The 133549-nt window shown below is 51.0% G+C and overlaps 4 protein-coding genes across 5 annotated transcripts; 2 read left to right on the top strand and 2 right to left on the bottom strand.

The window, feature by feature from the left end:
• Positions 1-6005: 6005 nt before the first annotated feature.
• On the top strand, positions 6006-22159 carry NR5A1 (nuclear receptor subfamily 5 group A member 1). Its single transcript, XM_066562946.1, has 6 exons — positions 6006-6107; positions 6524-6665; positions 10166-10806; positions 18022-18141; positions 18655-18802; positions 21912-22159. The coding sequence occupies exons 1-6, from the start codon at positions 6006-6008 to the stop codon at positions 22157-22159; spliced, it is 1401 nt and encodes a 466-aa protein (XP_066419043.1).
• A 4923-nt stretch (positions 22160-27082) lies between these two features.
• Positions 27083-45516, bottom strand: ADGRD2 (adhesion G protein-coupled receptor D2). Its single transcript, XM_066563176.1, has 25 exons — positions 45469-45516; positions 45304-45364; positions 44468-44698; positions 43673-44326; positions 43428-43526; positions 42902-42987; positions 42256-42537; positions 41934-42045; positions 41407-41541; positions 41020-41131; positions 40377-40482; positions 39572-39627; positions 38586-38712; positions 38382-38485; positions 37642-37744; positions 37277-37430; positions 36370-36503; positions 35698-35813; positions 34663-34783; positions 31441-31482; positions 31198-31251; positions 30735-30876; positions 30358-30416; positions 28295-28325; positions 27083-27330 (listed from the first exon to the last, which is right to left on the bottom strand). Exons 1-25 carry the CDS (start codon positions 45514-45516, stop codon positions 27083-27085), a joined length of 3417 nt encoding a protein of 1138 aa, XP_066419273.1.
• A 9983-nt stretch (positions 45517-55499) lies between these two features.
• Positions 55500-74229, top strand: PSMB7 (proteasome 20S subunit beta 7). Its single transcript, XM_066563155.1, has 8 exons — positions 55500-55610; positions 55740-55833; positions 56004-56101; positions 56411-56551; positions 57095-57210; positions 62985-63043; positions 73435-73586; positions 74061-74229. The coding sequence occupies exons 1-8, from the start codon at positions 55549-55551 to the stop codon at positions 74170-74172; spliced, it is 834 nt and encodes a 277-aa protein (XP_066419252.1). The 5' UTR covers positions 55500-55548; the 3' UTR covers positions 74173-74229.
• A 492-nt stretch (positions 74230-74721) lies between these two features.
• NEK6 (NIMA related kinase 6) lies at positions 74722-119627 on the bottom strand. Of its 2 annotated transcripts, none has more exons than XM_066563153.1 (10): positions 119539-119627; positions 103712-103833; positions 96022-96162; positions 95068-95130; positions 93855-93965; positions 90574-90682; positions 89225-89332; positions 83099-83193; positions 79401-79514; positions 74722-76703 (listed from the first exon to the last, which is right to left on the bottom strand). In XM_066563153.1, the coding sequence occupies exons 2-10, from the start codon at positions 103802-103804 to the stop codon at positions 76593-76595; spliced, it is 945 nt and encodes a 314-aa protein (XP_066419250.1). In that variant the 5' UTR covers positions 103805-103833; positions 119539-119627; the 3' UTR covers positions 74722-76592. The 2 variants fall into 2 exon arrangements, with proteins under 2 accessions (XP_066419250.1, XP_066419251.1); XM_066563154.1 differs by having other exon boundaries at positions 103712-103836; positions 119539-119608.
• Positions 119628-133549: the final 13922 nt, after the last annotated feature.

Below are 133549 nucleotides of genomic sequence, written 5' to 3'. Positions count from 1 at the left end.
GTGACGAGGCAGCCTCTCCCCTCACCCGCGCTTGCACGAGGCACTGCCCTGAAAGCCAGGCTGGAGTGGGAAAAGTACCAGCACCTTTTAATTTTCAGCTCAACCCCTACTGACCACTGTATTTTGATTAGAGCTCTGCTTCCTTTTCATCTCGGTGCTCCGGCGGGTGACAACTGCGGCGGCCCCGCGTGCGCGGCGCAATAGTTTATCACCAAAGGCCGGCGGCTCTATGAATTCAGAGCCAGCGCGGAACAAATCACGCTGTCACTAACGTCAAACTTGTTAACCTGATCTTTGGTGGATCACTAGTGTCAACATTGCATGGGACATACATTATCGGGCCCAAGGACTTAGGGAGATGTGTTTGTCAGGCTGCTCTGTCACAGTCCCACTCTTGACCTTCGCTAAGTAACTTTCAAGGGTAAGCTGCTTTCCTCTTGACAGGAGTGGCTGTTCCCAGGAGTGTCACCCCATGGGCACTGGCTGGGACAGGGCTGTGGGGTCAGCTGGGTCACCTCCCTGCAGTGGCGCAGTCAGACCAGCAGTGGGTGAAAGATCTGCTGGGATGGTCCTGGGGGGCGCCTTCCAGAGCTGGGGAAGGTTCTCCAGTGATGTCCACCCTGCCCATGCCTATTATGAGCCCTCCCCATCTTGTCACCAACTGCTCCCACATCTCTCCTCCTCCCTTCCCCAGTCACAGTCTGTTTGGAATTCACACCTGAAAGCCAGAGTTCTGAGTGCAGCAGACTGGTGGGTCTCCATTGTCTGGTCCATCACAAGTCTCTCACATCTCAGGTTGCCAAGTGCGGACACTTCCAATGTGGTTGGTCACTACTGCAGAGGTCAGATGAAGGATATCCATCACCATGGATGGGCTGGTAAGACCATGGAGGGGACTTGTGTGCTCCGGGTAAGCTCCTGTCCAAGCTTCTGGGGTCAGTTGGGATTTTCAGTACCTTTATTGGGTGGTGGGTCCCCTCCCTGCAGTCTGCCGTGAGTAGGAGGGGAGCAGCTGGGTACTGGGGGGCCAGCAGGCTGGGGCTGTGCTGGAGAAGATGCCTCATGGCTGGAGGGACCCTGAGACAAATGCTGGGTCTGTGCTCCACATCACTGTCCTCATGGGCCGACCCTGCTAATCAGCTGTGAAAGAGAGAGAGAAAGCTGGAGAGAAATCCTTCTCTCTGCTAACCTCATCACAATAAAGATTCCTATAAAGAGCTCTTATCCTTGAAGAAAATGAGGCACATAAGCAGGAATAGTAAACAAAAGGCTGTCATTTTGACCCAGGAGTGCTTCATGTTGTTGGCAACTTCCAAGAGGAAACATAAAGAGAGGCTGCATCCAAGTCCCAATTATGCAGAACTATGTGACTGATATGTCAATGAGTCCCCCCGGGAGGAGACCACCAGCACTTCCCAGGGCTGCCTGCACAGCATCTGCACCCGCCGCCACGGCCGGGCCGCCCGCGCCCCGAGCACAGGCGTGTGTGGCATCGGAAGAATGCGGGGGACAAGGTAATGTCATGGGGAACGCTATCGCCAGAGTCCTCGCCGCACGCGCATTATCAGCGCGGGCCCCGGAGTCAGGGACTGCGGGCAGGCAGCGGTGCTTGGCAAACAGTAGTGCTGGCCCCACCTGCTGCAGGCACGCTCCGGGAACGTGGCGCAGGCAGGAGGGCTGCCCCGCGCCGATAAGCTGAGTGGATGGAGATAAAATCCGAGCAGGAGATATGCTTTGCTGAGCATCAAGGCTAAGCACCAGCAAGGAGCCAAAGCACGCTGCGGCCCGCCGCGGGTGGTGTGGGTCCGCGGGCTCTGGCTGCGCCGCGGCCGTCAGGGAAGGAGATGGGACCAGGAGACTCCAAACCAACAGTGGGAGCTCTGGTGACAGATGTGGCAGTGCTTGGGCCCATCGAGGGCACAGAGCTGTGCTGCTCCCGTGGCCAGGACAACACTGCTCAGGGCAGCAGCGTTGGGGCCTATCCCCAGCCCTGAACATCCCCTCCCCAGCACGTCCCGTGCTGCTGGAAGCCAGACCCACCTCATCCTTCCCTCCCTCCCATGTGCTGTGGCTTCCAAAATGTCGCCTGTCTGTGCCTCCTCACTGTCCTGAGGAACCCCTAAGGCTGCTGGGAGCCGGCTCTACCTGGTGTCTGTGCAGCCACTCCAGCACGGCCTTCCCAAATCCACCCTCAGAAATCCACCCTGACGCCACGGCCAGGCCGCGCCGGGCCCATGCGCTGGCCCTGACCATGGCCGCACGCCCACTGCAGGAGCCAGGCCACAGCCTTGGCCAGGGCCCGCGCAGAGGAAAGTGCCCAAGGCCAGCAGGGACGTATTTACCCCCGAAAGCACCTTGCTGCAAAAATAGCAAGTGGCCGGTGTGAGGCCGGGGCTTCCCAGGGGAACAATGCCTGGCAGGAGGAAGCGGCCGCGGCCGGCCCGCAGCCCCGTCCCGCCTCGCGCGGCGCTGAGCCGCGAGCGCTGTGTGCCGGCCCGGCAGGGACCTTGAACCTGACACAGATTTATTTTCTCTGACATTGGCATCGCATCGGAACATCTGGCATGAGGCTGATAATTGCTGGGGATCAGGGCGGAAGCCACTCCAGGCCTGGCGCTTCTTCCAGAGCTCTGTTTTCATTAGTTTTTCTCCTCTCTTCAGCTGCAAAGCAAGGAAAAAACAAGCAGGGCTGTGCAGCCCGCACTCCCACTCCTCTCCCCTCAGCACCCGGGGCTTGCTGCTTCCCTCACTCTGCATGGGAATACTGCAGGGCACCTCACTATCACACCATGTCGGGGCTGTGCTGATTCCCTGAGCCCAGAACTGTGGGTCCTGCTGCTCCACCCTGGTTACCAGCAGCTGCTTGGCCAGAGCAGAGCCGTGGCACATCCTCTGCTGGGCTGGTGTGGGGCTTGAGGCAGGCACCTCTTCTCAAGGCTGTTGTCACTGTGGGATGAAGCAGAGAGCAGGACACTGTGCAAACATGTGGGGAGACACCGTGGCGATGGATGGATGGAGCATGGGGCTGGCAGTGAGAGCAGATCCCTGCTCTAGCAGGATGGAAGGGTTTCTCACGCAGCCTCTTGCTGTGGCATTGCAGTTCCTGTGTTGCACAGGGCGATTGGAAGCTGAGATCTGCCAGCACAGCACCTGTGGGTAGGATGGAGCATGGCAGTGAAACGTGGGGAATCACACATGGCAAAAACACAGCCAAGGCGTGGCTGCCCAGGCCCAGGAGGAGCACTGGCTTTCTGTGAGTGCTGTTCTGGCAAATGAAGAGCTGCTGGCCATGGGCACAGTGAGCCCCAGGGACCTGTGAGTGGGGCTCTGAGTGTGGAGGAGCCTCCTCCCATCCTCCCCTGCAGAGAAGACTCTCAGGGCCGAGGAGGCCGTGGCTGCATCCCGATGCTGGGTGGGTGAGGTGAGCTCTCGTTCCTCCCAGAGGTGTCCTGCCCCGTGCCCTCGGCCGCCTCCCTCCTGCCCTGGGCCATAAATCAGGGTGGCCCTGGGTGCTGGGGCACTCTGGTGCCCCCCACCTCCCTGCGGGGTCTCCCTCCTGGGGCACCTTATCTGCTCCAGGGGTTCAACTTATCTTCGCTGTCACTTTCTAATGCTAGTTTATGGGCAGCGTTTTGTAGCTTAATTATGTTTTTCAGCATGGTCACGTGGCTCCAGAAGCCAATAAGGCACCGAAGTGGGTCCATCCTGGCTGAGCCTGGCCCCCATGGGGAGGAGATTGGCCGGTGTCCTGCCCAGGGCGGCGTGTGCGCAGCCAGAGCCCCAACACCTTCCCAAGAGACGCAGGTCCCCATAAATCCCCCAGCCTGCCGTGGACAGGGCACGGTACCCACGCCCCACGGAGGCTCCTCGGGTCGCAGCTCCTGGCCGGTGGCCGAGCGAGGCTCTCCCAGCCGCCGGCCCCACGCGCAGCAGCCGTGCAGCCGCCTCGCGGTGAGTACGTGTCCGTGGGGGGATCCGCTCCCCATCCCGGCCATCTCCCAGCCACGGCCGCCATTCCCCGCCATGGTGGCAGCCAAGGCCGGAGCTGGGGACGCGGCAGGGCTTGGTGAGGAAGCGGGAGTCGTGTGTGGGCCTCCGCTTCCCGTCCCGGCCCTCGGCGAGCGTGGGGATGGCGGCTCTGCAGATCACGGGCAGCAGAGCGAGGCCTCACCACAGCCTTGGCCCCGCGGCCGAGCTGCTGCTCAGAAGTGACAGATCAGGCTGCTGAGGGGCTCTGGGAGCCCAGCTGGCAGTACCTGGGGGTCCCCGGTCACCCAAGGGTTGAGAGTTGCCCATTGGAGCACAGGCAGCCTCCACACCCTGGAGCGGGCATGGGAGGCATCTGAGACCCCTTGACTTGTGGGGTTGGCTGAGCCTGTGTCCTGTCCCCACCCCACAATGGCAGGGATCACAGCCTTCAGCCCTGAGTTGCTTTTGTTCCTTGCAGTGTTTGCTCAGTTCTCCCAGCTCAGAGCCCCTCCCGGGCTCCTTTTCCAGGATGGCAGGTCCTGCTCCGTGGCTGCCTGGCAGCTCCCCCGGGAGCTGTGGTGACTGTGGGGGCCCTGGCTGAGGGCTGTGCCGGCGGTGGGAGCGCTCCTTCCCGGCCGAGCAGCGGCTGACCCGCGCTGCAGAGCGCTCTGCTGCTATTCTTAGCCCGGGCTCCATTGCTGGTGGCTCTGGAGTGATGCTCCACTGAGCCTGTTTCCTGCTTGCTGCTCTCCCTGCCAGCACTGCTTCCTACCCACTGCACCCGTGGGCAGCTGTGTGTGGGGTGAGCTGGGTGGCATGAGATCTGTGGGATGACGAGACAAACCATGCAGGGTCAGCCTGGCAGGATCAGCCGTGTGGGGCCATCAGCCATGCCCTTCCTTTGCAGGGCACTGCCAGCAGCTCAGTCCCCAGCTGTGTGGGGCTCCAGGCACCCAGAGCCTCGGGCCCCAGAGCTGCTGTGCTGGCAGCAGGCTCCCACCATGCTGGGACAGGCTCTGCACCAGCCACGAAGGGTCCCTGACTCGATGGGTCAGCCCTGCAGGATGGGCTCAGCTCCAGTGCCTGGCTCAGAGCTGGAGCCTCGAGCTCCCGGTAGCCAAGTCCCAGGCGAGGTGTGTGGCCCGGGGGCATCCTGATAAACAGGACATGCTGGGAGCCAGGGTGCTCCTGTGCTGGCCTGCTGCCGTCATTTCATTTCATCAAGAAACCCTAATTGTGAAGCAGGATTCAATACCTGCTGTCTGACAGGCAGACCAGGACACCATTGGGTGCTCCTGGTGGGGTGCCCAGGGCTAGGTCCAAACTCATCTCCTCAGTGGTGGCCCCAGGGGAGATTTCAGGAGCTGCTGCACACCCCAGTGTTCCCCACACAGCTCTCCTGGGGCTGGCAGGAGCAGCTGGTGGGGGTGATTTTTTTCTCACAAAGCTGGTGGTCCAGGGCTGTGCACCGAGCAGAGCAGGCTCTTGCCCAGGCATGGTGAATTTTGCTCCAGCCCTGAGACTCCTGGTTCTCAGCAGGTCCTGCCTCTCTCAGGCTGTGCCCTCCAGAGAGGTTGGGGGACTTGTTGTTCCCCATAGATGGTGTGAGGGAGCAAGGAGGGTCTCACGCCCCTTCCCGCAGAGCGGTGCCCCTTGCCTGTCCCTGGGGGAGTCCCCGGGGGGATCCCCGATGCTGCCGAGGCCTGGCCGAGCCGCTCCCCAGCCCGGCCGCGGTGTCCCCGCTCCCCGGGCCGGCGGGTCCCTCCGCCCCCGCCCCGTCCCTGCCGCCGCGAGCCGCCCGCTCTCCCAGAGGAGGTTCCCCAGCCCCGGGGGGCTGGCCGTGAGCCCGCACCAACATGGAGATGCTCTTCCAGGCGCTATAAAGAGCTCCGGCTCCCGCACCTGCCGCTCGGTCTCCACCGCGCCCACTCCCGGTCCGCACCCAGCGCCGGGGCTGGGGCCGCCGTCCGTCCCCTTCCCCGTCCCATCCCGTCCCGCTGACCACGGCTCGTCCCGCAGCAGGGCCGCTGGAGGGGATGGACTATTCCTATGATGAGGACCTGGACGAGCTGTGTCCGGTCTGCGGGGACAAGGTCTCCGGGTACCACTACGGGCTGCTCACCTGCGAGAGCTGCAAGGTAGGACCGGCCGGGGCCGTGCGGGGTCGGGGCTGCGGAGCCGGGGCCGTGCGGGGCCGGGGAAGCGCAGCTGGGGCCGTGCGGGGCCGGGAAGCGGGGCCGGGGCTCTGCGTGACCGGCGCCTTGTGGGGCCGGGGCTGTGGGGAGAGCGCTGCGCGGGGACGGGGGGTCCGGGGCTGTGCAGGGAGCGGGGACGGGGCTCTGCAGGGGCCGGGGCAGCGGGACCGGCCGCGGGGCTTCTCTCGCCCGTTTTCGTTAGCGGCGGATTCGCACCCGGTGGCGGGAGGGGAGCGCGGCCGCGACGGGAGCCCCGAGCGCGGCGGGAGCTTCTGCCGAAGGCGGGTGGCGGGGACGGGGTGTCGGTGCCGGGATGCCGGTGTCGGTGACCACCGCATCGCCGCCGCCCGCCGCCACAGGGCTTCTTCAAGCGCACGGTGCAGAACAACAAGCACTACACCTGCACCGAGAGCCAGAGCTGCAAGATCGACAAGACCCAGCGCAAGCGCTGCCCCTACTGCCGCTTCCAGAAGTGCCTGACCGTGGGGATGCGCCTGGAAGGTAGGCACGGCACGGCACGGCACGGCACGGCGGGGCGGGGGGCGGCGGGGCCGGGGACTGGGTCGGGACTGTGCGGTTGCCGGGACCGGTCGCGCTGTCCCCGCCGCCGCCACCTCCCCGGGCCGGTCAGTCCCGCCGCCGCTTCGATTCCGTTTTTCCCTCCCAAGTTAAGAAAAAAATCGTTTTTTCGCGTCGTGTCCTTCTTTTCCTTGTTTCATTTTGTTTGTTTCCCCGTGGTTCCCGCTGCTACGGCTTCAACTTTCCAGGATTTTTTTTTTACTGGCAGGAAGGTTGGGAAATAGCAAATAAATTACTGTTTTCCTTAAGCACATAATTCCAGAAGCCGAGACTTAAGGAAAAACGTTAAAAATTATGGGGATCGCAATAAAACTGCCACAGACCCACCACGAATTATATTTTTCCTCTCGGTGACATTTAATATAACGGATTTCTGACCCCCGGGGGGACGATTCCAGCCCCACAGCCTCCGCCTCTCTCTGATGTCGGCGCAGAGGATCCCGACATCAGAGTCGGGCCCCGACAGCCCGTGCCGCGGGTTCTGCAATGCTCAGCATCCAGGAACGAAATGTGTTTGAGGGGACAGGTCGCCGGCACGGGATGACAGAGCAAAGGCAGGGGCAGAGGAGCCCCCCACCCCCGAGCCGGCCGCCCCCTCCCCACACCTCCCCTGAAATCGTTTGCGTTTTGCAGCGGGTGGGAGTGGGCTGAGTCCTCCCGCCCGACCCCGGCGGGGCTGAGCCGGGCTCGCTGCTCGGGACGCAGCGCGGTTCATCGCAAAGTCCTTCGTGTTCTGGCAGGGCGGCCGCTCGCTCCGGGAGCGGGGTGGGAGCCTGCGCGCAGAAGCGCAGGAGTAAGACACAACATCGAGCTGCAGATTCAGCCCCTGCAAACTCCCGGCGTGGGCTGCCTTCCAAAACAGATCCCAGTTCCACTCTCCTCCCTGGGCTGGGGTTACTGGTGCCCTAAATCCCTCGGTGCATGCTCTGGCTGTTTTGATCGATGTCGCAAGGGGATTTGGGCGCTGGGCAGGAGCTGCAGACCCCACGGCAGACGGGCAGGGACAGTGCTTGGGGTGCCCGGGGAAAAAGGCATGGTCTCAATTTGTCCCTTTCCAGCAATTTCTTTCGTGTACGTGTGAAGGTGCGTTAATCCCAGAGCTGTCCCAACAGGCTTTTCGTGTGTGTTTTCTTGCTGCTGGCCCCTCAGCAGAGCTGGGCAGATGAGGCAATCACCCAGCAAAGGCGACATTCCATGGAACCGTCTCTTTTGTAGTAAAAAAGAGACCACCTTTTTCAGCTCCGAGTATTTTTGGGCAAGGCATCTGAGGTGATGCTTTGGAGGTGAGTCTACAGGTCCACACGACAAGAGCACCACCGAGGTGATTGATTTTGGGAACACAGTGTTGACACAGGCACCCCTCAGAGTGCCTGAAGGGAGGTGGCAGCGGGAGGAGAAGCACAGCCCTGGCCGAAGGCTGCCCACGGCCCTGGGGGCACTACCCATGGCACCTTCCACGTCCCTGCCCAGGCAAAGAAAGGTGGCCAAAGGGAGGCAGAGCCTGGCCAGCAGCCTGCCCCAGCCAGGGCTCTGCACTGCTATGAGAGCAGGCAAAGCAGTGCAGGTGGGAAGGGGGCTGAGGGTGCTGGAGACCCCTCCTGCCACCGTCTGGGTGTGTGCCTCGGGGGCCATCTGCAGATGGTTTTGGGGTTGTTGCTGGGGGTGCAAGCACTTCGTGGGTGGCTCCACTTGAGCCCCCTTGCCCTGGAGGTCAGGATGCATCATCTTCCTCTCGGCTGTCAGCCGGGACACAGCAAATGGCAAGTTGCTCCCAATCCCAAGTGTAGCACAAATGGCAGGAAAAGCAGAGCAGGAGGGAATTAGAAGGCCTTTTCTCCCTTTGTGTTCTTGCTGGGAGAGGGGAGGAGGTGTATGCAGTTGCCTCTGGAGGGCTTGTGAGACCAGGCTGTGAGCACGTCTCGCTGTGTGTGGGAGTGCAGGCAGCCCTAGGAGGGTCTCTGCCTGTGCACTTTTGCCAGGGTCACAGGGGTTTGCTTTGGGATGCCGTCCCTGGGTGTCACTGTGCCCGACCTCGGGCAGTGCTGGGATAACTTCGAGCGCTTGTGCGATTTGGGTTTTGGTGCGCTCTGAGGTTTTTGGCCAGGGCTACCAGACCTGCCTGTGCCAGCTTGGACTGCCATCCTCTCTGCCTGTGTGGGACCCCAGCCGGGGTGTGCACAGGTCTGAGTGTGGCCGCTCCCTGGGACCCGAGCCGGGAGCTGCCCCGGGACAGCTCCGTGCGGCCTAGAGGGGCATGGGCCGGCTCTGGGGAGCGGGGACACAGCACCCCTCTCTTCAGAGGCTGCCGCTGGCAGCCCGCTCCCAGCGAGATGCTGTTTTCATGAATAAAGAATGAGGGAGGAAGCCAGGGCGGCTCTCCTGGGAGCGCATTCCTGCTCGTCCTGGAAATGCTGCTGCTCCCGGCCACCCTCCGCCTTTCCAGCCTGCCTTGGGAGCGCTGGGGAGGTGCTCCAGCTCTCGGAGGGGGGGGCTGGCTGTGAGCCCCAGGATAAGTAGGCGAAAGAAAGGCAGAGGTAACAGCTGAGAGGCAAAGCAAGACCCGCTGGCTGTCAGCAGGAACACGAGATAGCGGAGGGGTTCTGCCTTTGATGCTCGCTGCGGGCTGCTCTCGCCGGCGCACTCCTCCGCTGCCGTCCAGCCCCCGCTCCTGCCTTCCAGCGATCTGGGGCTCTTCCGAGGGGGTGGCCGGGCAGAGCCCCCGGAGCACGGCAGGGCAGGCAGCGGGACAGGCTCCTTCTGCAGAGGAGCACCTGCTCCCTCGCACGTTGGCAGATCCTTGGGGTTTTTGGTTTGGTGGGAACATCTGCTTTGCTGCAGCGTCAGAGGGACTCTGCCAGCGGGATGCTCCAGCGGAGCCCTCGCCAGGGCTGGGATCCCCAGGGCCGGTGGGGTGAAGTGCATCCCAGCCGTGCTGCCCGAAAAAGGGGCAGAGATCTGATGAGAAGTAGCACGTGCAGTCTGGATGGAGGGAACCTGAGGGGTTCTGAGTCCTGAGGGGCCTGTGGGGCCTGTGGGGTCCCAGGCTCTGCAGGGACAAAGAAATCCCAGGGCTGGTCCAGTGACATGGGTTGTCAAAACTAAAGTGAGTGTCAAATCCCCTCCTCTGCTCAGGCTTTAAGGGCTGTCCCCTCAACCCACGGGGAATGAAAGCTGCTTTTTCCCCCAGCTCATTTTGAAGTGAAAGCCAAATGTCTCTTCCTTTTCTGCAATCCCCAGAGGCTCTGGGGGTGACATTGGCTGGGCTGGGAGTGACACAGTCTTTCTGGGAAGGTTTCCCCAGTGCTCCCCAAACCCTTTTTGCCATGAAGTCGTGTCCCCCAGCATTTTCTCTGTGCCCTGTGGAAGCCCTGGTCTCTCTCCATGTGGGTCCACTGCAGTGTCTGCCCTCTCTCTGTCTCCAGCTGTGCGTGCAGACCGGATGCGTGGAGGGAGGAACAAGTTTGGACCCATGTACAAGCGGGACCGTGCCTTAAAGCAGCAGAAGAAAGCTCTGATCCGAGCCAACGGCTTCAAGCTGGAGAGCGTGCCTCAGATCATGTCCCCGGTGCAGAGTGACTACAGCCTGTCCTCCACCATCCACAGCATCCACGCCATGTCCAAGCCCCTGCCGCCCAACCCGGCCGCCCTGACGCCCGTGGACTACGAGCGCAGCCCCTACGGGACCCCATCCCTGGGCATGGCCGTGCCCGGCCACGCGCCCCTGCCCGGCTACCACTACCCCTCCTTCCCCAACCGCACCATCAAGTCCGAGTACCCCGACCACTACACAGCCGCCCACGAGGCCGTGCCTGCCTACATGTACCCAGAGACCTACCCCAGCAGCTCCCCCCCCGACATCCCCGAGCTCATCCTGAAGCTGCTGCAGCTGGAGCCCGACGAGGCCCAGGTGAAGGCACGGATACTGTCCTGCCTGCAGCAGGAGCAGGGCAAAGGCCGGCACGAGAAGCTCAGCACCTTCGGCCTCATGTGCAAGATGGCCGACCAGACCCTCTTCTCCATCGTGGAGTGGGCACGGAGCTGCATCTTTTTCAAGGAGCTGGAGGTAGGAGCTGTCAGTGGGATGGGCGCTGCTCCGGGGGGACAATGGGACACGGGCAGGATTGAGGCTGCTGTGATGTGAGGATGGGATGTGGCTGTGGGCAGGATTGAGGTGAAATGTTGTGAGGATGGGGAAACACCCGTGGGCACAGGCCTGGGGCCATCACTGCGGATCTGCTGACACGTGCCAGTCCTGCTCCCAGCTCCTGCAGGGCTGGAGGTGCCAGGGCCTGGCTGTGGTGCTGGAGCGATTCCCACTCTGTGTGGGGCTAATGATTTCAGATTCATTACAGCAGGGGCAGCTGCTGAGGCAATTGCCGGCAGAGTGACTGTGGTGTCAAGCTCAAGACATAATTGAAAAATGTAACGTTGAGGAATTATAGTTGAGACAATTCTCTCCCCTGCCTTTAGGAGGAAAATCGATGTGGTCAGGTGGGTGCTATTAGCAGCAGGCAGCAGGGGCAGCCCGAGCCGGCTCCAGAGCCACGTCTGCTGCCAGCAGCCCACGAGCGTGCCTGGCTGGGGGACACGGAGCTGACCTCCATCCTGCCAAGACATCCCCTCTAGCAAATGTCCCTGAACATTTACTGTGGCCAAAGGGGGGTTAGCAGGGCTAGAGCAGCTTCTGCCATCCTGCATATCTTGCCAAGCTTTCGGAAATTTTCCATTCATGTTCTGGGCTGACCTGTGATCCCAAATAGGAGAGAAAATTTTGCAACATGGTCGAAACCCAGAGAGCAACATCCTGGGGCAGCTGTGATGAGACTCAGGTGCTTTCTTGTGTTTCCAGGATGAGACTGTGCTGCCTGGCTTTGGCCAAAATCACCTTCTTCCAGTGGGACTGTGCTGTAGGACAGGACCAGGCTCTTCCCTGTGCCATGGGCGCCATGGGGCTGAGTGTGGCCAAGCCTCATGGCTCAAAATAGCCCCCATCGTTCAGAACAGTGTCAGGAAATGGCATTGTGGGGGTGGGTTGGGCTTGTTTCAATCATATCAGTGTCCAGCCTGGATTTTGGGAACAGGGTGGTTGTTGTTTTGCAGGAGATATTGTAAACAGTGTAAATTCAGTTCCCAGCTGTATAGCTGTGTAGCCTTGTAACTCCATTGTCAGCGTGATTGTGCCACCAAAATAGGCTGTTCCTGTGTGAATCGGTGTTGGCGGGTGCTCCTCCCTCCGTGGGACTCTGAGGGGGATGGCAGTGCCACAGGCCTCACCTGGGCAGAGCTACCAGTGTCCTGCTGGCAGCAGAGCACGTGCCCTGCCATGCTCAGGACAGGAGGTTTGGTGCTCAGCGGGTGCCCACATCCATCACTGCCATCCTGGGGGCTCAAGTTTTTGCCTTATCCACATGGTGATTGTGGGGTGCATTCCCAGCATCTCCCAGGGCTGGGGACTGTAGGACCCAGAGCCCACCCTGGCTCCAGTGGGTGAGGGAGAATGAGGCTTGGCTGTCCTTGGCTCCCTCCTGCGCACAGAGCCCTGGGCAGCTCCGAGCCCAGCACAGAGCAGCGCTGGTATCCTCAGTGCCCCCACCTGGGGCTGCCCCTGCCCACCCCACACAGCTCATCCTCCCTGGCCAGGGCAGAGGTATTCCTCAGGCATGGGAGAGCAGCCAGTGGGAAGCAGGAGCAGCTCTGAGAACCTGAATCCCCATTCCTGCTCCTGCCTGGCACATAAAAGGCAGCGGCGCTGGGGCGGTAAATGAACTCCTGCTAGCGCAGGGTTTATGGCTCTGCCCTAAAGCCAGCACGGAGCAGCATCGCAATCTCCGGGATCGATGGCACTGGCAGTCCCTGCTGGGGGCTCGGGGCTCTCAGGCAGGGCTGCAGCAGCCCTCTCCATCCCCTGGAAAGGTCTCTGTGAAGGTGACGGTCCCCAGCCCCAGCAGGGAAGGGCGGTTGGCTGAGGCCAGAGCAGGGATCCAGGCTGGAAAGGCACCGTGCCAGGACACCTCTCCAGGGCATCGTGCCAGACTGGCACTACATGGGAGGAGGTGCAGGCAGGTGAGAAGGGAGGGGTGGGCAGATTGCCCCATCATGGATTGCCCTGCCTGAGCTTGCCCAGCACTGCCATGCTCCTTCCACGGGGCTGTTAGCAGAGACCTGGCTTCTCCCCAGGGCCTCACAGAGAGCCTGGAGAGGAAGGAGCAAATCTCCAGGGGCAACTGCTGGCACACGCCTGGTTAGGACGAGCCTTTGGTGCCTGCCCAGGGAGAGTGGGAGCAGTTTCCCCTGGAGCTGGCCAGTCTAGTTCCCATTCCCATTCCCATTCCCACCCTAGCAATCTGCCGAGGGCCGGAATGGGTGCTCTGCTGTCTCCACACTCCTGGCGTGGTGGCTGGGCTGGGAGACATCGGGGAGAGCCCCCCTGGCTCCAGCGCTGCGCCCGGGGAAGGAGGGGGGCCACGGGCTAATGGCCTCTTGACATCGGCTCGCACGCCACGTCCGCCCGCAGGCGCGGGGCAGTCAGATTGAAAACAGATTTAACTTCCCAGATATATCGTTTCATTTAAGGGCCAGTAATTCTGTCAGTCTGCCACTGACAAACGAGGGTCCCCATGCCAATCCGCCGGGAGACTGATGTCGCGGCGCTCATCCCGTGTCACCAGGAGGAGAATTACGGACTGCGCTGGCCTTCGGAGGCAAGACTAATAACGCTGCTGGGCAGAGGGGATTTGGGGGCCCGCCTGCTCATCGAGGGCCGGCCAGAGCCGCGGCGCGAGGCCGCGCGGGCGGAGGGGGAAGAGGTCAGCGCTGACGCCCATAAATACGAACTTTAACTGAGTCTAGATGAGATGTGTCAGGACTGAGGGAAGATTTGCAGCATCTTTTCAGGAAGAAAAATATAGGCCAGGGGTGAAATATATTTTGTTGGGTTGTGAGTCTCAGGCAACTTTGTCCTTTCAGATGTAATTTTTTTATATGCATATGGAGAGATAGACAGAGGGATGTGCACGCACGCAGGCGCTTTTGCACACTCACATTGTGTCTGGTTTTGGTGAGGTTTATACACACGAGTCTTGCACAGCCTGGCTTATATAGGTGTCACTGCCATACCTACATATCAATATCGTGAACACAGGGTTGCTGTGACCTTTAGATTGGGATGAGCAGCCAGGAATGTTAAACAAATTGCCACGGTTTCAGCCCGAAGGCCAGGCAGGGCTGGGTGTGCAGCGGGTCCCTGCAGCGCTGGAGGGGCACAGCACAGCCGTAGGGTGGTGGGATGGTGCCGACCCCTTCCTCAGCTCTTTTGTGCCAAGAGCCTGGGGCAAACCACCCTCCATCCACAGGCAAGCTCCAGGGATGGGGGCATGCTGAGGGCAGCACTGTTCCCACAGACCCAGGGGTCCCTGAGGTCACTGGGTCTGTTTGCCGGGCTGCCCTCCCTCAGCTGTGCTCAGAGATCCCAGAGCCACGACAAAGCCTATTTGCAGTCAATTGCTCCTCTGCCTTTAACATGTGGGTCATCTTGACCCCATCTCCTGGCCAATGGCCAGAGTGTTTTTGGCAGATTTAAAATCTCCTTCTGGTGGTGGATGCTGCAGCAATGTTTAGCATCCCGTGCACTGGCGGAAATGTGACTCTGCCCTGCATGCAGAGCCGTGGTGCCTGTGCAGCCAGGGCTGCAGCAGCCTGGGAGCCAGCAGGGAGATGGGATCCTGGCCTAGCCACACTGGTGTTGGTGGGTATTTGTTTTAAGATGCACATTGTGGTGGTATCTGGGCAGGATAATGTGGACCTGCACTGACCATTAACACCTTGGACGTGTGTGGGTTTGCCATTGCGGGGGGCTGGTGGACACCAATCCACTTTCACACTTCTCAGTAGCCAAGGTGATGGCTCCTGCTTGCACTCAGGAATTGCTGGGGCTGCTCAGGGCGCCGGCATGTGCCACACACCTGGCAGAGGGTGTGGGGCAAATCCTGCACCTGAGATCTGGGAGGAAGGCCAGAGGGCATCTGTGTGGTGGGGTCGGGTCGAGGGTATCCGAATGCTGCTGGGGCCCGTGGCTGGGGATGGATGTCCTGGCACCAGCTCAGGGCTTCCTGCCAAAGAAGGGCTGCTGGTGGGTCACTCTCCTTCCCAAAGCAGTGGCACCCAGGGTGAGGCTGCCCTGAACCAGCCATGCAGGGAGCAGTGAGCACTGAGGGGCTGCACCATCCCTGCATGGCCTGGGCACATTCTGGGAGCCCCAACACTCGCAGGGGCTCCCTCACCTTGTACCTATGAACCCACAGGGAAGGCTGCAGAAGATTTAAAACTACACCCACATGCAGGTCCTGCATTCCCATTCCTGGGCAACACCATCCCTGCCTCTGCATGCCCTGCCTCCCCTCCAGCACCTTTCCCACAGAGAACTGCATTTTCTGTGGGTTGCAGCCCATCAGGGATTGCTCTTCCAGAGTGGGGAGGGTTTCACCACGTGTTTTGTGAATGGGTTAAATGCTCGCTTCAAAAAAAGATAAGGATTGCCTCTCAAAGACAGCTAGCATCAGGCCTTTGATAAAGCACTCTGAGGAAAAGCCTTGACATTAAAAGAGGAAGATCCTTTGCTTAACTTTTAACGGGAGCGCGTGTGCTGCCGCCTCGCTGGGAGGATTGATTGCCTCTGAGTGCCCTCCATTAGCAGCCCCTGCTCCTTCAGGCCAGGCCAGGGCGGGGTGCACCGGAGACCCCCAGCCTGAGCCCCCTGCAGCAGAGCCTCAGTGCCAGAGCAGGGCCGTGGGGGCTGCCTGCTGCCACCCAGCCTGGGCATGGGCACAGCCTGCCTGGTGCTGGGCACAACCCCACAGACCCCAGCCAGCCCTGACTGGCCCACGGAGCCCCCAGCCCACCCCATCACGTCCGCAGGCACATTCCCCCGTGCCGTGGCCATGTGGCTCTGGTGCACTGCGACGTTCCCAGGAAACACCGCGGCACGTTGGAGCGTGCTGGAAAAGGAACAGCCCTGCAGCAGCCATGAAGGGTGAAATGTGCTGCTGAGGGGCTTCAGGCTTCAGCCAAACACCCCTCAGAGTTTGGGAGAAGCTGATTAGTAATTTTTAAGGGAAGAAAATAAGATTTCAGAATTATTGAAGTGCTTTCTTTGGAAAAGCTAACTTTTTAAAATGGTTTTCAAGGCAAAACCTTCTGTCTGCCTCTTCTGGAGCTCATCCCGCTCAGGAATGAGGCACAGGAAAGAACTTCCAAAACAACACCCTGACTGAGCCAGAGCGGAGGCACTGTCCGGGACTGTGCAGCTGGGCTGGCCCCAGCTCCCTGCTTGGGTTAGCCACAGCTCCCTGCTCGGGTTAGCCACAGCTCCCTGCTCGGGTTAGCCACAGCCCCTGCTCGGGCTAGACCCAGCTCCCTGCTCGGGTTAGCCACAGCTCCCTGCTCGGGTTAGCCACAGCTCCCTGCTCGGGTTAGCCACAGCTCCCTGCTCGGGTTAGCCACAGCTCCCTGCTCGGGTTAGCCACAGCCCCTGCTCGGGCTAGACCCAGCTCCCTGCTCGGGTTAGCCGCAGCTCCCTGCTCGGGCTGGCCACAGCTCCCTGCTCGGGTTAGCCACAGCTCCCTGCTCGGTTTAGCCACAGCTCCCTGCTCGGGTTAGCCACAGCTCCCTGCTGGGGTTAGCCACAGCTCCCTGCTCGGGTTAGCCACAGCTCCCTGCTCGGGTTAGCCACAGCTCCCTGCTCGGGTTAGCCACAGCTCCCTGCTCGGTTTAGCCACAGCTCCCTGCTCGGGTTAGCCACAGCTCCCTGCTCGGGCTGGCCACTGCCACAGCCGGCCACTCGCCTTCTGGCAGGGGGCACCAGGGGTGCAGAAAGTCTCTATTTTGGTTTAGTGCAGAATGAGATTTTCCCCAGGGTTTTGTCGAGCAGCTGACCAGGAGCCTCACGCTCTGAAGTGCTGGGCCACGAACAGCAGCTGCTGCACTGGCTGGGGGACGAGGGGCAGCCCCACAGGTGGGCAGGAGTGGTGCCACAGCCCGGTCACAGTGCCCACAGCCCCACAGGTGGGCAGGAGTGGTGCCACAGCCCAGTTACAGTGCCCATGGCCCAGCAGGTGGGCAGCAGTCACTGCCTTCCCACCCCACCTGGTTCCCTGCACTGCCACACTCCCAGCTCTGGCCACCCACCACCCTCGAGAGACAAATCCCGGCGGCTCGCGCCAGCTCTGAGACCATAAAGCTCTTTCTCATCTTGCTTCTATTCCTTTTGCAATCTCCCAGCGTGGGTTTATTGCAGCCTCTTCAGCAGAACGAGGGCATTATCCAGCCCTGTGATGCTGCATCTGTCTTCCCTCTATTAACGGGGGAGCACAATGGCCCTGCAGAGCTCAGCTGCTGGCACTGGATTTGCTCCTCAGGGTGGTGGTGGAGGCAGTTCCGTAACCCCAACCCTTTCCCTACACCGGCCCTGCAGCAGAGGGGAGTCCAGGCAGGGCAGGAGCTCAGTTCTTTGTGGGAAGGAGTTGGGGTTCAGCGGAGAGCAGTGCCGAGGGGATGAAGCTGGTGACCTGTGGTGTTTCTTGGCAGGACAGTGGGGAAGGCAGCGTGATGTCTCTGCAGCTGCTGGCTCTGGCAGCTCACCCCACCAGTCACTGCTGCCTGCAGTCCTAGTGCCCTGTGAGACCTTTGGGGACCCTTCCAGGCAGTGTCCTGGCTCAGCCCCTCTCAGGGACAGTCCCAGGTGTTTCTCTGGGCACACACACACAGTGGCACATGTGCACCAGGGCACGTGGTCACAAGTGTGTGTTGGTGCGTGGGCAGGGCCGGGCTGGCAGCTGCAGGGCACAGCGATGTCCCACGCCTGGCAGCTCCCCCACGGCCCTGCTGCCCCCCCAGCCTGCCATCCTGGCCAGGACTCAGGATGGGCACTGCCTTCTTTCATTTTAAAGTATCCAGAGGGGCTGTCTGGACACACAGGCTCTTTGTGCAGCCACCGCGTGCTCCTCCCGCAGTCATTTTGTTAAAATTTGTGTGCGATTTGAGGAGGTTGTGCCTGCTGGGGGAAGACCCGTGCTGATAAGAGCCAGCAAGTGCCACTGAAACATGTTGAGCTGCTTTGAAGCCAGCTCTGCAAAGCCACCTGCCCAGGGTCCCCCTTCCTGGGGTGCAGCTCCAGCTCCCCATGCTCACCCCAAGGGACTCCCCTCCCATGGGATGCCTGCTAGGCACAGGGTGGGTGCTGTGCACTGCAGCACGGTGGGTGTCAGCTCCTGCTCTCTTTCAGGTGGGTGACCAGATGAAGCTGCTGCAGAACTGCTGGAGTGAGCTGCTGGTGTTTGACCACATCTACCGGCAGCTGCAGCACGGCAAGGAGCACAGCGTGCTGCTGGTCACTGGCCAGGAGGTGAGGAATGGCCTCGGGACTGTGCCGGTGCTGTGGAGGGGCAGTGGGGATGGGCAGGGGCTGCATGGGGGAATGGAGTGATTTCTTTCTTTCTTTCGTCCCAGTGTGGCCAACTCGGCATAGGGCAGGCAGGGGGTGTTGTTACACTCTGGGTCTGCTTGTGCAGAAGGTCCCACCCTGTCCCATCCTGTCCCATCCTGCCGCACAGTTTCTGGCTCTGGAGAATAATGTTTCTTAAGGAAGACCAACAGTTCCCCCTGTACTGTCAGCAGTGGGATGGGAGCGGGGGCCCCTTCCCTCTCTGGAGGTGGCTTTTGGAGATGTGGTGCCTACAATTCCAGCACCCTGTTTAAAATGGTGTTCCCATTTCACCCATCAGTCTTTTTTTGACACCCCTGCTGCTCAGTCAGTGCTCAGGGCGGGACCCAGCTCCTGCCCCGTGTGAGGTGCCCTGCAGCAGGCTCTGGGGGAACTGGGGCTGCCAAGGCTGATGCCACCCTGTCCTCCTGGCAGGTGGACATGTCGGCCATCGCAGCCCAGGCCGGCTCCATCCTGAACACGCTGGTGCTGCGGGCACAGGAGCTCGTCCTGCACCTGCACTCGCTCCAGGTGGACCGGCACGAATTTGTCTGCCTCAAGTTCCTCATCCTCTTCAGCCTCGGTGAGTGCAGCTGGGGGGCACGGGGGCAGCGCTCCGGGGTCACGGCCGTGCTGCACACACGGCCCGGGGTCCGGCTGTGCCACAAAGGGGCTTTTAACGGGGAGCCGGGAGCGAGAGCTGGCTCCTGCCCGTCCCCCTCTCCTGGCCCGGGACACAAAACCTCTCCCTTTGCGGGGCCGGGCTCGGCTCCAGCTGCAGGGGACGTTGTCACCCTCCGGCCGAGGGGAGCCTGTTTTGGTGGCTCTCCCATCGCAGCGAGCAGGGAAACAAGCGCTGATACGGCCGCGGAAAACAGGCGTGTTGACAGAGGCGGCCGGGCCGGGCCGGCCCTATCAGCCGGGATTTGCGTCAGAGAGCCCGGGCAGAGCCGCTGGGCTCGGCTCCGCGCTCTGATTAGGCTCAGCCTGGAGCCTGCGGTCGGGCACAGCCGGCGCGTTCACACCTCCCACCTCAGGCAGACTAAATAACTCCGGGGCCGTGCGCGCTGCTGCCAGAGCCCGAAACGCGCCCGGGGTGGCAGAGCCCGCTCCTGCCCCTGGGGTCCATCCCGGTGTCAGCCGAGCGCTGGCGCTGGCACGGTGAGCTTGGTGAGCATAGTGAGCATGGTGAGCATGGTGAGCCCAGCGCCGTCCGTGGCAGACCTGTCCCCATCCCCACCCCTGTCCCCATCCCCACCCCTGTCCCCATCCCTGTCCCTGTGCCCGCCCTGTCCCCGTTCCAGTGCCTTGGCTCTGTGCTTGCGCTTCTGCACCCGCGGGGTCCCGCCCAGGGACCAGCGGTGGGAGCTGCGCTGCTGCCCCGTTCTGCACCTGCAGCATCTCCTCCCTCGGCTTTCCTTTCCTCTGGAGCTGTTTGGAAACCCAGAGAAGCGAGAGACGATAATTGGCTGCTCAAGCAGTGATAAGGTGTGGCACAAACAGTGCCCAGGCTGGGAAATGAACGAGCCGGGGGGGCTCGACCCCGAGCCAGGACCTGCCCCGGCTGCTGCCCCGCGGGCTCAGCACCAGCAGGGCCGGGTCCCCCCGTCTGCCCGGGTCCCCCTGTGCCCCCTGGCACGGCGCAGCACGGCACAGCACAGCACAGCACGGCACGGCACAGCACAGCACAGCAGAGCGAGTGTCCCCCCCCGATGGCTTCCCCAGAGCAGCGGCGTTCAGGGAGGGCGTGGAATCCAATAGCCGTGTTTTCCCTTACATCATTTTGCCCCAAATGCAACTTTTTCTCTCCATATTGCAGAGCTCACTTGGAGTAATTTGCCCTTCGTAGGCTCAGCTGTAGAGGACGGGATTGTGTATTATGTGCAGAGGATGTAATTGCCTTTAACAAGAGAATTTCCACATTTACCACTCTGCCACAGCACAGTCAAAGCCAAGCCCTGTTCACAAGAGCTGCCATTTGAGTTCTAAATAGATTTCTCTCCTGAGCAGGTAAAGAGATTTAATTAAAATTAGGGCTTCTCAAAATAGCAATATTTATGAGGACGGCACAGGTTAGCTTTGTTCTACAGAAGGGCTTAATAGAGCCTTAATGGATTGACCTATCATTCGATTTCATGACTTACATTCATGAAGCAGCTACTCTTGGGGAGGGGAGGAAGAGAGGCTTTTATAGCCCACATTCCCTTAAGCGTTTGCAATTTATCAGCAGCTTCTCCCAAACAAAAGGAGCTGTGAATAGGAAGAACACTTGAGGGCATAGAAATAATCCTAGGCATATCTGTATGTGTGATGGGAGGCTTTGTCACAGGACAGTCTTTGCAACTGCTGCAGTGTCTCTAAATGAAGTGAGTCAATGTTATTTGGACAACATTCTTTATTCCTTGCAGGAATGAAAAGATTATTCAAATATTCAATTAAACAGTGAATAGGGTCTTTCAGAGAACCAGGTGAGTTCATCGAGTAGAACTAGCTATTGTTGAGCCAACTCAGGGGATAGATTTGACATTTATCAATATAACTTCTTTTTTTTAATGACATGCACAATAACCTTATGCAGATAAAGAGATTTCATAACAACAACCCGGGTAGCAGGAGACAATAGGAGCAAATGTGCTGTCAGAGAGAAAAGGGAAGGGTGATCTGATCCTCTGCATCTTGGCACAACCTGTGCCCTTTGTGCCTGCCCCCGCAGTGCCCGTGGCCGTGGGCATGGCCCTGGCTGTGCTGTGCCTCCCCTCCCTGGGGCTCCTCAATCCCCTCGGCCACACCTCTGCTCCCGGCTGGGCTGCAGCAGCCTTGGGTGCCACAATCCCTTCAAGGGACCCCAAACTCCCAGCTGCTTGGCCAGACCCTGAGCAGATTTCTCCGTTTGCAGCCACTGAGTGGGGATTTGGCACATCAGGCTGTGTGCAGCACAGCCAGGGGGCTGTGAGTGAGGCAGTGCTCCCAAGTACCTCATCCTGCACAGTGAATCCACTGAATCCACTTGGCCTGGATGGACCGTGCCAGGGTTCCTGAGGACCCTGCTGGGTAGGTGTGTGGGACCATGGCTATGTGCAGGTGGCGATGGGGCAGTGCCCAGCACTGGTTCCTAAAGCCACTGAAATCTGTGTGCGGGGGCAATTGACCCTGCCTGCCCTGGTGCAGCTGCCTGCTGAGCTGTCACTGCCCTGCTGAGCTGTCACTGCCCTGCTGGCACCGGAGCTGGCAGCAGGATTATGGGAAGCTGCTGTGGCCCTGGCCAGGCGTGGAGGATTAGGGTTTCCAGGCTGGTGAGCCTGGTTGCCACATTGGAAAGACCAGGTTTATCAGGGAATTAATTCAGCCGCTTCCTCGACCTTCAGGAATTAAAGAGGGCTGACGGCAGCAGCTCCCAATGTGTCGGCACAGCTGGCAGCACCTTCTGGCTTTGCAGCTTCCTGGGCAGCGAGGGCAGGGAGACACCAGCCCTACTGCCAGGGGGTTTGGAATCTGTCTCCAGCATCAGGGAAGACCTGGGCAGTAGGGTAGGGATGGAGAGCCCGTGGCTGGGTAGGGATGGGGTGTGGGACCCTCCTGCATTGTTTTCATGCAGGAGCGTGGGTCCCTCCTGGCTCAGCCAGCACGGTGTGGCACAGAGGGGGCAGACCCGTGAGTTTGGCACCATTTCATGCCCATGCTCCCCCCTGCAGATGTGAAGTACCTGGAGAACCACACGCTGGCCAAGGATGCTCAGGAGAAGGCCAATGCGGCGCTGCTGGAGTACACGGTGTGCCACTACCCCCACTCCACGGACAAGTTCCGCCAGCTGCTGCTCTGGCTGGCCGAGGTGCGGGCGCTGAGCCTGCAGGCCGAGGAGTACCTGTACCACAAGCACCTCAGCGGGGAGGTGCCCTGCAACAACCTCCTCATCGAGATGCTGCACGCCAAGCGGACTTGAGCGGCCAGGGCAGGAGCCGGCAGCACCCCAGTGCCTCCAGCAGGGGCAGGGCCGGTGCTGGGGCGGGCAGGAGCCTCCCACCCTGCCTTCCTCAGCCATGCTATTTAACCTCTGCTATTGGAAACGCCCCAGCAGGTTTTGTACACAGCAAGGACAGTTGAGGCTGCAGGGCCGTGGCTTGGCACTGCCCCGTTGGCAGTGCTGACCTCCAGCTCCACCGCACACCCGGTGCCCAAACCTCTCACTTGCCAACCCGGCCCAGCAGCACCGAGGAAGGGGAAACCCTGTCCCGGTTCTTCTCCTATTTCTGTTCCTCCTGCTGCCCCCACCAGCTGTTTCTTGACTGCTGCCATCCCTCCCCGACCCTGCCCATGTCTCAGGGCCCCTCGTGCACAGGGCAGGAGAGAGGGGAGGTGAAACCCCTCCAGGCTGGGGTTTTATGATGGCTGAGGTGTCTCCAGACGCCAGGGAACACACAGAGGTGCTGGATTTCTGCAGGAATCCACACAGAATGTGGGGGCTGTGCTGGAGATGTCAGCCCCATGCAGCAGTGCCAGGACCCCAAGGTGCAGATGCCGGGTCCCAGTTGCTGCCAGCTCTGTCCTGAAGCTGCCCTGGCCAAGACAGGGCAGGCAGGGCTGGGCAGTGCTGAATCCTCAGCTGAGGAGCGTTTTCCTAGTGCCTGCTGGTGCTGGAGGCAGCAGCTCTGTGCCAGCCACAGTGCCCAGAGCCCAGAGCTGCCCACGGGCAGCACAGCTCAGTCCTGCCCACAGCTGTGGTGGCAGAGCAGCCAGGCAGGAGGGAGGGGCAAGCTCCAGCATGTGCTCAGGATCTTGGGGACACCTTGGGATCTTGGGAGCTCTGCAGTGCCTCCCTGCATTTATCTGCTGAGCGAGTGGGTAAGGAGGAATAAGGATTGACCTGCACTTCGTGCTGGGCCTCCTGGCCCCCTCCTTTGCTCTGCCATGTCCCCAGGGGACAGCAAATGCTGTCAGCCACAGGCAAAGAGCTCTCTGTTCCTCCCCCATCATGGGATTTGGGCTCACAGACAGGACTGGGAGCACTGGGGTCTCAACCCCCCCAAGCTGGGCCGTGCTGGACTCTCACTGTTGCTTTCTCTCGGTCTCAGCCCCACCACTGGGGCTGGCCCAGCCCCTGCCCCACAGACCCCCAGCCCTGGGGGTCCTGCAGCATGGCTGGGGCTGTCCAGGGCTGTTCCCAGGGCTGTCCTGGTGCCCAGGGGCCACTGCAGCTCTGCAGAGCCGGTGCCTTGAGGAGCCACAGGGGCTGCGCCCGGAGCCGTTTGTGAAGCTTGTTAGACACAGAAGAAAGAGCATGTTTGTCTCTGCTTTAACACATTTGTGCATTTTCCTCCTGAAGTCTGTGGTTTGGTTTCACCTTCTTCTTTTTGTGAACTTAACTGGAGAAAATGTTTTGGGAGGTAAAAGACGTTTTATTTTCAGAAAATGAGAAGTGTCCTTAAGTGTCTCTCTCTGTCTCTTACATCCTTTCCTCCCTCTCATCCCTGCCCTTCCCCACTCCTCCCCCTTCCTTCCCAGGCAGAAGGTTACCAACTTCCTTGTCAGGAGCAAACCACTGTAATAAATTTTGCAGTTCATTTAAAATGGCAAACTTTGTATTTTTTGGCTGTCTTTCTAACCCTGGTGGTTGGTGCTCGGCATGGGGAGGGCTGGGTGTTTGTGGGTGCACTCCTGGGGTGTCACCTGCCTTTGTGGGACTGGGACAGCATGGCTGTGGCAGGGGGCTGCTGCTGCCTTTGCTTCTGGGCACTGGGGACCCCAGATTGGTTCACAGTGCTCCTGGGAATTGCCACAGTGACTCTTAAAGTGTTTTGCAAGTGAGTGCAGGAACAGCAACATTTGTGGGCAATTAGTGGTCCTTGCACCATGGCCAAACCCCCATCTCTGGGCTCAGCCACACAGAGCTGGACATGAGCCCCTTCCCTTGGACACAGTGCAACAAGGAGAGGAGGTTGTCTTTAAAATCAGCATTTACTGTTGTCATAATCAGCAAAACCCACCACATTTTCTGTGTCCTAAACTCTACAGAGGTAATAGGAGGAGAGGGAAGGAAAGCAGCACCCAGCTGGAGACGGGCCAGGCCAGCCGGGCAGGAACCCAAGCAGGAGCAGGGAGAGGATTTTTGTCCTAAGCAGCAGAAGATGCTATTGATGTCAGCTGGTGCAGAAAAGGCTTGGGGCCAGCTGCTGGCTTCCCTAATGCATGTGCCTGTCCCAGCCCTGCCCCAGCTCAGGGTGCTCCCATCCCCACCACCGTGGGACCGTGGGCACTGCCTGGGCACGGCTGCCCTGGGCAAAGCTGGGCTTGTCCCCATCCCACTGCTCCAGCTCCCCCAACAGCAGCAACGAGAGCCATGCCCTGCAGTGCCAGTGCTGCCAGCAGGGACAGGGACAGCGGTGGCAGAGCCATGCCCTGCAGTGCCAGTGCTGCCAGCAGGGACAGGGACAGGGGTGGCAGAGCCACAGCCCTGCAGTGCCAGTGCTGCCAGCAGGGACAGGGACAGGGGTGGCAGAGCCATGCCCTGCAGTGCCAGTGCTGCCAGCAGGGACAGGGACAGGGGTGGCAGAGCCACAGCCCTGCAGTGCCAGTGCTGCCAGCAGGGACAGGGACAGGGGTGGCAGAGCCATGCCCTGCAGTGCCAGTGCTGCCAGCAGGGACAGGGACAGCGGTGGCAGCGCTGCCCAGGACAGCCCTGGCTGCCCTTCCAGGGGCTGCAGGAGCCGTGGGGAGCCCAGAACACAAGTACCCACCCGGGGGAGGAGCAGGGCAGTCATCAGCAGCAGACAAAGCCCCAAGAGACCCCACACTGGCCCTGCCTTGGTCTGGCCCGTGGGGCTGGGAAGGAGTGCAGGGTGACAGCTCTGCCCGGGCTGGAAGCTCTCCAAGGGAAGCCAGCTCCTCCAACCTGCCATCCTTCCTGCTGGAGGAGCCTCTACACTGCAGGCTCAGCACCCAGAAACTTCTCAGAAACCTAAAGCAAAAGAGAGAAGGTCTCAGCTCTGCTGGCAGCAGGGGAGGGCAGGGATCCCTCCCAGGCCTGGGGGAGAACTGGTGGGACCCCACAGCCCCAACCTGCCGCAGGGCAGAGCTGTGGGTGCAGCTGGCATGGGCTGGCACAGCCAGCCCTGCCTGCCAGTGGTACAGCTCTGCCACCCCAGAGACCCCCTGTCCCTTTGGGGGTCCTTGTGACAGGGACCCAAAGCAGTCTCCATGCACAGGGCCATGGCTGTAGGGAAACCTCCTCTCCCCTGTCAGCCTGAGCACAGGACCCAGTGCTGGGAGCATGGGACAATGAGCTTTAAATGGCATTTAGGGACAACAGCAGCTCTGCCGTGGCAGGAGTGCCAGTGCCCCGTGGGCTGCTGCTCCTCCCCAGGGTACACGAGGGACTGCCCAGGAAGGGCCTTGGCACCAGCGCTGATCCCACCACGGTCACCCAGCAGGGCTGGCATGGACGGGGTCCATTTCTCCCCGTGACACTCAGGTGCTTTTCTGGCTTTGAATCCCAAAGACTCACAGATTCCTTATTATTTCAGTCCAAGCTTATGGAACACAATATGGTGAGAGTTGCAGAATTACTCAGTATCGATCAGTGGAAGGCTGGGCTGCACAGACAAGATCCATGTTGCTATGTGTGGCTTAGCAACATATAAATGTATTCAAACAGAATAATGAAATTATCGTGGGGAAACAAAGCAGCCATCACTTGAGGAGATGGAGGATGTGGAGGCCTCTTGGAGCCCTTGTTTGTCAAGACAAGGAAGATGGGACTTATTGTTTGTGCAAATATGTGAACCGCCCCAGCCATGCCCTGCTCACAAAATGTGTGTAATGAAGGCAGGCAGGGCTGGCTGCACAGAGCAGCTCCCTACAGCTGCCTGGAGCTCATTACTGCAGAACTGCTCCATGGACTGAGCCCTTGTGGGGGGAGGCCCTCCTGGCTCTTGCCACAGCCACGCTGCAAAACTCCCCATTTCCCTGGCTCTGGCCTGGCACTCACCTGGATTTCATCCACCCTTATCCTCACCCATCCCACCTCCCACCTCCCCATGGACCCACTGTCTGTCCCTCCACTTGGAGCCACTGCAACACCCAGGGTTCTCACAGGAGTGTGGCTGAGGCCCTGGAGCAGAGAGGTGCTGGACCCCTCCCCAGACCCAGCACAGCTTTCCTGGGAGACACAGGTGGAACAGGGAACACCTTTCCTGTGTCTGCCACAGCTCCTGCTGGCAGCAGCACCATTTTCATCAGCTGGCTGGCAGCTTTCAAATAAAGATATCTGGGGCTAAACACATCTCTTTTCATTAAACTGTTTGGGAGAGAACAAACAGAAGTGGGACAGTGTCTGTGCTGGGATGGTCTGTCCCCATCCTGGCACCCGAGGGCTCTGCAGCGCTTTGCTGTGTGAGCAGAATGTGAAGGCACAGGCCTGGGTGAGGCTGAGCTGCCCTGGGCCCCCCAGCACCCCTCAGCTGGGCATTGCAGCCTTTTGTTATCTGCTCCCATGGCTGGAGGCTCTCTGGCAGAGCCTGGAGCAGCGGGGGCAGCACCACTGCACGAACACAAGAGTGAGAGGAGAGCTCTTCTGCATCGAGACCTTCTCCTTCACCCTGGGCTCAAGGATTGCCCAGCCCCGGGGGCAGCCTGGGGGCTCAGGGGGTGCACAGCACTCCTTCCACCCTGGGCACAGCCTGGGGGCTCAGGGGGTGCACTGCACTCCTTCCACCCCGGCACTCCCATGGCACTGAGCCCAGCCTGGTGTTCCATCACCCTCTGTGCAGACCTGGGCTTCCAAAAACACACTGAGGGCTCACCTGAGGAAACAAAACCAAACTAAACAACCCACATCTTTGCACAGCTGGAGTTTAATAACACACGTGGGCTATAAGATATGCAGCAGAAGGTGAGGGTGGGTGGACAGAGCACAAATGGCCGTGGTGGGTGCAGGTGTTGCTGCCTCTGAGACCCCACTCCTGCCCGAAATGCCGCTGCAGCATGGTAATATTCCAATAGCTGCACAGCTACTCTGGGTGTTTCTGCCTTTCCCATGTGTCCAGTGTGGGGAGGAAAGCTGCACTGCTGCTGGGTGGCACCGTCTCGAAAATAGCCTGAGGATGCCCTGCTTAGACACTTCATGTGGAACAAAATCAGAGACCTGCTACTGCACTGCTTGCCTTGACAAAAGAAAATGTCACCGTGCAGAAAAAATATGATCACTGCACCCCTGGTGTGTCCTCACTGCACTGTCCACCTGAGGGTCCCCACCCAGAAGCAGCACTGGGAGTACCCAGCAGTGGTTCTTAGAGAAAATAAAGTGAGATATGCTGCACTTATATTCTGAGGAGCTGGGGACTTGCCCAAAGCCAGGCTGGGAAGCTGAGGAGGTGGCAGGGAGCTGCCATCCAGCAGAGGGCTGGGGCTTAGGAGGGATTTCTGGTTTTAATTCTACCCACCTCCATGGTGACATTGGCCTTTCTACAACCTGAAACAGAAGAAGCTAAATGGCTGCTTTTAAGCTCATAAATCCAGCCCTGTCTGAATACCCACCTTCCGCAGCTTCCCTTCTTTGGGAAGCACCCACCAGTGCTTTCTGCCACAGCTGCTGGTTTAAAATAGCCCAGGGCAGAAAGAGCTGCTGCCCCCTGGGACAGCCCAGGCCCTGCCTCAGAGCAGTGGGGCTGGGGGCAGGCAGAGAGCTCAGCACCAGGAGCCTGCAGGGCCCCTCTGCCCCCTGCCCCTGCCCGTGTCCCCCAGGAGCTGGGGCAGACAAGGGTGGGCAGCAAGAAAGGTGCAGAGACATGGGCAGAAACCAGGCAGGGGCCCTGGGATGGGACCTTTGGCTGATCCGCAGTGCTGCCAGGAGAGGCAGTGCCACGGGCAGGGCTGCTGGGGCTGCACAGCCTGTCCCCCATCTGCTCAGGGGACACAGATCCCACAGCCTGGCCAGGACAGCACCCACCAGGGCAGTTTGGAAACAATGCTGTCCTGGAGCCTGAGCAGAAAGCAGCCGCCCTCTGGGCAGCCCTCCAGCACACAGCCACAGGAGCCAGCACCACCAACAAAAACTACAGAATGTGATGGAGGCAAACCTTACCTGAGCATTTGAACGCCGTCAGCTCCACGGCCTGGAAGAGGAGAGGAGGTGTTAGCAGAGGGTACAGCTCTGGTGCCTTTGCTGCTGGCTGCCCCCAACACATCCCTGGGGCCAGGCAGGGCTCCCCAGAGCCCACCCACCCCCTGTGCCTGCCCAGGAACCAGAGCCTTCGTCCCAGCCCCAGGGACGGGCACCCAGCAGAGGGTCCCCGGACCCAGGCGCACCTCTCAGGGTGAGGAGCTGACACCCTGCTCCTAACACCCGCTCTGGGGACCCTGCCAGCCCCGTGGGCACCCACCAGGCTGGATGCCATGCTGGACACCACAGGAAAAGCCAGGAAAGGATGAGGGCACCCCTGTGCTGCGGTGGGAAGAGCCCACACAGTCTGCACTCCGTGTTCAAAGGGTGGTAATGCTCTGGGAGATGTGAAATTCCTACTCCCAGTCCAACAACAACAACAAAGATCACCAAACAACATTTACAAAAGCTGAAACACGAAGAACATCTTGTCTGTGTTTGTATCTCCATTTGCTCAGTGTTTTGTCATTTTAAGTGTTTTCAAACGCCTTTAAGTAGCATCTTCTCTTCATCCAAACTATTGTGCAGCTGCCAGTGACATTCTGAGTGTACTGCTCACTGTGACTCAGCCAGGGAGCAGGGAAACAGCCTGGCTTACATAACTGAGGGCACTGACAGCAGCCCCAGCCCCCTGCAGCACAGGGCACACCCAGAGGGCACAGGTGTGCCCAGCACTCTGTGTGCCCAGCACTCTGTGTGCCCAGAACTGTGCCATGCCCAGCACTCTGTGTGCCCAGCACTTCCATGCCCAGCCCTGCCGTGTCCAGCACTGCCATGCCAAGAACTGTGCTGTGCCCAGCCCTGTGCCGTGCCCAGCCCTCTCCTATGCCCAGCCCTCTGTGTGCCCAGCCCTGTGCCCAGCCCTGCCATGCCCAGCCCTGCCATGCCCTGCCCTCTCCCATGCCCAGCTCTGCCCTGGGAGCTGCAGCAGCACCAGGAGCAGCCCCAGCCCTGCAGCACCTGCCTTGGCCAAGCAGGGAACCAGCACATTAAAAATGCAGTGTTTGTGCACAGCAAAGCCCCCAGTGACCCTCACAGGAGGGAAGCACTTTCTGTCTGTGCCTGCTGAGAAATGCCACGGCCTTGGCATTCAGGGGATCTGCTGCTCCTGCTGCCCCTGCCTCAGGGATCTCGGGTCCTTGGGCTCATCCCTGGGGCCCACGTCCTGCGCCTGTGCCAGGAGCTAACCCTGACCCTGGCTCACCCAGCCAGCACCTGTGCCTGGGAAAAGCATCACCTGAGAGAGCCCTGGTGCTTTACAGCACAGGGGGCCTGGTGCTGCAGCATTAACCACAATATAAATCATGAGAAATGGAAATATGGATTTTACTGAGTGGCTCCAGAACGATATGCCAGCTGTAGAAGTATTATCTATTGGATAAATAAGAGCTGTCTATGTGACATAGGTTTTCAAAGGATAAATATTAGAGAGGGAAAGAGAGATCCTTCAGTGAGAGACTCATGAAAGTAGTGCTGGATTTTATTCTGAGGGAATTACAGCTCTTGTATGTCAAGTACACAAGGACTGATGATCATTTCAAAAGCAGGAGATGGAAGTGGGAGCAGAGTAGTCAAATTTAAATTGTTCCCTGCTTTAGGCCGTCCTTGCTGAGCTCTCCATCCCATGCAGGCAGCACAGCCCTCCTGGCAGAGGTGAGACTTGCCCATGGCACCTGCCCCACTGCCTGATTCAATCTGCTGTCCTTGGGAAAGCCTCCTGCTCGATCCATACCAGCCCCAGCCTAGGGCTTTATGGCCCAAATTCAGCAGCACCTCGTGCTCTTCTGGGGCCCTGCTCTGAGCCCCCTCCTGGCTCCCCATGGGCTCAGGGTGAGCCTTTGCCTTGGAATTTGGCTGAATTTGACACAGAAGTGTTCTGGGCCCACTTCTCTCCCTGTTGTCCCCCTGCCCAGGCTCAGGTGGTGTCCCCACAGAACTGCTGTGCTCTGGCAGGGTGCAGGTGAATAACAGGAGCTGTTACATACCGGTCTCTCAGGTGACATGATGGATGAAATGCCCATGGGAATTCTGGCTCCAAAATTTCCTAAAGGGTGAAGCAGCACAGTGAGTTCATAGACCAGAGAACAGAAATATTCCTGCTTTCCCAAGAACTTGGTGCTTTGTGTCCCCCACTGAAGCAGAGACCAAACGGGTTTTCTGCATCACTGCACCCACAAACTGGTTGGAAAATGCAAAACCTTTTTGCCCCAAAGCCAAAATCCCTATTTTCAACTGTCACCTTTGCCTCTCCTCCAGAAAATTAATTTTCAGATGCTGAGATGGATTTTTGCCTCAGGAGAATGCAACGCTGCCTAAGATGCTGATGAGACCACCCAGCCTGGGATAACAACAATCCTCTCACCTCTGCTGGTGATGCTCTTCACTGGAGGGTCTCTGTGCACAGGGCTTGGCAGGGCAGTCTCAGGGGCAGGACTCAGCCTCCCCATGTCCCAGGAGGTCGTGTTCCTCGGGCTGGATAAGTAGTTGATGGGATGAGAGCAGTTCTGGAACGACAGGCAGGAGACACAGGACAGTGAAAGTTGCAATGAGCCTTTGCTACACACAGATCCGACTTCAAAGATGGATTTCATCATCACTGCTTTGGCTCCCATCCCACCCTGGCAGAGCAGGCTGCTGCCTAATAGGGGATAGGCTATCTTAGGGTCTGTGGTGTCCAAAAAGACCACAAAGAAGGCAGACAAAAATAAAAAAATAAGATTTCTTTCCATCATCCTCTCCTCAAAGCAGACCCACAGTACAGCTGGGACCCTCCTCTGGTGGGTGGCTGATGGATGAAGAGGCAGCAGGGATTCCTCCCAGCTTACTGTGAATGAGAGGGCTTTCTTCTTGTCCTTCATCCTCTGGATGGCATTCCTCACCTGCAGCAGAGCAAGGACATGAGAGAGGCCACAGCAGCTCCAGCACAGCTGGAGATGCTCCAGCAAGTCATGGAGAAAAAGTAGCCAGGGCTCCAGCAGCACATGGGGCTGTGCTGCCACTGCCAGAACCCAGCTCCCCCCAGTGCCAACACAGAGCTGCTGTGACCAGGGACTGAACCCATCTCTTACCTCACTGTTATAGACAGCATAGACCAGGAATATGTACAGGCCCTGGAAGGGACAGAGCAGAGGAAGGGTCAGAGATGCACGGCTGGTTTGTGCTCCTCCGCACAGGGAGGAGCAAAGGGGCTGAGGAGCCCTGGGGTGGGTGAGGCTGGCACAGAGGGTGGGCACAGCCCAGCAGGGACAGCCAGGCAGGGGAAGCCCCCAACACCTGAGACCAGGCTGCTCACAGAGCTGCTGTCACATGCCAGGAGAGGGGCAGAGAGCAGTGGCACCTCGGGCACCGCTGGGCACAGCTGTGTGAGGGACGTGCCCAGAGCGAGCCTTGCCCGGGGGCCACAGCCTGGGGCTAATTACAGCTCCAGACCCACGGTTCTGGCCTTAAGGCAGCCCTATCTGGCCCACCAGATTTATGTTGTATCTGTGGGTGTTTTGTTATCGCAGCTAGATAAATCAGCTGCAGCAGGAGATGCAATCCATCTTGTCTGCAACGAGCCCTGCTCTCATCTGCGAGCTCTTGGCAGGCCATGGCAGCGGCCCCTGGCACCGTGCCCTGACCTGTCCTTCAGCCAGCAACGCTGCTCACTCCCCCAGACCAGATTTCTGGCCAGCCTTGCAAGGCAGGTCTTCCTTGAAGGAATCATTCTGGATGAGCGTGGGGAGGGGCCGCGGGGAGGGCGGCTGGGAGCAGAGGAGGAAGGAGAGGAGGCCCAGCTGCAGCAGAGGCTGGGAGCAGAGAGGCAGCTCTGGGGGAGCCCCTCCTGCCCCCTCCCCTTCCACCCTGCTCCTGCCCCTGCCCCTGCCCCTGCTCTGCCCCACAGCACCACGGGCTCCCTCCTGCTGCTCAGCCCCTCTCTGGGTTCCTGCACTGCCTGGCTGCAGGAGGAGCTGTCATGTTTGGTGCCAGCACACAGCGCAGCCCTGAAGTCAGGCTGGGGCTGCTGCAGACAAACAGAAAAGAGTCAAACAAAAGCCAACCCCAGCCACAGAGCAACTGCGCAGGACCCACACGTGAAGGAACGCTCTGGCCTCAAAGGAAATTCCAAGTGATCCATAGGAAGTAAGCAAAGGGGCTGAAACAGGATGGCTTTCTCTCAACTCTGAAGCTTCTCACCAGCATTTATTTCTCCTCTGGGGAGATCTGCAGATTGTCCTGAACTTGTTAATGAGGGGATGTGTGCACATGGTGACAGGGCCACCACGGGCTGGGGTTCACCTGGCAGAGCGGGGCCAGCTCCGGGCTGGAGACAGCCAAGGGTGCCAGAGGGGAGCACTGCAGGCCTGGGTACAACAGGGGCCCATTTCTATTGAAACAGAAGGAAAATGGGAGATGGGTTGCAAAACTCTGATCCCAGTGGTTTGGAGGGCAGGGCCCAGTTGCTCTCTTGGCTTGGATCCCCTGGAGAAGGATTTGCCCTCAAGCACTGGGCAAGGGACCCTGAATACGCAGTGCCAAGGGCTGTGACAGTCCAGGGAGTGCCCGTGGGCACCTCTGGTGAGGCTCAGCCCCAGCCCCAGGGCTGGGCTGCCCCGTGCTCAGCCCTCCCTGCTCCCACCTGCCTGCTGGGAACTCCCCCTTCCCTCAGACTGTGCTGGGAGCGTGGTGTGCAGGGGTGTGCAGGGATATGCAAGGGTGTGCAGGGCTGTGCAGGGATGTGCAAGGGTGTGCAGGGGTGTGCAGGGGTGTGCAGGAATGTGCAAGGGTGTGCAGGGCTGTGCAGGGATGTGCAAGGGTGTGCAGGGGTGTGCAGGGGTGTTCAGGGGCATGCAAGAGTGTGCAAGAGTGTGCAGGGGTGTGCAAGAGTGTGCAGGGGTGTGCAAGTGTGTGCAAGAGTGTGCAGGGGTGTGCAAGGGTGTGCAGGGGCGTGCAAGACTGTGCAGGGGCGTGCATGAGTGTGCAAGGGTGTGCAGGGATGTGCAGGGGCGTGCAAGAGTGTGCAGGGGTGTGCAGGGGTGTGCAGAGGTGTGCAGGGATGTGCAGGGGCGTGCAAGGGTGTGCAGGGGTGTGCAGAGGTGTGCAGGGGTGTGCAGGGATGTGCAGGGGTGTGCAGAGGTGTGCAAGGATGTGCAGGGGCGTGCAAGGGTGTGCAGGGGTGTGCAGAGGTGTGCAGGGGTGTGCAAGGGTGTGCAGGGGTGTGCAAGGGTGTGCAGGGATGTTCAGGGGTGTGCAGGGGTGTTCAGGGGTGTGCAGGGGTGTTCAGGGATATTCAGGGGCGTTCAGGGGCGTGCAGGGGTGTGCAGGGGTGTGCAGGGATATTCAGGGGCGTTCAGGGGTGTGCAGGGGTGTGCAGGGGTGTTCAGGGATATTCAGGGGCGTTCAGGGGTGTGCAGGGGTGTGCAGGGGTGTGCAGGGGCGTTCAGGGGCATTCAGGGGTGTGCAGGGGTGTGCAGGGGTGTTCAGGGATATTCAGGGGCATTCAGGGGTGTGCAGGGGTGTGCAGGGGTGTTCAGGGATATTCAGGGGCGTTCAGGGGTGTGCAGGGATGTTCAGGGATGTTCAGGGATATTCAGGGGCGTTCAGGGGTGTGCAGGGGTGTGCAGGGGTGTTTAGGGATATTCAGGGGCGTTCAGGGATGTGCAGGGATGTTCAGGGGCGTTCAGGGATATTCAGGGGCGTTCAGGGGTGTGCAGGGGTGTTCAGTGCTTCTCTAGCTCCATCTACAGCTCCCTTCTCTCAAGGTCTGCCGGCCTCTGTTGATGCTTTGGCTCGCAGGTGCTGAGCACACGTTCCAGGAGGTTTTGTCACCGCGTGTCCCTGGGTTCAGATATCCCCAGGCCCTGGAACAGCCCCAGGCCCAGCCATGTCCTGCAGCAGGGGCTCATTCCCCAGGTGCAAACTGCAGGAGGGATGCCTGCCCCATTTGGCTGCACAGGTACCATGTTAATTACCCATTATACGAGCAGATAAAAACTCTAATGAGTTTGTAACTGCCAATTTGGAACCACGCTGATGTGAGAAAAACTAGCACAAGAAACAAAATCTGAACTGGAAACCCGTGGCACCGGCAGGACCCTGCCAGAGAGGGCCGTGCAAGGTCTCCAGAGTCATATTTTGTATCTTGGAAGGATGAAATGAGTTTCCTCGGACAAAATGGCCCAGTGCCTGGGGAAAGCTGGGCTGGCTTCAGAGCTCAGGTGTCCCTGGCTGCAAGGACAGGCAGAGTGCCCTGCAGGTGCCAGCCTGGCCGTGCCCTGGCGCCCTGGGCACCCACGTGGGGCAGGACTCACCTGGAGGGAGTTCAGCACGATGAAGACATAGGCCCAGACGATGCTGAGGTGCACCAGCAGCCCACAGAGCCAGGTGAGCCCCAGCACAGGCAGCAGCACCAGCACGGGTTTGGCCGTGGCCCTGGTGGGAGGGAGAGCTCAGGGTTACCCGGGCACATTTCAGGGATGGAACGCTGCAAGACAGGAGCTGTGGAACAAATTCCTCTGCAAACAAAATAAGTTAAGACAGGAAAAACCAAATATTTCACCTCCCAGACCCCAGTGTGCCAGCCCTGCTCCTCATTTATCACTGCAAGTTAGCAAGAAGGGAGCTCTTTGACGTCATCAGCCACGAGAAAACAGCTATTTCCCCCCAATTTCTGCTACAAGGAGGGTTTCTCTATTTGTTTTATTTGCACATGGATGTCACCCTGCCCTCCAGCAATGCCCTATCTTTGTGCTTCTGTAAATTTGGGAAAATTTATTTATGCTACAGGGGAACAATGCGTGTCTAGCAGGGGTATCCGGCGCCAGCTAACAACAATAAAAATTCACAGAGCATGATAAAGTAATGACTCAGACAGCAGTTTTTTAGAGGTCTCTCAGTATTGACTGATTACAGAAGTCCCCACTGCCTCTTCCCCTGTGTGTGTAACCCCCACCAGCCTTACTTTCAACCCACCAAGTCCCAGGCTTGGATTTCTGCAGGCACTGCCAAGGGTCTCCTGTCCCAAAGGGGTGAGAGTCAGGAGTGTGAGTGCAGATGGAGACCAGCACTGGTTCCCTAAGCTGAAGGTGCTGGCTGGGCTTCTCATCTGGGGGTAGAGACTGTCTTTGGGTGGGACACAGATACCCTGGGGGAGAGAATCCCTGCTGCCCCTGCTGCTCTGGCTCTCACAGCTCACTGTCTCTCACTCGGCTGAGCCTCTCTGGCCAACCTGTGCCAGTGCCTCAGCAGCTTCACTGGAAAGGATTTCTTCCACGTATCTAACACTACCTCACAGATTTCACACCCAGGGCAGCCCAGCTGGGAGAGCCAGGCCCTTCCCTGCTCACCAGAGCTGTGTTCCAATCTGGCTCTCCAGGCTGCTGTTGGGTGTCAGCATCTTGGATCTCCTGCGGGCGCTGGCCACGGTCACGGTCACCACGCGGAGCAGCACCAGGCTGTTCACCTGCCAGGGACAGAGCTGGGCTCACTGACATCCTGCAGCCTCAGCTCCACAGGGGGAGGCTCCTCTGCTGGAAACTGGGGTCAGAACTCGGGGACAAATGTCACTGCCAGGAAAGGCTTCACAGAGCTCTCTGCACAGGTGTGAAATCTGGGAAACTTATCCCAAAACTGCTCCTACAGAGCTCTTCCCTGTTAAAGGTGTGTTCTGGACCCCATGAACATTGGACCTTTTTCTGCTGCTGTGTTTTGTGTATTTCAAGGATGCAGATATTCCTGTATTAAAATCAGACCTTTAGCTAAGGCAATGTCACACAGCACATTCCTAACTGAACAGCCAACCAAGGACTGGTCAGCAAAATTTTCTTAAAACACTTTTTCCTATCAAAAAGCTTTTTTGATTAAAGAGATTTACTTGTACTGCAGAAGTCTATATAAAGCAAAACAACACTTTTCCTCTAAAAGCAGCAGGCAGAATGAGCTGCACCCCTGACTCTGCATTGCTTTTCTGGGAGCAGCCCCAAGGGAGTCCCCCCTTCCCAGCAGGGTTTGGCACTTACAGCCAGGATGAGGAGCACAGGCCCCACGAAGGCCCAGATGACGTTGGTCTGCGCGTTCAGCCAGCAGTGGTTGGCTGCCACATACTTGTTAAAGGAACTGGCAAGGGTCACCCCCACGATGAGGACTGGAAGCCCTGCAGAAAAACCCACGGGTTAAACCCTGGGAAAGGCAGAGATGCCCCATGCAGGGTGCTGTGCACCAGACAATTGCTTCAAAACCCCCCTGACCAGACAGACTTCAGCATGAGCCTCCAAAACCCCACAAGCAACATCAATCCTCTGCAGCTGAAATCTGTCCTGGCTCAACACAGGCAGATTTACAAGCTGTCAGCATCTGTCTCTGAGGTATAAAGCATCCCAAGTCCTGAGTCCTGACCAAAGCAATTTATTCCTCAGATTGCTTTTTTAACAAAATGGACAATCAAAGACATAAACCAATCCAAAATACTTGAAGTGGTTGCCCAGTGTCCAACGAGGTGTGTGCTCCTTGAGCAGCACATCCTTAAAGAGGCCCCTCTTTGACACAAATCTCAGCTTATTCATATAATTCTATGTCCCTAAAGGGCTCCCTCAGAATAAAAGATGCCTAGTGAGGAACACATTTATATTTAATTACTATCAAACAACAGTGATGCTCTCCAAGAACAAGAACTTACCATAAATCTCCTCCTCCATTTTTTCTTTTTTTACTGAACTCCTGGATTTAGAAGTATAACAAATGCTGCTCAACTTATATTTTAAGACTAGCAATTTGACAAATAATTCCAGAGAGCCTCTGCAGGGCACTGGCGCCCAGTTCTCATATTAAATTAAATCAAACAACTGTGTATATCTCCTATTAAAACTTTCACTAGAAAAGGAAAAGAGTATTTTCCTGAGGAGCCAAGGCAGAGGAGTGTGCAGATACCCCAGCCTGTCATGTAGTAGAACTTCATTCTCCTGCCTTCACTCATGTTGACTGCCACCACTTTGCTCCAGAGGAGAAGCCCCTCCACCAGCATCCATGAGAAGGCTGCCATGAAGAAGAGGTGCAGGAAGGCAGTGACCATGAAACACAGCACCTGGAGGGACAGAAACCACACTGCACAATATAGATTTGTGCATCTCCAAACAGAGAGACACTTCTACCAGTTACAGGTAATTAATAAAAGGGTAAGGTGATTAGACTTTAATTTATTTAAGGGAATTAATAAACACTTCTGTTCTCTTGCTCTGACAGAGGCACTGGAGCCTGGCCACGTGGGCTGAATGGGCCATTCCTGCTGAGCTCACCTGGTTGGGCTTGGCCAACTCACTGACCATGAGCAGAGCTTCCCCTGCAGCCAGGGCAAGGATCAGGTTCTTGTGCACAGTCGTTCGTTCACTCTTGGGGACACTGGGGAGGGACAGAGGGAGCCCTGAGCTGCAGCCACACAAAAGGTTCCTCCCTGTCCCCTCGGGCTGTGCAGGCCTGCCTGGGCCACTTGCGGTCCCTCTGCCACTCCCTGCAAAGATGACAGTCAGAGGGGCAGAGCACAGCCCTGCTGTGCCAGCCCTTGGTGCTGGGGACACTCTTGGGTGCAGCTGCTGAGCCCTTGGCCAGCTCCAGGGCACAGGCAGGGAGGGAGAGGTGGAGGGAGCCCCTGCCATGCTCACAAGGCAGACCTCTGTGCTTGCCAAGTGACACAGAAGGGTTGGCAATCAAAGAAATAGTCCTTGCTCCATTTATTTTATAAAAATTAATTCTAGCAGAGCAGCTTTTATAGTAAACATCGTTAGTAATTGATAGAAACCTTGCCACAGACATGCAGGTGTGTGCACAGATCAGTGAGCATCCCCACAGAAACAGCCGGGGCTGAGCCCCTCTCCAGCCAGCAACAAGAACTCCCCTGTACCACCGAGCAGCTCCCAGCTCTTCCCACACACCTGCCCCACCCCACGCTGACAAAGGACACTCTGAGAAAGGCTCAGAAAGGAGGAAAATATCAAGTAGAAAATACAGGGAAGGCTGCAAGTGCCCAGGCTTTTCTTACCCAACTACCAGGAACAAAATGAAGGTGACCATCAAGGCACAGAAGGAAACTCCACATCCAATGAAAGTCAAAGTCTGCAGGGTGAACTCCTCCTTGCTGGTCCTCTGCTCCACACATGAAACGACAGAAGACTCAAATCCCTCCTGAGTTAACCCCACCAGCTGGCAGTGCCAGCACCCACCCAGAGCCAGGCTCCTCACTCACCTCCATCTCATAGACCTGCAGCAGGATGGCAAAATTGGTGGTGTGGTTGCAAAAACAGGCAGTGGAGTCTGGGAGAGACTTGGCCACAGAGCAGCCAGCTGTGGACCACATCCCACCAGCATCTGGGCTGACGTGCAGCAAAAGCAGAGAAAACACAGGGAAATTACCCTTCACTTCCACAGAAAGCCAGGGCACAATGGGAATTGCAGTGTCCCAGAAAAGGCCGAGTTTAAAGGAGGAAGATGAGGATATCAGAAACAGGTCTTCACCTGGACTTCCCTTTGGTTCACCCTTTGTCTCAGCAGCTTTGCCTCACCCCGCAGGCACACAATGAAAACAGATCTGGTGTCAATGTGCGCATTAAAGAGTGGAGTTCAGCCATGACAGCTTCAAACAGAGCCCAGCTACTGCATGGCTCTGGGAAGGGCTCCCTGCACAGCCCCTTCACTGAGAGCAGCCCTGGGCTGGCTGTGCCCAACTCTGCCACCAGCTCAGCCTGCCCCAAACCCAGCATGGTGCCCTGCTCCCCAGGACAGGCCTGTCCCAGCCCAAGTTTTTTTTCACTTGAATGACTTAATTACCAATCTATAATATATCACAGCCTCAGTGTTCTCACCACAGGGACATCCAGCAAAAACACCTCCCAGTGCCAGGCAGGATCTATGAGGCTGGGAGTCCTGCATGTCTTTGGGTCAGCCCTGCATCTTGGGCTGACTCTTCTTTGCCACAGGTAACAACCATAATTAACTAGGGCTTTCCATTTGAGCTGGATATACCTCATTAAAGGTCACTTGCTTGTGAGTGACTTCTCCAAAGGAAATCTTCCCAGGAAAGCATTCTGCTCCCCAGACAGGGGATGTCAGCACACAAAGGAGGCGAAAAATTCCAGATCTCTACTCTTACCATTACATTTATATTGAGATGTTTGGTTTTCCAGTGCAAATAAAAAGCTCGTAAATCTAGGGACCTGAACCGAGACAAGGCACCTGAGGCTGAAGTTCCAGAAGGCACAGACGGGCCCCACCAGAGTATTGGGCAGGTCCTGCAGGCAGAGAGGGGAGAGAAGGGGTCACACAGGCACTCCCTGCAGGACACGGGGCGCAGTCACTGCCCCGGCTGTGACGGCTCTGCCAGAGCAGGACAAGCACAGCGTCGGGGCAGGGACAGCCCCTTCCCAAAGCTCGGGGACCGTGCCGTGCCAGGACAGCCGGGTGGAGCCGTGCCGTGCCAGGACAGCCGGGCGGGGCCGTGCGGTGCCAGGACAGCCGGGCGGAGCCGTGCCAGGACAGCCGGGCGGAGCCGTGCCGTGCCAGGACAGCCGGGCGGGGCCGTGCCAGGACAGCCGGGCGGGGCCGTGCCAGGACAGCCGGGCGGAGCCGTGCCGTGCCAGGACAGCCGGGCGGGGCCGTGCCGTGCCAGGACAGCCGGGCGGAGCCGTGCCAGGACAGCCGGGCGGGGCCGTGCCGTGCCAGGACAGCCGGGCGGGGCCGTGCGGTGCCAGGACAGCCGGGCGGAGCCGTGCCAGGACAGCCGGGCGGGGCCGTGCCAGGACAGCCGGGCGGGGCCGTGCCAGGACAGCCGGGCGGGGCCGTGCCGTGCCAGGACAGCCGGGCGGAGCCGTGCCAGGACAGCCGGGCGGGGCCGTGCCGTGCCAGGACAGCCGGGCGGAGCCGTGCCGTGCCAGGACAGCCGGGCGGGGCCGTGCCAGGACAGCCGGGCGGGGCCGTGCCGTGCCAGGACAGCCGGGCGGGGCCGTGCGGTGCCGCTGGCAGCGGGCACAGCCCGGGGTACCTGGGCACGGTGCTGCAGGCGGTAGCGCACGGCCGTGCTGATCTCCTGCTGGTCACTGAGCAGGGTGGCTGAGATCACCGCTGTGCCCACCGAGGTGCCCAGGTACCTGCCGGGGAAGGAGCTGCTCTCAGGCACAGGAAGCACGAACGGGATCTCCCGGGGTACCGGAACGGCTGCGGGGATCCGGGTGCTGCCGAGGGCCGGGCACGGGGCACAGCGGACCCTGGGGTACCGGGCACAGCCCCAGCGCTTCCCGTCACTGCGGCGGGCACCGGAGCATCCCCAGGGCTCCGGCGGAGCGGCTGAGCCGTGCGCGGGATGCGCGGGCGGCCATCCCCACCTAGCGTCCGGAGCTCCGGGAGCGCAGCGAGCCCAGAGCCACCGTCCAGGGACACCTTGTGCCAGCCGGGGGCACCTGCAGCAGCCCCCGGGGGCTCTGTGCCCCGCACCCCGGCAGAGCCGGTGACCCGCGGGACCAAAGGCACACAGGACACCCCACGGGGCAGCCCCGGTGCGAGGGCCGAGATGGATCGGGATGAAGCTGACCCCAAAACCCCGGCACCAGCTCAATGCAGATTTGAAAACGAGCCCTTCCGTGGCGCTGAGGGCAGCCCTGGGGTGCGGGGGGCTCAGTTTCACTCACTTCTGTCCCACATCAGGGGCAGCCGTGTCCTGGGCCACAGCACTGCTGGACAGGCAGCGCTGCAGGGAGCCGTAGCCAAACCACATGTTCTTCACTGTGACTCTGTGCAGACCTGCAGGGACAGGGACAGGGACAGGGACAGGCACAGGGCAGCGCTGGACACCCCTGCCCTCCCTGGGGGTGATGCTGGGGGTCCAGAACGCCCTCAGCTCCGAGCTGTGTCTCTAGAGGGGCTGTGCAGATCCTCTCCCCCACAGCCCATCTCCCTTTTAGCAGGAGTGTCCCCTCCCCACGCCTCTCCAGACCTCATGTGGCCAAGGTAAGGAGTTTGTGGCACTAAGGAAGGCCATGCAGAGGTACCGGGGGAGCTCAGGTGTGGTTACAAACCTCTGGATTTCAGCCTTTGCATTTCTTCCGCGGGAACTTCAATGAAGTCGTGCCTGCCCTTCTCAGGGGTCTGGACCATGTAGGCCTCATCACTCAGCTGCTGCTCGCTCAGCTCCAGCTCCCTCACCTCCATCCCTGTGCAGAGGTCAAATCAGGTGCTGAACCAGGGTTCAGCCTTCCTCCAGAGCCACTGCTGCAGCAAAGTACCACAGGGACACTGGACCCAGCCAAGGCCAGCCAGGACCCACAGCAGCAGCAGCAGCAGCAGGCAGGTTCCTTTCCTTGCAAACCAAGAGCATCTGGGCTCAGCTTCTCCCATGCCCAAGGGTTTCTTACAATGCTCTTGCAATCCACAGCCTGAGAGGTGCCCTCACACTGTGACACCCTGCACAGAGGAAACGGGGAGCAGGCTGCAGGGCTGGCAAGAGTGAGCCAGAGGAGCAGAGGAGCCAGGAGTGGATTTGGGCTGGGAACCAGACAGGGTGACTGATCTGGGTCTTGGTGAGATGCCCTCCAGTGCCACTCACCAATATTCCCATGTTGGATCGTGATCTTTGTCCTCTCTGTGGTCAGCAGTGGGACCAAGAGTGACACCATTCTGTCACAGAGCTCAACCACAGCCATGGGCCCCCTGATAACCTGCAAAGGCAGAGAGAGCAATGGAAATCAGCACCTGTACCATCAGCCCTCCCTCCCCACAGCTCACAAGAGTTCCCTTAAACGTTTGGTCCTTGGCAGAAAAAAAAAAAGAGAAGTTGAGACTCAAGGACAGCACAAGAGCCCGTGGTGGTGCAGCAGGCCAAGGAGGAACAGGTGAGGCACACAGCACCACACTGGTGACACCAGTACCTGGCTGATCAATGACCACGTCCCAGTGTTCTGCTCTTCCAGAATTAACTCTGCTACTTCCATGTAATACTGGCCCAACTGCTCCAGCATCTCCAGCTCATCTCCCTCCTGGATTTCCAAATCTGAAACTTGCTTTAGTAATTGAAGGACTGCAAGGAGGTCAGATGGCTCAAGCACGGGCACTTCTCCTTCTCTCAGAACACTTGCCAAGATATCCAGAGCATCCAGAGCCACAGAGAGGTTCATGTCTTGCACACCACTCATGAAGACACTGTCAGGAATCTGTCATGGAAAAGGGGGTTTAGTCCAGTGCAGAGCCCTGACTCTCCCTGATCCTCAGCTGTGCCTTGGCAATGCCCTGCATGCCCCTGCTGGCACCAGGACCTATCTGGCCAAGCAGGAATATCCTGGGGGAAGGGATCTCTTGTCCTCTGTGCAATGAGTCAATCTGAAGCAACGCTGCTTGTTTGATCACAGCAGAAGTTACAGCTGTGTTGGTCACAATCTCCAACAGCAGCTCAGGAAAGGTCCCAGGCAGAACTGCTGGCAAGGTGACCTCAAACAGCTCTAGGTGCCAACACACCCACCCCAGCAGCTCCTGCCTGCCCCAGGTGCCAGCTGCCCCTGCTGGGGCTGCAGGACTCACCACAGTCCTCACTGCAAGGGTGTTCACACGGCTGGCAAGCGAGTGGCTGGACTCCAGCTGAGCTCTTTTCAGCTGCCAGTATGCATCTGGGGACAAACCAGAACCACAACCACTGCTGAGGTGTCCCACAGCGTGGTTAACACATGCCACGTTCAAAGCCTGGGCAATGGTCCTCAGATGGTGGCTAAGTCTGCAGGACAGGCAGGACAAGGAGACTTCACAGCTGCATTTTATTTTTAGCACAAGATCCCATCTGGAGAGACAGTTTCACACTCCCTTTCTGCCTCTCCCCATGCTCCCCTGGCCAGCGAGTCTGGGAATGCCTGGACTGGGAGGCACTGACAGCCCTGCACCCAGAGCCATGCAGGGTGTGCCACCACTGCCCAGCCCAGCTGGGGAAGCGCCAGCCCCAGAGGGTTTTGCATGTGACCCCTTCAGAGCAGGGGCCTCCCCATCCCTGGCCACCAGCCCAGCCAGGACCTCCAGGAGTCTGAAGCAATGCATGAATAACTAACAGATGCTGTACCCTTGCTGTAGTGACAGATGAAAGGCAAAGGCTGCAAACAAGATGCATAACTGAATCCACTGCTGCCAACTTCCAAAACTCTGCATTCCTCCACAGGCCCTGTGGAAACACACACAGACAGAGCGGTCTCCTGGGGACACGGCATCCCCAGCAGGCATTGCCTTTCCTGGAAGCCCTGGCACAACAAATGCTCTGGGCTGTGCCTGCAGAGCCAGGATAGCGGCCACAAGGACACTGAGACTTACCTGGGCAAAGAAGCTGCAGGGCCACTGCCTGGATAGTGCTCTCCACTTCCAGGGCATTGGAGCTCCACCCAAAAACCAGGTCCTGCTCTACCACCCAGCAGGAGCGAACTTTCTCAATGTGCTCGGTGCTGAGGACTTTGTGCCAGATGTGCAAGTCAGTGATGTTCCCACTGAAGGACTCCTTTGCCCTGAAGGTGCCCCCCAGGGAATCCTGGTCCTGCCCAATGATGAAGGTGCCCTGGCCAGAGATGGCCTGGGGGGCACAGGGTCCCACGGAGCACAAACCACTGGCTGCTGCCCTCCTCTTCCCATCAGCATAGATGGCCCAGGTCCCGTTGTCCTGCTGCCAGGTCACACAGAAGTGATGCCACTGCCCATCAGCACGGAACACGGGCAGGTAGGGGGAATGGTGCCCGTGGACAATGAGAGCAAACCGAACAAAGCCCTCCTCATCCACAAAGCCACGCAGCTGGAACTCGTTGATGAAAGCAGGCACAGCGTAGGAGAAGATGGTGGCAATCTCCTGGCTCCTGGTGTCCCACTGCAGGTGGGCACAGGCTGTGACAGCAGGCAGGGCCGGGAAGTCAGAGAGCACCTTCACATATTTTGTGTCTGTTTTGTCTCTGAATACCAGGACTGGGACAATGTGGCCACCTAGAAGGAGAAATTTCAGTCAGCAGAAAGGAAGAAGCATAGGCCAATAAAGTGACAATAAAAAAACCAAGGGACAATTTCTCCAGTCATATTTTTCAGTATGAAAGCACCTCTCAATAGCCCATGTCCACTTATACTCACGTCTCCTCTTTGTTTTGTGCAGCACACTGTCCCTTTCCTTTAGCCAGACAGAGCCTCTGATGTGGTGGGACTGCAGCAGTTTGCTGAGGGAGCCTCGTTCACTGTCCTGGGGTTCAAGGAGCAGATGGGCAAAGTGCTGCTCACAGTACCTGTCAGCTTGCCACCAGTCCAGAGCAGCGCCCACATATTCATATGTGTGTCCTGGGGTCTCAATTGTGACGGGAGCAAAACCTGGAGGAAGACACACACACAGCCTGGGGAAACAGAAAGCCTCTCCAGCCCACAGTTAAAATCACTGCCTCGTGCACCTTGGGAGAGCTGCTGGCAGGAGCTCAGGTCCCCATTCAGCCGTTGGGCACAGTGTGACAGAGCTCAGACCACATGGGACATGAACTGAGGGGTGCTGTGGCTGCTCTCTGCCCAGGGCTGGAGCTGGGCACACGCCTGTGGGACACACAGACCACGCTCAGCTCAGCACAAGGGAAAAGCTCACTCTGCTATGCCTAGAGATGGCCCTCAGAAAAGCTTGTTCAAAGCAGCTATGCAAAAACAACTTCACTTGCTTTATCCCCGAAAAGCTCATCTCAGCTTTTGCACTTGCAGATGCAATTTTCAGGCCCAAAATAATCTGTTTGATTTGCAGTTGCAGTGGGGCACAGAGCAGCAGCTGAGCAAACAGCCTGGCAAATACCAGCTCTGCGAACAACATTTTAGGCACAAAACAGGGTAACAGAAAAAGTTTCTTTACCTTTGTTTGCACCACCAGACACCTTTTTTTTTCTCTGTGCTGGATATTGCTTGTAAAACACATAGAGAGTGCTGATAAAAACACTAACCTTTAGAAGTCTGGTTCTTGGCAAGGGTTGCAAAGGCAAGGAGACTCCTGGACAGACTGACCTGGTGGAGAGGATGTGTTGTAACATGCAGAGAAACCCAGAATAAAATAAAACCCCAAACACCCAGAATAAAAAAAAAAAAAAACAAACCCCAGTAATACTTACCAGAAAGCTGAAGAAGCAAGAATCATGTCTCAAGTCTCTCCTAACCATGCTGACCAGCTGGGAAGGTTTCACCCTTTGCTAGAATAAATAAAGTATTACTGGAGATGCATCATGGAGACAGAAGCACTCTGCAGAAATGGCATTCCCTGACAATGCTGCTTTCCTCAGAAAGTCTCAAAACAAAAAGGAGAAAATTACTCCCTCTGAAATACCTGTCCTCAATAGTATCTTATCCAAAGAATTCCCAGATCTTCTCGAAGACCTTAAGGTCTCAGTTTAACATTTGTTTGCAGCATATAAAATAATTAAGCATAAAACACAGAGATGTGTGATATCAAGGAACAGGCAAGACCGCAGAGCCTCTTCATCTGCATTAACTAAATAAAAAAGCCACCATAAATGGCATCATTAAACTGTGTTGCATCACCGTCAGCTTTTCTTGTTGCCTTTAAAACCTGCAGGACCAGAGCACCAGAGCAGACCCTGCAGAGCAGCAAATCCAGCCTCCGTGAGCCCAAACACAGAGCCCAGCACCACGGAGCCATCCCGGGGAGCTCAGGGCTCGGCAGCGATCCCCCATCTCCCCACCCCTGCCCCAGGGGGAGCAAACTCCGAGTGCAGACAGTAAAAAGCCCAGTAAAATCATAGATGAGGCACGTAAAGACACAGGATGGAAACTGGCAACGCCAATGCAAACAAGCCCCGGCGCTCCGGGCACCGGCACCGCCGGCTGTGAGTGATCTCTGCTCCCCGCGGGCTCTCCCCTGGCGCTGTAAAAGCGCATTTAAGCACTTTGCTGCTAAGGGACTTGGGAGATCCGCTCTGCAGCCCGGGCTCTGGGCTCACAGTCTTCCAAAGTTCAGCGGAGACTTTGGAAACACCCAGCACAGCTCTTGGCCCTCCAGGGAAAAGTATAAATCTGATGGGTGAGAGGGAGCCATGGCTTTGCCGATCTCCCTCTCCTCAGCCCGCACCCGTAGCCTCAGGTGTCCTCTTCTCCAAGGAGGGCCCTGGAGATGGTGCGGACGAAACCTGGGACCCGCTTTGGGCAGAAAAACGGGGCAGTGGGGAGCGCCCGGTGTCCCTGCGGGGAGAGCCCGGTGTCCCAGCGGGGAGAGCCCGGTAACCCAGCTGGGAGAGCCCGGTGTCCCTGCGAGGAGAGCCCGGTGTCCCTGCGGGGAGAGCCCGGTGTCCCTGCGGGGAGGGCCCGGTGTCCCAGCGGGGAGAGCCCGGTGTCCCTGCGGGGAGAGCCCGATGTCCCAGCGGGGAGAGCCCGGTGTCCCTGCGGGGAGAGCCCGGTGTCCCTGCGGGGAGAGCCCGGTAACCCAGTGGGGAGAGCCCGGTGTCCCTGCGGGGAGAGCCCGATGTCCCTGCGGGGAGAGCCCGGTAACCCAGTGGGGAGAGCCCGGTGTCCCTGCGGGGAGAGCCCGGTGTCCCTGCGGGGAGAGCCCGGTAACCCAGCGGGAAGAGCCCGGTGGCTCAGGGCACCCCGGGTGTGGGGCCGCCCTGGGGAGCCCGGGCAGGGCCGAGCTCCTGCACGGCCACGGCGGGACAAGGGCGAGGGCCCGGCGGGGCACGGAGCTGCGGTGTCCGGAGCGGCGGAGAGCGGGAACCGCGGCCGGTCCGCTCCGCTCCGAGGGACCACGGCTCCGCAGCCGCTCCGCATCCCTCTCCGCATCCCTCTCCGCATCCCTCTCCGCACATCTCCCGCACGCCGCCCCTCGCAGCCCCGCCGGGCCCCGCACACCCCAGGTGCCCCCGCTCCCCGCTCCGGGCCCGCTGGGCAGCGGGACGGTGACTCCGAATTCCTGGGGCGCTGCTGGGCACCTGCACCCCACTGCCCCCGTCCTCACCCCACAGGGCCCCCAGGACGCCCCTCCAGCCCACCCCATCACCAACATCAAAGCACTCACAGCCCTCCCTGCTTCGCTGTGCCAGCAGCGCCGGGATCTTCTTCCCGGGCGGTCACTGCTCCATAGAAGTGTCCAGTAAACCTTCCCAGAAAACCTGGCGCATGATCATGGCAAAGAAATCAGGGAGTGGGGGAGTGACTCGGGATCCTCACGGCAGAGAGAGCCCCAAACAGCCCAGGAGTGCAGCTGAAGGGGGGCAGCTCTAGAGATGTCCAGGGGGCTCCTGGTGCAACGTCCTCACCCAGCAGCTTCAGCATCCCGGCGTTTCCTCCCACCAGAGCCTGCAGCTGCCCCGGGGGGAATGCCAAGGCCAGAGGGTCCAGGTCACCCCCATGGCTGTGGCACTCCCCAGCTCACCAGCCAGAGCTGCTCCTTTGGTTGATGCCCACTCACCTTTGCTACAGCAACAGGCACACAGTTCCCACTCCTCCCGTCCCAGGAAATGCTTGAATCACACCATGGATTCACCAGCAACTGGCTTTTGTTCTTCAGGGTCTTCGTCTGGGAATGAAGGCAGTTTTCCCATCCCAACGCCTCTGCTCTTGGCAATAAATCTCCCACAGAAGAATGGACCTTGGAGGCAGCTGCTCTGGAGCTTAGGTGCCTGTTGGAAGTGGCCTGGCGTCCCTGGCAGCGTGGCACGGAGCGCCAAGGGCCGGCCAGCAGCATGGCAGCCCTGCAGGAGGCTCTGCTGCCCACCGAGGCTTGGCCAAAACTGGATCCTGCTTCACCTGGGAATGGAGAGAGCAAAGGGCACGAGGCAGAGCCCAGCTTTAGGCCAAAGAACTTCAGAGGGAAACTGCAAAATGATTTCAAATTTAGGGCTGGATTAGGTTTAATGAGAGTTAGAGTTTCCCAGTACACAGCAAAACTGTGGTCTTTGTGCCTGTGTCTTAGAGAGAATGAATCACCTTTTGTAAGAGCACAAAGTACGGTTTTCTGGTAGCATCAGAAAAGGGATCAAGCCCTCAGCCTCACTCTTCTCTGCATATTCAAATAAACCTTCCTCTGTGCACATGCAGGGAGGTGAAGGGAAGTTTCCTGTGATCACTGAATGCCACCCAGGTTTCCAACCTCACCTACACCAGTTACCTGGATTTAAACATTAACTGATTTCCATAAGTATACACTGAATTTTCAAATAAGACTTGATGCTTTGGCTGGCATCCAGGATGTCTCTAGAGACCCTGGCAAGAAGGCACCACTGGCATTTCAAAGGAAAGGTCACAGCCAGCAAGTGGGAACCAACAGTTGGAATCTCATTGGCTTCACCTAGAATCACACTGAAAAGGCTCCAGAGAGCACAGCCCAGGAAGAGTGGTTCCTTTGGACCTCCCAGCTCTCCAGATGATTTCTGTGCCCACATGGGCACTGCCAGCTGTTTGCTCCCTGCCACGGAGCAGATTCATTGCCATCAGTGCTGGCAGCTCCTCCCTGTATCAGCACTAATTCCCACAAAGGCAGTCAGCTGTCTCCTTAGGGCAACTCAGCTTCTGGAATCACCTTCATTCATACACCTTAACATAAATCAGAGATGACAGAGTTCCTGGAGTTAAGAGGTGTCTGTCCAGCACATGAAGACCTTGGCAAGCAGACATACGACCTTGGGATGGTTGGATGGCAAAATCCCAAAGCACTTTTAATGCTGGTAAATCTCTCTAACAAGCAGCTGAGCAAAGGGCAAGTTGTTTTGTGCCATTTGGGTGATGCTGTCACTTTGGGTTAGCTTGGTTTGGAATAGGCTGCAGTTCTGTTTACACTCAGTCAATTTAAAAAATCAGCTCAGGTGCATTTTAGGGGACGTTTCCTTAGCAGTGAGTAAACCCTGAGCTGCCACCCTCAAGGCACATCTTTCACACAAGCCTTCCCAGCACATGGGCGAGCAACATGTTAATCTTTATAAATCAAATATTTGCCAAATGGAGTAGAAGCCATGTGTCTGAGCAAGATGCACTGAGAAATGGAACAAAGCACAGAGCGTGTCAGAGATCACTCAGTCATGTGCAAGTCTGTCCCTTGCAGAGTTATCCTTCAAAACAGCATTCCCCTAGCCCAGTTGTACAAATTATTCTCCTCCAGTCTCTTTTTGTCCTGCTGTTTGCTGCTCAGAACTGACAGTCTAACCCAACTCCTCCTCACTTGGTTTAGTGTCACCCAAAGTTTCATCAGCACCAGTTTTGACCCAAGGCAGGGTTTCCCAAGGGCTGATTCAGTAGAAGAGGTGCAGACTTACCTCCCTCCCCAGCACTGGGGCTGTGAAAGTGTGTCACACCACTGCCATAGCACAATTATTTTACCCTTTCACACATCTGAATGTTTCACAAGCTGCTGCTGGCCTGTGCTGCTGCAGGTTCTCCACAAAAGGAGATTCATCAGCACTCAGGAAGCAATTAACGCTGCACTGCAGTGCTCAGGCCATGGCACAGCTCCTGCTCCTGCTCCCAGGGAGCCCTCAGGGCAGGACATCCCATCCCTGACACTCCAAGCAGGCTCTTACACACACTGCCACTCTCACATGGACCAAGCTGGCAGAAGCAGCAGTGCCTGGAAAAATCCAGACAGCTCTCGCAGCCCCTCTGGACACAGGCACAGGGTCAGCACCTGGCCCCACACTCCCCTAGCCTAGAAAACAGGTCTGTACCTGGACAGCCACCTCTGACTGGCCAGGGAGCAGCCATCAAGTGCCCAGCTGGGACCTGGGATGGCAGCTGCCATTTCCCATCCACAGCTTTCTTCAGGTACCCAAACAAGTTCCTCACCCTGCACACTGGAGGTCTGCACTGATGTGATTTTATGGCCAGACACACACATCTTTTGCAATGCCACTATTTGTCTATTTCTCTCATTTTCCTCTCCCCTTCTCCTTTCAAGTCTGTCACATCAGGGTTGCCCAAACTTCCCGATGCTACAGGCTTCCCATCAAGAGCCTGGCAGGTGATGGATATGTCCCCAGGAAGCTGAGGGGAGAGGGCACAGGGCACAAGCAGAGCAAAACCTCCCCAAGGGGACAGGGTGGCCCAGGGAGGTCTCAAGAGCCTGCCTGTACCAACCACCTCCTCACACAGAGCATGCACATCTCTCCTCAGTCCTGACTTGCATCCTGGGGACATGGAGCTGATAGCAAGGAAAAGATTTTCCTAATTTTCCTCTGGCTTTCCTGATTCCTGTGTGTTGGAAGAACACCTGCACCAGGAGAAAAAAAAGTCTGAGACTTGCTGACCAAATGAGTTCCTTTCTAACAGCTGCTCCCTTCCAGACGCAGGGCTGGTCACAAGCAGCCACTGACACCGCTTGTGTCATACACTGCCTGTGTCACACACTGCCTGTGTCACACACTGCTTGTGCTGCTGCTTTGCTTTCAGGGCCTTTGTAGGGCCAGTCATTTGGGAGACCTTTAAACATTCAGAGTGCAAGGTATGGAGTCCCCAGTGTGGAACTTGCATTAGTTAGGTAAAAAATCTTCTCTGTGGAGGCTGCTGCTTATTCCTGGTCCTGGCTGAGCAATGCAGAGCTGCCAGAACTCTGCAGCCCTCGAGTGCAGAACCTGCCTTGGTTTCATTTCCTGTCGTATACTGACAACTACGAGACATCTCAGCTGAGAAGAAAGTTTCCTCTGCATCCCCAGACTCACATTTCTAATGCAAAGAATCCTGTTCCAGTGCTATTTTGCTTTCTAACTAGTTTGCAGAGTTAGATTTAACCAGGGTTTTATTTTCTTGTTTTTGCTTCTTAAATGCCCCCAAATCTCAGTGAGGTTGGTTTCAGCAATCTCATGTGGACATGCCAGCCTTAATCTCACTCTTCCAGGCCCTTCTCATTGTGTGGGATGAAAGCCCAGCACAGAGCCTCCCCGTTAATTGCCAGCTTTCTGTTCCCAGTGACAGGTGTATTGTCTGGAGGAACAGACCCAATTGTGTCCCTGCACTGTGGGACATCAGCTGCTGATATTCCAGAGCCTTTCAGGGAGCTTGGGCATGGCTGCTTATTTAGTGCCATCATTTACAAATCTGTGTAGCCCAGAAACTTCATAGAAAAAACAGGAGCTGCCTGTTTTACTCATCTTTTTGGTGTTGGTTTTTTTTTTTTTCCCCCTCAAGCTAACTACCCCTAAATCTCCCATCGTCCTACCAGCAAGACAGGGAATTTGGTTCTGATTCGCTTTGAGACACTAAATCTTTCTGATACCTCTTCTCCATACTTTTCTAATGAAGGGGTTTTGCTGGTTTAACCAGACACCCACTGTACATCTGCTTGAACCTGGAATCGCATCTAGGAAAACCGCTGCAAACAGTCATTTCTGTGAGGTGTCAATATGCACAGGCTGAGGTCACAACCATCGTGGGGAGATGGTTCCTGTCCTCTGGAGGCCCTGAGGAACACCCTCAGCAGGGATCTGGACTTGGGGGACAGTGGCTGTGCCTGCTTTATCGAGTAAAAAGGGGAGCTCTGGTGCTCAGAGTGAGGAAAGGCAGCAGCAAGAGAGCTCCTGAGAGATGACAGAAAGCATACAAGAGCAATATTAGCCCCAGATTGCATCTGTCTTTCCCGTTTTTCACATGAAAGGCTAAAGCTTTCCATACGTGGCTGTTGCACAACAGCAGAGCTGCAGCCACCAGAAACACAACAGACCATTCAGCAGATGGCCCAAGCCTCTGCTGCAGGAGCCTGGCACAGAGAAACCATCTCTTTGCTGGCTTTAATCACGCCAGGCACAAGACAGGAGGGTCTACAAACAACTGGCAAAAGCAGCTCCACACCACTTTAGAGGAACACAGATGCTGAGAATGAGCCAGCACGTTGTGTCCAGCTGGGCTCCGGGGCCTCCAGGGTTTGGGAGTTCAGATAACTCAAGTGTGCATTCCCAACCTGCACTGGGAATCCCCCCTCACCTCCCTTCTGCTGACATCCTGTCCCACGGAGGGAGACAGTGTTCCCACATCTACACCTCTGCCAGAAGCTGCTCCCATTCAGAAAATGGCTCTTCAGGAGCTCTGTGGAACTTCCTTCACATCTCACCTCTTGTCTGCTCCAGCTTCAACCTCTTCTTTCAGTTTCCAAGAAATGAGGGCATCCTCTTGGACTCAAATCAACACTCCATTTCCTCTTATGAATTTAAATATGTCAAATCAGTCTGCTTTTGGGAGTTTCAGTTGCAATGAAGAGGATCCCAGTAAGCTCACCTTCTCTCCTGCCTGGGCAAACACTCACTCCGTTAGCTTAGGTTTAGCCACAGGTTGGTAAAGTTTGAGTCTGTCTAGTTCTGATCCTGTCAGAATTGTATTGAAATTCTTCTGACAGATTCTTGGCTTGCAGCTCGTTAACAGATCGTTGTTGAGGCGAGATGTTTGAAATTAGGGCGGTTTGGAACAGGAGAGACACATGGTGCGTTTATTCTCCAGTTCAGCCTTTCTCTCCCTGCCTGGCTCCACTCCTGACACAAGTTCACCTTGGGACATTACAGGGGTTGCTGTTTGGGAGTTAGGAACACACAGCAAGCAGGAGTGTGCTGGAATAGGCAGCAGGCAGAGCCGTGGGGAGGATCAGGAGCACCCCCAGGGCTCTCCCTCCTGGCCAGTTTGCTTTGCCTCTGACCAGCTCTAATGAAAACCTGTCCTGAGCAGGGCTGGGTGGTGCAGAGGCCAGCCTCACCCTGTGAGACTTGGCTTTTTCTAACTCCTTTATTCTAGAGAGCAAAAAATTGCCGGGTGATTTCCTCTAGCTACCCTGCAACAGCATGTTTGCCTCTCCCTCTGCAAGAGCAGGTGCAAGCTTCGTAGAGGAGAACCATACTGAAAATTCTGTTAAACATTCCAAGTTACCCAATGTGTCTTCAAAAGGTCCAAGAATTCAAGATGTCATTTGTCATTCACACTTTGAGAAAGCACTGAACACAAAAGTGGGAAAGCAGGCAGGTGTCAGTGCAGGCACCAAAATACCTGGGAGTTTGTACATGACACACACAGTGAAGACAGAGCTCAGCACCTGCTGAGATAGCACCAAACATTCCTCCCATCCCAAGCAAGTTTTAAAAAACGTGTCTGGAGTGCTATTTAACTTCCCTATCAGATGTCTTGTAGGATGACAAACCTGGATTGCAGCTTTGTTAAGGCTAGAAACAGATTTCAGGACTGCTTAAAAAAAGATAAAGAGAAAAGTTTGTGTTTTTCAGGCTTGGGTGCAGTTCATTGTAGCAAGTTGAGGTGAGCTCTGAGGTGTGCAGCCCTCTGAGTGTTCCCAGATGTACAACCAGCACTTCTTTAGAGATGGGACCAGAGTATTAAAAATTGAACCTGTCACTCTCCTTCCCAGTGTTAATTCTTCTTTTGGACTTCCCCAGCTCATCAGAACAGCAGCATCCTCCAGCTCTGCACAGAGGGGGTGTCCAGGGACACCTTCTGTCACCCAGAACTGCTGCCAGGGCTCAGGGCCACCAAAGGGCTCTCGAGGACATCAACAGACACTGGTGCCTGCAGTGCACACCAGCCCAGAATTGCTACATTGCCAAAGTATTGCTATATTAAATATAACAGGTGTGGGAAAGCCCATGGCAGACGATCAGAGACGATTTTATCCTTTACACCATCAGCTGTGTCTCCATTAATGGCACTGGAAATGGGCATCCCAGGCAGCTGAGGGAGAGACGAGGCTGTGTGTGACTCCCAGCCAGGCGTTTCCCAGCAGTAGATGGAGCTGGTGGTGCACCAGGGTGGCTCTGGAGCAGGGAGGAGAGGCACCTGCACATCTGCAAAGGGCCAGTCCTGAGGACCTGGAGGATGGGAGAAGGCACTCTGTTTCTGGAAGGTAAAACAATAATTGTGGGACATCTGCTTAGTTGTCAAGGACCAAAAGGGAAATAAAGCTGTTGTCCCCTCTAGCTAAAACCTGCTGTTTCCTTTTCCCCAGACTCCCCACCACCAACTGCTCCACAGTTTACATGCCAATCCAATTTTGATGCCTGTAATTCACCCCAGAGACTGTTTATTTTAACTTTATCAAGTGAAGAGAAAAACAACTGTGTTAGAATGAAAAAAGAGCATCTGGCAGCAGGATATTCTGTCTCTCAGACAGTTTCCCAGCTTTACTGGTGCACAAGAACTTGGGATTTCAGTTACCCAAGGGCTGAAAGAAGGGGAGAAGAGCGTGCAGAGCACAGGTTCTCTGGGTGTTTACTTCAAGGATGGTCTTGCCTGGTCTGGTGGCTTTTTTCTGCAAGATTGTCACAACCAAGAGAGAGGCTGGGGTTTGGATTTCTTCCTGTTTTTGTTCTCTCCCATTGGCAAGTATTTTTGAGCATTGGAGGAAAAAGTAGACATTGTCCAATAGCTTTGCCCACCCATCCCATTTTTGTTGTTCATCTGGAGAACACCCTGATGGAGAACAATAATTTTTCAATAATTAGGAGGGACAGTGCAGACATGCAGATCTGGTTTGACACAGGGGACCCTGGGTTCATTTTCCTGCAAGAGAAAGGGTGTCAAGTAATTAATATTTAATGTTTGGAACGAATGGCACTTTATTTTTTTAATTAATGAGGTTTTTAATTTCAGGCACGTATAATATCTAGAAAGCAACTGTGCGTGAACTTTGGAAAAATCTCACTCTCTGCCTTGCTTTTTGCACATCCTTTCTGCAGATGTTCCAGAAGTTCTGCTCTCTCTGGATACATTTGAGCATTCCTTTAATGGTTCAGGACACTGGAGGAAAAGTTAAACTGGAGACTGGATGTAGTTTACTCAGAAAGCACTAAATTAATTTTAGTGACATACAGCAGAACTCCTGCAACTTTGAAAATGGTTTTTTGTTTGTTTTTTTGTTTTGCTTTGTTTTGGGGGTTTTTTTTTGGTTTTGTTTGGGTTTTTGGTTTTTGCTTTTGGGGGGTTTTTTGCCACTGAACCATTGCCAGCACGTCGGTTTCGGGTCGGTTTTGGGTCGGTTTCGGGTCGGTTTCGGGTCCGTTTCACGCAATTTATACGGGCGGAACCCAACGCTCGGGCCGGGCCCCGCAGCGCCCCCCTGCGGCCGCCCCGCCCCGCCCTGTCAGGCCCCGCCCCTCCAGGCCCCGCCCCTCAGCGCGCGGCCCCGCCAGACCCCGCCCCTCAGCGCGCGGCCCCGCCGCCATTTCGCTGCCCCGGAAGCGCTCGCGGCCCCCCCCCGTGCCCGGCGGAACATGGCGGCCGTGTCCGTGCTGCGCGCGCCCGCCGGCGGCTTCAGCTTCGACAACTGCGCTCGGTGAGGCCGGGAGCGGGACGGGGCCGGGGGTAGCTGCGCGGGGCCGGGGGAGTGCGGGGGCCGTGGGGCCGGGCCGGGCGGCAGAGGCGGCACCGTTCCGCCCGGCCCCACCGGCCCGCTGTGTTGCAGGAACTCGCTGCTGGAGGCCGAGCTCACCCAGAAGGGGCTGCGGGTGCCTGCGCCGCGCAAGACCGGCACCACCATCGCCGGCGTCATCTTCAAGGTGAGGCGGGTGGCGGCGAGGCCGGGCCGGGCCCGCGGCGGAGGCTCCGCGCTGCTGAGTCAGCCCCGGTGTGTGCCCGGCCCCGGTCCGGCCCATCCTGGCCCCGTCCCGGCCCCCGAGCTGCCCCCGGAGGAGGTCGCGGCCTTGGGAATAATTCTCCCTTCCTGCAGGATGGCGTCGTCCTCGGAGCGGATACGAGAGCGACTGAGGGGATGGTTGTTGCTGACAAGAACTGTTCCAAAATACACTTCATTTCCCCTAATATCTAGTAAGTGTTACAGTGCTTTGTTGGGTAGTAAATTGTTTATTTGGTATGGTATTGCGTATTGTTGGTACCGGGGCTTTTAGCAGTGTTCTTTACTAAGAGCAAATATTAAGCTTTCTTTCAAAATTATATTTTATTAGCAAGGCTTGGGGGTTCATGGTATTCCATTTACACTTAAGCAGGCTCTCTTGTTTCACACTCTCTGTGCGAGAACTTAATTCCCTCAATTTTACAATGAGAAAGTTTCTGCTTGTCGCCTGAAGCACGGAGGTTTCTGTCTCCTTTTCCTCACTTGCTGATCACGTTCCTCAGCTGCTGCGGTGCGGGCACAGCTGCAGACACCGAGATGACCACTCAGCTGATCTCCTCCAACCTGGAGCTCCACGCCCTGTCCACGGGCCGGCTCCCTCGAGTGGTCACTGCCAACAGAATGCTCAAGCAGATGCTCTTCAGGTAACTGAGGGGTTTCTTGTTTATTACCCGTGCTGGTAAAACCACCAGATAATGCTTAAGGAGTGTCCTGTCTCAGCCTGCTTGACCTTCATAACAAGACTTCAGGAAAGATTTCATAATTGCTCTTTGTTTCATGAGCTTCTTAACTGAGATGGAAGAGAAATGGAGTCTGTGGTGTTTTACAGAATTATGTAGTGATCACACAACAGAAATAGAACGATATTAGTTTAAAACATAATCCCACCCGTGAAAACTGCTGTGTATCCTTGTGGTGAGAAGGCTGGACCAGTAACAGAGTAATGTGCAAGCTTATAAAGCTGGGAGTGATTTGCAATAGAATCACTGCCTCAGAAGGTCTGCTGGACACTGAAATAAGCCATATTTTAGTACATTTCTCACTTTACTGCTGCCAGCTGGTGAAAGCAGCCTGTTCAGTGCAGAGCTGTACCTGCTAGTTGGGGAGCAGTTCCCAAGCCCTGTTTGGTGTTGAACAGCCCCAGCTGAGCCCTGAGCCTCAGACTCACAGACAAACGTTGCTCCCAGGTACCAGGGCTACATCGGGGCCTCGCTGGTGCTGGGGGGCGTGGACGTGACGGGCCCCCACCTGTACAGCATCCACCCCCACGGATCCACCGACAAGCTGCCCTACGTCACCATGGGTGAGTGCTGCTCCGGGGCCAGGGCAGGGAATGCCTCACATTGCTACCTACAGGGGTTTTAGTTAGAGCTCCTTGTGGGCTGGGAGCTGGGTGGGCATCAGACCACAAAGATAAAGTTGTACCTGGGTTTATAAGGCAGGTGCACTGTTCTGTTTCCTCACTAACATGGGCTGGGATAAAACTCAGCTGCCCGGAAACTGATATTGGGAACATTGCTCTGTGTGATTTCACTTGGGGAACTTGTGTATTGTTTGGAAGACTTGGGTTATTTTAAAAGGAAGCTTGTGTTTGGTAGAGCCACGAGAGTGTAAGGGAAAGTTCAAATAAATATATCAGCTAATCTGAAAACAAAGTGTGTCAGATTAGCAAATCAGCCTGTGCCTGGTGCAGCTTTTGAGCTGCTTCTGTGGTGGGAAAATACACATTTATGGATTGTCATTAATATTCTCTGTTTCTGGCTGGCATCTTTGGCTGGAACAGCTGCTCGGGAGGCGGCGGAGGTTCCAGTTTCCGCGGGTAGCGGTGTAGCGAGGCCGGCCTGATGAACGCCCGCAATTAGCGGCGCCGCGCCGGGCCGGGCGCTGCGGCGGCCGCTGGGTGGCGCCGGCGGGCCGGGCACGGCGGGCAGGGCGCGTGACGTCATCGGGGGCTGTGAGGGCCGTGGGGCCGCGGAACCGGCCCGAACGGGGCCGTGGGGCCATGGAACCGGCCCGAACGGGGCTGTGGGGCCATGGAACCGGCCCGAACGGGGCCGCGGGGCCGCGGAACCGGCCCGAACGGGGCCGCGGGGCCATGGAACCGGCCCGAACGGGGCCGCGGGGCCGCGGAACCGGCCCGAACGGGGCCGCGGGGCCGCGGAACCGGCCCGAACGGGGCCGCGGGGCCGCGGAACCGGCCCGAACGGGGCCGCGGGGCCGCGGAACCGGCCCGAACGGGGCCATGGAACCGGCCCGAACGGGGCTGTGGGGCCGCGGAACCGGCCCGAACGGGGCCGCGGGGCCGCGGAACCGGCCCGAACGGGGCTGTGGGGCCATGGAACCGGCCCGAACGGGGCTGTGGGGCCGCGGAACCGGCCCGAACGGGGCCGTGGAACCGGTCCGAACGGGGCCGCGGGGCCGCGGAACCGGCCCGAACGGGGCCATGGAACCGGCCCGAACGGGGCTGTGGGGCCGCGGAACCGGCCCGAACGGGGCCGTGGGGCCGCTCTGCTCTCCGCACATGCTGGCTTTCCTGCCTCAGTTTTCCTGCCTGTCGGGAAATGCTGGCAGCTCCTCTTTCTCTCCACAAAAATAGCACGGTAGCACACTTAAATTCAAACGAGGGGGCAGTAGAATATCAGAGGATTAAGTTTCGTGTAGCTTAAACTTCGTTTTGCTGCGGGCAGTACCAGGTGTCTGCGGTGCCCACATTCTTTTTGGCCACGCTGTCAGACAAAGCCCTTCTCAGCATCAGGGTCCTTCACCTTCCCACCCCTGGTGCACTGACACTTCCTCCAGTGACCAGCATCTGTTTTAGTAAAAAATTAGGTAATGCATATAGGTGAAAGATAGAATCGAGACAGCCCAAAAACTATGACAAATCAAATTTAAGATAACAGTTGGAAATGTATTTCAGTCTTACTTAGACTAATCTATTGTTTTTTGGGGTATTTTATCCCAAATGTTCGAAAGGCGGTTTATTAAATCGGGGAGGTGTGTTTGGCCAATTAACTTCTGGAAATTAAATAGGAAAGGTGATTGAGAAGTTGAGTTTTATTTTGGTGTGCTGGTCTGTCTGGATGGATAGTGATGTCCCACCTTGCAGGAGAGATTTAAAGGGTACACAGTGCTTACTCAGGAGTGAGAACATCAAATTAAACTGTTTATGCTGACAAAGGACAAAATTGGATTTCAGCAAACAATGCAAGATTGTCTGATTGCTTGGCTTGTCTAGGAAAGCTTCTGGCCAAGGCTTATAATGAAATGCATGCATAAAATTAAAGCCCTTGAAGTGTGTAGTTGAGCTTTCGGAAGCAGGCAGAGTGCTCAGGAGTCTCTGGTGGCTGGAGCTGCTCCCCTGGTGCCAGTGGTGCTTCATATTCATAAATCAGCTCTTCATTGCAGTGGCAGTGTCGTGCTGCAGAGCAAGAACTCCCACTGCTGGGAGCCAGCCCCCAGCCAGGAGCCACGCTGAAAAATGATCCCAGTCCAAGGGGCTGCCGAGATCACGGAATTCTTACCTGGGATGAGCAGCAAATTGAATAACAATCAGTGCGTGTGAATAAATGCCCTGTCACAGAGCCTTGGCAGTGATGGATGAGCAAGTGCTAAATGTTTCTCTCCTAGCTCTGCACATCCTCTGGTGTGGCAGCAAACAGGTCCTTGGGTGAGAGATGGACTGTACCTGGCAATGAGAACTTGTCTTCAGTGAAGGCTCTGCTGAAAAGATCCAGGGCATCTGCTTTAGAAAAGCTCCTGCAGTTTTAATTCACAGTGAAAATTTTTTTGCTATGTATCAATAATTATCTTTCACTTAAAATCAATACTGAAGTGGCACAACTCTCGAGTGAAGACCAGATGGTATTTTTAGTCAGTTTATTAAAGTTGCATACAGAAAATTTAACACCTTGGTTGGGAAAAATCAGGAAATGACCAGTGTTACTTAAAGAAGAGAACAGTAAATTCTCTTATCATTTCATAACTTCCCTGGTTCATACTGAAAAGCATTTGCCTCAGAGTAGTTCAGCTTCTGTAATTCTGTAGAATTTGTTTGCAGTCAATATTTTTATTTATGTAGATATTAGATTAATGCTTCCTGAATATTTGGTTCTGAAGTAGCTTACTGAAAATATATGCAAAGTAAATTCTTTGGAATTGAGATGGCATTTTTTACTTGATGTTAAGTGTAAGCATTCTTAGCAGATAGATGGGTTTTAAAGATCTGAATGGATTTTTTCCTGAGTGCTATATAATACAAATAAATTATGACTTTGCTAATTATCCTTATGACACATTATCAGATGGCTTTCCTGGAGGTTTTAATGGATTTGAGCTTGAACTGCTGCTGAATCTGAACTGGTAGTGGCTCAAATCAGTTACTGTGTGTATGAGGTGGGGAATCCATCCCAAGTTAATGGATGGTGTTTTGCTGTGTTTGGATTTTGTCCTTCTCCAGACTTTATGTTTGGGAATTGTGAAGCTTGTTTCTGCATAAAGGCAAAGCATGCTTGTTAAAAATGAATTATTGGTGGGCACTGAGTGCACGGACAAGAGAGCAGCTGTTTCCCCACACACAAACAAGTTCTCCATAGACCCTTAATATCCAAGTTTTCTGTGTTTTTATAGGAGCTGCAATAAGAAAACCGTGCTTGCAATGTTTACTTAAGTTGCCAGTTTTATTGCCCACTCTCCTGTCACAATGCAGCTTTCAGGAGGCAGCTGGAGAGGCTGGAACATTGTGGGGCTGTTTGGAAGGCCAGTGGGGTGGGACAGGGACAGGGATGCTTGGCTGGGCTGGGAGGCTTTTGCTAAGGGAAATTTTAAATTTAGGCTTGTTTAGGATTTATAAGCACTAGAGAAAAAATGAAGCGAGTCTATTCAGCTGTTCCAGCTTCCTGTTCTGCTAGAACCTCCTTAGGATCTTGGGTTTCTGATGTAAATGTCTACATGTAGGTTTAATTAAGTTAAGACTTTAAACAACTCTTTGAAAATTTACATTTTAGGACTGTCTGGATTTATTTATTTAAGGTTGATAGTAGATTTGGCATTTATTTGTGTCTCGGTAACATAGTGAGATAAATAATTAAGTGTAATTCTTTATGTATAAAGGATTTCATGCACTGTAACATAAAATTCTCCCTGCTTTTTTCTGTTTTTTGTCTTTAAGTTACTGATTTCCTGCCCATAGTTCTTTTGGGAACTTCTTTTTTAAAGGAGCTGGAGGAATTCAGCATGAGCCATGTATGCAATTGTGTTATCAATAATCTTTTATTTGTCACTAGAAGTTTTAAGAAATTAAGATCACTTTTCCCCAACTAAATAGCTAATGTAGTAATTTTGGTCAGATATTACATTTTGAGCTTTCTTTTTTTTTTTGCACTTTTTCTGGTCTTTGTAATCTGATTTTGTGAACCTTTCCCCAGGAACAGGGCTGTTTTCCAGCTTTGAGGCTTCCCACTCAGCTCATGGTCGGCCTTCATTTGGGAATAGCACGAATGTGGGCTTGGTTTGAGACCATAGCCCAGATTTTTTTCCCCCTCTCATTAGAAATATTCCTATATAATTCCAGAAGAATTATTATTTTATTGTTCAGGTTCCTTTATTTGTTTTGGCACATGCTTTATTTTGACCTTGTTTGAAGGGTCAGTAAAACTCCTTTTATTTGTGATTTGTTCTGTGATATCAGCTGTTTGCATCAGCAGTTCAGCTTTCCTATTAGTTGCTTTAAAATCGTCTTTATTCTCAGTTTCAGCATTTAAAAAATGGGGTTGTGTATTGCTCCAAGGTGTAAATGAATAGTCATTGCCAGCAATACAAGTGCATACTTAGAGTGTCCTACTGCTTTTAGATGTGATGTATTTGGTACTGTAAAGGTAATGATCCTCAACCACAGCAATATTCTGTAACAGGAATATCTGTCATATTCATCAGGATTACCATGTTCATTGATTTGTGTCTGTAAATCTGCTGTTTCAACCCTTTAAATTTGATCTATAATTGGACCTCCTTAAATGGTTCAGCTAAGGTAGTCTGTATTTTCTCAACAGTGTCACTGTCAGCTTCTCCTTTTTCATTATACATTCAGCAGACTTGATAAAATCAGCAGGACACCTCATTTGAAACTGTTTAATCGCTGCCTTTTGCTTTCACTAAACCATTGAGGTGGTCAAGCGATATACACAAATCATTTTAAATAGGAAATATGGCTTTCTCTGTGACCCAGCTAAACAGATAGCACTATGCAAAACAAGTTAAAAAGTAATAAATGCCAAAAAATCTTCTAATTGGAGTAAAAAATTGCAGCTAACTTTATTCACTCCCCAAAAGTAGTGCTCTCTGAAATATGGGTAGGGCCACCGACAGACAAGAAAATCTTCCTGAAGGCTCACTCTTTCTGAACAAAGCAAGTTTACAGTTTCAAATAGTGCCATCCTGCTTTTTGTGTACAAATGTGACAAAAAGAACATTTATAAGCCTGCAGTCACAGTGCTTTGGGCAGAGATGGCTCCTGTTCCATCACTGCACTTGTACTTGGTCCTTTCTGGAGAGGAACGTTAAACTTGTGGCTTTGTCTCTGGCACTTTGTTCAGCTGTTATTGCTCATTATTGTAAGAATAATGGCACAGAGCAGGAGCACAATTAACTGTTTAACTGCAGGGAAATCTGCTGGCGGCAGCAGCCCCTGCCCTGTCCCACTGCTGGGCTGCTCATCCAGCCTTGGAGCCATCTCCTCTCCCCAGCACCCCTCAAAGAGGGGCAGGCACGGACGTGGGGCGGGAGGGATGGAGGAGCAGGGACTGCAAACTGTGGCATTCCCCTAACTCTCTGTTTCTAACCCCATTTTTGTGCCTTATGTTCAAGATGGCAAGGAGGAAAGGCTGTCAGGATGGGCCTGTGCCCAAAGCTGTACCCCCAGGATTAAATCGGGTTCTCACTTAGTGTAGACGCTGTACAGTGCAGAGGAAGCTGTGGTGGGCTTGGTTTGGTTTGTGCTGATGAAATGACTGTATTTTTCTCTAAAAAATGGCCATACCTAAATGCACTGGCTGAAGGGCTGTCCTGGTGTTGTCACCACAGGTTCTGGATCGTTCGCGGCCATGGCAGTGTTTGAAGATAAATACAAACCCGACATGGAGGTGAGTCCTGGGTTTTAAACCTCAGCCTTTCTTCTCTCAGCAATCCTCATCATCATAAGAATTTAGGAGGTTCGAAACTCTAAAAAAGGTAAATATGCTCTAGTGTTGCTGCACTTGAAATGTTCTAATGTCAGCTTTCTGCAAAGCTGTAAAAATTGATGGGTAAAATCAATAAATTTGCAAGAAGCTGTATATATGTATGGGAAAATGTGCAATTTGAATGTAGGTGAAGGCTTTAAAAACATACAGCTTACTGGTTGTAGTTTACTTCAGCAATTTACCAGCCCTTGCACAGTCAATATTTTTGTTTTTCTGTCCCTCTGTCCTTCTCTCTCAGTCTTGAGAAGAGAATGCATCTAAAAGTCTTCAGATGCTCCTCATTTTTGTAATGCAGCTGCTGTGGGTGATTTCCTCCCCCTGAAGTGCACTGTGGTTTCAGGTGATGGTCCTGTAAATCCACAGTTCTTTTCTACAAAGCTGGTAAATGAAGTTTAAAATGTGAGATGATCTCCTGTACCGTGGTACATCTCCTGACAAATCACAGTGTGCAATTCCAGCAGATTTTGTAAAAAGCAGTCAAGTGCCCCACCTTGTTTTGAGAAGTTTGCCATTAGTTAATTGCCTCAGCATGAGTAAAAAGCAGTTTTCCAGTTATCCCTGGCCCCTCTCCTGCCAGTACCTAAGCAAGAGTTGTAGGTGTGCAAAGTTAGGGACACACAGTGGGATCAGGATGGCTGTGATTTGGGCAGCATCTGAAGAGGCTGGACTTGTGGCCTCAAGTATATTTACAATTGTTATCAGGAATACTGGACTATGTTTAATAGGCTCCCAAGTGTCTCGGGGAAGGATCCTCACACCAGATGGCTGATAGAGCCACGAGAGAGAGAGGAAGACTCTGTTTTTCCCTCTCCCCTCGCGCTGCTGCAGGAGTGAGCGCTCCCTTGTGCAGCCTCCTGCGTGACTGCACTTGGCACGTGTGCCATCCACTGCAACCACGGATGCAATCCCTGGGAGCAGCAGCTCCAGCACAACGCTCCTCTTTCCAACAACAAACGGCAAAGAGCTGTGCTGTGGAACTAAAGTTTTCATTTATTCTCCAGCTAGCTTTCAAGCTTAGATTTTAAGTCATTTCTTGTGTTAGAGCAACCAAAAAAGGCACCAAAAACTGGTAAATCTCTAAATTTTCCTATTTCGAAAGGTCACCCTCATTAAACTGTCTTCACACACTACCATAAGTGGCAGCAGATAGTCACTTATAACAGGCATGGAGAAATGCAGCCTACCAATTTGTTGAAATAGATATTTAGATCTTTGAGACTTGCATGCACCTTAACCCTTCCTTTGGTTTTCCTGGATAATCTGTTATCTAGTAACAGTTCAGGAATTGTATTAACCGAGCCAGCAAAGTTTCATGTGATAAAGTTCAATGGTACTCTTAAACACTTCCTCATATTCTGTTATGGCTGTGAGTTTGTATTTACATTCCAAGTCAGATGTGGGATTTTTTTTTCAATTAATTAATAAAATAACAAATATTTCAGTTGAAATGAATCCAAATTAAATCTGAAATATGCTATGTATATTTTACATAAAACTGGCTACAAAATGGCAATGAAGATAAAATTGCTGGAGACTCATTTAATAAAATTGGTAGAAAATTATTATTTTTCTGTCAAGATCAATGCTCCTTTCTTTTGCACTAATTGTCAGAATAGCTTGCTAGGGCTACTGGAGGGTAGTGGTGTGCTTCAAGACCATCACATCACAGAAAAATGATTCAAAGGCAAACTGTCCTGCACCCTCTGGTATCAACTTGCAAATTAGCATCTGGAATGTAATTAAACAAGCTTAATGAAAGTAGCAGCTGAATACTACTGGAAAAGACAATCAGCTTTTTTGCCTCTGATATATATTCTGTACTATTGAAGCTGATCACCAAACACATCGTGTGAGCACAGTTAAAAAAAAATTAGCATTTATTTGAAGAATAGGAACTGTTTTTCATTCTGTTATGCTTTTGGCATGCACTGGTGTCCCAGGAGAGCCGTGCCACAGCAGATAGTGCACAATATTTATAAATCCATGACAGGCAATAATAGCAACTTGAAAAATTCTTTTGCTAGAATTTCAAGTTGAGAGCTGCCAAAAGCTGAGAGGATCAAATCTGCAGTGGCAGCTGCTGTGCCCTACAGTTAGAATTGTAGACTTTGAAGATGCTCAACTAAAAAAAAATAAAAAAATAATAAAATAAAAAAAGACTGCAGGCTTAGCCAATTTTTGCAGGTTTCTAGAGCCCTGGCTCCCTGTCTTTTGAAGATGAGTTGCTGAAGCTTCTCCCAGTGCCTGAGGCATGCTAACACCAGCAGGATGTATTTTTTCCATAGACTTAGTGTGTCTTCAGATTTAAGTAGCACATGCGTTATCAGTGCCAGCTGTGATGGTCCTTCCCTGGCTGCAGTGCTGGGAGAGGATCTTTACCCCCGTCCTTCAGGGGAGCTCTGGAGATGGATGGCAACGCCCCCGAGTGCCCCTCGTGAGCCTGATTTATGGAGGCAGGGTGTGTTTGTGGGGAAGGAGTGCTGGCCTCTAGAGGAACCATTATAGATCGCTGAGGATGGGAGCACTTTCAGCCCTGAAGGCCTCTAGATGCTTCAAAAATGTAATGCCAAGCACCTAACTACTGTGGAACAATATTAATCTGTCATGTGGGCAGCTATAGATCTGCTTTAAAAAACGTACGTGGAAGAACAGCACATCTAATGGAGCGTTTCCAGCTTAGATCTTTCATTGGAGCCAATTTTTCTTCCAATAGAGCCGCCACTGGTTTTAAACCTTACAGTCATTTTGTAAATGCACTTGTGCCTTCTGGTGTTAAACAATAGTGAAGAAATACTTTGAGTCAGTGGATATGGAAAGCATTGTGAGCTGGGGAAAAAAGTCTACAGTATTAAATGCTGGAATTCTGCATTTATGTATCCTGTGGTGGTGGAATTCCTCAGGAGATGGGGAGGGGGATATATTTTCTTCTGGTATTTGATTTCTGGTGTTTGAAAGTAGAAGCATTTTGTCTGTAGAATTACTTGATGCTCAGTGGGGCTACGTTGTAGACTTCTTGTTTAAGCAAGGAAAGGCTGCTTCTAACTTCATTTCTTTTCTGTATTTCATCAAAACAACCAGGTTTAATAAAAAGGGTGCAAAAGGAAGAGAATCAGAAACCTCAGAAAACAGAACTTTTGCAAAGAAAAGAAAGTAAATCTTGGAGTGGCAAGTTAGGAGCAGAACAGGTGGAAGACAGGAGATAAGAGACAGTCTGGCAGATACTTAATTATTTCTAGGATAGATCACCACAAAGGTGTGAGATTATACTTCCAGTCATTTCAACCATTTCTTAAGTGTGGCAGGAAATCAAGTGGTGCTGAATAAAAACAAAAATACCCTGGAGGGTAAGAAAGATGAGTAAGAGAGGACTGTTCTGTGTTCCACATGGAGCACAGACCTCTCGGTGCTGCAGCAGCTGTGCTGTCCCAAAACCTGCAGCTGGCTGTCTCCTCTCTGCAGTGGGGGCTTTGGCTCACCTGCTTGGGTGGGACCTGCAGGGGCTGGTGAGCAGTTTGGCAGGCAGGTTTGGGTGGAGTGGTTTTTGAGACACTTCTGAGTGAAGTAGCTGAGGAGCAGAGAGCTTTCCTCAGGATGCTCCATGTGCTCTGGGATCTTTGCAGTATCGAAATGCAAAGTAGCCTAATGCAGCTTTTGCTGTGCATCTCTAATTCCAGTAAAAAAAATGCATCAGGCACACTACAAAATATGAAAACATGTAACTTTCTTCCATTTTTAAGCAGCTGACACATAGATCCTTCAAATGTTCCTGTGCTCACATTTCCTACTGTCCCTCAATATGGGAGAATTATTTTTGTTTATTAACTAGTGACAACAATGCTGAGCTATTTTTGGGACCTGTCACGAGTCTCTAATCTGCAGCAGTGGTTGTCTCCGCGGCCCTGGTGCGGTGTGACAGGGTGGGAGCAGTGACAGGCTGCAGATGAGCCCGCTTCATTAGCCATGGTGATCAGCTCTGGGCTCAGGTGTGGCAGCCGCGCTGATCCCCAGCTGACACTGCTGCCTTAATGACTCTGCAGGACGGGCACCACTTGCTGGGAGGTTTGTGGGCTCCACTCTGGCAGCAGACAATGGAGATCAAGCCAGACTATGGGAGTTAGGCTGGAGAGCCTGCCTGAGATACTTGAACCCCCGTTGGTGTCAAACACGGAATTAAGTAAATGGGGGAGGGAGATGAGACAAAATCTGACTTGGTGAGCAAAAATCGGGACTTTGTGTTTCTGTGCCTGTGTATTTCATTATCCAGTGACAGCAACTGAGGCTGTTAGTGGCAGCATCTTCACTCCTTGCTGCCAGAGCTTGTGGCACTGCAGTTTTCAGCTTTCCTGACATAGCTGTGTTTGTGTCTCCTGGAGACAGGGATTTCCATGGGTAAATATCAGGTCTTAGTGCATACAGTCAGCCAGAAAATAAAGGCTTATCATACCTGTTTCTTATTCTTAGGTTAGATCACAATTATCCCGTGGCAGCCTGGTTTCTGCCTGACACGTTGGACAGTTTGTATTGTTTTCATCATCTTTCACAGAACTGTGCCGTGGATCAATTTCCTTTGTGGAACTAGTGTTAAACAGGAAGTCTGGGCTGATTTGGAATATGCCAGCTAGGTGTGCTCTGGCATGGCTGGGATTGCAGCAGAGGTGTTTTGTGGGGTGCTTTCTGAAGGAGAGAAAGCCTGGTTTGTGTGCTAAAGTCGCTGGGACACTGCCTGCAGCACCAGTCTGAGATCCCAGAGATACCCAGCAGTGCTGCCTTCCAGTTTGCTGATTGCAGACTGTATCAAGGGAAATAAATGTTACCTTTGTGTAAATTGGGCCTTGCTGCATGTCAAAGAGCAACAATTTCTTCACCTTTATGAAAGTAACACTTAAACTTTGTCCATAATAATGTAGACAAGCTGGCCAGAAGCAGAGCGCTGTGTTAAGGGATCATTTCACTGCACAGGGTAGGGGAAGGACAGGTAATTATTTTTGATGCATTTCTCAGGAGCAGGTGTTCCAGTTTAAATTGTTCCAGTTTGTATATCTCCCATAACTGCAGAACACAGGCAAAATGTACTGGCAGATATTTCACATGGCACGCAGCCTGAGCGCTGCTCCCGCGGCGAGGCCGGCAGGGCTGAGGGCAATTGCTGTGAGGGAGAGGGGAGGAGGAGGAGGAGGGAGCCAGCCTGGCCTTTATGGAGCATTTTGGTGTGTTAGGAAGGATATATTACCAGAGGGCCCAAAGCTTCTTCTCCAAATAAAACATTGACCTTCATTCCCTTCCATCCTTTTGTCAGAGGTAAAGCAATGGTCAGATGGGCAGAGTTTGCTTTATTTTAAGCCAGACGTGTTATTGCTTGATATTAATTTTTTTATATGCAGTAACATAAAATAACTTTAAGTGTAGTCTTTTGCAGGGTTTGCATATCTGGGTGGCTGAGGGTCGGTGTGTTACTGCAGAGCAGCACAGAGGGGCCAGAGGAGGAGCTGCAGCCTGGCAGCATTAACAGCTCTGGTGCTGTTAAGCCAGTTCCAATTTTGAGAATCAGTTCCCTAAAATCCCAAGAACTTTACTAAGTGATGGATTGAATGAGTTTTTGTAATCATTCTTAGTTCAGAGAATAGGAATAGTGTTAGAAGAAATCCCATAGTTGTGAGAAGAGCTTGTAATTTAATTCTGTGCCATCGGAAATATGGATTGTACTAATCCCCGTGTAGGGAATGACATACAGCAACTAATGTTATTGAATAGTAGTTCCGATCATATAAGTTTCTTGTCTTGGCAGGTAATTTGGCATAAATTGTTAATGTAAATCCAGGTTAGTGGGGAAGACATTATTTTACTAAAAAAGATAAACTGCTGATTAATTCAGTATAGAACTCAATTACAAATTGAAAGTGTCTCTGCGGGACGCCAGTACCCTAAAGACAGCAGATGTTGAATTGATACTCCAGCATATTTCACCCTGGTATGAAATATTAACGTGGTTTATTATACTGATGGTGTATGATATCAGAGAGGGGGTGGGGATGAGCCTGCGCTCACAGGCAGCTTCCTCAGAATGGGAAAAAACTGTTATCTCTGAGAATAATTACCAGGGACTACTGAGCTGTTTATTTGAAAGTTCTTAGCAGAAGATGGTTAGAAAAATAAACATTTAGTGACACTTCAGTCACAGTGAATCCAAACATAAAACACATAGATCTAATTTTAAAAAATTTTAAAAAGAGACAAGTTGGGTCATTCCTTATTCTAAGGCAGCACTGGAAATGCTCTTTTTTGGGGGGAGACTTGTTAAACCTGAGCGGTTTAAAGGACACATGCCAGCCCCTTTCCTGACAGCCATACCAAATCTGTTCTTGCTGCTGGAGCCTTCCAGCCTCCCTTACAAGAAACAGAAAGTCCTTTGCCTCTCAGGTTTGTTCTCTTTGGACTTAGAGCAGACTTCAGCATCTCTTCCAGGTACAGACTGATCTCCACCCCAGCCCCTCACTCCCCATACGCTGCTGATTCTCTTCCAGACTCTAATTATGCTCCTGTAGGTGCTTATGTCCTTCAAGAGGTATTGCTTTCTACCCCTGAATTCCCAACACTCCTTTATCGATTTATTTTTTGTTGCCATTGTCCTTCCTGAAGCTTCTGACTTTTTCTTCTTCCCTTCTCTTCCCAAAAACTCTTGGGGATTCTCATTTTAAGTAGTATCAACTTTTTATATGATAGTATTTGAAAAAATCTCATTGTAAAAGACTGTTTTGGTAAGTATTTGCATTTGTTTATTCTTACAAAAATACTTGTTTATGTTGATATTGTACTGATCGTGCATTGCATTTCAAATCTTTCTAAGAATTGCTTTGGGGAACTGCACAATGTATTGCATCTCTAACAGCATCCTGGTAACCTGCAGAAGGGATTAATTTTATTTTGGTAAGAGAAAAAAAAAATCAGGCATTTCTAAAGTTTTAAAATCTGGAAAAGACATCTCCTGTTTAACTTGCTTGTGAAGTTACAGAATGTGAGGAAATAGTGTTCACAAAGCCATTCCAGCTGCTTCCTTTGCTGCTGGAGCGTAATGATAAAATTGTTTACAGGTTATTAGTGAAGACAGTATTAATACAGTGTAGAAGTAGCCTCATCTCCTGTAGGAAAGTCTCTTTTTTCCTTCAGTAGCACTTGAAATTTGGAAATTGCTCAAGTGAGAAGAGAAAGTTGATCCAAGTCATATAGAAGAATAATGTGTAAAAGTTGCTCCTTGGTGCTGTTTGGGACTCGTGGCACAGCAGCTGTGAGAGGCAATCCATCAGCTCTGAGTGTCTGCAAACTGCAACTCTCCAGATAACAGGTTTAAAGTAAAGATTTAATACAGCCTCTATCTGCTGTGATGTTGCAGTGACAGTTTAAAACTCATTCTCTAAATCTCAGCAGACTTTATAGCCAGCAGTGGGCCCATATAAAGCTTAATGGCATTACAACACATAAATCATCTTTTAAAGATGCTACCAGTAGCGCCAATATTAAATGCAGACAATTGTCTGCGTTATAAATAATTTATCAAACAGCGTTTCAGATGAGCCTTCCGTGCTGAGTTATTTATTTTAGCCCTTGCTGCCCTGTTCCTCAGGCAGCCCTTGGCAGTCCCTGCAATGCTGTGGTCAGTGTAATGAAGCTGTCCCACGGCTCAGCCCTGCTGACCATTGCAGCGCCGCCGCCAAGCGCTGCCGTTTGTCAGGCGCGGGTAAATGGAGCTGCACATTGGAGCCAGGGGACACATTGTGGGCTCTGGGATGGGGACAGACAGATCGCCCCATAAAGTGCTGCTTGTCACCGCTGCCTCGCCGTGCACTTCATCACTCGGCCGTAATCTCATTTAAGGAGCGCTGGGGGCCCCAGAGGAGGATATTCCCAGTTAGCTTGGTCTTTGCGACCATAAAGCACGAAGTGCTCCTTTTATGTACTCTGAACTTTTAGGGTTTTTTAAGATTAATTATTATAGTGACTCATTGAGGGCCCTGTACTTGAGACTGTGTCAGCACTTTCCTGCTAACCCCTTATTTTGTGACTGTAAGTAGCAGTCCTTGCTGAACTCCGTGCAGGATCACTGTAAGGAATACTTGGGGTTTTTCTTGTGGCTGTTCTGTTCAGCTTTGTAAACTGTCAGAAGAGTAGCAGGAAGCAGCACTGAGGCAGGGTTTTCTAATGACAATTATTCCATGTTCACAGACTGAGCTGCACTGTGTCAGTGAAGGAGCTGAGGTTACAGCCTGGGCTCTCTGTGCAGTGGCTGCCTCAGTGCAGTTACAGCTCAGCTCTTCCAACTGCACTTTACTGGGTATTTTTCAACTATTTTGATAATGTGATAGAATATATTTTTAAAGCAAATCAGATTTAAATTAGAGGAGTCTGTGAGGTTTGCAGTGTTGACTCAAAAGGATTCAATTAAAAGGAGGAGTGGAACAAACTCCACCCATCTGCTATAGTTTTCCTAAGCTACTTTTCTTACACCTAACCCTCATATAGCTTAAAATTACTCTGCTTTTGCTACCACTTAGTTCTTAGACCTACACATACTTCTTTGGTTTATTTCACTATAGTACTAAAAACCTTTGTCTGCAACAAATTATTGACAGTCTTATATCAGTTAAGTGAAGAATTACTTGCTTGTCAGGATTTTATTGCCCAAAACACTGACGGAAAGGTTTTTTGGAAAGGATTATTTTTGCAGCATGGCTGTATTGTTCTAGTCAGCTTGGTAGGAAACGTAATTCAATTTATTATTTTTTATAAAGAGTAATAGTTGTGAAGCTGGGAGTGAAGTAAGAATTGCTGCTGTTCCTGTAGTTCAGTGGAGTCTGTGCCCTGCTGCCATGGCTGTTGGCACAGGAATGCTGCCATTCCCACTGTCCAGAGGGGCAGCAGGGAGTGCAGGGCAGGCCCAGGGCAGGCAGGGGGCAGCTGAGCTGGTTTTGGGCTCCTTGAGCCGCGCTCGGGGCTGGAGCAGCTGCAGTCGGGGCTGAGGCCCCTGGCCCTGCAGCCCCTGGCACTGCAGCCCCTGGCCCTGCAGCCCCTGGCCCTGCAGCCCCTGGCCCTGCAGCCCCTGGCACTGCAGCTCCTGGCACTGCAGCTGTCACGGGGCAGGGGCCTGGCACACACAGGCTGTGAGAATGAGGCACACTGGAAAATGCTGCATTTATCAAATTCAGTATTGACCCCATCTCTTGTTCCTGGTGTCTGCTGACAGAAGATTATTCCAAGGTGTGAAATAGCAGCAAAGCAGTGAGGAGGGAGCCTGGGAGCCTCAGCATCCCAGCAGGATCTGCTGGGTCAGCTGAGCAGCCACTGCTGCACAACCTGGGGATGAGTCCACACCTCTGTGTCCATGGATGTGTGCCAGCCTCACTGTTTGTGTACTGAAACAGGCAGCTCTAGTTTTCAAGTAAGTAACACACCTTTGAGAGAAAGTAAGGGGTCCACATTCTGTGGTTTGTACTTTCTAGGCTACTGAAAAGATTTGTGTATGTATATGATGTATGCATATGTCCATATACATATTTATATGTTTTCCTTGCATTCTGACCCTCTGGCAGGTGACAGGGGCACAGGCTCAGTGGAGCTGAGGGTGCAGGATGTCCCCTTGCTGGGCAGGGCTCTCCAAGGCCAGTGCCATGGGAAGGGTGCAGGGCTGGGCTGAGGAGCTCTGGCAGTGAAAACATTTCCTTTGACACATTCAAATGATACATCAAGAAAGGTTCCAGCAGGAGCTGAGGCCATGTCAGATGGTTCCTGATGGCCCTGAGCTGAGTGTGGCACTTTGCTGGTTTGGAATAGCCCCAGCCCTGGCTGGGAGCTGCAGAGGGAACCAGTGCTGCTGGAGAGGCTGCCAGTGCCATCAGTGCTCCCCAGGCCTCCAGAGCAGCGCCAGGCATGTGGTACTGCTGAGGGGGGAATGTGATCTTACGGATCTGGTGTAATAGTCTAATGGATATTTTGATGAATTTGAAATGTTTCTGTGTAAAAGATACTCCTGACTGCTGTTGTGTAATGTGGGCACTGTTGCACTCGGGTTGCCTCTAACTCGTAACTGTGTCTTGGTTAGATCCATTACTGTAGCAAAAGTTCCTCTTTTGTTTCACTTCAGTGGTACAAAGGTAACCAAGCTCAGCATTTTGGCTGCAGTACTGGTGATTGGAGGGTTTGGTGCATCGTTTATTGTTCCAAGCTCAGCCTCCACAGGCACGGGGAGGCAGAGTCCTGGGACGAGCCAGCACTGGGCAGTGACAGCTCTTCTCCCTTCCCAGGAGGAGGAGGCCAAGCAGCTGGTGCGGGACGCCATCGCAGCCGGCATCTACAACGACCTGGGCTCGGGCAGCAACATCGACATCTGCGTCATCAGCAAGAGCAAGCTGGATTTCCTGCGGCCCTACGACGTGGCCAACAGGAAGGGGGACAGGTGAGTGGGCCTGAAGCTCTTGTGGGGTCCCTGCTCTGCCTGTTTCCAGTAATGCCCAGTTCTGTCAGTGTTCCCTGTCTGTAGAACTTTCAACTAAACAGTGCAAAGGAGCAGCTGTAGCAGCAGCTGAACAGAGGCAAATACATTGGTGGAATCATTCTAGAGTTGCAAAACATAAGTAAATTGCTTGTTCTTTGGTTTTTAGCACAAAGTCCCTCCCCACTTTGAGAGCCCACTGATTTCAGTAACAACCTTTCCAGTTATGTGGCAGTGTTTTTGGGAGCAGTTTCCTGCAGTGCTGGTTTATCTGAGACTCTGTCAGTTATTGCAATCAGTATAGATTTTGCAGCAAGCACAGCTTCTTTACTTTGGCCTTTTACAGGAAATGTCTAAAGCTGATCAGTTCTGTAAGTTTAAATGCAAGTTTTCCTCTGTACCATGTTCCAGACTAATTTTCCCCCATTTCTTTACTAGGTTTGGTAGGTACAAGTGTGAAAAAGGAACAACTGCTGTTCTCACAGAGAATGTGGCACACCTGGAGCTCGAGGTGGTGGATGAGACCGTGCAAACCATGGACACATCCTGAGCCTGGTGGGTGCTCAGAGAGCAGCTGGTGCAGAATAAAGAGGCTCTGCCCACTGTCTGTGTGTCTGTACCTGGTGCTGTTGCTGCTGCTTCTCCCTTCCTCCTTTAGAGCAGGTGAGGCTCGAGCAGCCCTGAAGGGCTCTGGGAGTGACCCCAAGGGGAATGAGCAGGTGAGAGCTGTGCTCCCCTCCAGGCACCACCTGGCACTGGGGGCAGACAAGGAGCTGCTTTGTTACCTCACTCCAGGAACAAAACAGCAGGAGTAAAACTGCTCTGCAGAAGTCGAATTTGATACATTTTGATTTAATAGAATGTAAGAAAACAGAGAGATTGGTGGTTCTGAATGGCTGCCCTTGCCCCCTCCAGCAGACGCTGCTCTCCTCCTTCACTGCAGGTATCATCACTGCTCATCAGGGGATGGTGCTGTTACTGCTTCCCTGTTTGCTGTAGATACAGGGCAGATCCGGCCTCATTTTGAGTCTGATTGTCTTGTTATTCACCTCCACTTGGACCTTTAATACTGGACTTTTTTGTTTTTTAAACAAAGGTGTTTATTTTGGAAATAATTTTTTTATTTATCTAAAAAGGCACAGTTGCAAAAAATTACCTTTTGAAATACATTTCTTTATAAGCACTACGAAATTTCATGTAGCAAGAACATGACCAGACTTCTCCAGATTCTCATACTTGAGCTGAGCTTCCCTGGAAGCCATGGCTCCAAGGAAAGCTGCAGTGGAACCAGAGAGGTTCAGGCTGAACTCGGGGAAGTGCTAAAAGAGCTGGTATAAATAACCAAGCTGGTGGGCATGGAAATGGTGGGAGCAATTTGGTGCCTCCACACCATTCTCCTGCTGATTTAAATTTCCCACATCTCTCCCGAGAGCAGCAGCCTCAACTTTCTGCTGAGAAGCCTCAGTAAGTGGCATCTTCCATTAATGATACCAACCATATTCACAGCAATTAATGGCTTTTCTTGGTACCCTATACAAATATTCCCAAATTTTACAGGAAGTAGTTGAAGATGGCACTACAGTTTTCCTTTAAGTAAAGAAAAGTAGGTTAAAAAAATCCACTAAAAGCATATATATGTATGTAACCCCCTAACCCTAATCTTAGTTCAAAAAAGTTAAAGATTGTAAGCTTTCTTTAAAAAAAACAAACCAGGCACAGGCTGCATTTGAAGTGTCTCACACAAATGAATACATTGGCACGAGCCCCTGTCCCACGTGGCAGCGGCCCTGGAGCAGCACAGGCTCAAGGGTTTCCTCTGGAGCACAGCCCTGCTGCTCCTGCCAGGCACATGGAATGGAGACACTGGAACGTGAATCCACGCTGTTCCTAAGGCAGTGACTATTTCCATTGGCAGTAAGGAAACAAATCATTGATTCAATGAATGAATTTAGCTGGTTGACAATTTTCATGCCGTTAAAGACGATGACTCCTTCAGACCACGTTGAGATTTTATAAACATTCACATTCTGTAATGAGCTGTCACAGTTTGAGAGAAGGGGCTGATCCTATGCAGAATTCCATACACAAAGCGTTTCATTTATTTTTTTTAAATTTTCCAAGTGTTTAAAACACTGCTGAAGTTCCACCGATAGTACCCGATGTACTATTGGACATGTAAAAGTCTCTGCACCAAAACTGAGTTGGCTTTGAGAAACACTGGTTTTAAACAGGAACCTGGAGGTGAAGAACCATTCCAAAAGGGAAAAATGAGGGAAAGGAGCAGGAGCAAGGCTGGCAGGGGTTTGCTTGGCGTGTTTATCTTTTCCCCAGGCTCATGTTTAACTCATCTCTGACAGAGAAATGAATCATCAAAATACTCTTTACGTTTTCAATTAAGAAATCATGAAACAAAAGGATTTCCCACCCCCCCAACCCTTCCCAGTTCCTAAGTCTGAAGAGGAGGAAATTAATAAAAACATAAATGGCTGCTTTAAAATATACCAAGTAAAAACTGAATTTGCTATTAACCATTTGCAGAAGAGGCAAAGTAGCAGTTATACAAATTACACAAAATCTATGGTAATCCTTACATTAGTATAAAGTGATTTCACTGAAGGAATTATTTCAATATTTCACATTACAGTTAAGATAGAAGGTCTGGCAAACGCTGAGCCCTCGGTAATAGCTGCTATCCTAGATTACACACGACAGTTTTAAGAAAGGACCCTTAAATGATCTACCTCCGTAACATTATTTGCCTTAAAAATAAAAAATAAAAAGAATCACTTGCAATACCTCACAGAATCTTCACGTTAAAAGCACAACCACCTGTAAGAGTCCTTGTCAAATAACCTGCAAATGATGGAGCCTCTGCTGCGAGTGCTCAACCTCCCACCTGTGTGACCTGGCACCAGTCGCTTTCAGCTGAGAAAAAGAATTCAAGTAAGACTGAGCTGTGCTGGCCCTGGCTCATGTGCTCGAGGTCCACACGTGCATTTGTTTGGCTATTTGGTGCACGTAGCCGATGTCAGGCCTCTGGTCTGGGTCGGGGTAGATGCACATGCTCACCAGCTCCCGCAGCTGCAAGACAGCAGAACAGGCACACGTGAGCGAATCCTCGGGACTCCTGCAAGGGCTCTGGGAGCGTCTGCCCGAGCTCCCCTGCCAGAGAGGGGAACCTCCACTGTGCACGTGCTGCTGGGCAGAACCCAGGCATGTGTCTGTCTCATGTCTGTGTGTCCCGCCTCCAAAAGAGCCAAGAAGAATCTTTTCTATCAAATCTTCACTAAAGACTTAAATCTTCCTCAATCCCAGAATATTTTACATCCCAAAGGAGGACGCAGCCTGTGCTCCCAGGGCTGGGGAGAGCATGGGACAGAGGGAGGCACTGTGGCACAAGCAGAACAAGGAGAAAGGAAGGAAGGAAACCCGAGATCACTTCCAAGATGTGGGAGGTGAGGAGGGACCTGCCACTGAAAGGGAAGTGAGGAAAGGGGGAGCCTGAGCTGAGTTCTCAGGAACTGCAGTTGTGCTGCCCGTCCTGCACCACCCCCAGCACCCAGCACTAAACTCCAGCCTTCCAGCATGAAGAGTCTGACCAGCACTTGTGGATCCTAAGCTACTGGACACAGCTATGAGACCCTGGTGCTTCCTAAAAAACCTTTATGAGGAAGAGAAACTGGTCATTGATTATGTCTAATAAATAAAATGCAGAAGGGCTGGAGTCTCCCCACCTCCCAGCCCTCTTTATTGTGCACATGAAAGATTGTAGCTTTTAATTATACAGACACTGAAAGCTGCTGGTACCCCTGAGGCACCAGGAAAAACAGCCTTGAGCCTCTGATCTTCTCACATCCTCCCAGTAGCCACAGTGCCAATTATTTTACCGGTAATTAAAAGCGTGGCCATAGAGCTATCAAGCACACGGCCTCGGCTGCATTAACAAACGTACCCCAGGATTCCAGCTCTGGATAGAGCCAGGCCAGCCCTTGCTCCCAACCCAGACCTGCTGCCTGGCCCTGCCCATCCTCTGGTGACTTTGAGCAGCTCAGGGCAGGGACATTGCAGCCTTCACAACCTTGAGACCCCAAAGACTGAACACATATCAGCCCTGACCACAAAACTCCCACAAACCACTGAAAATGCTCCTAGAGCTCTGCCCAGGGCCTGTGCTATCAGTGCCATTTGTCCAAACAGGAGCTGTGTTCCCCTGTGCCCGCAGCACTGAGACACAGCCCGGGCAGTTCTGTCCTCACAGGCATTCAGCAGTACCCACAGGAACCACGGGCTGAGCCTGGATCAGCATCTCCAGTTACCAGCAAATCTGTTCCCAATATAGAAAACCAATCCTGGCTGGATCCCAGCTCCTCCTCCTGCTTCCAGCAGCATGCAGTTACTCACAGGGGGATGCGGACTGGTGAGGCACAAAAAGCCACAGAGGAGAGGAACATCCCTGAAAGGAAACTAAAGCTTAGAAAACACTGCCTTATTCCTCTTTCTTGTTCCAAGGAAGTACACACTGGATGCTGTTGGTGCTGGAGCCCTGTTCTAATTCCCTGTTTTGCTGTTCCAGTGAGCACCAGCAGCAGCTGAGGAGCTGCAGCCACAGGCACAGCCTCCCCAGCATCCTGTTAATAGTGCATGAACCATCTGCAGTTCTCTGGGACCCGGCGCCTTTGAGCTCCAAACCATCCTTCTCACCCCAACTGTATCACTGCACTCCACACACTCTTTAGCACTGCCAGAGGGAGGCCAACAGACAGTAATTGTAAAGACAGGAAACACATCTGTCAACTTACACTAATTCCTGCTGCCAACAGGCATATCCTGAAATGCAAGCTGCAGCAGCACAGCAAAGGGATGCATGGAGCTGGGCGCTGCTACGGAGCTTGGGGCAAAGAAATGGTAAAATTCACTTCTACAGCCGAGTTCTCAAAGCACCGTTTTGCACGAGTTTCTTGGCCAGGAAAAACAAAGCAAAAAGTGAAGTTGGTGCAGGGTCCCTCCCAGGGCGGAGGCCAGGCTGTGCTCGGTACTTCCCGGCTTCCTGCCTCCTCCTCAGGATGCTGAGGTAGAGTGAAACAAAAGAAAAACCCCATAGGATGTAGTGAACATTCAGAATGCCATTAGCCATTTCCTTTCAAAGAGAAGGCGCTGTAAGAAATGAGGAGGTAAAGGAAATCCAGCTGCTTTGTCTAGGTGAGGCAGAAAAAAGTCAAGCTCATCTCAAGAGGCCCTGAGGAAACCCAGCACATGTGTCTGCAGCTGGGCCAGCAGGAACTGGGACACTGGGTTTATGCACTGCTTCAGATGCTGCTGCCCATCCCTCATGGCCAGACACACAAAGCTGGGCAGCTGCTGTACAGGTCTTACTGCATTAAACTAAATGGCTTTTCTTTTTGTCTTAAAATGAATCCTTCCCCACTTTGTCACACACTGAAGAACTCATAAACAAACATATCAGTGCTCTTTTATGAAATGTTTCATGGGAAAGGAAACAAGGAGAGGGCTTTCCCACAGCTCACTGCTGGTTTCTGCCAGCACCATAGACTTTCATTTTGACAATATTCCCCACATTAAGAAATCTTTTTGTCTTGATTTAGCTCATCAGTATTCAGACACCACAGAAGTAATTTGCTCAGCCAAGTATCCAGGACCCACTGGCCATCCCCTGTTCTTCCCTGGATGTGAGGGGTTCTCCTCCTGGGTTCTCTTTCCCTGTGCCTGGAGAAGCTTCACTGCACCTCCCATTCCCCTGCAACCACACTCCCAATTTACCTTTTCAGAATAATGTTCAGCTGGAAGAGGTGGGTAGTCACATTGCTCTATTTTTTGGCAAAGAGAAAACAGGTTCATTTTATCTCCATAGAAGGGACTTTGCAGAGCTGCCATCTGGAGAGAAAAAACCAGAAAATGTTTCAGAAACACAAAGGATTTGAAAGCCCTTGGTGCTGCCAGTTTGCAAGAGCAAATTCTGTTCTCTGGCAGTGAGCAGAGCAAGGGATGCTGCTGCTCCCAGCCCAGGCTGCTCTGAGACAGCTCTGCAGCCCCTGTAGGGCTGGTGCCAGGCTCTGCCAGGGTTCCCAAGAAAAAACCCCAAGAAAAGGATGCTCAGACCAGCAGCCCATCAGCAAGAACTCAGCTGGCTCTAAGACAACTCTGAAACCCTCTCAGATACAATCATCTCTCTCTATCTTTGAACAATTTAGCTGCTTAGAAGATGAAGAATCTTGCAAGCATGAGCAATGTACTTAATCTTTTAAAAAAACCCTAAACAACCTCAAAACAAAGGTATCTCCTGCCAGAATTCTGCTATTTAGAAAAGAGTATCCCAGGCAGATATGAGAACAAAACTACTGAAAATGTTCATCAATCTGCTCCTTTTCCTCTCAGTTTCATCCCAGGCCAGCTGAAGCTGATGCTTCTCACTGCACATTAAGGGGGTTATTTGATGATTAATGGTCTGTTGCTCCTTACCTGTGCAGTGGAAGTGTCTGGAGAACTACGGCTCTTTCTGACCCACAGTGAGCTCCCAGCAGGACTGGAGAGAGCCAAGACCAAATCCTCCAATCTCTTACCCCACAGTGAGGAACCGAGATTGGTGCATTCTTAGTGATTTGTGACACACAAGCAGTTCTGTTGGGGCTGGATTGCCAGAGACACTGCAGGAAGGGGCTGCAGCCAGGGGGTCTCAGCAAAAACACACATCCAAGTGCTGAGCAATGCAGAACACACCAAGTTAAACCACTCTGGGTTTAAAACATACACCTGTCTTTTAAAGAACTTGGGGAAGAAACCTGTGTTTCTTCCTCACTCCTCACCACTACTATCAGGAGTAACACTACGTTACTCCCCACAAACCCACAGCCCTGAGGGTGAAGAGTCTCCTGACAGGATCCCAAAGAACCCCAGCACTGGGCAAGAGCGCCTGGAAGATTTTTGAAGTCAAAAGGTGAAGAGTAACTGTTCCTTCATGACTGTCATGACAGTAGTAGGCAACTCAGTAGGAGAAAAATGACACAGTCCAATTAGAGACTCTACTCCCCAAGTAGGACTGATAGCAAACTGCTCTCAATCAGCTAAAACAAACTGGAGAAGCCAGCACAGACTGTTCCAGGGAGAGCACTAATGGGGGCAGGCATTAGGGAAAACACAGAAAGCAAGCAAGGGTTAAACAGGGTCTCCAAGATCTCAATACACACATCAATAATGCCAGGGAGGTTGAGAGGGGTTTTCCAATTCCCATTAACTTTCCATTCCAGGTTTAGTTAAGTGCTCATGTGCAAAAGGGAAGGAATGAAAAGGACACGCTGTGGGGTTTGGGGTGGTAAATGCAAGGAATTCAAGTGGAAAGAGAGAGCACCCAGTTGTGACCACAGCAGCCAGGGCTGCAGGGCCATGACCACAGGCACTGAGAGTCTCTCACTAACCACAGTTTGTGATGCTACACTGGGGTTTGCTCCTGACATTTTGATTAGAGCAATTACCCCAGGCCAGGCAGATCTCCATGGCAAACGCCCACCATGCAGCAGGACTGGTTCAAACATCCAGAGATGGGAATCCCTGTTAGTGCTTAAATTGATCATCTTGCCAGAACTGCTGAAGTCATTGCTTGTAGCTACATTCTGGGAATTAACAACTTATTTTTATCCCCTCCAAGTTATCTTGCTGACAGATATCTACAGGAAGTGAGGGATGAAGACAGTTACTACTATATTGATAAGATTTAATAAAAATCACTATTATTATCAATGTCAAAGTTAAGTGGTGCTATGTGGCATCACGTCCCAAAGCCCTCAATGTTCCCTAAGTGGATTCCAGTGGACACACATGTCTCTGAAGGCAATTTGTACATTAAATCTCTCTGCAGCTTATCTACACAATCTATCTGGAGAAATATCAGAAGTGACTCATATCCAAACAAGCATCCCTCCCTGACTTCTAAGCCAAATGGAAAAACATTCTCCTTACAAGACATAAAAGCAGATAAAATAATTCCTTCAAAGACACGCAGATCTGATGCTAAATTTTCAAAATTCTAGAAAGTTTAAGAAGTCAAGTAGTTGTTTAACTACTAAGCATAAAATTGGTACCTGTCCAGTCCTCCCTGGAATCTGCAATATCTCACAGCTCCTGTTCCCTAAGTTAAGGTTTACCTACGTAGGAAGGAAATTTAGAAACGCTTCACATGCCAAATTTTTCAGATGTTACTGTAGTACTGCTACTCCTACCAGAGAATTATGTTTAGTGTGCAATTAATTCAGCTTCTTGAAATACAAGGAGTACCAAGACTCCTGTGCCATAAGGGGACCATATTGCCTGCAACAAAAACACATCTTAGCACAAGGCTAAATATTTCTCTCTGCATAAATCTGGGATCCCATCTCCGGGAGCTCAGGCTGCAGTGACTCAGAGCACCCTGGCACTGCAGCAGAGCTGGGCCCACTCTGACTGCTCCCAACTGCCCAGGGCAGGGCCACAGCCCAGCTCTGAGCCTTACAGATGTGATGGGGAAATGTGCTTTTACCCATCACGTCCCACAGTGTTTGTTTAATTAACCAGCTGAAGTGCTCACAAAATGAACTACATTTCTGTTTATTCTCTAATTTCATGGGATTACCAGAAGTTCTGTTGAGAAGCAAAATGTCATCAGTTCCCATAATTTGTTAACCAAAGAGGATGTGAGCAATATTCTTGACTATATATCCCAGGGATTTTAATTCCCTGGGTGGGGATAAAAGCTTTCTAAATGCTGGCATGCACTGTCACTTGAATTGGAAGGACCATCCATCTAAAAAAGATTTAGATTAGATTATAAAGAAGTACAACACTGTTTGATACCCTTTGATCCCTGCTAAAAATTAAATCATAAAACCAAAAGCACAGTTACAAAATCCTAACACTTATTTTCAAAATACATGTAACAGCTTTTAAGAACAAGTTGCACACTGGGCAGTTCATCCAAATGTCTCTGCTCTGAGTCTGTGCCTCAAACTGTAAGACAATGGACAATTAGAAAAACTTCCAGCCATAATACAGTAGTCAAGAGACACTGATTTCACATCACATAAAACCTCTGTTTTTCCTTACTGGAAGCTCCCAAGATTAAAATACCACAATTGGTCAGAATTCCATCTAAGAAACCAGTACCTTGCATTCAAATGAATTTGCTATTTTCAAAACAAAAAATAGTCAGGAAAAACTCTGACTGTGCTGCCCTAGCAGAGCTCTGCTCCCAGCAGGAAGGGGGTGCAGGAGCTGCCTTTTCATGGCTCCATCCTCCACATCTCCTGTGAGCCCAATTCACTTTGGGTGGCACAGCCCCTTCACTCGTGCTCAAAGGTGCACAGTGAACACCAAATGCTTCTTCCAAGGATTCTCAACAAGCTGACTACAGGCAGTCTGACCTCCTCAATCCCTGTCCCAAACTGTGGTTATGGAAAACCCAGGAGAGAAAAAAGTGAGAAGATACTTGCCTCATACAACAAACAGCCCAAAGACCAGATATCAGATTTAAAGTTATAGCCGTTCTCGTGTATTCGCTCTGGGGACATATAGTAGGGAGTTCCCACTGCAAAAACAAACAAAGCAGGGGTTAGTGCCTTACAGGTGACAGAGACTTCATTCTAGGGTCAGCTGTAGCACAAAGAGCTGATTAGAACCAAATATCATCATAAACAGAGCAGACAATGGTGAACGTGGTTGAAAATATTTTCTGTATTTCTGACATTTGGGAAATGTTTTGTATCCCTTCCAGGCTCCCAAGAACTTTCAGAGTGTCTTGGATGGACAGAGCCACCGGAAGGGATCATGCCCTTGGCTCACCAGGCTGCTCTGGGGGTCGTGCCTGTGACCCCAGAGCCAGCACATCACTGTGCTCCGCTGGCAGGGCACCGGCTGTCACAGGGGGCCTCTGACAGGTCACCAAGCCCAGCATCAGCCAGGAATGCAAAACCTGTCTGAAAAAAACTAAGATAATTCCAAGCTTTAAAACCCTGCTCCAGCTTGCAGCTATGTCCGAAGCTGGGGGATTTCTATGTACTTCCACAAGTCTGTACTTTATCAAAAGAAATTTACTCAGTATTTTGGACAGGAGTTACAGGAAATTATTAATAAATTCCTTACCTCAAAAAGGTTCATTTTAAAATCCTAAATAAGTTTCAGTTGTGGTACTGAAAATACAAGACATCCTGGCAGTCTCAACTACATCAAATAATCCTCAGATACATCATTTATTAAAACATCCAAGCACTGGATATGCTCTTTTCTCCTGCTTCCCCTTGCTTGTCCGTCCCCTGTCAATTTTTTTTTTCCTTTTGGCATTCCAGTGTATCCTTCTCCTAATTAAAGACCTTTTCTCACAAGATGGAAATGCTTAATTTGCCTGTAATATTCAGTTTACAATTTCTCTGTTTGAAAAGCTGCCTGAAGACAGCTGCAGGACTAATAAGCTGAAGGATGGTGCTAGAGGTGGAAGAACAGCCACCAGCTTCCCCAGCGTTCCCATGGAGGGATTGCACACTGTGGGAAACAAATGAGTTCTGGGGCACAAAGAACAACCTGGAGAGGCAAAGCCAGGCCCTGGCACCTGCACATGTGACCCAGCACACAGAAGGTAATTTATTTGGACCCTCAAGATGTTCAGCAATCAGCTGCCCTGTGTGATGAACTCAGCTCATGCTTCCAGGTCTTTCACTTTAGAATTTACTTCCCTTTCAATGTGAAGAGAATGAGAAGTTATATTTTTGCAAATTCTCTAAAACTAAATATAACTTCAATGAGAAGTTATATTTTTGCAAATTCTCTAAAAACTACAACACAGGGAGATGCCTTTGTTTCCATGCTCAGGAGGTGCAGGTCAGGCTGGCACAGCCCCAGGCCTGGCTGGGTTTAATTGCCTGTGAAAGGCCCCTGCGTAGGGAGGAGACCTGAGCCCTGGCAGGAGTTAAGGATTTCCACTGGGCTACACAGAGTAACTTCCTGGGACACCAGGAGCAGACAGGACTCCTTCAGAGGCTTTCCATGGCTCTGTCCACACGATGGACAGAACAGCGCTCCAAGTAATTCCCACACATCTGCCAGGTTTCTGTACAAGAACTGACTTGGCTGGGATAGCACTGATTCATTTTCCTGCTTAAAAATATGCAGCTGCAGAAGAAATGGTGATTCATTCCAGGAAGTTGTGGAAGACACTTCTGGAAGTCCCCACTGAGCAGCAGCGTAAGACGCTTGCCCAGCTGCTGCTCTGCCAACCGTGCCAGGAGCTGCGGGAGCTGTGGAGCACGGGGCGGGCAGGAGGGGCACGGGGCAGATGAGAGGGGCACAGCAGCAGCCCCACTCGTGCCCGCTGTGGTGCCCAGGCTGCTCTGGCACTCCGTTATTCCAGGTCACGGCGTGGGCACCCAGAGCAGCGCGTGGGCTCCAGCGCCTCTGCCGGGCCCCACTGTCGGCTCAGATCACGGCTCCGCGGCCGTGCCAGCGGTGCCAGGGCTGTGCCAGGGCTGTGCCAGGGCTGTGCCAGGGCTCAGTGCCTCAGCAGCCCCGCTGCAGGGGCACGGGGCTGCTCCAGCCCATTAAGGGCTCCGGGAGCGCTCCACGCCTGAGCTCCTTTTGTGGAGCCCACCTTGCACATTTACCTATCATTACCGTAGTCTTGTCAGCAAATGTACAAACAAGCAGGGCTCTGCGTTTCCAAACTGATGCATTAATTTTTAAATAACTGTCATGATAAAAGACTGACAAGGCCAATTCTCTTTCTGGCCTGTCCAACATTATGTGGGAATCTCCTGTAATGAGCATCTTCTAGGAAGCTGCACAAGGCTTCCAGTGCAATCAGTCAGGGCTCGCCCTTGCATCCCATTAGTCAATTTGACAAGAACAGTCTAATCGGAGACTATTAATCAGAAACTTTCTTCAGCGTTTGCCCTGCTGAAAATACAAAATATTGCTCAGATTCAACATTACTCACCAGGTGGTAGAGTAATGCATTTCAAGTTATAAAGGTCGCAAAACCACAGGGAAGATTATGGTAAAGGAAGGAGCTTCCTGCTCTGTTTCTGGAATCGGAGCCCTTCACTTGAACATCAGCCACTCCAGAGATGCCAGAGCATTCCTGCACATCTCCCAGCACTGCCCATGGGCAGCTACAACAGCCCTGGGATGGCTGCAACATCCAAGGTAAGGAAATGCTAATTATTCCCAGTTAAGATTAGGAGCAGAGTCTCTTCTTTCACAAAGAAAACACAAAGGCAAAGGTGGCAAACTTATTCTAAAAATGAAATTCAAATTCCATTCCTCTCACATCTGCAAACATGGCTCAGCCATGAGCAATGCTTCCTCAGAAACTCATCCCTAGATGAAATCTACTTACTCTTGGAGAAAAACAATAAATATTTTGTGCACAATATCGCAGCTGTTGTTACAAGACCTGTTGTCCTAAGCTCTTTTTTTTTCCATTTCATTCATATCATTGAATCACACAACCCTACCAAACTCCTTATAGTTCTTGGTTGGGTTGGGTTTTTTGGTTGGCTGGCTGAGTTTTTCACATGTAAATAGTACAATCTACCTGCAGCAATTCTGCAGCTCTCTTTTCTTCCACAAATACTGAACTAGAGGCAAACCAATAACTCCAAACACACTTGGCTGGTGACATTTTCAGTGGATTTCTTGTGTCCATTTTTTTCTTACCAAGTCCTGATTACCAGCCCCTCCAAGCCCTGGGATTTTGTTTCAGATGGCAAACTGGCTTGGCAAGCAAAAGAAAGAAAAGAAGGCAGACAAATGGTCCATTTATTGAAGAGCTCTTCAATTCCTCCCTGCTCACCCTGACATGCAAGCAGGAACCAGAAGGAACATGTAACAGCCCATGTACTCCAATCCAGGGCTATTGGCATGTTCTAAACTGGGAAGATTTGACTTATGTGAATCTCCCAGAAGGAAAATCTGCTCCAAGTATATTCTTGTCCAAGAATAAATAATAAATCATCTGCTCCAAAACAAGACTATTCTGTGTAAAATTGGTTCCTTTTGGGGTTTCGTTGGATGTTTTTCTTATTCCTCTTGTTCCTTCAAAATGTAAAGCCAGTCAGAAGTTCTGGATAATGCCAAGTTTATTTGGCTAAAAATGGACATTATACCAGTTCTCAAAAAAGTTATCCATTGTATTATTAATGGAAATTCTCTGAATTTATTATAGCTCCTACTAAAACAAGATCTATCAAGATTAATGTTAAGTTTGCCAAGTCTAAAATTAGGGAAGGAAGGTGAACCACCGTGTTGTAACGAGTAGTAAAATTCACCTCAGCTACACCCAGTACCTTGCAAACATGGATTTGCTGTTAAGGCTTGTACAGGAAGAGCTCTTCCCTATGGAGAAGCATCTCCTGTCTCCTCTCCAGGGAGAAGTGGCAGTGGAGGTGTCCCCCGTGAGCTCCCGCAGCCCCAGCTGGTTCCTGCTGCCCGTCCCCGCACTGTGAGAGGCTGGGGGTGCCCGTGCTGCCCCTGTGGCAGGCGTGCCCATGGAGGGTTCCCAGGGGCCAGGGCTCTCCCTGCCCCACGGGGTCGCGCTGCCCCGGCGCCGCTCCCGGCTCCCGCCGGCGCTCGGAGCTCGGCGCTCGCCGGCATCTCACGAGCTGTGTACAGGCAAATCTTTCATTTTTCTTTCATTACCTCGGCATGTACTGTCACTTAATTTTTATGTATGCAATCCTCCCTGACAAATATGATCTGCTGCCTGGTAATTCATCTGACGTTCATTCTGTTCCTTGCTCTAATTACGGCTCCGTTCCCGCCGCGGCGGCAGGCGCTGCCGAGCCCCTGCTACACCTGTCAGCCGGGTCGGGGCTGCCTGATGCCCTTTCATGCCAGTCTGCTGCTAGCAAATACAAGCAAAGGGAGAAATGAGATGAATATATTTGCATAAGCCGCACGTTCAATTCATGGGTCAGCAGCCAGAGAAATGATGGCTCGGGGCGGTTGCCAGGGCAACGCAGCAGCGGGAAGTGCCCGGCCCCGCTCGCGCCCGGCCCGCGCCGGTGCCCTGCCCTGGTCTGGGGTGCCCGTCCCTCACAGCTCCCTCAGCAAACGTCTTCATTAAAGCAAACCCAACACCAGTCCATTTCCTGCTGCTACAAAACCTCTAGCTCTGGCAAATTATCAAAAAAATAGAAAGAAGCTCCACATCTGCGTATTTTCTGATTGTTAAAATATTCTTTTTCACTGGGATCCAAGAACCGCTGAAAATGGTGATGTGCCCACCCCTCCCACAACACCTCCAGTCTCACTCACTGCTCCCCCTGTCCTGCACCTCTCACCTGTTTGCAGGACGCTGGTGATGTGAGGAAGGGCAGGGTTTGTGCACCAGGGGCTGAGCTCTTCCTACTCCAGCTTTCTCAATTAAGAGGGAGCAGCCCTGGTAAAGGTCACAAGCTTGGCTTACATGTGCAGCCAGTTTCCAAGCCCCAATTTATTCTTATTAATATAATAAGTGCAGCAGTCAAACTGGATAAGATCATATAATTAGACATGATCATATTTTGGCCTGTTCAGATGATGTGATTGTAACTTCCTGTGAAGAGGAGGATTTATTTTCATCTATTAAGTATGGTGGGGATATATCCTAGGACGGCTTTTGATACAAAGGGAAATCTGAAATCTCCTGTTTTATGAAAATAAACTATAGAAATGCCTCCTATTTTTTAAGCACACACAATACAAGGCAGGTATTTTCCTTCCTTGTGCACTGAGAAGCCCAGTGCTGCTGGCCAGGATTAGCAATGAAATTTGTTCACATCCAAAAAAGGATTCAGCAAGACACACTCAGCAGAGGAAATTGCACAAACAAAAATGTGAAACAAATATTGTGTGTTCCAAAGTCAACTGAGAGACATTCGTTTAAAAGAGCTCAAATATTGCATCAAAAGCCAAAGTTCTTTCACTGCTGTAATACAAAAAAAAGCACCTTTGGGACTCCAAAAATTCAGACCCCTTAATAAAAATTGAAAATCAGCCACCTCTCAAGAGGTTACAGACACAATTATGAAATACTTTATACTGTAAGACTTGAAGAATGAACTGCATAACTATGCAATTTTCTATAGCACTAGAATTAATGTTAAAACTAAAAATGAGGAAGACGAGCTTGAGATATGTGGAAGGTATGAAGAAAAGCTGGATGTTTAAAGCATAGGCCAGATTTCAAGTGAAGTCCCTTTTTGGGACAGATGAGCCGTGAGGGCTCACCCACCTCAGGCAGTCCCAGCTCCTGTCAGGGCAGAGCCTGGGCCAAAGGCAAAAAGGTAAAAGGTACTGGGGGGGGGGAACACTGAATTCCAGCAAGCACCGTGCAGCCAAAGTGCTCTTTAGAGTGGAAAAGCTGCATTTGCCACATGGGCTGTAAAACACACACCAGGCCAGGCCTTCCTGAAAAAAATAACAGGTTTTTAAACAAAAGATACCTATTAATGCCTCCAAAGAGCATTTAAAATGCAGTCCCCATGGCCTGACTGCCACTTGTGTCACCACGGGGGGATGGACATCCTGCATTTGAACATCAGAGCTGAGAGCGCACGCCAGGCCCTGCTTAACGAGTACCAGCTTACCTAAGGAATGTGCTGCAGTGGTTTTAGAACTAAAAAACCGGCCTAATCCAAGATCTCCCAGCTTCACCACCCCTGTGGCTGTTATAAACACGTTGGCTGGTTTTATGTCTGCAAGAAGAAAAAGGTAAAAGGTCAAAGCCACAAAAGGTTATTTGGTTCTAATGCTGCAATAGAAGCATTGCCTGGAGCGCTCACGGTACAAAGGGGCTCGAGCAGAACTTGCTTCTTTAGAGCTTTGATAGGCTCAGCCTTCCAAGGCTTCCAGCTCTGCACAGACACAAAAATCAGAGTGTACTTCCTAGCACACAAGAAATACCAATGAGGGAAAATGTAGGAAACAGCTCAAGAGAACAGAGGCAACCTCTTTAACTGCTGGAAATCAAAGACATGAGCCCAGTTCTCTTTGGGAATGATCACTTTGCACAGGAAACTGCACTGCCCACCACCAGCCCCTCATGAAAAGGGTAATTACTGTTCCACATATACATACATTCTGGGCTCTACACAGCCCAGCTGGTTCATAGAGGGTAGATATCACTACAACCCCAGTTTCCCAAGCAGTCATGTCAGAACTGAGTGAGAGGCTCTTTCCTCATTTTAGAGCAGAGCCAATGTGAGAGGCTCCCCATTTCAGCCATTACAGACCTAATTCAGGTACAAGTGATACACTGCATCAGGGGATGTGTAATGGAGCAAAAATGATATCACATTGCTGAAAAATACAGTGAAGAATTCCTCCTTCAAAGGAGAAGGAAACAACAAGCAGCCAAGATGGGTGCTGGTACCTTTTGGGAAATTTGCACTTCCTGAGTCCAGTCCTTCCCAAAGCACCTCACTGACACTGAAAGCAATAGTGTAATTTTTGGATAGAGCTCAAAGTTATAAGATGTTCTGAGACAAGAGACTCAAAAATAATTAATGAAAATAGAGAACAGGTTATGAGAGTGTGGGACATATTTGTATTAATATTTCAGAAAAGCCCGCAAGACAGGAAAACTCTTCTCAACTCTCTAAGGTCACAGCTAATATAATGAAGACTATTTCTTAGAGTTCACTGTATCCAGGAGTCTCAGCATTTTATTTCTGACACTTTTCTAATGGCAAGTTTGACACTTCTACTTAATATCAGTGTCTGGAATACAAAGCAGCTCATCTTCCTAATACCACCCTCACTTCGGCCTGAATGCTTTAACGATGAGGCAGAGACAGAAGGAGAAATCCATCTCGCAGGCTCCAGCCTCTCTAAACATGCATTGGCTGAACATCAGCATAATTGTTTTTGAATGTAGGCGCTTACTAATTGGAACATTATATTATTATTCAGTGAAAAGAGACTGAATTAATGTTACCTCTGTGCATCACCCTGCGGGAGTGCATGTGTTCCACTGCACTGCATAACTGCACAAAATATTTCCACACCGTCCTTTCCGGGATTAACCGTTTCTGCTTTTTAAAATACTGTGGGAGGAAATAAATAAAAGATCAGTGAAAAAGCAACATATTTGACTCGTTCCTGGAATTGTGTTCGTCAGCTGCAGGTTGCTCACGTCTTCCAGATCGGCAGCTGCATGACTTTTCTTCTGATTAGCTTTTAACTCCTCCTCTCTGTGTGGAAACTTCGCTGCAGTTCGCTAATTAACAACTATTATGAAAAATATGCTTAAATAGGTTTGACATTTTTGAATGGACACAATTATGATTAGCATTAATCTCCTTAATTACCTTGCAAAACATATTTAATGCCTCAAAACAACAAATGTCTCAAATATTTTGCCTTAAGAAACAAAGGCCATTAAACACCCCCCTTGTAAACATTCGTTATTGCATTGTCTACTAACAAGAATAAGGAAATCTGCTTTCCTTTTTTAAAAGATGGCCAGAGCATCAATAAAGCATCCATGTTCCTTCTGTGATCAGGTAGAATAATATATTCTATTTCATGCATAATAGGAATACTAAATGCCCTGCACGCTGCAGTGAGGCAGAGAGAGGCTCTCCTGATCAGCTGGGTATGCTCAGGCAGCGCCGAGCGCAGCCGGGCCCCGTTCCAGGGACCTCTGGTGCCTCAAAGCTCTCAGAATAATGGGCAGCACAAAGCAGCACCACCGAGGGCAGCGTGGCCCCGGCTCCCTGCAATACTGGAGTCTTCTTCAAGCCACTACAGGAATAAAGAGCCAGCTGCACACTTCAGTGAAGGCCAAACATTGCAGACCTTCAGCTGCTCTCCCTCTTTTGCAGGGGGGCACCCCAGCCGTGTCTGGCAACGCACCCAGGCATCCCAACACTGCAGGGTTCAAATCGTTGGTCCCTGGCTTCTCACTGAGCCAGCTCTACTGCCAGAGCATTAACAAAATACCCTTCAACACTTCCAGAGGTTTCTTTTCCCATTGCTCCTCGAGCCCTGCCACACAGGGTGGCACTGGGAGCACCAGGCACCCTCCTGCCTCAGCGCAGCTGCCTTCCTCTTCATGGCGCCCGTGAGAATTCCCACCTGCAGCAGGAATAAAGGAAGGCAATGGCTTGCTGCCCCTTTCTGCATCTCATGCTTTCCCCCTCAGCACTGACATCTGATGTCCATTGTCAGATTCCCTATTTTATGTGAGATGCTGTTACCAGTTCGTGTTTGACTCGAGCAATGGCAAATTTTCTTTTGCAGATCAGCCGTGAAGGGGCACGACTGTGCAATTCCCCAGGCAGCAAATCTGACAGATTGCAACAGTCTCAACCCAAAACTGGAGAGAGAGCACAGAGGAACAACAGAGGGTGAGGGAGAAAGTGTTATATACACAACAAAATTATTTAATTCTTATTAAAATATTTAAGAGTGGATATGCAAGACCACAAGTGATAATTTTCTAAATGTCATGTCCAATAAGGTTCGTCTGACATTTACAAGGAAGTCCCAACTCTCCAGTGGGTTTTCCTGCAGCTCTACATCCCTCATAAATAATGCAGGCACCGGGGCATGACAGAGACAGGCCCTGGGTTTATCACCCTCACACCTTGCCAGGGTTGTCACTGCTGCTCCACCAAAAATCCACACAGGAGCTTCAGCTCCCAGGGAGGGAGAGATGACACAGAGGAGCTGGTGGGGAAACTCCCCTGCTGCAGTGCAGCTGGATTTAGGAGGCAGCTTTTGTTCCCCCTTGGCTTTAGAGCTTGGTTTTTACCTCTGTTAGAAATTGTAAAAATTTAATTCCTAGATTTGCACCAGTTGAAAAACTTCATTTGCACGACCTTGAAAAAAAGAAATGCATCTTCTTCATGTCTGAAATACAGAGGGAACACAGAGCTGTGGACACTGGAAGCCAGCACAATCCAGAACTGGGCAAGGCACCAATCCAAGACTCTACCAGTTATGTTTTGGAAAATGTAACTCTTATTATAAAGACACAGAAAGATATTTTTAAAAATAAAATAGCCAACCCTGATAAGCAAATGAACATATTTGTCAGTATTTTTAAACTAAAAACTACAGATGACTAAAAAATACAAATATTTCATATAATGAAATCTTACAATTCTGTAGGTAAAAGTTTTGTAAGCCAAGAAGGCCTCACACAGCCCTAACTTCTGCTCTCACAATCCTTGGGCTTTTTCCAACTTTGACCACAACCACAACCGGCCCGAGATGAGCTGCAAGTTTCCCAGGAAATGGTGGGAAAAGGGCCGAAGGCAGCAGAGCCCCAAGGGAGGAGGGAGGCCAAAGGCAGAGCTGCTGTGCCCCCCAGCTCCCCTTCCCCTGGGTGAGGCTGGACTGGAGCTCCAGGCTCTCCCAGGATGCCTCTGCCACCTGCTGCTCCCAGCACTCGCCCAGGGGCTCTCCTGTCACACCCAGCAGATTTTCCTGGATCCTGGAAATTCAGCCACTGACTATGGACTGAATGGGGAACTTGTTTGACAGCCTTTGGCCTAGTGCCTCATGGCTCTGCTGGCAAAGAAAACAGATCTGTTAATAAGATATTTTAACTGTGACAACAAGGAGGAGGAGAACTTTCCAAACATTCATTTATGATAATTACAGAATAATGATGGCAAAAACCAGGTAAAACATGGAGAGAAGGTTGAGAGTGCTAACAAACATGATATAACACATCTGTTCTCACAAGGGATGTATGTCTAAAGATTAACATGTCAAAGAAAATATAAAAGCAGGTGGTAACAGCTTAACTAAAGCTGGTTTGCAGCAATACAAGTATTCCTAAGAGCAACATAAAAGAAGAACAAGTACTTGAAACATTTTCTCAAACCCAAATCCCCACTGCAAAGGAAGTCAATAGACTTCCTTGAATGTCTTCAGAGTGGCAGACAGGCGCTGTGAATAGTGAACCCAACAGTAATTAAATGTCCCCATCAATCATGGACTGAGTAAATCAACCTTGCAAATAACACACGTGTCCCACCAGATCACAGACACTTCCCTCTGCAGCAGTGACCAGAAACTCAGGGCATGGCTGGGGGTATTTAAAATGCCACCAGCCACTTGGGTTCAGGTCTGGAAGCAACCCATGGGTGTGCAAAACTGCAAGAGGAGAAAAAAATGTCTCCAACCCAGCTGTGCCCACCCCACTGCCTCAGGCCTGTCTAATCCTGGAAGTCTGCAGCACGTCCAGGACGGACACATCCTTACCTTAATCATCTGAGAGAGATCCCCAGCATCAGCCAGCTCCAGGACAATGTTGAGTTCATTGTCTTCAATGAAAGAATCCAAATACTTAATTATGTTAGGGTGGTTGAGTTGCTGCAGAGGGAGGGAATGCAAGAGGAGCGGTTACAACGTGGTGAGGACAACTCCAGACACAGCACCTGCACCTCCTGTGAGCCACGAGCAAAATCTCCACAGTGGGGGCACCCACAGCCTGGGCCAAACTGCTCCAGCCAAAATCCTGGGAGAAAGCATTTCCCACAGGCACAGCATCCTGGAGGTGTCCTTGGCCAAGAGCAATTCCACCCGAACAGGCTGAAACAGCCTCTTCTACTGCAAACTGGCAAAACATTTAAAAGCAATGTCCTGAAGGATGCCTTGTTAAGCAATTACAAAAAATATGGATTATCCCCCATTAAATGGAAACAAACCCCCAGATGTTGGTTACAGTACTCAAGGTCTTTTGCCCCTTAAAAGAACAACAAAACTAAAGTAAAACTTTGAAGGAGAATAAAACCACACAAATTGTACATGTCAGTATCCAATTATTTATGCTGGCTTTTTCACCAATTCCTTTCTTTCATTTCAGTATAGCTCATTCTTACATTCACAACTGATGCTCAATTTTTTTTTTCTAGAACCCAAAAATATCACAGATCCTCTTTCTGAATGTAAACCTCAGCACAATTTTCCTCCTTAATATTGAGCAACTGGCTCATGTTTATCCTTCCCTACAGCCTACAGACTCAGGCTCCAACTGCATGAATTTGAACAGAGACCCCCAAAATCACAGGCACAGAAGTAATTATTTAATACTTTTAGAATGAAATTTGACTAGCTAAACTAAATTTTTAGCCTTTTGCAGTCTGTTACATTTACTAGAAATAGGTATTTAAAGTGCAACACATCTATGTTTTTAACCAACAATTTAAAATAAGGTACTAAGGCATCAAAATCACTACTTGTTTTAATCACTTAAACAGACTCTGGTTTCAGAGCCTTTATCTAAATTATCATTTTTCATATGTGATATTTATACACAAACATACATGACATGCATAGCCAAAACTGCTCTCTCCTTTACTGTGTAAGCTTTATTTGCCAACCTGAAAACATTTTTTTCCACAAAATAAAACAAACAAAAACAAAACCCCAAGGAAAGAAAAATTAAAAAAAAAAGTTATTATAAAATTCTTACCTTCAAGAGGTCAATTTCTTTAATGCAATCTTGCCTTGCCTTGGCATCCATCATTTCAAAAATCTTCAAACACAAAAGCATAGAAGATAAAAATGAAACAACAACAAAAAAGTACTTTATACTTTAACAAGCAGTTGGTGTTTCCTTCCCCAGTTTGTACATCCTCTACTGTAATGAGTATTCACACAATCCCCAGATCAAAGAAAGATCAATGTTTTCTTTATTTTGAAACCACCACAGGGATAACATTGGGGTAAAACTAATTTTAAAACCCATAGGCAATATTCTAACCAGCACAAAAAAGAAAGATACAAGTTTGTGAATCTGATGCTGTGATTTTCATTGGTTTAATTATTATCAATTTCATATAGTAAATAAAAGACAAAATGTTTAATTTTCTCTTTTAAACAGATACAGCTCCCACTGATTTCTCTGTAATAATTAACAATAACTTTGAGCATTAATATTCGTTCTGCAATGATCACTAAATCACTGGAAATGGGAGTTTGGAGGATTTGTTGAAGGATTAAAGGCAAATTTCTTCAAATAAAATGCTGTTCTGAATACTGCCTAATACTTTCAGCCAAGTTTAAAACAATCTACACTTCTGACATCCAAGTTCTCACAAATTCTTCTCCAACTCCACCAGCAAGCCCCAGCCTTTTTCCCTTCCATGTTCCTGTGGTTCAGCTGTGTTGGGATGGCAGCTCCTCATGCACCAGCACAGCCACAGGCCCTCGCTGTCTCACACATTTAATAACAAGTTGGTGAGCCCTCTTCATAAAGAAAAGGTGAAATTTGAAATAAATATGAAATGGCAGCAGTGCTGTGCAGTCCTGACGCGGACACAGGAACCCCGTGAGGGGCGATAGGGACCAGACCCTGCAGGGCAGAGCTGGCAGCCCTGGGTGGTTCCCATCCCACCCCAAAGCAGGAGCTGCATGAAATGCTCACCTGCACCTTCTTCAGAGCCACAGGTTTCCTGTCCAGCAGACAAGTAGCTTTGTAAACTTCGCTGAACTGGCCTCGGCCGATCTTTTTCTCAATCTGAAAATCTGCCAAGGTGCAGCGATACGGGTACGACGTTAAATGTCTCTGTCAAAGGAAAGGCAGTCAGGGACCCCAGAGAGCCACTAGGCCCCTCCTGCTCCCCTGCTCGCGGGCAAGGGCTCAAACTTGGCCCCTGGGAGTGGAGAACATCCCACCACAAACACACCAACTCCTGGCAGATGCAGCAGCAACACGGGCTGGAGGAAGCCAAACGACTCCTTTACAAAGGGAATTAAAGTCTTGCCTTCCGTGTAAGTAACTAATTAATCCCCAACTGCTCTGGCTCCTTGCACAGCCTCTGATCAGCTCTGCCTGCCTGTGTCACCGGGGAGATGCAGCCCAGCAGTCCCAGGTAAACAGCCAGGCAGGCAGGGAGGCACAGCCTAACGGGGAGCAGGCACCCCATGGACCCCAGGGCTCCCGGCAGCCCCGCTCGGCTCCTCTGGCACCAGCACGGCTGCCAAACAATGCTTAAAAAAGAAATTACCAAAATTAATTACTCCAAGTTAGCACACGTGCCAAGCAGAACATTTCTGAGTTTCAGCATCTTGAGCCATTTCAGAGTTTGCACCAAAACACACAAAAAGAGAAGTTCCCAGCACAGGCTGGGGGTGGGGAAGGGCTTCCCAGGGATGAGCCGGGCCTGCAGCACAGCCACGCCCAGCACAAGTGTCCCGGGAGGGCTGCACGGCTTAAGGAATGACTATTGCTACCACTGCCATGCCTAATGCAGCAGGAGAGGGCTGGAACTGAGATCTGAAATGCAGGAACAGCTTCCAGCCCAGCGTTAGGACCTGCAGCTACTTCTGAAGGCGAGTCCCACGGAAAGAGGAAGGTCATTGGGAACCCTCCTGTCTCCCCTGCACTCTGGAACAAGTCACCAGCTATGGACTGCAGTCAAAGTTTGGGTCAGCTCTCAGTGCTTGTGCTGTGCTTGGAATTATGCTGCATTCACAGAGAGAAGAAAAAACAAACCAAGGCTCAAGTCTAAGGATTCATGTCTCCAAGCTTGGCAGGGTACACTATCCAATAAACTGGGAGCATCCTCTCAGTGATGGGGGAGCAGGTATCCTACAGTTATCAGGTAAAGGGCAGAAGGCCACAATTGCTTTGCTTTATTGTTCCCATACATTCTCCTCCCAGTTACTGAATTATCACCAGAGCAAGGCAACACAGGATGAAACAGACAAACAAAAATTCCAACTAATCAGCCCCTGCTGCCTTCTCAGTTCAGACTGCTGTGCAAGCTCCTTTTGCAGGGGTCTGATAGACAGAAGCACTCCTCCCTCCCATCACAGGGCCTGGGAAGGCCCAGCTCAGTGCAACCAACAGCAGGCCCTGCACTGTGTGCCTGACAAAGCCAGCAGAGCCTCACTCAGGGATCTGTCCCACTTGCCTGGCTCCCACCAGGAACATCTCTGCTCCCCAGCTGCTGAGTGAGTTCCTTCACCTGTACACACAAACCACTTTCCCCAGACAAAACAAAGGTGTCAGCACATAAATACACAAAACACTTTTTCCTAATTTAAAAATAGAAAGGAATCACAGCATTTCCTTCACCGTGTGCCTCCTGAGCTGTTCTTGAGCAGTAAGAAAGTCTGAGCAGAAGTTTTTCTAACTTGCAGTTACCATTCACAATAGAAGCAGCACTTCTAACGTTTTATGAGGCAACTACTACAAAACTTTATTTTTCAGAAGGAAATCCACACTGAAATCAAGGACAGTTTCCACTCGCCTTTCCTAAATTGTTAAAGTGTGTGTTTACACCAAGAGTGCTTACATGTAAATTAATATTTCAAGCACGTGCCCAGAAATATCTACCAACTTCTGAACTTGAAAGCATAAATAGATGTTAGGCAAGTGTGAGGGGAATGTGCCCCAGCCCCCTGGCCATGGAGAGCCCCAGAGCCTGCTGGTGCTGGGGGTGATGCTGCCCATGCCTGGACACCTCTGCTGATGTGTTCCAGCACCTCCAGGACTGCAGCTGCACATTTACATATGCAATGACCTAGATTTGCATGGGCTATCACAACCTATCAGACCTAATTAAAGTAATGGAGCTTTCAGAGAGGGCAGGAGATGTTTGCTTATGGAGCAAACCAGGAATCGTCCTCAGGTGAGCCCAAAGAGCACCAGAAAGCTCCCTCTGACCACAGGCCACCTTCCCTTCTTGCTGGAGCTGAAGGGTGGCAGGAGGCTGCTGAGCAGCACTGCAAGGACACCCAGAGCTCCCAGGGGCCTCCTCAGAGCCACAGCCCTGCCCTGGCACCCACTGCACTGAGTCAGGACTCTTCACAGGGGGCTCTCCATTGCTTTCTAGTCCTTCCATAACTAACCACCACCATTCTTCACAAAGCTGGCAAAGAACCAATCCAAAAGATCATGGGTTGTTTCATTCAAACCCGTGATCTTCATTTCTGCAAACCTCAGAGTTTTCATGCACAGATATCAATTGTGTGGAGGAAGATACCACCATCATCGTCTAACTTGTCCATTAAAAATACATTTTCTCATTTTTAGGACACATTTAGGCTCAGGTTTCCATAAGTGCAGTAAAATCAAGCCCCTGCCTCTACAGATTAGGTGTCAAGGTCAACAATGGAGCTTGAAATAAAAAAAAAACTAAATGAAAAGAAGAAAAGGGGATTAAAAAAAAAAACCAAGCAAGCAAAAGAAATCCCAACCCTGGACAGTACAAAAACGGAGCTGTTTGCACAGTTCTGTTCCCGGGGCAGCTGTAGGAAGGGCACAGTCTGGGAGTAACTTGTTTTCAGACAAAGGCTGTTCTCTTCATGCACACAAGGAAGTTTCATTCTTCTCCTACTCCATGAAAAAAAAAAAAGCGCCAAAGAATTCCTCATGCAAATAAAAAAACCCATTCATTTTGAAGAAGAAATGCAGAGATCGTTCCAAGAACAAGCTCTTCTGGACATCTCCTCTGGCATACATGTGCTCTGTGAGATGGAACCACTGGTGCCAGAGCAGAGATTCCAAAGCTGGCAAAAGCAGGCAAGGGCAGCCCTTGTCAGAGCTTCAGGAGGAATTTTGCCAGGGCTTTTAGCCTCCAATTTTGAGGTGTTACAAGATTGTCTGCAGAGCAGAATTTGTAAGGTTTCTAAGAACAGGATAGGATGCCTACCCACCCTGAATACATTTGTTGTGTTTTATTTTTCTTCATGAGTAGCTGTCCAGAATTTGTGTTTTGGGATGGGGAAGAACAAGAAAAAACTCTTCTGTAGAAAGACTTTCAATCTCCAGAACAATTAGTATTTGGCCAATACATTTACCTCTTTGTAATGACTTAAGATCCAGGGAAAACCTGAGCAGCCCCAAGAGAACTGTGGGAGCAGCTGTGCCTGCAGCCTCTAAGCCCTTGTTTTGGGCCAAGGAGCACCCTGAGAGTGAAACCAAAATATCCCAAATACAGCCCCAGAGCAGAGCCAGGCCTGTCCCCTGCTCCCCCCGAGGCACAGGGAACCCACGGGCTGAGAAAGGGGATTGCTCGCTGCTAACTGCACAATAGAGAAACCCAGAGTGCTAATGTTAATTAATAATCAAGTCAGTTGTTTTACTGCTGATTGGCATGTGGAAAACAGGCACCAGTCAGCCCTGCACAAAGGGCTGCAGGCATTTAGAGTATTTGTAATCAACCTAAAAACTGTTAGGATTAGTTAACCAACAGTTAAAAAGTCAGACAGTCCAATCTTCAGATGCCAATAAAAGCATCTTTCCTGTAGAGCCATGAAATGAAATATTCTTTAGAAGAGTAAAAACATACTCGCCCAATTAATTTTCTGAAATCTCATTAAAAAATTTAGCCCGACTAAGTCATACACTTCTGACCTGAATTTTAATTATCTTTACGCTGGATATAAGGTTTTTTCTGATATTTGCAATGCATCATTAATTTTAAAGGAACGGTTTCCTTGCTTCTAAAGTGCATACTTCATCTGAGTGACATTTACTGTAACTAATTTCACCTTTAAAAGACATCTGCAGTGGTACTGGGGGAGCTCCAGCCCCTCCTGCAGAATGGGCACATTATAAGCAATGATTTACTATCAACATCAGTATTTCAAACCCTTTCAGGATGTCCAAAATTATACACCTGCCTCCATTCAATAATGCCTACCTGAAAAGAATTTTGCATACTTTGAGGCTGAAATTCCAGTGTGAATTTATGAGAACACATTAGAACAGATTGATTAAAGAAGGAACTTCTAAGCTTGCAAGAGATGAGGAAACTTTTAAAATATGGATTATCCTTCAAACAGGTAGCCAAGTAATTATTGAAGAATACATCAGGTTTTTCAATTTGAGCTTCAAAATTAGACTACACAGTCATGAAATATCCTTCACCTGACCTGTTACCTGGAATTTAAAGTTTGCTGAAGAACTTGGTTTAAGTTTCAAAGCTTCAGCATCCCTGAAAGCATGATTGGGATCGATCCTGATATCCAGATATTCTGGGCCTGTCTAGATATTTGTGCTGCTACACCACAAGGGAAGAGAAAAATACCAGCTTGGAAATAGCAGGACAAGGTGACATTCACAAAGAAATTAAAATTACCATAGAAATAATCTCTTAACAGCTCTGCTGCTAAAATGTGAGTATATAAAAGAGCTATTTAAAAGTGAGTTACTGTGTTTATTTAGTATGAAAACTAAGTGAAAAATTACAACTATATTTTTATATCACTGATTTACTCCTAAATAATTTTTATTGCTCACTGCTACTTAGTGTTTATACACTAAGTAATCTGGAGACTTAAATAATTAACACCTTCATTCTGGAACATTGCTAGAAAATGTTCTCCCTCTTGCTAATGAACTTCCTTGGGGTATTTCTGGGCAGGTATGGGAGCCAAAAGCCAAAACTGTCATTTCATTGGACATTTGAAAAAAATGTTTGTATTACAGATAACTTCTAAGTACCCAGCATTACTCAAAGGTTTCATCTTAGCTAAACTACAGCAGTTCAAGACAGAAAAGAAAAGCCTGACTCATATTCTGTACTGATGAGTTATAGAGCAGAAACAACACCTCTGCCAGAACTGACAAAAAAGAAGCTTTAGGAAGCAGCATAATTATAGGAGAAGCTTCTGGGAGAGGAGCACGTTGCTGCTCCGGACTTTTGGGGGCTGGCACAGAAGTTTGTAATGAAGGGGCTGCAAGGAAGAGAAGGCTGTTCCACACAAAGCTCCCTCCTCATCCAAGGCTCTAAGAACTCATGTTCTGGTTTTTATTGCTGAAGTTTTTATCTCTATCATTAATGACATTTCTCATAAGACCAGTTTGGTCAATTTTATCTTCCCAAACCTCCCTTCCACAAACCACTACACAGCATGTCTGGATTACTCAGATTTTTCAGAAGAAAGAAAGGATTCAATTTCAGATTCTCCAGGTAAAAAGTATCAGAGATTTGAAAGTTTTTATATAAATATATTCCTGAAAAATGGAAAAACAGAAATATGTCATCAGCAACCCTATCATGCTACCAATGTAAGGCTTCTCAACACTACCTTTTTTGTATGCATTTTTCCAGTTCCTTGGTAGACTGTATATTTTTGTTTTTCAGGTCTCTTTTTATGTTATTTTGACAGCAAAACCAAAGGCAGTCTTCCTGCAATTCTAATTCCAAATTAGACCATTCTGAGAACAGTTTGCTAGAGCCCTCCATTAACAGAACTTGGGTATTACCAGAGTTGAGGGCAGGTTTCACTGAACAATGACCATACAGCAAAATGAGCCCACTCAGCATCAGCATCACAGCAGAACACAGATTATTAGCTACTAATTACACTTAACTATGTCATTACAAATTCTAACATGTGCTCCAAGATGCCATGAATGTATCTGCTGCACAGGAACACTTCCTAATCTTGTTCATGAAATAATTACAGGGGCACTATCCTGCCAAATGAGGCAGTAATTAACCCTAATTGCTCAAAATGCAACTGGCTAATTCTCGGAGATTAATCAAGGGGATTCAATTATTATTAAATGACTTAATATGACAAATTGCTACATTAGGAGAGGGGGCTTTGCTCCACACCATGGTACTTTCCCAGCAGTGCATTCACTGTGTGCACAAAACTCCCCCTCAGGAGAGGCTGTGCTGGGCACTGGCAGAGCTTTCCCAAGGAGAGTGGGATTGATCTCCAGCTCAGGGACCCTGCCCACCCTTCTCGGGGACCCTGCCCACCCTGCTCGGGGACCCTGCCCACCCTGCTCGGGGACCCTGCTCACCCTGCTTGGGGACCCTGCCCACCCCTGCTTGGGGACCCTGCTCAGGGACCCTGCTCAGGGACCCTGCCCACCCTGCTCAGGGACCCTGCCCACCCCTGCTCGGGGACCCTGCTCGGGGACCCTGCCCACCCTGCTCGGGGACCCTGCTCAGGGACCCTGCCCACCCCTGCTCGGGGACCCTGCCCACCCTGCTCAGGGACCCTGCCCACCCCTGCTTGGGGACCCTGCTCAGGGACCCTGCCCACCCCTGCTCGGGGACCCTGCCCACCCTGCTCAGGGACCCTGCCCACCCCTGCTTGGGGACCCTGCCCACCCCTGCTTGGGGACCCTGCCCACCCCTGCTCGGGGACCCTGCCCACCCTGCTCGGGGACCCTGCCCACCCTGCTCGGGGACCCTGCCCACCCCTGCTTGGGGACCCTGCCCACCCCTGCTCAGGGACCCTGCCCACCCCTGCTCAGGGACCCTGCCCACCCTGCTCGGGGACCCTGCTCGGGGACCCTGCCCACCCCTGCTCAGGGACCCTGCCCACCCTGCTCGGGGACCCTGCCCACCCCTGCTCGGGGACCCTGCCCAGCCCTGCACTGCAGTGGGAACAGCAAAGGCTCACCCCATCCCTCCCCACAGTCACATCCCACCACTGCTGCAATTCTCTTCTTTCTGACAGCTTTCCACGCTCCTTTTGGTTTATTCCTTAATACAACACAGGGGCAAAACTGAATTGCTCTGATCAACAGAACACAGGCTGAAAAGTCAAGCAGCCAGAATTCACAAAATCCAAGTTTCATGACTACACAGACTGTGGGTTAATCCTGGTTTTAGCTCCCTTCTGCAGAAAGGCAGGAAGAGAGAGGAGCTGCTACAGTGAAAGTTCATTATAGTGTGGACAAAATACATTACAGGATGAGTTCCAGAGACTCGCAGGGAGCCTACAGTTCCATGTGGAATGAGCTTTTTCTTTTATCTGGTAATTACTTCTCCAGCACTTACTATAAAAAGAGATAAAATACATTTATTCACTTACACAATAATCTATTTTACCTTGGCCTTTTCTTCAAAGAATCAAAGACATGAGAAAGCCAACTCAGTATGTTTTCATAGGATGATTTAAAAACACTAGCTTTGAGCAAAATTCAAACTATTTCCTCTTTCTCTTACTATAATCAAAAAGTGGGTTCAGGAAACTGTCTGGCAGAATCCCAAACTGGATATTCCCTACAACTGCTACAACTGCACTAAAAACAAAAGGAGGGGGACAAAAGCAGCTAAATGCTAAGAAATCAGGAGACCCTTATGGAACGAAGGCAAGAAAAGACAGAGGGAGATGGATCAGACACCCACACTTACCTGAGGATCATGCTGGAATTCCTGCCCTGGCAGCTTGCACAGAGGGTTGTTCTGGTCCCCTAGATGATGAGGATGGTTGTGCTGCCCTTCCATGGTATCATACCAAACTCTGCCTCTCGGCTCTGCTGAGGCAAAAGAAAGGGGAGAGGTTTCAGGCCAGCCCAACACAGCAGTCAGAAATGAGAGTCTGCTCCCCTTCAGAAATGGTACCAGAACCTGCAGAAGCTGTAAAGAGCTGCCCAACAGGCAGCTGAGACATCCCAGTGCTGAGCAACACTGTGATCCCAGATTAACTGCTGCTCTGGCACAGGGCTGTGCACACACTTCAGGAACCCCGTGGGCAACAGTGATGGGGCAGCTGTGGGACACCTCCTCTGCCTGCAGAGAAAGAATGACCCTACCCAGATTTTCCAGCCCTACTCAAACCATTTGTGCTCTGGCCTGACTCGGGGACAAACTCTGGTAATTCTATCAGCTGCTCAGGGAAGCAGGACTGCATCACAGCACTCCCTGCTCCACACCAGCTCTGGGGCCAGGCTCTGTCCCCAAGCAAAGTCAGGCCCCAAAATACAGACACAGCACTTAGAGAACACCCACAATAAATACACCCATGTCCCTTCCCCAGAAAAGGCCATTCACAGGTTTTGGTCACCCCTTACCCACACCCTGCCATTCCCAGCCACATCATTCCTGTCCTTGGCACTGACTGAAGCCTAATGGAGACAAGGGAAGATTTAGTGGCCAACACAAGCATTTGCAGAAACTTATTTCAAGAGTTTTGGCAAGTATTCACCCAGTGAAAGAACACAACCTGACCTCATTAGTGTATTAATAGTGCGTGCCTGGCACTTGGGCAATGACTAAGTCTTAGTTTAAAATACAAAGGTATTTTAAATATTTGTGGGAGTGGGGGAGAAAATATGATGAAGAAGAATTTCTGCAGCAAGTAGTGCTCAATTCTTTTAACAGTTGTCTGTGAAATAAACCCTTAGCTCTGGCAGATCTTTCCCAACACCAGCTACCATAACACAGGGGGAAAGCAGAGAGACTCTTCTCATGTCTCAAGCAAATGAACCCTCACTCTGACAAAAGAGCTGCAGCTCCTGCCACACTACACAGGTGAACACATGGGCTGCTCTCAATAAAAACAGCTTCTCAAAGTCAGTACCATGAAACTCCAGTGGGGGAAGGAGAATCACTGCTAGTATGAAGAAGTTTGATTTTAAGATCTTTTCAGTCTCAAGCATCTGTAGGTTTATTAGTAATCAGGTGAAGATACCTAGATAAAACTATGTCTCAATACTGACATTAAAGTGCCCTATGAAATTCCTACCTTATGTTATACTGCTGGAACTATCTTAATTATTTTATTATTCAAGATCTGAAGAAAGGCAGTTTACTTGAAGGGAGAGCCACATGTTCTCTCTCTCACAAGCCCACACACACAAAGCAAAGCCTAGTTCCAACACAGGAACCTGGACATGGCACATTCCCAGCACAGAGACATGTCCAGGCAGGGCCACTGAAGTGTCTGCAGCCTAGCACTGATCAAACTGGGCATCCACGGTGCCCTGCCTTCCAAAGGGCTAACGCTCAAAAACAGGGGAGGGGTTTACTGATTTACTTCTGGACATGGGAACCTGAATGCCCTGGCCATAGCCCAGTCTGGGCAGTCCCCAGGGCTCTGGGGAAACTCGAGGAGCAATCCTTGCTGTGAGGGAGCACCAGGGGCAGGGGCTCACAGCTCAGCAGAGCCCACAAGCAGGGACGGGCCAGGGCAGGAGCTGCACTCAGGCACTGCTTGTTTGAAGTGCTGCAGCTGGAAGCAGAGCAAGGAGTAAGAACAAAATAGCAGCTTTGGAAAGAGATCCAGCAGAGCTCACATGACAGCACGGAGCCCCTGACACCTCCCTCGGGACAGCGTGTCCTGCCCAGGCTGTCAGCTGGGCTATTCCAGGCTTTGGCACTGCACTGGCAGGGAGAAGGGGAATCCCCGGGAAGGGGCTTCACACAGGATCTTCAAAGAGCAGCCAAACACACACGGGCACTGCACTGCAGCAGAAAAGGTACAAGGTACACTCTTAACACTGGCCTGTTTTTACTTGGCATTGTCTTAGCTCTGCACTTACCCTTTTATTCCTGCTTCCAAATTTCCTACAGAGTTCTGCAGTATCACACATTTTCACACTGAGTCTTGACTATGACTGTAAATCAAAACATCTTTAAATTGCATGAAGCATCACACAGCTTTCCAGAAAGTGAATAAAAGAACAGGATCATCATTAACATCACAGGAAAAATGGCCACAACCCACATGGGATGAACAGCTCCTTCTCCCACACACTGTCACCTCACTGCTGTACAGTTATTACTCCATGCAGCAGCACTCACAGGTAACCTGGGTTGTTTCCAAGTACAGGGAAAACAAAAACTCTCTCGTACAGTCAGCTCCCCTGCCACATCCCCAGCTGCAATTCCTCTCTGGGTACCAGTGTCCATAGACCTAATCAGTAGAGAGCAAAACACAAAATCCCATCAAACTCCTGATACCTTGCAGGTACCTGACAGGTGGGATTCTCAGGGCAGAACAGCCCAGGGCACTCGGTAGCAAAGGCCAGGATCATTAGTTACAAGACACTCATTAAGGAGCAGAACCTCATCAGCATCCTGGCACTCAGTCCCAGCCGCCCTGGTGCCCCGGGTGCTCCTGGTGAAGCAGCTGTGCCCAGTCTGATCGGGTATCACCATGTGTCTCAGGATGCCTCCAACTCAACTGCAGGCCAAATTATTTGCTCCCAGATGTATAATCAACATGACAGGACCGTGCACCTCTCGAGCAGGCAGCAAAGCAGCAGCTTGTGCTCAGTGTTACAACTGCTTTCTGTACCAGCACTTTTCACCTCCCTGCAAGACACAGCAGCTGCTCTGTGTGCCCCGTGCTCAGCCCTGCTGCTGCCCACCACACACACACACACAGAACTGAGAGCTCAAGCACAGATATGTCACATACACAAATCTGCTTTCCCCCTCAGTTACTGTGTGCCTCTCTTATCCTCCTACACAGGAACTTGTGGGGGAGCCAGGAGGTCCGTGTGGGTACCTTGTGTAAAACAAACAGAAACAAAACAGCAAGTCATATATGGCTCCAGAAATCCACAAGTTGATTAAAACCAGCCAAGTACACGACTTAACCTAGTGCACAAATGTCCATCTTTTACCACACACGGGGAGTTGCCAGAGACTGAAATGCAGCAGGGCACACCCAGCAGGCCCCCAGCTGGCTGTGACACATGCAGGGATGTGCTGCCCTCGGAGCCAGGCTGCCACTCCTCCTGGAGCCACCACTGTGCTGCTCACTGCAGGCTCCCCAAAGGCTGCAGCAATGCAAACTGTTTTACAGAATAAACACCACCACATCAGCACCACTTTCTTCCTCCATACTGCCCAATAATACTCTTCCTCTTCCTTGCTCATAAAAGAAATCTGCCAGGATACTCTATGAGATTACCTATATATTTAAATGATGATCTGGGCTTATGATTACATTATCGCTGTGGTTCAGGGTAGGTGCTCTGGGGAAGGCAGCCCAATCCTAGGACAGTATTATTTTCGAGTGACTTTTATTGTCCATTACTTTACACCATTTCTGTCACAGCTGTGATGCCTGGTAGGAATAGTTCACAACAGAAATATCTTTGTCGTTAGTATTCTCATTGCAATTTAGTCAGATGAACCTTTAAATCTCATCCATCATACTGAAGAGCTTTGGCAAAGCGAGCACAGTAATATATGCTTCCATGCAAAACCTAATTACAGGCTAGGTTAAAAAGCCTACCCTGTTCCTTCTGCAGTGCAAGGTGACAGGAAATCCTGAGCATCCCTTGGTTTCTCACTCTCCCTTTTTGCTGGTGAAGTGCGTAACCCGTTCATTACAGCAGACTGATTCTGTCTGGCACATGACAAACTTACTTGAACCTAACAATTAAACTTCTGACAGCGTTTCCAAAAGCAGAGAGTATTTACTGTAAATGCCTGACAATTTTTTTCCTCTCTGCTCATCTCTCTCAATAAGTCACCTTATGATGACTGGAAATTACCATAAGCAAATAGCAGTCTAACATCCAAAAAACCCCTCATGTTAATGTGAAATACACACCTGCCAACACTGAAAAAAAAATGAATATGAATGTTAAACGAAACAACACGAGGAATGGCACTGAAATGCTTGAGGAGAGAACACTGCAAGAGCACAGTTAGAGAATGTGATTCAGTAAAAAACTGCCCAGCAAGAGCTGCCTGTGGAGGGTGGTGGTCGTGCATGGCCACCCTGCCCTGTGAGGGGGACTGGAGCCTCTCACCAACAGCTCCGGCTGCACTGAGGGAATTCAAGCAAAAATTGTTAAACAGAGTCCAGTAAATCACCCAGAAACAGCTTCTGAATTTCAGGCCTAGCATCACGATGAAACTGCACCTATAGAGTCACACACACAAACATGACAGTGTGAGTTACCTGCAATCTGTAACCCCCTGGGAAGGATGAGGGTCCTTGTGACAAATTGACCACTGAAGAGAAGAACGGTGGTTTAGTCATACCTCACATTTCAGAGGGTTGGATTTACCCTGAGAGCAGATGCAGATGGGTTTCTGCTAAGACTTTGTGCAAACCAGATTTTCAACAGCCAGTAAGGGATGGGCTCCTCAAAGACCCCAAATCCCCTAACTGAGAATGTTTTAGTGAAATGGCTGAAAAGCCCTGGAGCTTTTTCATACCCTGTCAACAACTGATACTCATTAAACAAATGCTGTGACAGACACCATAATTCACTGTTCCATACCTAGAAGCAAAATGACATTAAGTCAACTATTTAAAGCTCCGCAGAGTCATCTCTCTGTGGATGTCAATAAAACAAATGCTTCCTGCCAATAATTAACTGTATGAAACATCCCACTCTGTTTCAAATCACTACCTACACCCTGCTCAGGTCTGTATTCCCATTCTAAGCAAGCAACATTATAACTTCAAATACTCTGTCTTCTAGTTTGGGGAAAATCTAGTACAATGGCTTGAAAATAGCAAGGTTGGGCAGAGTGTGCTTGGCTGGATCACTGTGTTTGAGGATGCCACTTGAGCTAATACAACACTTCTGAGAGAACATTTCAAGTGCCCATCTCTCACCAGGTAGGCAGGCAGCTGACTTCTAATTTTAGTTTTAAGTTTTAAAAGTTTTGGCTGAGTTAAGGGTTGGGTTTTGTTTGGTCGGTTTTTTCCCGTGTTGTAGTACCAGCTCCCTAGAACTTGGTCCTAAACCAAAAAACATAGTTGTCTAAGTCTTCTGGACACATTTCAGATGCTCAGCAGATCCATCCATTCCAAGGGATGGTTTCTCAGGGCTCCTATTAAACAGCTCCAGGATTAGTGCCAAGAGCACTTGGTGATTCATATTTTAAGGTGAATGTTCCTTCTCACCAGCTTAACTGGACTATTCCCACCCCTTCTTTCACTGCACTCAATTTCCTAGTAAACACTACATGTAAATATTTATGTGTGATGTTTGTGTAGGATGTAAACATCAAATCCATATTCACATCCAAAAGTCAGGATGGATAGCAGCCAGCAGCATTTAAAGGGACAATACTTCCTCTGAAGAGAGGTGATACTGTGACCATGGGACAGCAACAACAGGTTGCATTCTTGCCCTACCAGTTTTCACTTAGGTGTGTTTCAGTAAAGTAACAAGCCAACCTTAATTTATATTCTTGCAGTTGCAATTTTGAGCCCTCCAGAAAATTCACTGTATTCATTTTTATCACCTTGGAACCATTAGAGCCAGATCTCTCAGGCCACCACCGCTGGTAATGAAACACATGTCAAAAATAAACACATACCAAATCTACCTGGAATTTTACTGTACTGCTTACCAAGCATGTGACAACATGCTCACGTTTTAATTTATAATGCAATAAAGCTTTTAAACACGAAGCCAACTTATTTAAGAACACTTCTGTTATCCTTCTTGGAATTCATTCATTTCTGATGAAGGGAAGATTAAATATAGGCTGGAAATATATTCATAACGTAAATGTTCACAGAAAGTGCCAGACATTTTCACATCGTTAAATGCTAACTGAAATGAGTCCCATCCCGTGGAACACACACTGCCTGTACCAGCAGCACCTCCTCCGTTCCAGGCTGGCTCCTGGCACAGGAGGAACCATCTCACTGCACTCCCAGCCAGGTGACAATGACAGCTGAAATACAGCTCCGCTCTCCTGCAACACCTGAAGAACCCTTGTCAAGAAGAGTCAAAACTCAAGCACTCGGGCAGATGGATTGTTCTGAGGCTATGGTGAAACCCCTCAATCTAAACCAACTCCTAAAATAAGTTTCCACCAGACACAACAAAGAATCCAAACTGTTTTCCCAGCTGCATCCTGTCAGACACCTTTACTGACCACCCACCCCTCACAGGAGCACAAGTGAACAGACCACCTTAAGCTGGTAAGACAAAACCAGAACTAAGATCCAAAGTTCAAAAAAAAATATTTGAATCAGCTCTGCTCCTACAGGCCAAACCCTGAACATGGCATCCATTCAGCCCAGCCCGTCCTCAGAAAGTTTAACAAAGTTTTCTATAAATCTTTATGTACATATATGTTTGGAAACACCACCACTTAGCACTTCCAAATATCTTTTAATTAGAACACTTCCAAGCACTCAAGAAGTATTTAACAAACCTCACAAAAATACTTCTGAAATACTGCTGTAATTTCTGAAATGTTTGAGAAAGGTAGATCAAAGTACGAGAGCAAGCCCATGTACCATGGCTCAAAATCCACAAAACCTGCTGGAACCAACTCTGCTCATGCAGCTTCTCTCTCCAGCCATGCTGTTGGCTATTAAAGACTCAAATCATATCTCTAATCCAGGGAAAAGGAATGGAGGGAAAATAGAGATATATGTTCCCCCAACTTCAAAACATCAAAACAACAGCTTGAAGTATTTACATTTCCCATAATCAGAAGGAAAAGGAAATGATGCTGAGAATTGTGCAGCCCAGCCAATCCAAAGATTCATGTGATTCAAATCCAAAAGCAACTTCAAAGCTACCTCATAAAACTCTACCCAAAATGTGCAGGCAGCCAGATGTTGGCATCGCAGGAAGAGCTTTCACAGCATCTGGATCCTGCAAGCAACAGCCAAACGGAAGCAGAAACTCTTCTCCATGTAAAAATATTTAACATTTCTCTACTTACAAAAATAGCTGTGCTAGAAATAGCATCTGTGGGTTTCCACCCCAACATAACTGGGGCAGAAAAGTGAGTGAGTGAGTGAGACTGCATTATCAATATTGCTACTAAATGCAAGTCACCTTCCCTGCACATTCCTGAGTACCTGGAACAAATGGCACAAGTTTTCCAAAAACCAATGCAGCTCTTTAGTTCATCTCCCCCTTCTGTATCCCTGCATGCAGCACATCTCCATCTCCCCTCCCACACGGGCACAGCTGTGCCTAAAGAACAAGATTCATTCACCAGTACCTTGCAGATCAAGGCTACAGGGTAAAACAAAGATCTGTTCTTTACAATGTCTGCAGAGCTACTTTTATTACTTATTTTGATGACAGACAGGGTTAATGAAGTTCTTGCAGAGAACTCTCCCTTTCCTGGGCTAAATGCCCAAATTCTTTCAGGATTCACAAGACTTGTCTATTTAAATTGGGTCCAATTTTTTTTCCCTACAGAAAGGCCTGCACAGAATGTTCTGAAGAGAAGCTGGGAATTAACCTTTCAAGAAAATTATAACTAAATGTGCAAGCTCTGTATAAGAGACAAATCACATTTCCCACTGTATTCTGCCCTCTGTAACAATTTTCTATTGCTCTAATAAGCTTCAGTGTTGAAGCATAAACTCAGTAGTATCAGATTATTAAAAACCATGAGCTTACTCATGGAAACAAGAGTTCTGCCCAGCCTGCATTTCTTTCCCAATCTCCCCAATGCTGACACCTTATTAATACCTGTGAATAACACACTACAACTCATCAAAAGAAATTTTTCAAGTCCAGCAAAATCCAGGTGCAGCTATAAGCTGGAAGCCACGTGGCAAGGCAAGTGCAAAAGCAGAACAGTCCCTCTTCCTTTTCTGCTTCATTAGTGATGAAGCAGAAAAGCTAAAATAAGACATTACAGTCACTCCAAAGCACAAACCAGGGGAACTAAAAGAAATCCCAATAAGTCAGTCACAGAATAAGTTATTGCATACCTTAATACACAAAGAACTAAGTGCAAACACAGGTAGAGAACCATTCCCACACTGTTTACTCTTGGATGGTAAAGTTCTTACATCTGACACACAATGTTATAAATTGAGTAATTGACCCACAAGGAAGTAAAGAGCTCAAGAGAGTTAAAAATTACCCTATAAATACCATAAAGATTAACAGGTTTGTAATACCCACCCAAGAAGCGCTTACTCTAAGTAGAATGATTATGAACACACAGCAAGAAGATTTACTCCATGGCCCTGAGCTCAGTATATACAGACTCCACAAAAGGCAGCACTGCTTCTTAATACACTGACAGCTGAGAGTCACTCCTTGGGTTTCCCAGCTGATTACAGGGTGGCACACGGTTGTGACTTACTTGGTTCCTTAAAATACAGCCATGTTTTTTAAAACCTTTTAATTGTTTCTCTGGGGGGGGGGGGGGGGGTTGTTACAATTTAGTATTTCTGAGACTCTCATTTTTTTACAACTCTGATAGAAGAGCTAATGAAACACCAGCAGCACAAAGAATTAATCCAAATCTCCATGAAAGAGGAAGGAATTTTTGTGTTCATGTTTGGTATTTGTGTGCCCTGAAACCCTACTCTTGGGGAAAGAAACTTAAAATACCTACAGCTTTTCTCCTCGTCTCCTCACTGCAATGACAGAGATTTGCTCCAAGAAGCAGAGCCCACCACAAACCCTCCAAGAAAGGCTTCACATTCCGAGTGTTCCTAAGAACACTTTTGCAGGAAACAATGTTCCAACAAGGAGAAAAGTCATGCCTTTTCAGGATGGCAGCAACAAGACACTGAAATTCCTGAAAGGAGCGTATTGAATGTACTTTGAAGCTGTCATCTGTGCTGTAGGTGGGCATTCCCCAATTACTGCACCCTCTGCAGGGACTTTCCAACTCCACAGTTTAAATATCACCAAGTTAAGAACAAAGTTACTCTCCCAAGCCAAAGGGGACACTTGGCTCTAAGGAAAGAAGACAAATTGGAACTTACATTATCCTGGACCACTTGAGGCAGAGACAGTGGCGGTGTGGGAAGTGAGCACCAGCGAGCAGGGGTGAAGGAGCTCGAGCTGTGCCTCCCCAGCTCTCAGAGGCAGCAGTCCCAACCACCCAGCACCCGCTTTTCCTCTCAGCAGGGACTGAAAACTCCACTCCCATGCACTCCAAAAACCGTGAGTTTTTAACAGGCTGGTGGATACTTCCCACCTCACAGCAAGAGGGCTTCCCAAAGACCCAACGACAAAAGTAACTGGAGAACAGGATCTGTCACTGAGCTCTGCAAAATGAAAGACTTGCAAATCCTCCCCAGGGTGTGGAGCAACACCTGCTCTGTCAGCAGGCTGAGCTGGGACCGGGTCACAGCCTTATCAGAGCAGTTTCTGGTCCCTGCAGTACCACCCACGTGGTGAGGAGACCGTGATTCATCTGGAGACACTGCGTGGAGGAGCACGGTGGCAACAGCCTCCCCCGAAGGGACAGCACAACCAGTCCCAGAGAGTCCCACCACATCAAACAGCGAGGGTGTTTGGGCTCGAAGGTGGGAGGATGCACTGAAACAAGACACTGAAACCTCCCCTGGAAGGTCCCTCAGGTCTGCTGGCAGTGCTGCCTTGGCTGGAGGGAACACTCTGACAGCCACTCATTTTGGAAGGTGCTGTGCAGTGCAAAATGTTATCACCCTGCTCTGAGGGGAATCTCTGCCCTTTTCTCCAGCACTGCCACACTTGGGTTTTTCACCCTTGGTTCCTCCAGCTTGGCTGGTTTGGGAAGGTTTGAGTTCATACACCCCCATATGTCCTCCTGCCACCAACACCACATCAGGAGCGGTCCCTGCCTGCTAAGAGGGCTCACTTCCAGAAGGGGTGTCTGGAACAGCAGCAGCAGCATCTCCACACTTGGGAAATCAGCATTTCAACACCATTTCCAACTGATGTTATACAAATCATCCATCCATCCATCGCTGAATTCAGAAAAAGCCTTTTACACCCTGGACTGGGATGAGCCCACCCAGAGGCGCAGCCACATCGAGGCTCAGGGAGCTGAGCAGGGACCTCTGCTCCCAACAGGGAAAGCTCAGCAGCTTCACAGAGAGACTGCTTCAGACTACAGCCCAAGCCAGTCAGTACTTGGATAAAATAACAAAAATAATTGCCTTCCTAAATCAAATGCATTGATCTGGCCAGACTGGTGCTCAAGGTCTGTCCAAGGGCAGGCGATGGACTGGAACATACTTTGATTCATCATCTGAAGCACAATTCAAAGGTTGGAGTCCAGAACTGGAGACCAAAGTCACTCAAAACAAATGAACACAAAAACTTTAAGAAGTAATTCAGAACTGTAAAATGCCTATAAATAGTCCATGGGGGTTAAACCAAGAAAGACAGCAAGGAAATCACTATAAAGGAGACACTGGACACCAACAGCAGCAACAACTTTGTCATTTAAAAAGAATAATCCTACCACCTTCTGCACTTTGTGATTTGACATGTTGTAACTATTTTAATAAGTTTATAATTGCGATGGTGAACTAGCTCATAGAACAATGAACTAGCACATCCAATTTATAATCCCAAACTTCATGCAGTTCTGTGCAAAACTCCATTTCTGCCATCTCAGGATCTCAGCAGAAAACACTCAACCTTAAACCTACTTTTTTTCAGACTTACTTATACCTGGACTCAACTAAAAATGTGGATTTGCTGATAGTTTCTAAACGACCTGACTTTCTTGGGTGAAACACAGTGCAAGCACAGGACAGACCACACCACCTGATCTTACCAAAACACAGCAGACTATAGAAGTCATGAACTACCTGCAAGGACCTTTTTTTTTTTTTTAAAGATGCAATAAATAATACATCTGACTGCTCAACAAGCATCTGTGAGGCTTCAAGAATGCTTTGGAGTACAAAATTCCCAAGGTTGCATTCACTTACACCACTTGGTTTCAAATAGATACGAGTCTGCTGTCGGTTCACTTAAATGTGTAACAGGAAACTCAAATTTGACTAAAAGGTTGTATTACATTACTACAGGGTTTATATGGAAACCTTTTTAGAAGGAAGAAGCTAAGGGTTTTTTTCCTCCCCCATCTGCGACAGACAGCTGTTCACTGCCTGGAATCTCTGATAGCAGACACTTAAAGTAGCACCACGCTGAAGTAAATAATTTAGAAATTTAATTTCTTTAGTTGTACTGACACTGTAAAATTATTTGCAATTTATTGTATCATGCCATGTTATAAGCCATGTCACAAGATTTAACACTGGAAACTACATATAGTTTTAACTGAATAGAAAATGCAGCTTTTTGCTGAAATATTTTAAAATGTTAAAAAATAATCCAAGAGACTTCTCATGTCTGGACAGCAATGGCACTTACAGTGAGTCCAGATGTTTAAATACTTAGAACAGGTTAGAACTTGAAGTAATCTTGATTCAATTCAAGGTGCATATAAAAATATGTCAAGATAGAAAAATATTTGTCTACCTGTAAAAAGATCTGACACTTTCATAGGCCTCTGCATTTGAACCACTATTAAAAATAATTCCTTGTGCTTTTCTGGTTTTAAACAAAACTTTACTTCCAGGTTCTAGAACTGCCACTTGGTCACACACTCAGAACCTCAGTTCTACATTTCAGCCAACTCCAGACAGCAGCTCCCAGCCTGGCTTCAGAAACACACACCTCCTCACCACCCCAAAACCTGTGAGAAAAGAATTCAAAGTACTTTATGCAGTTTAATTTTCTATGTAATTTAGACACACTGCAGCAATTCCAAAAAGCACTATGACTTTCAAGTCAGACCTAAATCTAGATTTTGCATGCAAATGTTTTGGCTTCTGGGTTTTTTTCTTCAAAAAGAAATACACTGACTGGGCCAACATCACCTCTCAGTTTGAACACTTTGAACTCTTCTTTCACTCCTAGATACTACATGTTCCTCCATTTAACTTTAGACACAGCTCTGCAGTGAAACATGGAATTCACAAGTGGAGACACCCAGGGTCCAGCCTGTTCCCAGGGCACCCATCCCAGTCCCCAAAAGCAGGCTGGGATCCCTCAGGATCCAAGGGAAAAGGCAAGGACACAGCCTGGGAAAGCACCACCTGCCCTTCCAGCAGCCACAAAGAGCCAAGCCCTCAACTCTCTTATTTAATCAAGCCCCTTTTGGCTCCTTGGTTTTACACCGGTTCCCAGTGAGCTGAGCCAGCCCACGGGATGGGGAATGCCAGCCTGGGAACACCAGGGGAACCTCCAGCCCAGCAGCAGCTGAGTGGCACAAGCCCAGCCACTGAGACTGCCTGGTGCTGACACACCGAGTCTTCCCCACTGCTCCCATCACTGGAGATAAGGTGCTCTTATCTGCCAGGGTGCTCCCTGACCCGCCAGGAGAGCAGCAGGGCCTGCCTGAGTACTGGCATGTGCTTGTACTGAAAGCTTTACAAAGGCTGAGTACAATAAACACAGCTCAACAGCGTTTGGTAACAGAAAAAAAACTATTTCCAAGGCCTCTGCCTCTAAGAGGAGAGTGTTCCCTTTGCCCATTTTAGACAACCTTTAACTCCCATGTGATTCTGTCCTGGGAAAGGCCACTCTGTCCAGTCCGAGGAGTGTGCACAGGCACAGCACCTCCTCTGCCACCATGCCTGTCCCACAACCAGGACAGAGCAGCTCACATTCTCTTGTGACATTTTCAGCATCTTCAGTGGCAAGTGGTATCAAGGTCATCATCATAAAGTATATTTCAGCTGCATGACTATTAAGTTTTGCCTTCAATATTACAAGATTTTTTTCCTGCATCTTGTATTTATACTGGCTACAAGGACACATATCACATAATTTCCTACAAACAGCCCAGTCAAGCACCTGGGGAGGTGTACACTGGGTTAGTCACCAGCTGCCCATAAAAGGTAAAACAGACTGGTTCAGTGAGTTTCCAAGGCAAATGCAGGAGTGTGTGTCATGGGCAGAACAGCCATTCACGACCTCCAGAACCATAATTCTGTGCTCAAACCATACAAAGCAACACGACCACTCTCTGTCTATACAAGTGCTGAGCTGGAGTAAAACTGTGGAAGTTGCAATTAGAAACAGGTTTGTTCAGTGGTGAAGGTGAGCCCAGCTTCTAAAATGAGGTTCCATGTACTTCGTGTTCTCATTGCTGAAGATCACCATGACCAACCTCCTCTGCAACAAGAACCTCTAAGAAAAGCAAGTTAGAATGACAAAAACTAAAGCAGAAGTTAGGCTATAAATTCATTTTCCCTAAGGACCCATCTAAGCTTTCATTTAGGACAAAGCAAATGTCCTACAAGGCCCAGATTTCCACTTTCGTAGTTTCATTTTTGAAATCATCCTGCAAGTACTTCCTCTGCTCCTCCAGCCACAGTTCCTTTTTTTCTTGCTTTAAATTCAGACTGAATACATTTGATTTCTCCCACCTGCCCCAGCTGTTGGCTGCTGCAGCCACAGGGGTTGGTCTGTTCTGCCAGGTTGGTTGTTATTATATGTCTTTCATAGCCTTGAGGTCAAATATATTTTGCATCACATAAAGGAAGAAAAGATGCTAAAATACATCCACTAATGAATCCTTTACACATCTAGAAAGCTGCAGGTGTTCAGGAAGGGGACTTGTTGGTAACCACCCCCATTTTACAGCCAAGAGAGCAGAGGCAGAGCAGGAGAAAAACTCACATGGGCATTTCTGGCTCCTACCCCCATTCAAACAAAAATACTCATTTTACTCTGAGCAAACAACAGCTCATTCAATATGTAAAAACCTCTTTCAAGCCATTGCAAGAGCCCTTCAGACTAACGGGTAGGTGTGAATAAAGCCCAAAAATACGCTGCATGAGAAGCATCAGAATCACTATTTTCTCCAGTACAGCCTCAATAACTGCAAGAAATGAGAAAAAGCCAGTGTAGGCTCAATATTTTCAATGTTAGGCTCAATATTTTCAGTGTTATATAGACTGACACAAAACTTTTCAGGCAGGATCATAGAGGGCAAGTACTGCAAAAAAAAAATCTGTTTCCCAATATAGGCTTGGGGTTCAAGTTCTTCATCTGGTTTTCTCCCAACGAAATGAACAGTGAAGAATTTGAAAAGGTATATAAAAAACATTCCAATCATGCATCCATCCTCTCTCACAAAATACCTATTTGTCAAAAGACAGAATTCCAGAGGAAGGAGGGGAAAATTAAACAAGCAGAAACATTTTATACATCACAGGTGTTAAGAAAGCAAAAATTTGGTTCTGATCTGACAACTCCTTTGGGGTGACAGCAGTCACTCACATTCCATCTACAATCTCACTTCCCACAGAAGATGCTCTTTTTCCATCATAATAAAAGTTTCTCACAGCTCCCATTTTTTTAGGTCTCTAAGACTCAGAGCCAGAGGAAACAGGCAACAACAGTCTTATCTAAAAGCAGTTCCTTCTTTTTTTCTGCTGTTGCTTAACAGAATATGACTGTCACAAAGAATGTCTACAGGAAAAAAATAACAGTGGAAAGAGCTTGACTCAATGTCAAGAGATGTCTCAAATGTGAAAGCTGTATAAATGCTGCAGAAGTTAAACGGTTGCTTATAGTGATTCACCAAAAAAATGAACTTTTAAAGGAGACACCGAACTGACAGCAAGACAGCCACAATGTGTCAGGAACTTGCATCACTGGACTTCTAATTGCTACAATATTTCCTATCCAGCTACTTCTCCTGCAATAATGCCATAGGCAATCACCATGGGCAGAGCTATTCCATGTGTGCGAACAGGCAGGCAAACAGATGGGCTCAGAAATTCACCGTTATTCTAACCAAGCATAAATCACACTTTGGAGGGAAAAGATGGTATTTGATAGTTCAGCTCTAGCATGTGCTCTCTCCAAAGCCATGTGTAATCCTCCGGCACCGGGGGTACCGCGGGCTCCCACCTTTGGAGAGAGAGCGGCAGAGCGCAGCCCGGGACCGGGAATCGCCAGGATGGCTCTCAGGAGACCCCAGCAGCCGGGCAGGGTCTCGGGGCCTCCCTGCGCCAGCCCCGGGAGCCCCACCGAGGAGACAACCGAGCACATCCCGGGCTGGGGGGAGCGGCACTCGGAGGGGCGCGGGGCAGGAACGGCCCCCGCGGGGAGCGTGGGCTCGGAGCAGAGCCGCTGCTGAAATGGAAACCCCCCAAACCTCCCCAAAGCCTCCGAGCGACACCGGAGCGCGCAAACGCTCGTGTTTGTGTCGCGGTCTCAACTTTGCTCAAGTCGCAAGGCCGCCGCTCGGCCCGTCCGCCGGCGGCGGGGCTGACCCGCCCGGTGCCGCTCCCGGCCGCTTCCCGCTCCCGCCCGGGCACGTGCGGGCCCCGCGGCCCGGACCCCCCGCTCCCGCACGGCCCCGCCGCTCGATCCCCCCCGCCGCCCCTCGCTCGGTCCCGCGGCCCAGCCGGGGCTGCCCGGAGGCGCCGCGCGGGGCCGGGGCCCGCGGCGGGCGGGCACACACGCCCGGCGCGGCGCTGGCGCGGCCCGGCGGAGCGCAGGGCCCCGTGTGCTCACCTGCGGCGCGGCGGAGGCGCGGCGGTGCCGGCGCGGGGGCGCGGGAGCCCCGCAGGACCGAGCGAGCGGCGCCGCGTCCCGCACGGAACTTCGCCGCGCGCGCGCCCGCCCCGCGCTCCCGCGCACGCGCCGCCGCTCGGGCGCGCGCGCCGCCGCTGCCACGCAGGCCGGGCGGGGGCCGCGCGCGGGGGGCGGCGCGTGCGCGCTCGGCGCCACCTGCGGCCCCGCACCTGGAGCGGCCCCGGCGGCCCCGGCACCGGCCCCGGCCCCGCAAGGCGGCGGGGCCCCGCGGGACCGAAGGGCCGCCCGGCGCTCCCCCCGCCCCGGCTCCCCGGGCCCGGGATCCTCTCCCGCCCGAGCTGCGGGAGGCCGGCCGGGGCCGCTCGGCTGGGAGCGGGACCCCATCGCGGGTCCGGCCCAGGCGTTTCGCAGCCTCGGGCCTCAAGTGCGGCGCAGCCGAGTTCCTGCACGAACCGGCCTGAACGGGTTTGGCTCCAAAATCTGTCCGGCTTTTGGGATAGAAAATCCTCAGTCTGCAAATTAAGACATGAGTACTCGACCTAGATTGAATTTGAACTTCAAATTCAACAGGTTTTTTTCACAAGTGAACACGAACGTGGCAATAAACCCCAACCAAACGAGCGAGGCTCAGCAATGGTCCCTGTGCAGCAGCGGGGCTCGGGACCAAGGCAATTGCTCCTATTTTGTCACCTGTTGTCACTTTTGTCAAACTTTCGTGGAGATGTTTGCTGGTACGACTGGAAGCTCCCAGCGCTGGCAGGGCACAGTGCTAACAGCATCCCTAGAGCCCTAGAGCAGCTCACAAATGAAACACACTGTGCCAGCAAAAGCACCTTTGCTGCTCTAACCATTTCCATGCAGCCCTTTGCTAGTAAACATGCTACTTTAAAGTGCTTTTTGTTCTTTTTAATCACTCCTGTAGGGCAGACGAGTTGAAGTGCCCCGGCTGTGAGCAGGGAGCCAGCGGGAGGGGAAGGTCGGGCACCCGCCATGGGTGAGCCCTGTCCTTCGGGACAGCGCCGTGGTTTCAGCGCGCTGCCCATGCCCGGCCTCGCTGTTCCCAATGCCCCAGGTGTGCCGCAGCTGTCTGGAGCAGGCAGTGGCACACGGTGCCGCCCTGCCCCGCAGCGCCGGGGATTTGCTGCCCGCGCCTTCCCGGGAGCAGCGGGAAAGGCCCCGCTCTGCGTTCTCTGCCCCTGTTCCAAGGAAATGCCTGCAGCCCTCGTGGCGTGTTGCTGCTCTGTCCCCTCTCTCTCGACTGATTGCATCACCTCCACCTACACCAGAGCTGTGGGGAACCTGCTGCCCAAGACATTTCGGTTCAAATAAGTCACTTTTTCCAGCAGGCTCTACTTACATACCTCAAAATAATTCTGTGTTTTACAGAACCTGAAACATGATGGCAGATCTTTGCTCAAATGGCTTTTATCCATAGAAACTCATACTTTTAGGAAAACCTTCTTGCTAAAGCAGTGCCACCTCCAGCATCCAGAGAGACCAGAAACTGCTGTGGCTGTTTGGGAAGATTTTAACTGCTTCTTCTGGAAACATCACTCGGTTTTGGTTTTGTTATAAAGCTGTTTACACCTATCTAATAGAAATTCACTGTGTTCCGTTTGGGTGAATACAAACAAGATCCAGGGCTTGAGTTTCTGATACATTTAAGAGACAGTGAAAGTCGATTCTCTCTCCTGGAGCATTTCTGATGGCGCAGAGTTTCTCTCCGGGGTGCAGATGCCTGCACAGCTCTGCAATGCTTCTCACTAGAGACAGAGCAATAGACACAACAGATGGAAACTAAGAGGCCACCTGGTTTTAAAGCAAATCATATCATCAATCTATCAGTACAAAATCTGAAACATGGGAAAGTGCTTAGAGAAACAAAATTAATTCAATTTTTTTTCTCCAAACTCAATTTTCCCAAAGTCTGTTGATGTACCATTTGCAAAAATGCATTTCTTTCTCTTAAAATGAGAATGTCAGTGGATTGAGGTGGAAGAACTTAAGTGCTTTACATCAAAACAACAAAGAAATATCTATTGTTAGGCTGCCATAAGTTACCGTCTTTCTATTCAGTAAAGCTGCTTTTAAAAATCTGCTACGTTCTGGTGCACAGCTCCAAGATCCAGGTTTTTCATGGCTAAATTAGACAGACCAGACAGAATTAATTTAAATTATCAACAGCAATTCAGTTAAGAAAGAAAATTAAATTTCCTCAATTAAGTCTTGACAGAAATAGACTTTTGTTCATATCTGTGCTACAGTTCTGTGTGAAATTCTCTTTCAAACAACCCCTGAAGTGAGAATTTTCAGATTCTTATGTGTTTCAGGGTCTGTAGGAACAGCCACAGATCAAGTCTCCTGAAGTGTAAAAAATGTATTTTATACACACTCATCTAAATGAGGGTTGCATCATTCACAGATCCCAGCTAATCATTTCATTTAATCAGTTAATTATTTTATACAGTTCAAGGATGGGTTGATGTACGTCTTAATCTGCACTTCTTAAAATCACACTGATTCAATTGTCCAAAGGAATTCTTAGTAGTTACTCTAAGTCTGTAAGGAATGGAGAATTACCTAAATAAAAGTATTTTAAATAACTTATTTTTTAACCTAAAACACAAAGAAATCGTCTTTTATGCCTCTAATGCATTTATAGCCAATACTCACAAGGTTGTAGAGCACCCACAGCCTCCTCACTATTTACAGCCCAATGCTGTAGGACTGACCCACTGGGAGTGAGGCCACTTCATAGTAATTGATCCAACAGAGCCAAGCACAGCAAGGGAGCAGTGTAATATCAGGGGCTGAGAGCATTAAACCAGGAACATTCCTGTGTTACTTGTGGGTATGGAGATTCACAAGTCTGTTTTGGGAAAACTAGAATGATCTTGGCCCAAATCTTTAAGGATTTTAAGTCAACATACAGTCAATTTGATTGATTTGCTTTATTCTGGGAGCTAAATGCAACTGTCACTGTATCCTTCATCCTCAGTCCATTATCGATAAATTCCTGGCCTTACTGACTTAATATATACCTATTGACTTATTTATTTTCCATTCCTAACAGCACACAGAGAGCAGACTGCTAGAAGTTATTTTTCAGGGGAGGAAAAGCAACACAAAAAAACAACCAACCAAACAAACAAAAATAAAGACATTCCCAAAATAACCTTCTTCAAATGTAAATTGTGGAGTTTAAGGAGAGCCAGTCTTCCAGCAGTAGCTGGAGAAGCCAGGCTGTGGATTCCTCCTTCCACAGGCAGGGCTGCAGCTCCCTCCACGCAGGCTGAGTTCCACAGAGCGGCTGCAGCCTGCACGCTCCGGCTCAGATTTCCATAAGGTTGGGTCCCAGAGGAAGCATTAATGCTGAAGGAATGCATACCAGCGTGGAACGAGGCGAAAAGGCAGCACAAAATCTCTCCAACAGATTGCTCACAGAAACACCTCTTTTGTACCATATTTAAGATCTGTAGATTGATCTCATGAGCATTTGTGCAGCAGTTTACTCTCAAACTGATAAGCGTGCTCCGAAAGGAGAGAAACAGAATCAAGGGAGATTAAAAAGCGTTGGTGTTGGGGCAGATAAGGAACCGAGAGCCACCACGTGACTCAGAAAGCTCCAGCCCGGCCGCCTGCAGATCTCATCAGGGAACCAGATGTGACCAGTGGCAGAATATCCTTCTCAGCGTGAGATCTGGAGGATGTGATTGCCATCCAGGAAAGGGGAGATGGGAAAGTATGATGGGGAAAATGGCCTTTTTTATAGAGTTTAATTGCTTAGAAGAAAGACACGTTTTCCTTTAAAGAAGAAGGGATGCTCAAAAACAGGCTCAGGAAGGTGTCTGGAGGAAGGAGCAGGATTTTTCACATGGACAGAAAACTGAAAATCGCTTCCTCTTTTCTGGTGGTTGTGTGTTTGAAATGACGAAGTGGCAGCAAACAGCTCTCATTCATTTCTCTGGTCAGCTGAAACCAGGGTGGGGCAGTGCAGAAAAAGTGGAAGAGGCCTGTTGTCCTCTTCTCATAGAGCAGGAAATTGTGCATTTTCATTCATGAATTTGTTCATTGTCCTGCATGGAGAGGACAGCTGGGAGAGATGTTCCATCCCAGTGGAGGGAACACCTTGGCCTTAGCACACTCTCGCTGGTACCTACACCACCCCAACTGCAGACAGTTACAGCATGAGCTCCACTTTGCCTCACAGGGGCTGTGGGGCAGCTGCTACTGTTGCTTTTGTGGAAGGACAAGTGGAAGATGGAGTTTTTTAAGCACCCAGTCTTGGGGTTGCAGCTCATTTTGGGGCGAGGAGGAGGAGGAAGAGGAAGTTTGCTGTACAGAGTTGGAGCTGAGACACAGAGTAAGCTATGTGTCCTGCACACACAGGTAGCACTCACTGTGCTCTTGAGAGAGAAAGGGTTGTGGATGCCTTGTCTCAGCCCCAGCAAAAGGTTTGGAGATGAAGCCTGTGCCCTCAATCTGTATTCCAGCAGAGCAGAGAAGCAGTGCAGGGAGCAGCGTGCTGGGGTGAGGCCCCCAGCAGCCTGTGCTGCCAAGCAGATGGGCTGCCGTGTTCTCAATCAAGTGCAGTTTTTAAGGTCATGCCTAGATAATGAGCGTCACAGCACCCAAGCCTACAGATCATGAATAAATGGATGAATATTGACTCAAGCGCTTTCCTTTCTGCAGCTCCGTCCCTGGAGCTGTCCCTCTGCTCCAGCTGTGCGAGTCTGGAGCTGCCACTAAGCCCTGGTGTTAGAGCTCACCCTGCCCTTGCTGCTGGGCTTTGGAGCACCTTCATCCAGGTGCCTCCTTCTCACTTCTCCGGGCCGGGTGTGAATGTGGCTGACTGGGGCCGCAGAGCAGCAGGATAACTGCAGAGCCTGGGCCCAGGTGTGAACTCAAACCATATGTTAAGCTGATAGTGAAGATAAACCCTTCTAAGTACTTCATTATTGTGTAAGCAAGACACAAGCTTTATTGCTCTGTCTCCCTGTTTTCTTAATGAACTGCCTTAAGTAGATCCCTGTTTATACAGTTTATACAGTTTATATAGTTTATATAGTTTATATAGTGTCCCTGGTCATTAGTGAGGCTCAAATGCCTCCCCTTGAGCAGCCAGAGAAGAGGAGAGAAGAAAGAAATAGAGAAAAGAGAAGGAGAAAGGCAATTGAAGCCACATTGAGCAGCTCTGGCTTTAACAGTCCTAGGCCCTGCCCCTGTTTGTGCTGACATTCCTCCTGGTGACCCTTTCCAAGTGTTCCGGGCGAGTTTCACAGGAATGCACAGCTCTGTCTCCATCAGCTCGCCTTGTTATTCCAAAGGAGCTGGCACAGCTCCCCAGCTTTCACAGCCAGATGTTAGGAGGGTGACCCTGCCAGACACTGCAGGCATGCACCTTCCCATTCCCAGCCCCTTGCATGGGGAATAGTTTCTGAGGAATCTATTCTGGGTAATACTTTTCTTTTGTGATTTGTTCTCTTCCTTTGCTCTGAAGATTGATTCATAGCACCAATGCTGTATCATTTCACAGCTAAGGAAAGTGGGATGAATTTTGCTATAAACTTTAATGGCAGCAGGACAGATTGGTAACTGAAGGATTTTTGGGTCCTACTCATGAGTCAGGACCCAAGCTGTGCTTGTTGTTGTGAAAAAAAAGCCAGGACAAAAGGAGACTCCTGCCCAGAGAAAGCTGTGGGTGGTTTTACATTTCAGACTAATCATATGGATCCACAGAGACAAAACAATGCAAGTGAAAAATAAGGCACTATTGGTAGCAGAACACACAGGGATCATACAACATCAACAGCTCTTCTTCCATCTTTTCTTTGCCTGCCCCAGGTGTTCCTGTCGCTTGTGGACAGTTCTGGGGATGCCCACACCGAGGTGCAGAGCCAGGGCCCATCCTTTGGCAGAGCAGCCACACATCACTGCACACTGACTGACAGCACAACAACTTTATGATCATAACCTCATGGCCTGTGTGCTGTGGGACAGCCCACAACCATTTCAACCTCCAACCTTATTTCTCTTCTACTGCTGCTCATAGTTTTGAACTAAACTATAAATTCTGTGGCACAAAACTTTGTGCATTGTAGGAGCACGTTGGATTCCTGACCACTGTTATGCTTTCCAAGAGCTACTGCACTGCAAATACTTACAGTATGTCTCAGAGCTAATGACTTGTAAGTTCACTTAATTCATCAAGATGTCAAATGGAGATTGCACGTTAGCTCAAAATGAGCTGGGGTGGAGGTGGAAATAGTGTCAGTTAAATTTAATACCATCTTATGATGGTAACATTTAAACATTCAAACAAATTACAAATTTAACCTTTAAAATAGTATTTTGAAAGGAAGTTAAAATAATTGCAGAGCGTAGCTCCTAAAGTTGAAGTGCTTTCTGTTCCTGCACTGAAAGGTGCTGCAGAAATGCAGAGCATTATGTTTATTTATTAATAATCTCACAAAGAAATTTTCATGATCACCACTGGGGACTGTCTGACAGGTGACACAGGCGACCTTCTGCCAGGAGTGACATCTCTCCCCTACAATTTACATTCTCTAAATGATTTGCGATCAAATTACTTACAGCACAAATTAGTTTCTCTCCCCACTGTTCACTCCCACAGCACCATATTCAACTGTTTGTTCCACAGGGCCATAAAAATAATAACATGGAAAGTCAGTGCCTCTGCTTCCAACATGGAAACGGTGCATTGGCCAAGAGATCGATTCCTGCACTCATTTTCTCAGGCACTGGGATTTGCATCTGGGGGAGATGCAGGTCATTGGCTGGAAAAGAGCATCCTGGGTTCACATTTTGATTGCACAACCAGATAAACAAACCAAGTGTCCCAATTAGAAGGAAGAAAATAATCAGCATTCGGTGATAAAGGAATGGAGCAGACTAAGGAACAGCTTTGGAACAGCCAAAGAACAAACCCCAGACATTTAGTGGGTGTTAGGGAGACTGTAACAATCAGTGGCAGGGAAATGGTTAAATAATGGTTAATATATTAAAGGTGCAAAGGGTCTCCTGACCTCTGCCACTGTCAGTTCTGTCAATGGGCCAACAGACGCCAGCGGAATAATTATGGCCTATATTTAGATTATGGATGCATCAGACAGGGTGAAGGTTGAACATGGGGAACATGGTTGTTTGCAGTTCATTAGTGATAGAAGCAGCCAAGGGTGGGAGGAGGGCACTGAACTGGATTCATCCCACCTGGAGTACTTGTGCTGAGCTGCATAATGTCAGGGAAAGAGATCTGATTAGATGGGGAAACGAAAGCAATAAACAACTGTGTTCAGCTGTCACACCCAGCAAGGCCAAGGAAGGAAAGAAGGAAGGAAGAAGGGAAGGAAAGAGTAGAGAAAGCAAGAGCAGGCTCTGGCTCTCAGCCATGCAGCAAGGAATGCAGCTGAGACACGGGGTGGGAATGAAGAGCTGGGAGCCCTGTGCATGTGTGGTGATTGTGGGGTGTGTTTGCACACATGTATGTCACACACAAGAACATCAGGAGTGCTGTGTACCTGTGCCTGTGCATCCTGTAGCCGCTCCCAGCCCGTGTCCCTGGGAGTGGGGAGGGTGCTGTGGCTGGCACGGGCTGTTCTCCACGGCGCACAGGCACGTGCACAGCAGTGAGATGTGGAAGGACTGTGATGACCCTGCTGCCAAAGGCCTTGGGGTGCTGCTGCACAGCTCTCCATCTACTGCTCTGTCAACACAACTATTAGTAAATGACAAGTCAGGTAAAGAAGCGGCTGCAGGGAATGTAAAATGGAAACCAGATGCCACAGCATCACATTAATTCTTCAATGCAGACTATAAATGACTGACAGTTTCCTATCATACTGACTACAGAGGGCCCCAGTCAAATGGCTGGCAAAGTTTCTTTTGAGACACTGGGGATAATGAATTCAGAAGTTTCTGAACAGCTGCCTTTCATGGATCATTTGGAATTTGCGATGCAAATATGAAAAATCCATGTTAAATGCCCTCAACTAATTGAGTGGAGAACAGCAAATACAAAAGAATAGATCGCTGACCTTGGTAAAAACAGCACAAAAGCCTTAATCTGCCCAGAGAGACCAAGAAGGGAACTGAGAAGTAGGAGAAAGCAGAAGCCTGTATACTCTCCCTCAGGTTCCTAATTCTGCTTGCCAAGAGATAAATACAGACTTTCCTTTTGGGACTATCCAACAGCACCTACCTCCCTTCCCTACAACCCACAGGAGTGGAGAAGGAGCGGGTGGGGAGTTCTGACAAACTGCCAGTGTCAAACTTGACAATTCAAGGCAGAATCTGACACTGAGAGCGAAGAGACAACTGTTACAGGGTAGCTGTTAGCAAAGGTGGAGAGGTGGGTTTTAACAGTTGAGAAGGCACAGGATAAAAGAAGAAAGGCAGGGCTGGGTGGGAGTGGGGCGGGTGAGAAGCAGGACAGCTCAGACCCCTGGGGTTACAACAGTGCTGCTCACAGGCAAGGATGACAGAGAAAATGCAACACTGGCAAAACTGAAAACAAGTGACAACGGTGGCTTTCTAGGACGACATGGTAGAGCTGTTCACCTTGGAAAAACAAATTCATGTTGCCTGTCTGTACATTGCAAATCCCTAACATTAGTCACTATCTAGGTGTATGCTCCAAAGGTATTTATTGTTGATCATCAGCTGCCTGGATGAGGGGCTGTTTCTGCTGAGCAGGCTGGGCAGATAAGACATTGCTCTCCCGAGGCTCCCTGTATGGAAAACAGCAGCAAGGTCCAGTGAGCTAGCAAGTCTCCCCAGTTGCAGTTTTCCAAAATTGGAACGTCGTGTCTGCTGGGCTGCACATACCAGCTCTGGTCCTGTCAGCTGTTTCTCACTTTATCATCGTGCTTCTTTGAGGGAGACCAGATAACTGCTCCTGTGTTGCTGCAGGCACCGCCACACCTTTCCCAGGTTGTGTCTGTGAGGAGCAGCAGAACAGAAACACTGGAGACAGAAGAGGCCAATCTATTATTTATACTCAGCTACTCCCCTTGGGCCTGAACAAGCAAAAAGCTCTCTTTAAAGGCTTATAGTTCTTGGTCAGGTTCCAAGAGAGACAAAGGGATGTTGTAAAAAGAGTTTCATATGAGCTTGGTAAAACACTCTCCTAGGGAAGAGGCAGCAGGTTTCCTTTGTGTGGGAAGGCAGGAGGTAGACGATTTTGTTTAAATTTACATTCACAATGAAAGATTTTCCTGTGTGTTTCAATGGCTCTCATTCAAATTTACATTTCTTTGAGCAGTTTTCTGCATTTGTAGGGTTTCTGTGCCATTTCTAAAGCAGCAGCCCTGTTTCATGCCCTCTTAAGTCTGTACCACTCAGGAAGTTGAAAGTGCTGACTCAGCTCTCTGGAGAGCCTGTCTGTGAAGCATCACTGTCCTCACTGTTTGCAGTTCTCAGATGTGAATAACCACAGAACAAAAATGTTTTGGTGCCCCTGGCTCAAATGCTGGGCAGATATGGGGCTTTCTTTTAAACCGGAAGGAAACAGGGAGGTACCACAGGGGTGCCACTGCTGCTGAAAGAAGAGCAAAGACAACTGAAGCAATCGAGTATTGGGAATAAGCAGCGTTGCAGTCAGGTGTTGTGCTAGAGGCCTGGGAAAATACTTGGAACGTGCTTTTGCTCCACTAGTTTCAGCCAAGATTTAAATGCCCAGAAAGGATCTGGAAGGTTGCCAAGACAACAGCGTTTTTGAAAACCGCAATGTTCAGGTTTGGGTGGGGATGAGGAACATGTTCAAGTCATTCCGCGCTATCTGGAGTCACAAGGCAGCAAGAGAGCACATGCGGTCGGCAATGCCCAGCAGGAACCGATGCAGCCGGCACAAAGTTCTATTATTCCTTTTACTCTGCACAAACCACATGTTTTTCATTAGGTCCAAATTGTAAAAGAAAATATATACATATTAAACCAAATACCAGAGTTGTGCGAACGTGTGTTTGGCAGTTTGCGTTCAGGTTACAAATGCTCACAGTGTATTTCACAAAAATGCTGTTTTACAAGGTTGCGATCCGCAGTCAATAATGAGAGACGTGCCATACTCTCAACCATCATTTTGGCCCACACTTCCTCAAAAAGCAAATAAACAAAGTAAACTAAATCATCCTGCACTTCAACAGCTTGCTTGGTTGGGTAGATTAGTGCCTGGGAACAAAAGGGTTCATGGATCAGAGACCTCTTTGGTTTCCTGAATGTTTTAAGCCTGGCTTCCTAAGGACGCAAGACTCCTGCATTCTCACCATCCATCTGTCATCTCCCCCCAGCTCCTCCACCCCCATCTTTTTAGCTCACTGGCCAATTTTAAATAATTTTATGTAATTTGGCAAGCAGCTGAAAGAGGCTCCAACACTGAACTCAGTTTGCCAAAGTTTGTAAAAGATCAGTGGACTAGAAAGCAATGAGATAGATGAGTGTCCGTGCTGAGCCCTGCGGCCGGGAGGGCACGGCCGGGAGGGCACGGCCCGGACCCCAGCCCCAGGGAACAGGGGACCCGTTGTGCCCAGCAGGGCGGTGTCACACGCACACATCAGGGCACTTGTCACCGGAACGGCGCTCCCGCCGCTGCCTTCGGATGTGAGATGCTGCCGGCCCTTCCTCCCAGCATGCTGCTCCCTGGCATTGTGCACGGCCTGGATTTCACTGTTGAGAAATCGCTGAGAACAAGCAGTAACTGTTGAGCAGCAATATAAGCGAAGGTGGTGTTTATGCCATAAAAGTATGCTGTGCTGGTGAGACATGTATAGAAGGAAGCAGGATCTGGGAAGTGATTGTTTTATGAGGGACTGACTTTAAAATGACTCATTTAGCACAAAACAGCAATTGTGACTTTATTAAAAATCACCATGTTCTGGAGTGAACTCCTTGGCTTGGTTACATGTGCTGCCAACTTCAGCTTCATCAGAAAATAGGTCTTGCTGAATTCCCATGGAAAAGTCCTGGAGTGGCTCCCAACTCTGTCTCCCTCTGTGGGGATGGTGCTGGCACCCCTACTGCAGGGCAGCAGGGCCAGAGCCTGATCCTGCCCTGGTGCAATCACATCTGCTGCTTTTGTAACAGCTTCCTGTTGTTATTTTTGTTCCTCCGCATTCTTTAGGTACATTTGGTGCAGTGCTCAGACACTTCAAAGTGCTGGTATTAAATAAAGTATTAAAAAAACACTTACTTGAGATAAAAATCAGACTTCTCACAGTTTCAGGATTTCAAGCTGCAGCCCCTTCCCCACCACTGCCAGTGGCTGTGGCCCACACCAGGGCAGGATGCTCAGAGAACCCAGGGAAAGCAAATGTGGGAGAAAGGGGACTTCTGGTAGTTAAGTTTCCACAGCCTTTAAGAGGATCCAACAAATTCCAATATAAAACAGACTACTTCACAGTTTAAGTGTATGGACTTTACATGGCCAATTAAACTGCATTGAACTGCTTTCTTCTCTCCCTTCCCCCCAAAGCAGGTTTTGGGGATGGAAATCCTGATCTAAACTAAATCCCAAGAGCCTGACAATCCTTCTGCAGAACTTCCCTGAGACGCTGGGATGTTGCCAGCTTCAAGAGATGGAAAGGAAGATTGCCAGGTCACAGGGCATGCCACAGATGGGATTTGACTTCTGAGCAGTCTTTTAATTTAGGCCTGGAACAAGATTTATTTCCATCTGAAATCACAGAGAAAGAAAAAGATAGAGGGCTGTGGGGATGAGGCAGGGAGATGTGAATTCAGATAAGACAAATTTCATCTGAAGTGTGTAGAATATTCCTGTGAGGCTTCTAGTTTCCATCTCTGTTTTACAGATTAAGAAACTAATGTTTCAAGTTAAAAATCCATGCTAGCAGAGAGAATATTAGCAGAGGGAAGACTAAAGACATGCAAGTCCTGCCGCCCAGCTTTAGGGTCTGAGCCTCCTCCTCCCCCACACAGGGAGGATGGGGCAAAAGGAAGAAATTTTGTGTTATTTTCTGCTTGTGCCAAACAAGGCCTCCACAACTGGAGATGCACCATGGGGTTGGCCTTGCACACGCATTAGGCAGGAGAGGTCCAAGCAGCAGCCACAGAGGCTTGCCCAGCACAATCCCTTTTTGCAAAAGAGGCCTCAGCTCAGTGAGAGGGACGGGTATGTCAGTCCTGCCCCCGGAACAGTTTCACCAGCTACCTCTGAGGCACTGCTGCTCCTACTGGGCAGCACCTCACCCAGAACAAGCTGGTCTTCCCAAGTGCTTGTCATTTTCTCTCTTTGGTGTCCTCCCCTCTCAAACCAAACCAAACCAAACCAAACCAAACCAAACCAAACCAAACCAAACCAAACCAAACCAAACCAAGAAACAAAATTGTTTCCCCATAGGCTGCAGACATAAGTGCAGGCTGCAGGCAGCACAAAGCTAATGAGTTCAAATCCCAGCTCCCCACACACCTGCCTAGGAGATGCCCAGCCCTGTGAAGAGTGAAAATAAAAAGAGAAGGAGCACAAGTGGGTGCACCTCTAGGAGCCGGAGGCCACTCCTGGTCCAGTGGTGTTGGTGGCAGGACCCTGCCTCAGGATGCCACACTCACTTCACAGTAATGTCTTACCCTGAAGCACCTTAAACATCAGTTAAACATTAGCCTTTGTAGCACTGCAGTGCAGATGGCCATTGCTGTCCCCATATCACAGCTGTACAAACCAGGGTGCTGGGTACAACTGGGAACTTGTCTGTGCAGACCATGAGGTTTGTCAGGGCAAAGACACAGGTGGCTGTGCCCACCCTGCTTTGCTGCTCCCTTCCCTGTCAGCTGTGGCCCCTGAGGTTCCAAAGCTCAGCCAAGGAACTCAGTTCCTTCCTTCTGTTAGTGGCAGTGACTGGTCACCATGGCAAATTTAATGTAGAGGGAGGAAATTAAAATGGCTCCTTTCCATTTTGGAATAGCAGGAGCCATGTGAGACTCAAATTAGACCAGGGGTAGCAACGTGCCACCACCTGCCCTGTGAACAGCACAGCTCACGGGTGCTTTCCACACCAGGACCCACAGAGCTCCCCACGGGAGAGACACCTGAGCCAGGACCAGCCGTGGATGGAGCCAGGGACCAACACCTCATCTCCTATCCCACTTCAGATCCCTGTGAAGTCCTGTACCTCACCCTGTCCCACAGGACACCACCTAAGAGCAGCTTTACAGAGGAGTCCTGGCAGTGATGTGTTTTAATCACTGCAAAGCCCTGAAAGTCAGTGGGAGGAGAAACATGTTCCTACAGCTTTAGATGGTGCTTTCCAGAAGCGTCTCTCACTTGTCTGCTGGCAGCTTAGATTCCTATTATTTTGCCTGTTTGGCACATCTGGAGAGGAGGGGAAGCCGCCTCCTTCCCCTGCCCTTGACTGGCCAAGCGGCTGCCAAGCCCTGCAGGCCACTGGAGTGACCAGAGGAACGAGGGGCTCCCACTGCCCTTGCAGAGACCCAGCTCCACGTCCGAGCTGTTCAGTTTTGCCCTCCCTGCCCTCCCAAGGGTCACCTTTCCCCACTCCTCAGCCACAAGCCTGACACGTGTCATACTGCAACTTGGCAAACTTTACAGCACACTGGAGCACCTCTCCCACACCCCAGGCTGACAGGGACATTTTTCTGCTCCACAACATTCCCAGTCATGTCCCGCTGAGCTCTGCCCTTGTGATGCTTGGTATTCATCAGAGACCGTGAATATGCAAACCCCAGGAACAAAGACACAACACCCACACCCACATGCCAGTGCCTGGATTAAGACAGAATCCATTAGATCCTGCAGCCAAGAGTGGATGGGCGCTGAAATTCCCCGGAGTGCCGCACATGAACCCCTTGAGGCACAGGGTTGGGAGATCCAGTTACCCACTGGACAGATTCCCCTCGGCTGCTCTGCCCAGAGGGCAGGACACCGCTCCTGGATTCTTGCTGGCAGCAGCTGGTACTGGTGGGAGTTAACCCTTTCCTCCACATGCCCCCAGTGCCACCCCTG

This window comes from Molothrus aeneus, chromosome 19 (genome assembly GCF_037042795.1).
Source record: "Molothrus aeneus isolate 106 chromosome 19, BPBGC_Maene_1.0, whole genome shotgun sequence".
Taxonomy (NCBI): domain Eukaryota; kingdom Metazoa; phylum Chordata; class Aves; order Passeriformes; family Icteridae; genus Molothrus; species Molothrus aeneus.
Note: the sequence above shows the minus strand (reverse complement) of the source record. Positions and strands in the feature narration are given on the sequence as shown.

Bases quoted from the DNA above. Each gene is read 5' to 3' on its own strand.
- ADGRD2 (XM_066563176.1), bottom strand. From the start codon at position 45,516: ATGGTTAGGAGAGACTTGAGACATGATTCTTGCTTCTTCAGCTTTCTG. The intron at 42,046-42,255 runs GTACTGGTGTCA...CTGCCTTTGCAG, and splicing joins CGTGGTCATTGATCAGCCAG to GTTATCAGGGGGCCCATGGC. The intron at 37,431-37,641 runs GTGAGCTCAGCA...CTGTCCCTCCAG, and splicing joins AGTTGGCCAAGCCCAACCAG to GTGCTGTGTTTCATGGTCAC.
- NR5A1 (XM_066562946.1), top strand. From the start codon at position 6,006: ATGGACTATTCCTATGATGAGGACCTGGACGAGCTGTGTCCGGTCTGC. The intron at 6,108-6,523 runs GTAGGACCGGCC...CCGCCGCCACAG, and splicing joins TCACCTGCGAGAGCTGCAAG to GGCTTCTTCAAGCGCACGGT. The intron at 10,807-18,021 runs GTAGGAGCTGTC...GCTCTCTTTCAG, and splicing joins TCTTTTTCAAGGAGCTGGAG to GTGGGTGACCAGATGAAGCT.
- NEK6 (XM_066563153.1), bottom strand. From the start codon at position 103,804: ATGGAAGGGCAGCACAACCATCCTCATCATCTAGGGGACCAGAACAAC. The intron at 96,163-103,711 runs GTAAGTGTGGGT...TTCCTTTGACAG, and splicing joins AATTCCAGCATGATCCTCAG to AGACATTTAACGTCGTACCC. The intron at 89,333-90,573 runs GTAACATTAATT...TTCTTCTTGCAG, and splicing joins CCGCAGGGTGATGCACAGAG to ACATAAAACCAGCCAACGTG.
- PSMB7 (XM_066563155.1), top strand. From the start codon at position 55,549: ATGGCGGCCGTGTCCGTGCTGCGCGCGCCCGCCGGCGGCTTCAGCTTC. The intron at 56,102-56,410 runs GTAAGTGTTACA...CACGTTCCTCAG, and splicing joins TTCATTTCCCCTAATATCTA to CTGCTGCGGTGCGGGCACAG. The intron at 73,587-74,060 runs GTGAGTGGGCCT...TTTCTTTACTAG, and splicing joins GCCAACAGGAAGGGGGACAG to GTTTGGTAGGTACAAGTGTG.